Consider the following 142397-nt stretch of genomic DNA (forward strand, 5'->3'; position numbering starts at 1 on the left):
AAGGGAGGCCAGGTGTCTCTGCAACCTCATGATCCTTGGCCGAGGTAAGCAATTCAACCAGATGCTCAGAAATTAAGAGGGTTGCAAATAGGAAAGAGCATACAAGATTTAATGAGCAAGGAAGATGTAAAAGTGAAATAATTAATAAAATAACTGGAAAATCAGTGAAAGATAAGCCAACTTAAAAGAAAATTTTCAGAATGATAACAGGTGCTAGACAGAACAAGGTATGACTAAAATTGAGACCTCAGAAGCATTTCCACTTTTTGGGATCAAAGTTCAAGGCTGAAAAATGTCTTATTTTATGGACTCTGTGTGCCACACTCAGAGAGGAACTGGGCACTGAGTGAAGATGAGGGAGTTGCCCTGATGATTCCCTCTGCCTGAGCTCCAACCATGATCCTCAGCATTGTACACGTTTCTCACCAGCACCCCTCCCCTCCCATCCTGGTTCTGGTGGGGAAGTCTGAACCTCCAGATCTACTGCTCCCTACAGAGCCATTGGTGACCTGGATGGAGACATTGAATGTAAGTCAACATCAATCAGTCCAGAGACCTGGTGGTAAGGCTAGAGTAGTCCACTCATATCTACCTGAAGTGCTCAGAATAAAGCAAAGGTGGTATGCATTTTTAAAAAATTCAAGGTGATATATTTGGGGTTGTTGTTTTTTAATATAAAAAAGATTTTTAAATTGATTTTGAGAGAGAGAGAGAGAGAAACATTGATGAGAGCACATAACATCGACTGGTTGCCTCCTGCACACCCCCTACCAGGGGTCAAGCCCTCACAACCCAGGCATGTGCCCTGACAGGGAATCAAACCAGCAATCCCTAGGTGCACAGGACTACACCCAGCTAACTGAGCCACACCGGCCAGGGCTTTTTTTGTTGTTATTTTGTTTTTTTAAAGAAATAGGCAAAAGGTATGAGCTCCTAAAGGAATACCTGAAACCAGCAGCCTACAGAGACCCCAAGCTTCAGGCCTGCAGCTTGTCCTTGCTTCAGACAGAGCTTTCTGGTTTCCTGGCCTTGCTCCCCCACGCAGGGGCTGGGCTGGCAGACACTGATGTCCAAGTGGACAGGGCCTGCTTTGTCCCTGGGCCCAGGCTCTGTCCTCAAGACCTGTTCTGTCTTCCTCAGATTCCCTAGGCCTCCCCTTTAGCCTCCAGGGCAGCTGACAGTCACTGAGCCACACAGCTGTGCAGGGAGGCCCAGGAAATCTGTGGGCTTCTGCCAGGGCTGGGTGCTTCCAGGCTTCCCCTCGACCTTTGGAGAAAGTTTATTTCTCTATTTGGTCATTTGATTTTTTAATTATTTTACTTACATATTGAATATGTATATGCTCGCAGCACAAAAATGACAAAGGAGAATATAATGAGGAAAAGTTCCTCTTTCTCCTGTGCCTGTTACCACTTTCCGGTCCTCTGAGGCCACCACTGCCACCTGTCTCTGTGGATGTTTCCTGGGATAGTCTACATGCAAGCACACACGGAGCTATCACCCCTTTTATCTTTTTGGGGTTTTTTAAATATGTTTTTATTGATTTTAGAGAGAAGAAGGGGAAGGGAGAGAAAGAAACATTGATTGGTTGCCTCCCATTCAGGGACTGAACCCACAACTCAGGCTTGTGCCCTGACCAGGAATCAAACTGGTGACCTTGGTGCACAGGACAATGCTCAACCAACTGAGCCACACCAGCCAGGGCTCACCCTTTTTATCTTTTACATAAATTGGTGCAAAAGACTTGCTACTTTGAGACATGAATCTGAAAGGTCATCCCACCTCAGTCTGTGTGGAGTTAGCCACATTCCACCGGAAGCTGCCTGGTGGTGCATTCTGTGGATGAGCCCTGATGTCTACAACCAGCCCCTAGATCCATCATTGTTACTGTAATATCATCCCCAGCCCCTGAATTTCCGTCTCCCTGAATTTCCAGACTCCCTTATCCAGTATGTTCTAGACTGAATTCTACCCGGGGGGGACACCCTCGCCTGATCTGGAAGGCTGAGGATGTAGACACCATTGTTCTCCAACAGCAGCTGTGGCATCTTTCCTGGGCTTCTGGGGTCCCCCTGAAAGACCTCTCCTTCAGTGCAACAGGCAGCTGAGGTGCTTGGGGACAGCTTCCAGCAGCTCCTGGTGTCCTCCTGGGGATCATCTGCTGGCACCTGGGATCATTGGTGGCACCTTCCCCGACATCCCTCATTTCTAGGATCTTTCTGTCCTTTCCTCTCCCAGCTCCTTCAATGCTTCTACCAGCCTCTAATTCCCTCTATTAATCTCTTTCTACTCAAAATACCTAGAATGGCTTCTATTTTCCTGTTTAAACCTGGACTGATACAAACAATACTGCTTGCATCTCCTTGTACATGCTCATGAGCTCATGGGCTATCCTAGCTGTAACAGAAATTCCTACAAGTGACATTTCCTGGCCAAGTTAAACTTTGATGATGCATTAGTCAGCTAGGGCTGCAATAGCAAAGTACCACAGACTGAGTGGTTTAAATAACAGAAATGAGTCCATGCACAGTCTGGAGGCTGGAAGTCTGAGATGGAGGTGGCAGCAGGGCTGGTTTCTTCTGGGGCTTCTCTCCTTGGCTTGCAGATGCTATCTCTCCCTGTGTCTGCAGATGGTCTTCCCTCTGTGTCTGTCTAATTCCCTCTTCTTGTAAAAACACCAGTCATATTGGAGTAGAACCCATCTAATGACCTTATTTTTACTTGATTACCTCCTTAAAGATGCCTACCTCCATACACCATTACATTCTGAGGTACTGGGTGTTAGGATTTCAACATATTAAAATCTGTTTGAATTTTGAGGGTACACAGCCCATAACAGACAGCTATTTACCAACTTTCCCTCTCCCTAGAAATTGTACTAAATCCATGCACTAGAGTGCCAGAAGCCAGTCCATCCTTGCTGCTTGACACAGTTGCTGCAGGGAAAAACATTTGCATAGCATATGTTTCAAGGGACATGGCGTATATGGCATACTGTTCTTAATATGTTTGCTCCCTTCTTGGCGCTATGTGTTTTAACCAAGGTCACCTCTCTGAGAAAGGTTGTTTCCCCAGGTAGGGATTTTTCCCTGAAGTTAGGGAGGGAATAAAACCCCTTAACTAAATGCCAGGTGGGTAGTTAGTCACTTTAACTATGAACAATCACCCTTAAGCTACATAATCTTTACTCCCTGAAATGGAGATAAGAAACGCCCTAACCTTTAGAATAGAAATTGATAGGATTAAAATCAACTGGTATAAATACAGATGTAACAAGACAATAAAGGACAGAACTTGGCTGGAGATCCTGGGTAGAGATCCTGGCTAGGCTGCTGATCAACTGAACGCTGTCTCCGTTTCATTCCTTCTTGGCTGACTCTGTCCACACCTTTGGGGACCCCAATACTAGAGCAGCGGTTCTCAACCTGTGGGTCACGACCCCTTTGGGGGTCGCCTAAGACTATCGGAAAACACATACAGTGGGGCCTTGACTTACGAGTGTCCCGACTAACGAGTTTTTCGAGATACCAGCCGTCTCTCCGCCGATTTTTTGCTTTGAGTTGGGAGCTACAATTCGGGTTACCAGCCAGCTTCAGATACCCCACCGCTAGTCACAGTGAACGCCACAACATCAGCCCAGCATCACGTGTCTCACTCGTTCACTTTAATGATTTGACATACGAGTGATTTGAGTTACGAGCTCTGTCACTGAACGAATTAAACTTGTAAGTCAAGGCCCCACTGGAGGCCTCTGGACGTCCGCTCGCTCAGCGCGGCCTGACAGCACCGCGCGACCCTCCCGGCGGCCTGCACCTCGGGCGGGCCACGCCGCCTCCATAAACACTTGTTTAGGACTCCCGGGCCACGCCATGGACGCCCTGCCTGACCCCGCGCTCCTCGCCGCCGCCTCGGCCCCGGGCCCGGCCCCGCTGCGGGCCCCGGAGGTAGCGCGGCTCCTCCAGGAGCAGGAAAAGGTGGTCGCCGGCTGCCGAGAGAGGATCCAGCACTGGCAGCAGGTGGAGGACGACGACAGCGCCCTGCAGGAGCGGCTCGGCACCCTGCCCGACAAGCTGTCCTATGACGTCATGGTGCCATTTGGCCCGTTTGCCTTCGTGCCAGGAAAACTCGTCCATACTGACGAAGTCACCGTTTTACTGGGGGACAGTTGGTTTGCCAAGTGTTCCGCAGAGCAGGCCGTGGGCTTAGTGGAGCACCGGAAAGGACATGCAAGAAAAACAATAGATGATTTAAAAAAAGTGATGACAAATTTTGAATCCAGAGTTGAATTTACAGAAGATTTGCAGAAAATGAGTGATGCTGCAGGTGATACTGTTGACATAAGAGAAGAGATCAAAAGTGACTTCGAATTTAAAGCAAAACACCGAATTGCTCATAAACCTCACTCCAAACCCAAAACTTCAGGTAGTTTTGAAGCGGATTTTGCAAATGTTGAATCCAAGGATCTGCTCGCGGACCAGGAGCTGTGGGCTTGGCTGGAAGAACTGGAGCGACAGGAGGAGCTGCTGGGCGAACTTGAGAGTCAGCCTCCTACTGTGGTTGCAAACGGAGAAGACACAGCGTCTTCCGAAGAGGAGAAGGAAGACGCCGGCACATGTGTGAACGGACGTGTGAACGGACACGTGGATGGGACGCATCCAGCGGCCGAGGCCGCGGACGACACCGCTGCGCTCGTTGCCCCCTCAAGTGATGAGGATGAGGATGGTGACGACAGCGATGCTCTTGGGCCAGGGGCCAGCTCTGTACCAACCATTTACTTTTCTCACACCGTCGAACCCAAGCGGGTTCGAATCGATCCTGGGAAAAACACCACCTTAGAGTTCAGTGAGAAGAAGGAAGAAGCCACACGGAAGCGAAGGAACAGCTGTGGCGGCCACCCGGCCCCGGAGCTGCCCACGATCAGGACCCCTGCGGACATCTACAGGGTCTTCGAGAACCTGGTGAAGCGGGCGTCCGTCCCTCGGAAGTCCACCCTGCAGTCAGGCAGCCGCGAGAACAGCGTGTGCAGCGACACCAGCGAGGGCAGCGCCGACTGCGAGGAGCGCCGCGGGCTCCTGCGGAGCGCCGGCGGTGAGAGCATTTTGGAGGAGGAGCAGGAGCAGCTTCCGGAGCCCGGGCCGCTCGAGGCTTTTTCTGGAACTGTAATAGAGAGAGAATTGTCGCCCTGCCTCGCCCCGCACCCAGCCGCGGTCCATCCTGTGCTGCCCACCATCCCTGAGCGGAGAGAAGTCCTGTCAGAAGGGTCGGACGTCACCAAGCGGGTGTCCAAGTTCAAAGCCGACAGGCTGCAGCAGAGGACCTAGGCTGTGTGAAGGAGAACCCCTGTTCTGTAGGACTACTGTTTGGAGTTCTCTGCTGTTCTTTGGACGGCCTCTTATTCTAGAAGATAAGTTTGCTTCCTAGCCCGTTTTAGCCTGCTTGAGTAATGGGGAAGATAGACTTGGCTGTCTGGCCTTGTAGGCCAGAGACTAGATACACCCAATGCCATGCCAGGTGCATTTTTGATTGGATAGAACTGTGTAGTTTTCAAGGCCGCCGCCAGCAAGCGCACAAAGGGCTGGGTCTTCCATAGAGAGGGAAGTTCTGCTTGTGGCTTTGCTTAGAATTTGGATTCATTCCCCTGGGCCCACCGTGGTGAATACCAGGTGGGAATGTGCTAGGGGTAGGGTCCTGGCAGAGAAGAATTACTGAGTGGGCTGAGGGGCAGGGACCATGGGAGAGAAAAATTGCTAATTATCTCGCTAGAAAAGCAATGTGTTATGATTAAACCCAGCCAGGTGTGACTTTGCTTTCCTCCCGTTTGTACTTGTAAACTTTATGTGAACTTTTACCCTGCCAGTATCAGAAACGGCTAATAAACCGCTTTGCAGTTTGTTTTTTCTTTTCTTGGAAATACTTTGTAGTATTGCAGATAAAAAGCTTTGCTGTACTCTCGGTCGGCACTGCAAGCTGTGATGCTCCTACGGGAGGGACGCGGCTGTAGTTAGCTGGCCAGCTTAATAAAGGCTCTTAAAATTTAAATTTTGAGTCGGTGGTCTATCTCACTGATTGAACCCCTAACAGCTGCAGCAGCGGACCTAGGCTGCAGCAGAGGACCTAGGCTGCAGCAGCGGACCTAGGCTGCCAGGCAGTGGGCGCTTGCGCCCTGCAACCTCGTGCTGCATCATCTAGAGTACGTATCGCTGATGGCTCCTCGGAGCGTGGGAGGAGGTGTCCATAATTAATTTGGAAGCAGATTCTCCTATTCGCTGGTGGAGATGAGGATCCAAGTGAGCCCAGGACTTCCCAGTCCGCTTGCTCGTCATCCTCTGGCACCGGCGACACCACTGCTGCCTCTGATGCCACGGCTCTGGGATCGCTTCTCAGAGAAGATGTTCCTGGGCATGGTTGGTGTTTCGAACTAAACGCAGGCAGTTCCATGCCAGCTGTGATGTGCACACCGCATGGACCATGTAGCAGAAACGTAAGATTCAGACCCAGCAGTTCTGTTCCTGCTTCAGCCTTTGAAAGGCCCTTTAAGAAACCTTCTGGTGGGTTCTGCAGCGAGGTGCCCTTCAACCCTGGGACTGCCGCTGTCCTCAGCAGAAACTCTCATGGCCTGTGGGCAGGTTTCTTGGTCGGAAGAATGGGATTTTGTAAAACTTTTTTTTTAAGTAAAAACTTTATGAAACTTAATAAATAAATAAAAAGGCCCCACTGTATATAACTACATATTGTTTTTGTGATTAATCACCATGCTTTATTTTTTAAAAATATTTTATTGATTTTTTACAGAGAGGAAGGGAGAGGGATAGAGTTAGAAACATTGATGAGAGAGAAACATCGATCAGCTGCCTCCTGCACACCCCCTACTGGGGATGTACCCGCAACCAAGGTACATGCCCTTGACTGGAATTGAACCTGGGACCCTTCAGGCTGACGCTCTATCCACTGAGCCAAACCAGTCAGGACATAATCACTATCCTTTAATTATGTTCAATTTGTAACAATGAAAATACATCCTGCATATCAGATATTTACATTACGATTCATAACAGTAGCAAAATTACAGTTATGAAGTAGCAACGAAAATAATTTTATGGTTGGGGGGTCACCACAACATGAGGAACTGTATTAAAGGGTCGCGGCATTAGGAAGGTTGAGAACCACTGCACTAGAGCAACACACAGGGAGCCCCTCTTGCCAAAAGTATGTTAGCAAACCTGGTGATCTTTGCCAATCTAACAGGTAAGACAAGGTGTATACTGTTGTAGTTTTAATTTGTATGTCTATTACCCCAAATAAGGTCACATTGGTTCATGTGTTCATAAGTCATTTGTATTTCCTTGTATGAGAAAGGGTTGTTCAAAACCTTTGTCTATTTTCTATTGCCTTATTTGTCTATTTAAATTATTTGTAGAAGGGCTTCATCACAGACATTTATCTCATATGCTGTGAAAATATTTTTCCACTTGTCACTTCCCATGTTTTCTTCTAGTATTTTACTTTCTTTTTCCCCCTAGTATTTTATATTTCACTTTTCATATCAATACCTTTGATCCACCTAAAATTTATTTTAATATAAGGCACGAAGTGCTAACACAATATTTCTCCAGGCAGGTGGTTATCCAGTTGTTCTCACACCAGTCTGTCTTTCCTCCACCAATCCAAAGTGCAAAGTTTATTATATACTGAACTAGAGGCCCAATGCACAAAATTCATGCAAGAGTAGGCCTTCCTTCCCCAGGCTGCCAGCACTGGCTTTCCTCCAGCTGCAGGCAGGCACCCAGAACCTAGGCTTCCCTCACAGCCCCGGTTTTTTCCAGAAGGTCATCTGAAGGCTGTCCGGTCTAATTAGCACACTACGCTTTTATTATTATAGACTAGAGCAGGGGTGGGCAAACTTTTTGACTCGAGTGCCACAATGGGTTCTTAAACTGGACCGGAGGGCTGGAACAAAAGCATGGATGGAGTGTTTGTGTGAACTAATATAAATTCAAAGTAAACATCATTACATAAAAGGGTATGGTCTTTTTTTTTTTTTTAGTTTTATTCATTTCAAACGGGCCGTAGTTTGCCCACGGCTGGACTAGAGGCCTGGTGTACAGAATTCGTGCATGGGGGAGAGGGGGTCCCTCAGCCCGGCCTGCACCCTCTCCAATCTGGGACCCCTTGGGGGTTATCTGACTGCCGGTTTAGGCCTGATCCCGCAGTTGGACATCCCTCTCACAATCTGGGACCTCAGGCTCCTAACCGCTCACCTGCCTGCTTGCCTGATTGCCCCTAGCTGCCTCTACTTGCCTGCCTGATCACCCCTAACAGCTCCCTCACCGGCCTGATCTCGCCCCTAACTGCTTGCTCCCCAATGCCGGCCTGATCTTGCCCCTGCTTGCTTCCCCGCCGGCCTGATCACCCCTAACCGCTTGCTCCCCTGCTGGCCTCATCACCCCTAACCACCTCCGCCACAGTGGTTTTGTCCGGAAGGAAGTTGGACGTCCAGAAGATGTCTGGCTGATCCAGTCTAATTAGCATATTACCCTTTTATTAGTATAGACTAGAGGCCTGGTGCATGAAATTCATGCACGGGGGAGGGGGGGTGTCCCTCAGCCCAGCCTGCACCCTTTCCAATCTGGGACCCCTCAGGAGATGTGGGATCAGGCCTAAACCGGCAGTTGGACATCCCTCTCACAATCCGGGACTGCTGGCTCCTAACCACTCGCCTGCCTGCCTGCCTGCCTGCCTGCCCCTAACCCCTCTGCCTGCCAGGCTGATCGGCCACTATCCACTCCCCTGCCGGCCTAATTGACTCCTAACTGCTCCCCTGCCGCCCCGATTGCCCACAATTGTCCTCCGCTACAGGCCATCTTATGGCTGCCATCTTGTGACGATGTGGGGGTGGCCATCTTGTGATTACATGAGGGCGTCACACAAGGGCGCAAGGCCCACCTAGGCTTTTATTAGTATAGATTCTCAGGTACAGTTGGGTTTATTTCCATGCTTCCTATGCACCCGCCTATTTGAGACCTTCTCAATGGTCACCTAAATGGATTCAAGTTTCTCATATATTAAAAACAAACAAAAACAAAACCTCTCCTTCAATCCTATAATCCTCTTCAGCTACTGCTATCTACTCTGACCTTCACAGCCAAGCTCCCTGAGAGTGTCTACTTTCTGTCTCTGCATTCCCATATGCTGCTCACTGCGTAATCACTGCAGTCGGCTTGGACCCCCCCCTCCCCCCATCATCTATAGTCCGGATGAATGGGGGACTCTGGGCTATTCTTGGTCCTTTAGTTCTCTATGCAATTCCAACCAGGTTCAGTCAACATATTCAAAAGGAACAGAATGGGGCTCAGGATATCCCTTTTCACACAGTTCCCAGTGGGGAGAACAAAAAGCAAGTGACCAGTCCGAAGTCAGTTTAGCCACAGTTGTCCCAAGCACCTTAAGAACCTGTGGAGCCCTGACCGGTTTGGCTCAGTGGATGGAGCGTCGGCCTGCGGACTGAAAGGTCCCAGGTTCGATTCCGGTCAAGGGCATGTACCTGGGTTGCAGGCACATCCCCAGTAGGGAGTGTGCAGGAGGCAGCTGACCGATGTTTCTCTCTCATCGATGTTTCTAACTCTCTCTCTCCCTTCCTCTCTGTAAAAAAAATCAAAAAAAAAAAGAACCAGTGGAGTCTGCAGGGGGAGTGCATGGTGGTTGGTGGGAGGACAGCATATTTGACTTCCCATTTGTAATCCAGGCCACCTGCCTCAGCATTTCCCCCATTGCCAGTTTCCAAGCAATGCCTAAATTAGTGTTTGATGGAAGAACTAGGGACTGTAGCCTAGTCAGGTTGACACATTCAAAAGACCATCACAGCCTTAGCCGGTTTGGCTCAGTGGATAGAGCGTCGGCCTGCGGACTGAAGGGTCCCGGTTCAATTCCAGTCAAGGGCATGTACCTTGGTTGTGGGCACATCCCCAGTGGGGGGTATGCAGGAGGCAGCTGATTGATGTTTCTCTCTCATTGATGTTTCTAACTCTCTATCCCTCTCCCTCTCTGTAAAAAATCAATAAAATATATTAAAAAAAAAAAAAAAAAAGACCATCACAATCCAGCTGGTGTTGTTCAGTGGTTGAACATCGATCGACCCATGCACCAAGAGGTTGCTGGTTTGATTCCTAGTCAGGACACAGGCCCGGGTTGCAGGCTCAATCCCTATTAAGGGGAGTGCAAAGGGCAGCCAATTGATGTTTCTCTCATTGATGTTTCCATCTCTCCTTCTCCCTTTCTCTCAAATCAATTTTTTTAAAAAACATTAAAAAATGACTATTATTCAGTTTCACTTTTTTGTTGTTTTTTAAAATATATTTTTATTGATTTAGAAAGAGGAAGGGAGAGGGTAGAGAGAAACATCTACCAGATACCTCCTGTAGGCCCCTACTGGGGAAGGAGCCCCCAACCCAGGCATTTGCCCTGATTGGGAATTGAACTGGTGACCTCATTTATGGGTTGACTTTCAAACACTGAGCCACAACAGCCCGGCTAGTTTCACTTTGAATAATGAACATAATAGGATACAAAAGCCAGGTATTTTTGTGCTGAAATTTTTTTGTGAATGGAAGAATGAAACCAGCAAAACAGAAAGGGCATGATATGTCCTAAAAATGCGTAGAGATGAAGAGGGGTTTTATGTAAGAAAAGCTCAATTCAAAGAAGCTGGAACACTTCCAACACTTGGATTGGCTATTTCATGAGAAACTTTTATGAAAGCATCCTCTAAGATTGCTTACCAGAAGCCAAAGAAAATCTCCCATGTCAGAGTGCCAGGACATGCACACAAACTATGGAGCCACTTTCTGGATTGAGTCAAAAGAAAACACTGGAAGCAGTTCCCCCATCAAATGATGTAATGTGTAGAAGAGATGACATTTATTTTAACACTAGAAGCTTGGTGCATGACATTCGTGCACTGGAGGGGGGTTCCTCAGCTTGGCCTGAGCCCTCTTGCAGTCCAGGACCCCTAAGCCAGCAGGCGGACATCCCCCGAGGGGTCCTTAGCGCTGTCAGAGGCAGGAGAGGCTCCCTCCACCGCCACTGCGCTCACCAGCTTCTGTCTGAGCAGCACTCCCCATGTGGGAGCACACTGGCCACCAGGGGGCAGCTCCTGCATTGAGCATCTGCCCCCTGGTGGTCAGTGTGCATCATAGCGACCGGTTGTTCTGACATTCGGTCATTTTGCATATTAGCCTTTTATTATATAGAATTTTAAAGTAGGTCTTTCAGGAAACAGCAGCCTCATTATTCCCCAAGGAGGCTTTTTTCTCATGCTTTTGCTCATTATGGGCATGCTGAAGCTACCCAAGATTTACTTTGTAAATCGCCTTTGCAAACTACAAAGGCTGTCAACATTTTGGAAGTGGTAAAAAGGTTTTTTGCCAAATAAAACTTTGTCTGAATAGAAAAAGTTCTCTGAGCAGATGAGCCTCCTGCAAAACTGAATTTGCAAATTTAGCGATAAAGAAAGCTCCCCTTGTCATTTTACATAGACGTGCACAGGCAACAAAGACTTTTCCAACATCCTGAAAGATGTTTTGTCAACATTTCTAAAAGTCATCGACTTTATCAGAAGCCGGTCTCTCAATCATTGCATTTGAAAAAAAGTTTACCAGGAAATGGGAAAACAATCATTTGAAGTGCTTCTTAGTGACTTTTGAAGGACCAGTTCTAAGGCATTTGTTCAGACTGACAGCAGAAGTCTTTTTCTGAAAGAGGGAGAAAGCCCACTTCTTGAAAGACTCTGAAGAAAATTATATTCTTAGGTTACCGTATTTGGTGGATACTTTTAACCATCTAAATGAGATGTCTTCCCATTTGAGGTTCTGAAACAACCATTTTGATCTCCTAGAAAATCTACAAGCTTTCTTGGTAGTCCTGCCCACATACAGTGGTTCTCAACCTTCCTAATGCCGCGACCTTTTAATACAGTTCATGTTGTGGTGACCCCAACCATAAAATTATTTTCGTTGCTACTTCATAACTGTAATTTTGCTACTGTTATGAATCATACTGTAAATATCTGATATGCTATATGTTTTCCGATGGTCGCGACCCACAGGTTGAGAACCGCTGACATAGAAGAAAACAGAGCCAAGAACAGCCTTGCAAAGATCAAGTGCTGGGGAAGCACTTTACCTAGGGCACAGACACAAAACACTATCAATTTCTTTGCAGAGAATTTTGACACCTGAAAACACAACTACAGGCTAAGCATGACTCTCCCCTAGTGTCCTTATTTCAAGGATAGTGTCTGCTTCAGTTTCTGGTATTGTCCTTCAACACCTCCAAAAGTTTTGTCCAGAGTTTATAATTATCAGCAGAAGGGTTAGTCTGTTAGAAGCCAGTCCACCATTATCAGAACCAACTGATGAACTTCCTGCAGATTCCCAGGCCCTGTCACTAATCTGAGAGAGTATTGAGTTCCAGATCCACTGGGCTGAAACTAATCTTCAGGCTTCCCCCAAGGCATCTCCACATCCTTGTGGATGTGCTGCCACCTGCTGGAAGAATGACAAAAGTAGCAACCACCATTTCCTGAAATGGACTGCTTTTCTAAAATGGCAGCAGGTCCTCACCCAACCCATCAAATCAGAAACCAGACAGGTACCAGGAAGACCTGGGCTATTTACAGGGCTTGACCCTAAATGCAAGCCCTAGCACTCCTCTCCAGCCCTGCAGGGTAATCACGCTCCATCCTCATCTTTTTTTTAAATACTTTTATTTCAGAAAGGGAGAGGGATAGAAATATCAGTGATGATAATCATTAATCTGCCGCCTCCTGCACACCCACACTGGGAATTGAGCCCTCAGCCTGGGGATGTGCCCTGACTGGGAATCTAACCGTGGCCTCTTGGTTCCATAGGTCAAAGCTTAACCACCCGAGTCACACTGGCTGGGCTTCCACCCTAATCTTCATTTAAACCAGCATACCTCTGGAGTTAACAGGACTGGACTGTTTCCATCCCTTAATGGGAAGGAAGTAGCAGGAAGAACCTTAACTTTCCTGCCCATATTGAGGACATGGTATTAGCATTTATCTATCAGAGACCAACTCTAATGGCAGGACAGGTATCTTATAGTACAGGCCCTACCTACCCTAGCAGCCAAGAACTCCTCTTGCAATTATCAGGTCAGGCTCTAGCCTTCTGTACCTTCCCTTCAACAAGGTAAGCCCCCAAAACCCTACTCTAAGTTTCCAAGTCAGACAAGCATTGAATAAGTACTATTGGGCCTGAGCTAGTTGCACTCCTACTTCATGCTCCTAGATTCCCAAATTGCCTATGACACTCTTAGGCCTGTCAATAGTTGAGCAAAGCAGCCAAGCATCTGCTTGGGAGAAGGCCCAAGTCAATGCTGATGGGTCCCTGGAGGCCCATGACAGTTTAGGAGGGATTAAGCACCATTAACAAAACTTTTGATATGTTCAATTCTAACTCCACTCAGCCTTTTGAGATTTAACCATGACATGCTTGGAATAATTGTAACTTTTAGTCTAGGAAAACACTGGCTCCCAGCTCATTTTGGTCTCCCTATCAGGACAGACCTCCCTTGGCAGCACCACTTTCACTAGCACTGCCATCTCTCAAAAGCAAGACTTGTCTTGCTCTTAAGTCCTTAGTACTTGGAACAGGACTGGTAAGTGGTTGATGTGCCACATGGCTTAGATTTCCACATCCCACCAGCCAAAAAAAAAAAAAAAAAAAAAGACAAAACTACCCACTTACCTTTTAGGTTTGTTTCCTTATAAGTGTATTGAATTCTAAAAGTACTGCATTTTTTAAGTCTGATTAGTAACCAGGTAGTTAAGTCCACCTGCTTTTAAGAGTTGGCCGATTTAAAAAATCTCGGCCGTGCCCTAGCCTGTTTGGCTCAGTGGATAGTGCATCCACCTGCAGACTGGTGTCCCAGGTTCAATTCCAATCAAGGGCACATGTAGGAGGTAGCTGATCAATGATTCTCTCATCATTGATGTTTCCCTCACTCCCTCTCTGAAATCAAAATACATTTTTTAAAAACTCAGCTGTCACCGGGGGTACTTTAAAACTTTTCCTTGATTTCAGAGGGAGAAACATGAAAATCATTGGTCAGTTGTCTCCTGCATGCCCCCTACTGGGGATCAAGCCTGCAACTCCAGCATGTGCCCAGACCAGGAATTGAACTATGACCTCTGGCTCATACATTTTCACTCAACCATTGAGCCACATCAGCTGGGCTGGTGCACCATTTTCCAAGTAAATGTATCATGTCAGTCCCTTGACCCTAGACATCTCGTCAGCCTTTAACTTCTAACAAAAGTGTGTGTGTGTGTGTGTGTGTTTGTGTAACAGGGGCAGGGAATGTTTAGTAAGTCAGTTAGAATGTCCGGGTACTGCACATAGTGCAAAACCAAAGGCCTTTCTTATAGCTCCACCTAAGGTTGCTGGAAGATAGACCAAAAAATACCAGGTCCATCATCTATTGGATTGGTAGCTTCTTCCCCAGCCTCACAGTCCTCATTGGTCCATCCATCCGACATTAGTCACTGACTATTCCAGAATCCATACTCTCAGCGTATATCTAAGGAGGCCTAACCAAAGGGCTCCTGTTCCTCTTTCCCGAGCTTGTCAGAACACAGTGGCCTCCCAAGAAGCCAGAGGAAACTTCCATTTCACCAAACTTGTGGCTGGAGCATTTGAAACCTAAGCATCAAGCATTTTCATCAGGGGTGGGATGGATCTGAAGTGGGTTTACCATGCTCCACCTTCAACAATATTCCAGGAGAAACACTCTAGGAAGTACAAGTCTGGCACCAGAGTTTAGGACTTTTAATTTGTCCCATAGCTGCTGAAGCAAAATTATGATAAAACATTCTGCTTTCCTTTATATCCCAACAAACACACAAAAAAAACTATTTGTAGGAAAAAAATGGTTTTGTACACGGGAAGAAACAATATAAATTCAAAACTTACAGATAAGGGTTAGCTCTACCACTCATCTCTTTAAAAAGTTTATACGAATATCCAGTCAAAACCAACAGGTTATCTCCTTTGAAATGTTATCTAAATGGATTTCCAAGTAGACCACAGGACTGTATACTGTCTTGGAATGTCCTTAGAAGGCTCTGTCATTGATCAGGTAACAGAGTAAAAACACCAGAGTCCTTTCTTTTTCAAATGGAAGAGGGAAAGACAGGGATAGAACTAATCAAACTTCGTCTTCTTTCCTTGTGGCTTATGGTCTCCCCCTCCTCCTCTGCCTCCTCGGAAGCCTCCTCGACCTGAAGGAAGGGAAGACATCATTAAAGAACAGGTGCAAAGCTGCCAGGTCTCCCTCCCCCAGTGATAGTGACCACTGATGACCCCAATGATCCTTACCTCCAAAACCTCCCCGGCCTCGGCCACCAAATCCACCTCGGCCTCCTCTGCCGCCGCCTCTGCCTCCAAAGCCACCTCTGCCTCCACCACGACCCCCGAAGCCACCTTCACCCTTAGGCTTGGCCCAGTCCAAAGTAACTTTGTTTCCATCAATTTCACCATCTTCCATGGCCTCCTTAGCGGCTTTGGCATCTTCCTCACTGTTGAAGTCTACAAAACCAAACCTAAAACACCAAATAAAATTATCCATTATAAAGCAAAGATATATGGAAAATACACTCTAACTTCATTCATTCCAGCAGGCTCTTCAAAAATGGAATCATTTTCCCCACTAGAAATGTAAATTGAATCCATTCCAGACCACTAAATGATTCCATTTTAACCTTTCTTATACATAATACATGGCTAACATATTGTTTTATATAAACAAACATTTCTCTTACTTTTATGGAACCATCCCTACTGGCTTTATTTACTTATTTTAATATATATTTTTATTACTGATTTGAGACAAAGGGAGAGGGGAGAGATAGAAACATCAATGATCACAGAGGATCTGGGGATCAAGCCCACAACCCAGGCATGTGCCCTGATCAGGAATCGAACCGTGACCTACTGGTTCATGGGTCAATTCAGCCTTAACTAGCCTTAAATCACTTTCAGCACAGGTTCCACTGGTGCAGCATCTTCTTTCTCAGGGATCATGGCCTCAGCCAGCTGCTTTTCATTTATCCAAATCAACACCAGTTTTTCTATCTCTCCAATTTCCTGTGATCATTGTTTTTCGAGCACTTTCACACAGCAACATCAGCACTCGTTTTAAAATCATGCTAAGCTTCCATTTCACCAGCAAAACACACAAAAATATTCACAGCACAATTTCCTGAGATGCTAACAACTAGAAGTTTAGAGGAAAACTGATTTACATTCTCTCCCATCTGTGGCCTGAGAGATGCTTTTTGTCATGCTAACGTATCAGCATAAAAGGGTTATCAGGTCTAGATGAAAGGGCCTAGAACTGCAGTTTTGTTATTAGAAATATTTTTTTCTGTGAACAAGTTGGTCAAGAACAGAACTGTTTGAGATGGGAGACATTTAAGAACTGAGGTTTGACTCACATATTGGACATCGATCCCTGAGAAAGTAGCCTTGCTCAATTGAGGAAAGACCAAAGTGGCAAGAGTAGCTCTCTCCAGAAAGTTGAAACTGGGTTTACTGACAGCCTAAATGCAAAAATGTCTCACAAAACAGCAGAATATACCTCTGAAGACAGGAGGCAAAATAATGCTAGCTCTGTGAATTGTCTCTTCTTCTCGTGCGAATCCATAAACTGCCACAGAGCGACAGAAAGGAGCTCATTGAGAAGACACACTGGATGAGAGGTCCCCACTCAGTAGACACTGTACCCTCCTGCACCTTACCCTTTGGAAGAGCCCGTCTCCCGGTCAGTGACTATCCTTGCCCGGACAGAGCCATCAAATGACTCCTTCAATGTCTCTTCCGTAGTCTCCTCAGACAGACCTTTCACAAATAGAGTTTTGGATGGCTCTGGGGAAGAACAAAAAATAATCATTCATAATGATGACATGGATTTATGTAATGTTTAGAATGACCACTAGCCAAGAATGCTTGTTGTATCGGAACCCTCAAGTGTCTCTATGAGAAAAAGAAGGTAATCTTAGACAACTAATACTTAATGAAATCAAAGGGCTTAAATCAACTGCTATCTCAAGTCTACTTTGACCACCAAAGCAGATCTTTTACAAAAGCAGGAGAGCCAACCCAAACAAGTGAGACAGATCTCAAGCAGGAAGCTACAACCACTACACAGGGCAGTAAACCACGGGCAAATCTGTTGCTCAGAGCTGACGTGGCTGGATCAGAACTTGACTATCTAGAGGAATTTTCTTGGATTTCATCAATTATTTCTCAGATAATCAGTCATCATATCCAGTGTCATTTACTCAGCAACAACAGAAAAAAAAAATTCACCTCTAGATCTGACCCAAGTTGAAGCATGGCACTGAGGAGAGCTATCCCCCAACCACAACACCCTGGTAATTGTAACTTACGGCTTCTTGCATTAGGCGATCCTCTGGGTCCTTGCAATTCCAGCCTGATTGCTCTGCCCTCAATTTCTCTTTTATTACAGGAATTTAAAGCTTCTTTAGCATCTTCAAATGAAGCAAATTCTATAAATGCATACCTGAGGATGAACAATACTTAGAATAAGTTACCAAGCTCATGGCTCCTCTGCAATCGTACCTGATGCCATAAGCCTTTTCTCCCTGCTAAAGCAAATAAATGAGGCTCTTAATTTTATACTGATTTGTATAGCTAAAAATGATACAGCTTCCAACAGGGTTACAGGATTATATCAATTCAAAACACTCTTACAGCCAATGACTGACAACATAAAGATACAAATTACTATACCCTTTAGATTTGCCATTTTGGTTCTGGGGCACTTTGATAAAAGTTGCCTTTTCAAATACTTCCTGAAGAGTTTCTTCTGTTGCACTGTAGGAAAGGTTGCTTAAAACCAGAGTTTTTGATTCACCTACAAATAAAGAGATGCCAAATTAAAACTGTGAAACAGTGGTTCGCAACTTCAGTCACAGCTATATCTTGTTCTTAAGAATTTCTGTGCTTAGGAGAGTTAACATACTAATGTTGATGCAGATAGAATCCCATTCCGAGCGTCTCAATATACTGAGTACCTATAATGCACCGTTATGTCTGGCTTCCTTCCATTCCTATTATTCAAAAGTGTAAGCTGACTACTGATCTATATCTTCCTAGAACAAAACTCTAATTTTAAAATTTACATTAAATAAAATTTTAAAAATGTACATGAAGTCATTCAAAATATAAAACAAAGAAGTTAAACTTGTCTATGTTCTAATGCAAAATGATTTCATATAGCTCTCATTCAAAACACAGAATTACTATTACAAATAGAAGCATAACTTGCTTAACTACATCTACACTCAATCATCCATCTTATATCAAATTCAAAGATGCAAAGGATTTCACTCCATCAATTCTAGAACTTTGTAGGAAGCCCATAAATTCTTACCACTCCAAGTGCTGTTCTTTCCACCTCTATGGTCTTGATTTTGACCTTTCTCTCCAGTATAGTACAGAGAAATGGATCGCCCATCTATTTCTGTCCCTTGCTTTTCTTCCAAGGTTTTCTCTGCATCAGCTTCTGTCTTAAATTCAATATAAGCAATCCTGCAAAAGGGTGTTTTTTTTTTAAAAAAAAAGAATTTGCTTGATTTTTAAAACCATATTAATTTTTTTAAATTATATTTTTTATTGATTTCAGAGAGGGGAAAGAGACAGAAACATCAATGATGAGAGAGAATCTGACTGGCCACCTCCTACGTGCCCCACACTGGGGATTGAGCCCGCAACCTGGCTGGCCCCAAACAGCGACCTCCTGGTTCACAGGTCGACGCTCAATCACTGAGCCATGAAGGTTGGACAATCATTAACTTTTAACACAAATAATTGCCATTCCTTACAAAGCATACACTATATATTTTGTAGTCCTTTTTTCACATTAACTCCTCTTTTAAAATCACTATAAATTAAGTACATTATCCCGATTGTACAGATAGGAAATTAAGGCACAGGTTATAGATTTGCCCAAATCACACACAGGAAAAGTTGGGCCATTCCTTTTATAAATTAGAATCACATTGATTTATAAAACTCTTAACATTCTGATAGACACAAAACATACCCTTTACTTTTTCCATCCTTGCTGACTAATCTGATCTCCATAGCATCTTCAAACACTTCTTTTAATTCGTCCTGAGTAACTTTATAAGGCAGATTTTTTGCCAACAGTGTTCTTGCATCTCGATCTAAATTTTAAAAAACACAAAATGAATTGGATGGGTTAAAAGACCTTTCTCCTTACCTCCAAGATATTGCATCTTGATCTAAATTTTAAAAAACACAAAATGAATTGGATGGGTTAAAAGACCTTTCTCCTTACCTCCAAGATACTGACCAATAGAAAAGTTCTGTTTAATAATTTGGGGTCCTATAAGTGTACAAGACAGACACCAATAGTATGGCAATACAGCAGTAGCAAGACACAAGCTCCTGTCACACCCGACATCAAACTATGTGCTGGATACATGGAACTCAACCTAGTAGGTGCTTAGCAGTTTGTTTCAAAAATGTATTTTCGCCCTAGCTAGTTTGGTTCAGTGGGTAGAGAACATCAGCCTATGGACTGAAGGATCCCGGATGTGATTCTGGTCAAGGGCACATGCCTGGGTTGTAGATTTGATCCCCAGTGGGGGGCATGCAGAAGGCAGCGATCCAAGATTCTTTCTCATCATTGATGTTTCTCTCTCTCCCTTCCTCTCTGAAATCAAAATATGTATTTTTAAATATATTTTTATTGATTTCAGAGAGAAAGGCAGAGGGAGAGAGATGGAAACATCAATGATGAAAGAATCATGGATTGGCTGCCTCCTACACACCCCACACCGGGTATCGAACCATGACTTCCTGGCTCATAGGTCAATCCTCAACCACTGAGCCACACCAGCTGGGCATTTTAAATTTAAAGTCATGAGCAGCACTGGCTGGTGTGGCTCAGTTGGTTGGGCAAAGGCACAAGTCTGGGTTGTGGGCTTGATCTTCCAGGTGGCCGATTGATGGATCTCTCTCAAAAATCAATTTAAAAATCTTACTGCCTCCTGCACGCCCCACATTGGGGTTCAAGCCTACAACCTGGCCATTTATATGCCCTGACCAGGAATGGAACCCTGACCACCTGGTTCATAGGTCACCGCTCACTGACTGAGCCATGATGGCTAGGCTATATTTCTTTTGAAGGTTTTTTTAAAATTTAGGAAAAGAGGCATCAATTGGCTGCCTCCTGCACGCACCCCGCCCCCTCCCCCAACGGGGGGAATCAAGCCTGCAACCTGGGCATTTGTCCTGACTGGGAATTTGAACAGGCAACCTTTTGGTGCATGGGATGATGTTCACCAACTCAGTCACACTGGCCAGAGCTAAACAGTTATTTTTTATTAGTCCATTCTTGCTTGCTGACTCAGGAATTTCTAGCACCAGCAAATACTGCCAGGCACTACTGTAAACATTTTTAACATTCTAATTTATTTAATCCCCACAACACTGGGGGGGGGGGGGGGGGAGTAATTATTTAACCTGGCCAGTTAGTCTAGAAATATATCAATGAAGGAATTACCTCTCAGTATCACAATTACTTAAAGCAGTACATACCTTTTTTACTGTCTTTTCCCTTTGGTTTTTCTAGTTTAATTTCATTGCCAAAGACTTTTAAACCAGTGAGTTCTAAGGCTTTTTCCAGGTCCTCAGCAGATTCAAAATCCACATAGCCAAACTTCCTTTAAGGTGATAAGGCAAAGGATAAAAATTACAGTTTTTAAAAAACAGAAGACCCCTCATTAACATGTATTCTAGACAAATAGCAACACTAATGCGATGGGGCAAACGGATTAAGTTAAAAAGCACCATACTCTATTAGCAAAATTAAGTAAGACACTGAAAACTCAGGATACAGACTGAGGTGTAAGTACCAAGACCTGATGCAGATCCACCTCTGAGTTTGTCTTTTTAAAAAATGTTTCATTGACTTTCCAGAGAGGAAGGGAGAGGGACAGAGAGCTAGAAACATCGATCCGCTGCCTCCTGCACACCCCCTACCAGGGATGTGCCTCCAACCAAGGTACATGCCCTTGACCGGAATCAAACTGGGACCCTTCAGTCTGCAGGCCAACGCTCTATCCACTGAGCCAAACCAGTTAGGGCATGAGTTTGTCTTTATTAACTACACTGCTCATAACAGCTAACAAAAGAACTTGTTAAAGCATCAAGGTAGGAGAATCCTATCTGGTTATTTGTATCTAATAGTTTCAAATTAAATATTTTTAAGAATAAAAGCTGATAGCTTATTAAAAATTATTTTGTGCTATATCAAAAGTTAAGGGAGATTATGGAAACTTCAATTGGGGAAGGTCATACAATTTAATAATCTAAGTAACAGTTCATTAATGTCTAAACTTCGAAGACACATTCATGCTTAAGAGTAAAGTACTAATGTTCTAAAAAGGGAGGGAAAAAAGTATTAGCAGACCCAGGAGTACAATGGCTTACCTGGACACACCAATTCTGACATCCACAACAGCAAGATCGTTTTTAGCAAAAACATCACTGATACCCGTTTTTAATTCAGGAGCAGACTTGTTGAAGTTCAGGTTTCCAACAAAGAGATTGAAAGCTGTAGTCGGTTCTGTGGCTGCACAAAAAATTAACTCAAATTAATCTGATTTATAAAGTATGGGATGAATTTGATTTCCAACATAAATTTCTATACATAGCACATCAGCATACTGCAATGTAACATCAGGTTTCAGTATTAAGTCCCTTTTTTGTTCATCACTTGTGCTATTAGGTGCAAATCCCTCCCCCTCTCCATTCTGACAAGTTACCTTCCACTTTCTGTTTCTTGGCCTCAGGAGCAGCTTTCTGTTTGGCCATTTCCTTCTTTCGTTTTCCAGGTGCTTCTTTGACAGGCTCTGGACAAGATTTCAAACAAACTGTGTTATCCATAAGTAGCCACACATATTCAGTATCTTCATTAACACTAGATTGCCCAAGGAAGTCATTTTGACTGCTTTTTAATTTCAATTAGAAAAACAATGATGTATATAATGACAGAGTTTCTTAGAATTTGGTGACTTTTTATACAACATATAAATGCGTTTATTAGTAATTGTAGTTACCTCCCCCTCCTTCATTTCCGGTATATATATATATATGTGTTATACCTATATTGCCCAAAAGCAGTCATTTTGACTGCTTGGGAAATTATGACTCTTATTATTGAAATTGAGTAAATTTCTTATATGACCAGTTCGGCTGTGTATTGAAATTCATGAAAGAAATGTCGAATAGAAGTGAGTTATTGGAAAAGCTAAGGAACATAAGTGAAGAGTGCTCCGATATTATTCTTTCACAATGCAGTCATTTTGACTGCTTTTGGGCAATATAGGTATATACAAAATTTCGGTCTTTCTAGTGTTAAATAAAACTCATACCAAATCACTTTAGAATCTAGCTCAATTACCTTCCTCCTCCTCTTCCTCATCATCCTCGTCATCCTCGTCTTCATCGTCCTCTTCATCATCTTCTTCATCATCATCATCATCATCATCATCTTCATCGTCGTCCTCATCTTCATCCTCAGCTGTGCTCTTGGCCTTCACAGGAACAGCTTTTACAGGAGCCTTCTTGCCTTTGGCTGGTACAATCTCCATCGGTTCTTCTTCAGAGTCTGAAAGAGAAGCTACCTAGTCAAAAACTCAAGAGAATTATCCCCAAACCAACATAGTTTCAGATAAATCTAAAGGAAAAAAAAATACATAATACAATACTGTGCTTAGTAATTATAGCAAGAATTAACAGATTACTTGGAAGCAAAACCCTATATTATGAAAACTACTCATAGAATGTGCTGTGTTAAACATTTTCTCAGAGACAGGCAATCATTCATGGCTAACTAACACCCTAGTATACAACCAGCACGGAGAATCCCTGGGAGGGTTTTTATCTAATCCCCATGGTGTCATGGAAGGATATGTCTGCATGTTGCCCACCCACTCCACAACCTCACCCTAACGTACCTTGCAAACAAGAGCCCAAGAACTACCAATAGAACGCCTTACCATCTTCTTCATCATCATCCTCATCCTCATCCTCATCCTCATCTTCGTCATCATCCTCATCATCTGAGGCAGGAGCAGCAGCAGTAGCTTTCATCACTGCTGGCTGAATTTCATCCTCATCTTCATCCTCATCCTCCTCATCGTCATCATCCTCCTCTTCACTATCGTCATCATCTTCCTCATCACTATCTTCCTTCTTGGCATTCTTGCCGTTCTTTGCTCCCTTGACAGGGATGGCTGCTCCCTTCTTACCAGGAGTTGCTACCAATGCTTTGCCTGGTGTGCCTCCCTTCTTACCAGGTGTGGCTAATGCTTTGGCTGGTGTAACTGCTGCCTTTTTGCCAGGGGTTGGCACAGCCACTGCCTTTTTGCCAGGGGTGACAACTGCTTTCTTGCCTGGTGTGGCAACTGCTATCTTTTTTGTTGGGGAAACCATCACCTTCTTTCCTGGAGTTGTGGTAGCCTTCTTGCCTTTTTTCTGAGGAATGATAATCTGTAAATTAAATAAAAATAAACATGAGTCTATTTTTAAACTCAAAAAGTGAGCATTGGTTCCCACATAAATGAGTGCTAAATTCTGGCACTACCTCTGGTTCAAGACCACATAGTATTAGGTATACACTAGCATGTTAAGCTATAGCATCATGTTACATGTCCTTCTCTGTACCCATGAAATCACAGTACTCATTTTCAGGTAAAATATCCAATCATAATGAATCCTTAACACTTCAAATACCTCTGGACCCAGACTTGTGCTTTGGCAAAGCTCTTCACCTCGCCCAAAAGTACCCAAATGCAGTCTAAAAATAGACTATCTGGATCTCATCTGCTACTGTGTGGCTCTAGGAAAGATTTTCTAAAGCCTCAAATTGTTTTCTCTTCTGACAATGATAACTAATGTTACATGTTGTTTTAAGGATTATGAATTTCTGTAACTAAAAAGCTCTGTTAAGTGTTATTAAATCATTTGGGAAGGTGGTATAAAGTTCACTGAAAGCTCAGTATTAGGACCAGAGATAAAATGAGTATCAAATAGGCTGGACAGTCCTTGCAAAATTAATATGAAGTGTGAGCAGTTAGCTTGATAAAAACATTATCTACATTCAAGTCACACTCAAAGTTACTTCTTGTTGACCATCAGTTTTGTCAAGTTATGTGTTAAAATAAGACTTATTGTAGTTGTCTTTACAGTAAGCAACAGTAGCCAGGAGTACCAGAGTGTCATTGTCAGCACAAAGGGAGCTGGCATTCCTCCCTCCACATTATAAAATGTGACTAGTGTTACAAAACTCATACAAAAACACAGAGACCTGCTTGGCGGCTAGAAAAGGATTCCGGTAAGACTGATCTCAGACCTGAATATAATGCTCAGCACCGCCACATACAAGACAGCTAGCTGTCCAGGCTGTTTCCTCATCTAGTATGTGGGGCTAGCATGTTGAAACTGGAAAAATGATTTAATACATCATCATGAGGAAGAGGCTCTAGTTTTTTCTCTCAAGCTCATCCAAATACTTACCCTTATAGTAATTTTGACACTCAACCATTTCAATAAGGCATGTATGAAGGAATACAATCTTACCTTTGCCAGTATTTTCACGCATACAACACGACTGTACATGACTCTGCATTAAATTGTACATAATTACCTCTTCTCCACTGCTTTCATCTTCTTCATCTGACATTTCCTCATCTTCACTATCTTCTTCTACCTCCTTTGGAGGAGGAGCCATTTTCTTGGGGTCACCTTGATTTTTACCAGCCTACAACAGACACAGTCATTAGCACATTACACCTCCCACATTTCAGGCCACTCACATTTTGCTCACATTCTTCATAGTACAATGGTCACCTCCCTTTCTCTGAACCCACTTTTCATTCTGTCAATTACAAATAACATAAACCAACCCTAGGTAAAAAGACAATTTCAAAGAAATCATCTCCCTCTTCCTATTGCCTTAAGCACACCCGTTTTAAAATTTATACTTCCAAAATCTACTCTTATATCAGGCACAATTTCTTAATACTCACTAGCCTACAATGGAACCATTTTAATGCCAACAACTCAAAACCTCACCTGGGGAAAACTGCCTTAAAAAAACCCTTTGATGATGGCAGTAGAGGTGTCCTAACATATGGTGACAGATTTGACTGTATAGTGAACACGTGGTGCAATACACAGATCTTGTAACATAGAAACCCACACTTAAACCTATTATGTTCATGTTGGCCAATGTCACCCCAATAGTTTGAGGGAAAAAAAGCCTTCAGTAAATTCTGGCACTTTATCCCACCACTCCTCTGACATTAAATCAGGGCAACATTAAAGAAAAATCATGTCTTTAAGACCATTGGTCTTACAATTTTCCTTTCCCGGGGAAACCCCGCCCCAGGGCCACGTGGGGCCATCTCCACCATGTGCGCGCAGCCAGGCACAGAGAGCACGCGGCGGGGCCTCCTTCCGGGGTCCACTTCATAGTTAAGATCCTATAGGCCGCGGGCCTCCAAATGAAGAAATCCCACCGCTCCCCACCTCACGGAACGGTCCCCTCCGGAGACGCCAGAACCCACGCGGCACGGCCCACGTGGCGGGCCGCCCGCCGAGGCACGTGCGTCAGGAGGCGGTGTCCCGCTCGCACCGGTCCCAGGAGTTTGGCCTCATCCCTCTACCAAGGCGCAGCGCCCCCTCGGGACTACGCTCAGTCCCGGAGTCTTTCCACGCCGTTTCAGCAACACCTGCAAGCTCTCCACCTCGCCAAAAAAGTACCCAAAAAACGCGAGACCTCCGCACTGCTCACGCGAGACTTCCCGCAGCATGGCGCCCTCGAATGCGCCTGGGACGGCGCGCAGGCCCTCCTCCTCGCGGCGCCGCGCGCGCGCTCCTCAGAAAATAGGCCTCGGCGTCCGTGATTGCGCGAGGAAGGCCTCTTACCTTTGCGAGCTTCACCATGGCGGCGGCTTATGAGGGTGGAGTGTGTAGCGGGTGAGTGGCGCAGATGTGCCCAGAGGAACCAAACGGCGTCGATGGCGGCCGCTGGTACTGAAGAACCGGAGCGCGTACGTCTCGCTACCAGCTAGAGCTCGAGACTGAGGCGAAAGACTGAGCCTGCCCAGTAATCCCCTCTGGAAAGGCGACGACTGTGCCCTCGTGACTCCACTTCAACCAACCAGAGTTTGCGCTCATCCCACGAGCCAATTGCGAATCTCTATCGAGGACGTCGCGGGGCGGGGCCTGGGCAGGAGTGGGCGGGCCAAGGCCGCCGGAGGAGAGGGTGGAGATTCCGTTTCGGCGGCCTGGGGGGAGGGTCGCTTTGTGCAAGGCCGGTGTTGATTGGGTGGTGGGCGCGCTGTGACCGAAGCGCCCCTCCGCGGAGCCTGCGCCTTGGGACGGACATTTTTTGGCGCCGCGTGTGTCGATCTTGCGGCGCCGTGGGTACCGGCCCTCTCCTGCTCCCGGTGTGTCGGGATCCTGTCGACTCGGGCAGAGTTTTGCGATGTCCCCGCCCCGCACTCCATGCTTAGCCTCTCGGCTGCCATGGAGAAAGGAATTCGCCTATATTTCCTTGATGAGCCCGAGACCTGGGTTCACAACGCCGGAGAGGGAGGCCCACCTTAGCCCCGGGTCTGCAGGTGATTCCTTCCCGGGCCACGCGCCTAACGTTGCCTCCGGAGAGCTGTGCATAAAGGCAGCCGGGGCTGGTGTGGGAGGCAACCAATCCATGTGTCTCTCTTGCATTGATGTTTCTCTCCCACTCTCCCTCCCTTCCAATCTCTGAAAAGAAATGGGGAAAATACCTCCAGGTGAGGATTAAAAATAAACTAACAGTTCAAGCAGGGAATTGGTTCCAAGGTTAGTAGAATTGCTGAGAAGCCCAATGGGACCTAAGACACCAGCAGGAAGTTGCTGCCACCCACAGACTACCCCTTTCCAGGGATCAGGAAACCGGCCTCGGGCGCCAGAGTGAAAGGACCTGGCCGTGGCCTCCTAGAGGCGCCTGAGAAGCTCAGAGACGCGGGGCTCAGCCCTCAGCTCCCCGACTGTGCCAGTGACCAGGGACCCCTGAGCCTGCAGGAGGGCGGGTCCTGGGCCAGAGTCACCGCCCCTGACTCCCCTGCTGCACCTCCCAGTCCAGGCCCTGGTCAGCTCCCCCCACTCCCTCCAGGAGGCCGGCCGGCTGGAGAGCAGTCCTGCCTGCGATGCGCAGGCCGGCGTTTCTAACCGTACTGCTCGGCAGCAGCTCGGAAAACCTTCCAGGAGCTCCAAATGGATCTGGCCTCTGGTTGCCATCTCCCCGGCATCTATTCCCTGTCTTCTCTCCAGGGACCCTCGCTTCTCCCCCTCTCCCTCCCCCTCCCCCAGCATTTACCCATTTTCCACTTCACGGGGAGAAAGCAGACCTCCTGGGTGTTCCCACCTGGGAGTTGCAGACAGCCCTGGTCCTTAGCTGTCCCCTCCAGGCCCGGGAAAGCTGGAGGCTCTCTAAAACAGCGGTTCTCGCCGAAACCGGTTTGGCTCAGTGGATAGAGCGTCGGCCTGCAGACTGAAAGGCCCCAGGTTCGATTCCGGTCAAGGGCATGTACCTTGGTTTGCGGGCACATCCCCAGTAGGAGGTGTGCAGGAGGCAGCTGGTCGACGTTTCTCTCTCATCGATGTTCCTCTCTATCTCTCTCCCTTCCTCTCTGTAAAAATCAATAAAATATATTTTAAAAATAAAACAGCGGTTCTCAACCTGTGGGGCGCGACCCCTTTGGGGGTCGAACGACCCTTTCACAGGGGTCGCCTAAGACCATTGGAAAACACATAGATAATTACATATTGTTTTTGTGATTAATCACTATACTTTAATTACGTTCAATTTGTAACAATGAAAATACATCCTGCATATCAGATATTTACATTACGATTCATAACAGTAGCAAAATTACAGTGATGACGTAGCAACGAAAATAATTTTATGGTTGGGGGTCACCACAACATGAGGAACTGTATTAAAGGGTCGCGCATTGGGAAGGTTGAGAACCACTGCTCTAAAACAATGTTCTTTCACTGGGGACAGGGGAGCCTCTCTCTGCCTCACCCTCACCCTCACCCTCACCCTCACCCTCCTCCTCCTTTCCCTCTCTTGTCCTTCACCAGAGCAAGCTGCAGGGAGAGGAGAAAAGTTGCTGCCAGTCCCTCTCAGGACCCCAACACCCTCTTGGTTGCTAGCCCAAAGGACACTAGTGAACCTTCTCTTTCTGCATCTCTCTCTGGCTTTTTCCTTGGCGGTGTCCTCCATGGAACGTCTCCCCTGCCTCCTTTCCCTTCCTCCACCCTGTAAGTTCCCTCCTTGGATAATGCCCTTGACTCTGTGGTCTCAACTCCTTTCTGTATATACCCCTGCCTCCTGCCCTCTGCTTGGTGCACCTTCTCTGGCAGCAGCCAGGGTTCCACCTCCCAGTGGAGAGCTGCCCCCCTCCCCCCACCATGGTGCCCAAATGGTGCTCCTCTCCAGGAACAGCTTGCCTCCTGGGATCCAGAAAGCTGCCTTTGGTGTTCTATAACTCTTCACATTCAGAACGTCACAAACTGAACGTCACAGCTTCTTCCACCCGAACTGCCATTTTTCATATCTCGTTAAATGAGACACAGCAGCCAGCCTCGGTGCCAAGAGCCAGATGTCACCTTAGACCCAACCTCACCCTCTACTCCCACAGCAGGGGCTTCCCAAGGCCTGGCCTTCGGATGTCTTTGGGATCCGTCCACTACTCTGGCCACTACTTCCATTTAAGCCTTCATTTCCTGCCCGGATCAATGCAGCAACTCTGAAGCAGCCTCCCCAACACCAGCCTCCCTGGCACCTGTAGCGTAAGCCACCACACTGCACACACCTGGTTTTTAAATCAACGGTTATGGGTTATGGGTGCGTATGCTTCATGAGGTCTACACAGTGTCAGCAAATGACTGGTGCTCAGTAAATGCTGATTCCACGAATGATGGCTTAGAGTTGTTGGAGGAATGTCAGGATAAGCCAGGGAGGTCCCAGGAACGCTGGTGGGTATTCCAGACAGTGTGGTATCACAGATACTCCAGAGAACAGGGCACCTGCTCTAGGTCCTCCAATCTAACCCCAGCCCATGGCCACCTTGCCTGAGTGGGAGCAGGCTTCCCAGCAAAGGACTGTCTTTCCTGAATCCCCACTGTTCCCCGCCTGGGCCTCAGCTTCTGTTCCTGTCCAGTCCTCCATCTGCCCTCCTGTGCAGAGGATTGAAAGAAGGTGAGGTTGAAAGTAGCTGAGGGTCTGGACCTCAGCCTTGTAAATTCAGAAACCTGAAATTTTAAAAGATCATTTAGACCTCACACCCGTTAGGATGGCTAATATTTAAAAAAAAAAAAAAAAAAAAAAGCCCTAGCCAGTTTGGCTCAGTGGATAAAGTGTCAGCCCAAGACTGAAGGGTCCCGGGTTCCATTCCAGTCAAGGGCACATACTTCGGTTGCAGGCTCCATCCCCAGCCCCAGTGGAGGTGTGTGCAGGAGACAACCAATCCACGTGTCTCTCCCATCCATGTTTCTCCCTCTCTGTCTCTCCCCCTCCCTTCCACTCTCTTTAAAAATCAATGGAAAAATATCCTTGGGTGAGGATTAACAAAACAAACAAAACAAAAGAAGAAGTGTTGGTGGGGATGTGGAGAAATCGGAACCCTATTCTGTGCTAGTAGAAATGTAAAACAGTGCAGCTTCTTTGGAAAATAGTCTGGCAGCTCCTTAAATGCTTAAACAGAGTTACCATATAATCCCGCAAATCCACTCCTATGTATATACCCAAGAGAAATGAAATCATATGTCCATATAAAAATGTGTCCATATAAAAATGCCCTAGCTGGTTTGGTTCAACAGATGGAGCAGTGGTTCTCAACCTTCCTAATGCCAGGACCCTTTAATACAGTTCCTCATGTTGTGGTGACCCCCAATTTCATTGTTAAAATTGAACATAATTAAAGCATAGTGATTAATCACAAAAACAATATGTAATTATATATGTGTTCTCCAATGGTCTTAGGCGATCCCTGTGAAAGGGTCGTTCTACCCCCAAAAGGGGTCGAGACCCACAGGTTGAGAACCGCTGAGATAGAGCATTGGCCTGCGGACTGAAGGGTCCCGGGTTTGATTCCAGTCAAGGGCACATGCCCAGGTTGCGGGCTCGATCCCCAGTAGGGGGCCTGCAGGAGGCAGCTGATCAATGATTCTCTGTCATCACTGATGTTTCTATCTCTCTCTGAAATCAATAAAAAATATATAAATATATAATTGACTGGGAATTGAACCATGACCTCCTGGTTCATAGGTTGACGCTCAACCATTGACCATCGGTCAGGCTGAATTGTACACTTTTGTGGATGAAAAAAGGGTTCTGTAGAAAGTAACCTCACAGGATGGTCTGATCATAAACTCCTAACTGGGCAGCTCATGGTGAGTAGTCACAGCCCATATCTATAGCTTTGTTTTTTATTTTTTATTTATTTTTAAAAAAATATATTTTATTGATTTTTTTACAGAGAGGAAAGGAGAGAGATAGAGAGTTAGAAACATAGATGAGAGAGAAACATCGATCAGCTGCCTCCTGCACACCTCCCACTGGGGATGTGCCTGCAACCCAGATACATGCCCTTGACCAAAATCGAACCTGGGACCTTTCCGTCCGCAGGCCGACGCTCTATCCACTGAGCCAAACCGGTTTCGGCTATAACTTTGTTTTTTAAGTATGTTTTTATTGATTTTTAGAGAGAGGGAAGGGAGAGGGAGAGATAGAAACTTCAATGATGAGAGAAAATCATTGATGGACTGCTTCCTGCATGCCCCCTACTGGGGATCCAGCCTGCAACCCGGGCATGTGCCCTGACCAGGAACTGAACCAGGGACCTCAGGGTGGATGGCACCACACTTAACCAACTGAGCCACACTGGCCAGGGCAGGCCCACAACTTTTTAGTAAAAGGTTTATCTTGGCCTTAAACAAGCCCTGTCCATTGTTTCTGTGCATCTAGGTTAACACATTTTTGAAATAACCACCTCAACAGCACATAATTATTACATAATTAACTATCCTATAATCCAATCCCTGCCTTCTTTCCCACCTCCATGTGATCTCCCTTATTTTCCCTCCTTAATTTCAACTGCATACAAAAAGCTGCTAAACTGTTATTTTCTGGAGCCTTTCAGATCTTGCTCCCCAGTATGTCGTCCGTTTGGCTCAAATAAACTCATAAAACTTTCCCACAGTTTCAGACGTTTTTTACATTGACACTTTAAAAGGGTGACTAAAAATAAATACATAAATAAATAAATAAATAAATAAGCCCTAGCCAGTTTGGCTCAGTGGGTAGAGCTTCGGCCTGCAAACGAAAGGGTTCCGGTTTTGATTCCCATCAAGGGCACGTACCTTAGTTGCAGGCTCCTCCCCGGCCCCGGCCCTGGTTGGGGGTTTGTGCAGAAGGCAACCAATCGATGTGTTTCTCTCACATTGATGTTTCTCTCTGTCTATCCCTCTCTCTTCCACTCTTTCTAAAAAATCAGTGGAAAAATATCCTCAGGTAAGGATTAAAAAAGAAAAAGGTGACTATTATGGCATATGAATGATATCACAATAACAAATTTTATATAAAAATATATGAAGTTCAAGGAGAAATACATGAACCATGACCATTATTTGGAGGCCTGCAGTGGAAGCTGAATCAGAGGTAGCTTGGCAAATTTGGAAGGCCAATTGACGACCTTCACAATATATCCAGAATCCCAGCCCTCCTCAGCATCACCACACTCCAAGACAGTGAGATCTAGTCCCAACTACCCCCTCTGCTTTCCAGCCTCATGGCTTTCTTTGAAATCTCTGGATTCACCCAGGTACACTCTCGCTTCCAAGTCTAGGTCCCGTTTCTCTCATCTGAGATCATGAGTGTGGCCATTTGATGCCTGTTGCCTCCCATGAGGTCAGCAGCAGCTCCAGAGCTCCGCATGGGGAGCTGGGCCTCGCCCGCTGCCTGGCAGAGCAGGAGCTCAGCAGATGTTTCTGGAGTAACCTGGAGTCAGGAAGAGCCTTATCAAGGAGATGTCATTTAGGTGGAGACCATAAGGGGAGGGGAGAGTGTCCTGGGCAGGCACAACAGCTGTACAAAGGCCCTAGGGCAGTGGTTCTCAACCTGTGGTTGCGACCCTTTTGGGGATCGAACGACCCTTTCATAGGGGTCGCCTAAGACCATCGGAGAACACATATATAATTACATATTGTTTTTGTGATTAATCACTAAGCTTTAATTATGTTCAGTTTTTAACAATGGAATTGAGGGTCACCACAACATGAGGAACTGTATTAAAGGGTCGTGGCATTAGGAAGGTTGAGAACCACTGCCCTAGAGAGAGGGCTGGTGCCCTCTTGAGGACTCAAGGGAGACAGAAGGACTTGAAGACTCTGGATCCAGGTCAAGGAAGACGATCCACAGCAGAGGGAGCTAGAGACGCAGATAGAGGTTTGAAAGACTTATGCATGAGACACCTTTCATTGCAGCTGCTCAAAACTGTTTTCATACTCAAGGGGATTCACTGGCTCCCAGTACTGCAAAGTGCTGGCACCCTGACTCAGCACGTCAGGACTGGCTTGATCCAGCAGCTCAAACATATCATCCTGGACTCTGTTTTGTGTCTTTCTTCCCCCACTTCTCCATGTCAGCTTCATGTTCAAACCAGCTTTCATCATTGTGGCAAAATGCATCTTGTTGCGGTTCAAGCAATAAACCTCATGTCTATATATCTTAGAGTCAGGAGGGAGCTAGAAATATCCTTCCCAGCTACCCCAGCTAAAAAGAAAGTCTACTCCACTGCCCTTGGTTTATAGGCCGACCCTGAAGCCAGGTAATGGGACTGTGCTGATAAGTGTGGGCCTGAGCCACCACCCTGCCCCCAGGCTCAGGTGGGTTGGTAGTTGGGACAGTGGGTATCCAAGAATAATCAAGGGAGTGGCTAGACAGCAGAGAAGGGTCATGGGAGATAACCACAGTAGCCAAAACACTCAAATTCTCAATCTACCAGCGTGGCTCAGCGTTTGAGCATCTACCCAGGAAGCAAGAGGTCACTGGTTCCATTCCAGATTTTGGGCTCGATCACCAATAGTGCAGAAGGCAGCCGATCGATTATGCTCTCGTCAATGTTTCTGTCTATCCCTGTCCCTTTCTCTCTCTCTAAAAAATAAAAATAAAAATAAATTAATCAATAAAAATGTTTTAAAAAGGAAGCTCAGCCCCAGCTGGTTTGGCTCAGTGGATAGAGCACTGACCTGCCGACTGAAGGGTCCCGGGTTTGATTCTGATCAAGAGCACATGCCTGGATCGCGGCTGGATCCCCAGGAGGGGGCGTGCAGGAGACAGCTGATCAATGTTAGCTCTCATCCTTGGAGTTTCTATCTCTCTCTTCCTCTCCCTTCTTCTCTGAAATCAATAAAAATAAAAAATAAAGCTCAAATTCTTTTTAAAAAATATATAATTTTATTGATTTCAGAGAGGAAGAGGGAGAGAGAGAAACATCAATGACAAGAGAGAATCATTGGTCAGCTATCTCTTGCACGCCCCCTACTGGGGATTGAGCCGCAACCCAGGCATGTGCCCTGGCTGGGAATCCAGCTGTGATCTCCTGGTTCATAGGTCAAGTCTCACTGGGTCAGAAAGCTCAAATTCTTAATTTCATTTTCTCATCTATATGGGGGTATCATCTTTACTTTGAGGGATTATAAAGAACAGACAAGTAAGTGCTGCCATCATCACGGAGGTGACCTCAGACAGAATACCCTGTTCTGGGAAGGAGGGGATGGGGGTGGGGGTGCTGATTTCCCTTCAGTGAAAGGAAAGGCTGGACGACCTGGCGATCACTATGCCAGTTTTACTGCTTGCTCAGGGTCCTTCTTGCTCAAGAGAAGTGCAGTGGCCCTTGTTGGCCAGCAGGTGGCAGCGCCGAGGCGATTCCTAGTTCCGGTGCAGCCCCAGGGCCTGCGCTGGGTGAAGGCTGCTGGGCCTCTCCAGGCTCAGCGCAGTGCTTTCTTCAGAACCTGAACTCTAAGGTGCCGCAGGCGTGGCTTCGTGGGCGTGTGACTCACACTTGGAAGGGCCCTGGGATCGATTTAAACCATACGGTTTCTTATGTGTGAAACCATAACAGTGTTGCACAGGAGCCCTGCATTTTAATTTTGCACTAGTCCCCAAATTATGGTGCAGGTGGCAGGGCTGGTCCTGCCTCAGGAGCCCCATTACTGCTATTTCCCACAAATGTGCTGGAACCTTCTTCCCTTTGTTGGGCCTTTGCTCAGTCTCCCAGGGCTCCTGATCATGCTTGTCTCCGTCAGCTTACCTTCTGCTGGGAAGCTGGAGAGGATGGGGACCCTACAGGGGGAAGATGGGACCCTATATGTAGCTTGGGGTGTGCCAGCAGGCTGCTGGCGCTGTGCCCTGGTCAGGGGTCAGCATGGGCTCTCTAATTTGTCAGAATTATTCCACGGAGGTGGAGGCTGCCGTCAACCGCCGGGCCAACCTGTATCTGTGGGCCTCCTACACCTACCTCTCTCTCGGCTTCTATTTCAACAGCGACAACGTGGCTCTCGAGGGCCTGGCCACTTCATCTGGGAGCTGGTGGAGAAGTGCAAAGGCACTGAGCATCCCTTAAAGATGCAAAACCAGTGCAGTGGCCCCATTCTCTTCCAGAATGTGCTGAAGCCTTCCCAAAATGAGTCGGGCAAAATTCAGGATGCCACGGAAGCGACCATGGCCTTAAAGAGGAACCTGAACCTGGCCCTTTTTGAGCTGCATGCCCTGGGTTCTACTGGCACAGACCTTCATCTTTATGACTTCCTGGAGACCCACGTCCTGGATGAGCAGGTGAAACTCATCAAGAAGATGGGCGACCTCTTGACTCACCTCTGCAGGCTGCCGGCCCCCAGGCTGAGCTGGGCAAGTATCTCTTCAAAAGGCTGACCCTCAAGCATGGCGAGGAGCCTTTGGAGCCCAGAGGCCTTTAGGGGGCCCCTCTGTATTCCCCTGGTGTCTGGCCTTTGCCAGAGTCTCTCCCTGAAGGAAAGGCCTTATTTATGGTAGAAGTCCAATAAATTTACTGTTTGGCAAATACCCAGGAATAAGGGTTTAAGGCAAGAATCAGCAATAGTTGCTACAATTAGATCAGTGAGGAAAATTATAAGAAACAGGATAGAGCCCTGACTGGTTTGGCTCAGTGGATAGAGCGTCGGCCTGCGGACCGAGGGGTCCCGGGTTCGATTCCAGTCAAGGGCATGTGCCTCGATGTTTCTCGCTCATCGATATTTCTAACTCTCTATCCCTCTCCCTTCCTCTCTGTAAAAAATAAATAAAATAAATTTTTTAAAAAAAGAAACAGGATAGTCTCAAAGTATCTCCCCATAAGATACTGATAAACGACTAATTTTATAATGAAGAAACCTGATGAAAATCATCTTAACCAAATGGCCAAAGTTAACATCACCAGGAATGAGGCAGATGGACATGACATGCCTCCTGATATAATGCACCAAGAAGGATACAACATTTGGGGGTAAGATTATCACATAAGTGGAAACAAAGAGTGATAAGGGGTTGATTGGAGGTTTGGGGAAGATGGGTCAAGACAGACTTTTCTGAGGTGGCAACATTTAAGCTTGGACCTGAGTGGTCACATCTGGAAAGGAGTATTCCAGGCAGTGGAAACAGCTACATTAAAGGACTCAAAGCACAGAAAGAAGACAAGTACTGGGCATGCAGTGAGGAGCAAAATGGAAAAGAGATCGAGGAGACAGGAGAGCCCCTATTACATAGGGCTTTGCAGTCCCATGGTAGGTGAATTTAGTTTTGTCTTTTTTAAAAAATATATTTTTATTGATTTCAGAGAGGAAAGGAGAGGGAGAGATAGAAACATCAATGATGAGAGAATCACTGATCGGCTGCCTCCTGCACACCCACCACTGGGGATTGAGCCCGCAACCTGGGCATGTGTCCTTTCAGTCCGCATTCTGACACTCTATTCACTGAGCCAAACCAGCTAGGTCAAGATTTGTCTTTTTTCCAAAAAATTTTTATTGTGGTAAAATATACATAAAATTTGCCATATTTAATTGTTTTTAAATATACAGTTTAATGGTATGAAATACATTTGTAATATTACACAACTATCACTGTCATCCATCTTCAGAACTTTTCAAAAATTATTTAGCCCCCCCAAAAAATAAATTAAAATAAGATAAATAAATAAAAATTATTTAGCTCAGCCAGCATGGCTCAGTGGTTGAGCGTCAACCTATGAACCAGGAGGTCAAGTCATGGTTCATTCCCGGTCAGGGCACAGGTTGTGGGCTCAATCCCCAGTGTGGGGCCTGCAGGAGGCAGCCGATCAATGATTCTCTCTCTTCATTGATGTTTCTCTCTCTCCCTCACCCTGCCTCTCTGAAATCAATAAAAATATATTTGGAAAAAAATATTTAAATATATTGGGGTGACATTGGTTAATAAAATTACATAGGTTTCAAGTGTACAATTCTATAATACATCACTGTGTGCCCACTACCCAAGGTCAAGCCATCTTCCATCACCATATATTTGACCCCCTTTACCCTTTACTACCTCCACAACCCTTTCCCTCTGTTAATCACCATACTATTGTCTGTGCCTCTAAGTTTTTGTTTGTCTCATTTGTTCATTTGTGCTTTCAGTTTTATTTTTTTTATTTTTATTTTTTTAATTAAATCTTTATTGTTCAGATTATTACATTTGTTCCTCTTTTTTTCCCCCCCATAACTCCCCTCCTCCCAGTTCCCGACCCACCCTCCGCCCTCACTCCCCACCCACTGTCCTCATCCATAGGTGCACGATTTTTGTCCAGTCTCTTCCCACATCTCCCACACCACTTTCCCCCCCAAGAATAGTCAGTCCATTCCCTTTCTATGTCCCTGATTCTATTATAATCAACAGTTCATTCTGTTCATCAGATTATTTATTCACTTGATACTTAGATTCACTTGTTGATAGATGCATATTTGTTGTTCATAATTTGTATTTTTACCTTTTTCTTCCTCTTCCTCTTCTTAAAGGATACCTTTCAGCATTTCATATAATCCTGGTTTGGTGGTGATGAACTCCTTTAGCTTTTCCTTATCTGTGAAGCTCTTTATCTGACCTTCAATTCTGAATGATCACTTTGCTGGATAAAGTAATCTTGGTTGTAGGTTCTTGGTATTCATCACTTTGAATATTTCTTGCCACTCCCTTCTGGCCTGCAAAGTTTCTGTTGAGAAATCAGCTGACAATCGTATGGGTATTCCCTTGTAGGTAACTGAGTTTCTTTCTCTTGCTATTTTTAAGATTCTCTCTTTATCTTTTGCTCTTGGCATTTTAATTATGATGTGTCTTGGTGTGGTCCTCTTTGGATTCCTTTTGTTTGGGGTTCTCCGTGCTTCTTGGACCTGTAAGTCCATTTCTTTCACCAGGTAGGGGAAGTTTTCTGTCATTATTTCTTCAAATAGGTTTTCAATATCTTGCTCTCCCTCATCTTCTGGCACCCCTATAATTCTGATGTTGGTACGCTTGAAGCTGTCCCAGAGGCTCCTTACACTATCCTCGCATTTTTGGATTCTTTTTTCATTTTGCTTTTCCGGTTGGATGTTTTTTGCTTCCTCGCATTTCAAATCATTGACTTGATTCTTGCGCTCCTCTGGTCTGCTGTCGGGCGTCTGTATAATATTCGTTATTTCAGTCTGTGTATGCTTAATTTGTAGTTGGTTCCCCAATATAAGATCGAGGGTCTTATTAGTTTTCGTGTAGATCTCATTAAGTTTATCGGCAGCTTCTAAACAGTTCTTGAGAGACCTTAAAAGTGTGGTTCTGAACTCTATATCTTCCTTTGACAATTTTGTCCTGTTTCTTTGTCTCCGCATTTTGTTATGCTTCCTTGGTGCACCCCCTAGTGGTCTTTGTTCGCAGTCTTATAGTTAAATCTTGATTGTTGTAGCTAATTCCAGGGAGGGTTTGACCTCCAGGCCAAGTGGCTATGAGAATCAGCTGTGTCAGCAGTGAGAGAACTTCTTTCCTCTAGGGAGGTGCTAATCTAGCCTTTGCCTGAGGCTATCCGGCAAATGCCTCTGTGCAGGGCTTGGGTAGGGCAGGTCGCACAGGATCAACAGGGTGGGCCGGAGAGAGCAGTTATGGCAGCTCTCAGTCCTGTCCCCAGGGGCTCTGCCTCTCTGAGTCCCAGCACCCGCTGCAAAGCTCAGAGAGAAAGCTGCACTCGCTCTGACCGAAGCCAGACAGTCCCGCTTCTCCCGTTTGAGTCTGGGTCCCTAAAGACTCGCCCGGATCTGGTGCTCAGAGTCTGCGACTCCCTCCCGATTGAAAACAACAACCGCGCCCTCCGCCGTCAGCCCGCTCCGCGCACTCCGCACCTCAGAATTTGACTTCAGCACTGCGCCTCCTCTGAGTGTCCGTGTGCGTTTCTCTTTCCTCCTAGTTGTAGGACTTCCACTCAGCCAGCGTTCCTGTGGTTCTGGGTGATGTCCCTTCCGTTTTTTGGTTTCACTTTTGAAGTAGTTGTTCAAAGCAGCAAACTCCGGCGTTAACCTATGCCGCCATCTTGGTTCTCTGGCGTGCTTTCAGTTTTATATTCTGCATATGAAATCACAGTTCTTCACTTTTTTTGGACTTATTTCGCTTAGCATGCTATATTCTTAAGAACCATCCATGTTGTCACGAATGGCAGTATTTCATCTTTTCTTATGACTGAGTAGTATTCCATTATATATATAGAACACATCTTTATCCAATTGTCTATCAAAATGTCCAGAACTTTTAAAAATTTGATTGGCTGATTTTGGAGAGAGAAGAATTGGAAAGAGAGATTTGTTGTTTCACTTATTTATGCATTCTTTGATTGATTCTTTTTTTTATTATTTTATTTTGATTTTTTTACAGAGAGGAAGGGAGAGGCATAGAGAGTTAGAAACATCGATGAGAGAGAAACGTCGATCAGCTGCCTCCTGCACACCCCCCACTGGGGATGTGCCCACAACCAAGGTACATGCCCTTGACCGGAATTGAACCTGGGACCCTTCAGTTCGCAGGCTGACGCTCTATCCACTGAGCCAAACCGGTTAGGGCCCTTGATTGATTCTTGTATGTGCTCTGATCAGGGATTGAACCTGCAACCTTGGTGAATTGGGATGATGCTCTAACCAACTGAGCAACCCAGCCAGAGCTGTCCAGAACTGTTTTTTGTTTTTTTTTTAAATTTTATTTATTTACTTATTTAATATACATTTTTATTGATTTCAGAGGAAGGGAGAGGGAGAGAGATAGAAACATCAATGATGAGAGAGTATCATTGATCAGCTGCCTCCTGCACGTTTCCCACTGGGGATCAAGCCCGCAACCCGGGCATGTGTCCTTGACCAGAATTGAACCCAGGACCCTTCAGTCTGTAGGCTGAAGCTCTATCCACTGAGCCAAACCAACTAGGACCAGAACTTTTTTTTATCTTGTAAAGCTAAAACTCTATACCCATTAAATAACAACTCCCCTCCCCGCTCCCCACAGACCTGGCAACCACCATTCTACTTCCTGTCTCTATGATTTTGACCACTCTATATATCTCATATAAGTGGAATCACACTGTACGTGACTGGCTTATTTCACTTAGCATAATGTTCTCAAGGTTCATCCATGTTGTAGAATGTGTCAGAATTTTCTTCCTCTTAAAGACTGAATATAAAATAAAAATCAAATCAAATCAGTGTTAAGGCTGAATAATATTTCATTGTATGGAGATATCACATTTTGCTTATCCATGCATCCATTGGTAGGCACATTTAGCTATTGCTAACATGAGTATGCTCTTTGAGACTCTGCTTTCAATTCTTTTGAATATATACCCAGAAGTGGAATTGCTGGGTCATATAATAGCTATATTTTTAAGAATATACATATTTTCTTATTGATTTCAGAGAAGAAGGGAGAGCATGAGATAAAAACATCAATGAGAATGTCAATCAGCTGCCTTCTGCACGCCCACACTGGGGATCGAGCCTACAACCCGGGCATGTGCCCTGACCAGGAATTGAACTGTGACCTCCTGGTTCATAGGTCAATGCTCAACCACTGAGCCTCACTGGCCAGGCTGATAGCTCCATTTTTAACTTTTTGAGGTATCACCATACTGTTTTTCACAGCAGCTGCACCATTTTATGTTGCCACCAACAGTGCCAGGATTCCATTTCTCCACATCCTCTCCAACACTTATTTTCTGTTTGTTGTTGCTGTTGTTTTAGTTGCCATCCTTATGAAGGTGAGGTGGTATCTCATCAAAATTTTGATTTGCATTTCCTCCAATGATCATTGACGTTGAACATCTTTTCGTATGCTTATTGGCCATTTGTACAACTTTGTTGGGAAATGTCCATTGAAGTCCTTGGCCTACTTTTTTCAAATAGTTTACATTCATTATTATTTTGTATTAGTTTCAGGAAAACAGCATAGTAGTTAGACAATCACATCCTATATAATAAAAGCGTAATATGCAAATCGACCGAATGGCAGATGAAGGGTGCAACAACTAGTCACTATGACACGCACTGACCACTAGGGAGCAGATGCTCAATGCAGAAGCTGCCCCTTGATGGTCAGTGCACTCTCACAGGGGGAGCACCCCTCAGTCAGAAGCCGGGCTCACGGCTGGTGAGTGCAGCAGCAATGGTGGAAGCCTCTCCAACCTCCGTGGAGCAGCAAGCAGGCGGGCAGTAAGGAGTGAGGGGTCCCAGACTGCCAGAAGGTGCAGGCCAGGCTGAGGGACCCCCCCCCCCCCAGTTTATAAATTTTGTGGACCGGGCTTCTAGTACTTTACAAAAAAGTGTTCTCCCAATGTTTCCAGTACCCAACTGGCACCATACATAGTTATTACAATATCATTGACTCTATTCCCTATTCAGGCCATTCTGGGCTGAACATTGGGTCCTACTTGTTCTTTCCTGTCCACTCTCTGGATAAGGAGATTGTCAATGACCCAGAACAGCATAGAGGCACAAAAGGGAGGGAGCTTGTGTCCCTACATGATCACATGGACAGCCACCAAACTGGCAACACTGATAGTAGGGAAGGGCCCTATGCTCATTTCATGGCCCCATGACAATTTTGAACAACCAATTTGTACTTCTTAATCTCACCTTTTTCTCCCAATCCTTTACCCCCCCCCCCACCCCACCCCTTCCTCTCTGGTAACCTTCAGTCTGTCCTCTGCATCTATGAGTCTTGTTTCTTTGCCCATTTTTAATTGGGCTGTTAGAGGAGTTTGGGTTTTATTACAAATGATGTAGGGAATCATTGGAGAATGTTAAGCAGGGAAGTAATGTGACCTAATTTGGGTTTGTTTTGTTTTATTATTTGGTCACTTGGACTGTTGGGTGAAGAGTGTTTTGAAGGAGAAGCGATTATAGATGGAGAGACTAGAGGCAGGCTGTAAATGGAAAAAGAACAGGACCTAGAAGGCGGACGCAGATGGAGAGAAAGGCTTGTTTGGATTCTTTGGAAAACACGGCAGCATGAACAGGACACTAGTAGCATCAGAGACCCACCAGCTGCTCATCCCACCCGTTCCTCCTCCGGGATGCAGAGCTGGCTACATTCCCAGGCTCCCTTGAGACTAGAGTTGTGGTCATTTGACCAAGTTCTAGCCAAAAGTAGTGGCCCTTCAAAAGTCCAGGCCATTCTGGGATGAATATTGGATCCTACTTGTTCTTTCCTGTCCACTCTCTGGATGAGGAGATTGTCAATGACCCAGAACAGGATAGAGGCACATAAGGGAGGGAGCCTGGATCCCTACATGATCACATGGACGGCCACCAGACTGGCAACACTGATAGTAGGGAAGGGCACATAGCCGGTTTGGCACAGTGGATGGAGCATCAGCCTGCGGTCTGAAGGGGCCGGGTTCAATTCCAGTCAAGGGCATATGCCCAGGTTGCAGCCTCAGTCCCCAGTAGGGGGTGTGCAAGAGGCAGCCAGTCAATGATTCTCTCTCATCATTGATGTTTCTATCGCTCTCTCCCTCTCTGAAATCAATAAAAATATATTTTAAAAAAGTAGAGCCACAGTTTAATCATTATTCACCTTACTAACAATAGGTAAGTTTTCTTACAGACCCTGGGAAGCGAGAGGATGAAACAAGGATAAGATGTCTTGATGGGCCCATTGCTCAGAAAAGAAATACATTTTGAGGACAGATCAAGGACAAGATGTGCTTTGATTTGGTCGCTGTGCCCGGACCCTGACGTTTCCCTCAGGAATGCTAACCATTCTCCAGTCCCAGGGACAGGCTGAGCTGTTTGTAACAACATCATAGATTAGCCACCTTGTTATTGGACTTTGAGCTCCTGAAGGCTGGACTGCAGGCCCTACGCTCTCCGTTCCATGTTACACATGCAGCTCAAAGCTACATGTAGTTATCTTCTCCCTCATTCGTACATAATCAGCCAACTGATGAGAGGGGTCAGAGCAGAATTTCCAGGGTGACCAACTGCTCTCCCCATACTGCCAGCAATATTGATTTATTTTTTCATTTTCTTGCCAGCAGTATTGAAATAAACACTCATAAATGATCCAACTCTGTCTCCTGCTTAATTTGGCTGAAGTAGTGACAGGCAGCCTCGGAACCATTGTGTCCGGTTTCAACACTGCTCTGAACTGTGGCATGAATGAGAAACACACTTTTACTCTGTTGAGCCACTACAACTGTGGGCCCATCTGTCTGAGGAGCTAGTTAACTTGAGACACTGGTGAAATAAATTTTTTTTGTCTGGTATACATTACAGCTGTAAAACTGAGGAAGCAGCTCTTTGTTATTCATATGGAATGGTCTCCAAGATAGCTTTAAATGAAAAAAAGCAAAGTACAGGGGAATGTGTATAACCTGTTTTATGTGTAAAAAAATAGGTGGGAAAAATAATGTAAACATAATTCCTTGTTCGTGCACAACAGTGGAGGGATAAAATAAACCAGTCATACTGGTTACTTCCATACAGGGGAACTGAGGGCCGGGGAGGGGTAGGAGACCTATCGATATGTACCTGCTGAATTATGAATAATGTGAATGTGTTTCCTAACTTAAAATTTTGCTTTTAATTAGGAAGTGAAAAGGTGTATGCCAGAGACAGGGGCATGTTCAGATATTGGTGGAAGGAGCCAGTACAAACAAAAATCCCCAAAGTACAGGGAGATAGAGGATGGAGGAAAGCCCTGCAGACCAGGGGAGAGGTAAGCACAGGGCAGGGACCTGCCAAGCGCGGGAAGAAGGCACCTTAGGACAGGAAGGGAGGAGGCTGGAGGTGTGCAACCCCAGGTGAGTGTGTAATGCGAACAGGGAGGGAGGGTGAAAGGGTTCTTCTCTAGCAGCGTTTATTTAGAAGGTGAGGTCACCGAATGAGAATGAGGAGTGGCAGACTTAACTTGTAGGGGAGAATAAGGGATCACATGGACAAGGGAACAAGGGAACAGAAGCCTTTCAGGGAGCAGTGTGGGCCAGGCCAAGACAGGAGCCATGTATTTAGAATCAGAGCCCTCACAGCGCCAGTCCCCCCTCCCCACCCTCCCCCGCCTCCCTCTCCCCCATCTTTCTCTCTGCTCAGGGGGGCTGACCCAGCGAGCTTCTTCATGCTCCTTAGCGTTCCAGGGCCTCTGCTGGGAGGCGTCATCAGACATGATCTGGCGCTCCTTCCCGGGACAGCAGGGTTTCTCTGGCCTTCTCAGACCCTGGCAGGATGAAAGGGGGATCTCACCCCTGGAAATCAACCCTGTGGCTCCCGTGAAGCCAAGAGAACTCACCCTGACTGGCAGAATCAAACAAACTCAGCCCTTGAAGAAAATCACTCAGAAAGACAAATGCCAGATGATTTCAGTAATGTGGAATCTAGAAAATGAAATTAACAAGCAGAACAGAAACAGACTCATAGATACATTTTTGACAGTTGCCAGAGGGGAGGGGTTTCAGGGGATGGGTGAAAAAGGTGAAGGGATTAAGAAGTTTAAATTTAAGCCCTAACCGGTTTGGATCAGTGGATAGAGTGTCGGCCTGCAGACTGAAGGGTCCCAGGTTTGATTCCGGTCAAGGGCATGTACCTTGGTTGTGGGCACATCCCCAGTAGGAGGTGTGCAAGAGGCAGCTGATTGATGTTTCTAACTCTATCCCTCTCCCTTCCTCTCTGTAAAAAAAACAATAAAATATGTTTTAAAAAGTTTAAATTTAAAAAATAATAAATAGTATAAATTGGTAGCTACAGAATAGTCAGAGATTGAAAGTATAGCACAGGGTCCTGGTTGGTGTGGCTCAGTTGGTTGGAGTGTCATCCCATACACTGAAAGGTGGTGGGTTCAATCTCCGGTCTGGGCGTGTGTGGGAGGCAACCAATTGATGTTTCTTTCTCTCTCTCCTTTCATTTCTCTAAATATTAATTTTTTAAAAATCTTTGAAGTACAGCATAGGGAATGTAGCCAATAATATTGTAATAAATACGTATGGTTTCAGATGGATATTAGATAGATTAGGGTGATTACTGTGAGTTATATAAATGTCTAATCACTGGGTTGTATACCTGAAACTAAAATAATGTTGTAATCAACTATAATTTAAAAATAAAAAATTTATTTTACAGAGAAAGAGAAAAACATTGACCTGTTGCTTTACCCATCCATGCATTCACTGGCTGACTCCTGCATGTGCCCGAACCCAGACCAAACCCTGCAACCCTGGTGCATCAGGATGACACTCCAACCAACTGAGCTACCAGGCCAGGGCTAAAAAATTATTATTTTTTAAATATATCTTATTGATTTTTTACAGAGAGGAAGGGAGAGGGATAGAGAGTTAGAAACATCGATGAGAGAGAAACATCAATCAGCTGCCTCCTGCATACTCCCTACTGGGGATGTGCCCGCAACCAAGGTACATGCCCTTGACCAGAATCGAACCTGGGACTCTTCAGTCCGCAGACCGACGCTCTATCCACTGAGCCAAACCGGTTAGGGCTAAAAAATTATTTTTTATGAAGCAGTTTTGAGTTTACTGATGTGTGTTTTTTTAAATTAAATTTCTAGAGAGGGACAAAGGGAAGGATAGAAACATCGATGTGAGAGACACAAATCAATTGGTTGCTTCCTGTATATGCCCTGATTGGGAATCAAACTGGCAACCTTCCAGTGCACAGACAACACTCCAAACAATTAAGCCATACTGGCCAGAGAGTAAAAAAAATTAAAACCTCGGTTCCCGAACATCTCTCATCTTGAACAATACGGTTCTTGACCAAGTTGTTCACAGAAAAAATGTCTCAGTTGTGGACCAAAACTTCAGTTTTTGACCTGACAACCCTTTCATGCTGATACCTCAGCATGACAAAAAGCATCTATCAGGCAGCAAACAAAGGAGAGAATGCTTTTGTTTAGCACAATTTAAAACATAGACTATCAAGAATGCAAATGTTGCTAAAGGGTGTGAAAGTGATCCCAAAACAACAATCACAGGTAATTGAATAGGTAGAAAAACTGTTGTTGATTGGATAAAGGAAAAGCAGTGAGCTGGTGATAGCATTCCTAAGGCAGAGATATATGAAAAATTCATTTAAGGCTAGTTGGGGTTGTTTCCATAAATTTAAGAAAAGTATTTATTTATAGATTAAACAGTGCACTATACATGTACTGTATATAAGAAAGTGGATAGAGCGTAGTGGCTCAGTGGATAGAGCGTAGGCCTGTGGACTGAAGGGTCTGGTTTGATTCCAGTCAAGGGCACGTTGCAGGCTCCATCCCTGGCCCTTGTTGGGGGCTTGTGTGGGAGGCAACCAATCAATGTCTCTCTCTCACATTGATGTTTCTCTCTCTCTCCCCCTCTTCCATTCTCTCTAAAAATCAATGGGAAAAATATCCTCAGGTGAGGAATAACAAAACAACAACAAAACATCCAGGGAATCATTTGGGAATCTGGAACAATTAATTCAATTTACGTTATTCCTAGTGGGGGAAAAATGACTTGGTTTTAGAACAAATCACTTCTCGAACAGCCTTCTGGGAAGAATTAAGTTCAAGAAATGATGCCAAAACCGGTTTGGCTCAGTGGATGGAGCATCGGCCTGTGGACTGAAGGGTCCCGGGTTCGGTTCCGGTCAGGGGCATGTACCTGGGTTGTGGGCGCATCCCCGGTGGGAGATGTGCAGGAGGCGGCTGATTGATGTTTCTCTCTCATCAATGTTTCTAACTCTCTATCTCTCTCCCTTCCTCTCTGTAAAAGATCAATAAAATATATTAAAAAAAAAAAAAAAAAAGAAATGAGGTTCGCCGAAACCGGTTTGGCTCAGTGGATAGAGCGTCGGCCTGTGGACTCAAGGGTCCCGGGTTCGATTCCGGTCGGGGGCATGTACCTGGGTTGCGGGCACATCCCCAGAAGGAGTGTGCAGGAGGCGGCTGATCGATGTTTCTCTCCCATCTATGTTTCTAACTCTGTATCTCTCTCTCCCTTCCTCTCTGTCAAAAATCAATAAAATATATTAAAAAAAAAAAAAAAGAAATGAGGTTCCACTGTATACTCCGCCATATAAAATAATGCATAGAAAACTAAAAGAAAACATGCCTAAATATTTATAGGGCTTACATCTGGTTGATGAGATTGTAGGGATTTCCCTTTATTTCCTTATATTCTCTAAATGTAAATAATATACATACATACATACATACATACATAATGTATATATATAACTGCTATAATTAAACTAATTGCTTAAGTAGTTTCTGCAGCAATGAGCAGTCAAGTCCCAATTGCAGTTATGGGCCCTCTCCCTGGAAAAATGCTCATAAGCTCTTATACACATCAACATCCATTCTGCATCCCTTTAGGCCCCAATGCAAGGGCATGTCCATCCCTGCCTGTAGGAAGCAGAATGACTCCTGGACCAGTCACAACCGACTGTAAGCTGACCAATAATATTGAAATTTTAGAAATGCGCAAATCCAAAATGGAAGCATCAATTAAGAAGCCCATTGGCTATACCACACCAGCTTGGTCCGTAGAAGGGGGTTAGTCTGGCCTGAGCCCCATGATTGCAGCCGCAGGTCTGTGGTCCTTGGGGATAGGAATGCTCTAGGCATCTCAACATTCATTCTCTCCAGCTGACTCTCTGGTTCACATCCTTGGCTCATGAGTGCCTTTAGGAAAATATGTGGCTACTTTTAGGGCAGAGGTTTATATACTTGTATAATTCTAGGGACCAGAAAGTCAAAGCATAGGAGAAATAAACTGCCAGGGTATAATCAAACTTTATTTTATGTTATAAGGTACAAACAAATGATGCTAGAGATTGTGCTTTAAGTTGACATTAGAAAAATGTAATTTGGAAATAGAAATAATTATTCAGAGTTTTTTGTTACTCCTCAGATTTGAAATCTAAAATGGGATGTTACTCACTAATGCCCGTCAGTCAATGTCAGGTTGGGGACCTCTCGTAGCAATATGCAGGAGCAAACTCATCTCTGAATCCTTTAACTGGGAGCAATAGTATTATTTTGTGTCATAACAGAAAATAGTTGCTCACAAATATATGTACTTCCAAACATGGACAGAATCTTTGCACAATGATTTTTATATTTAGGGTAACTGTTCCCAAGATATTTGAAGAATTCTGGGATTCCAACATCATCATATTTAGTTTTCAATATAGTGTTGTGCTGCAATTCAATAACCTCCATTTGTAGCTCTTCATTCACATTATTAATATTAATTGAGAAAGGTGAGCTGAACAGTATAAGTTCGTTTTCATAAAGTTTGAAATCAGAGAACCTTTTTTGAAATTCAGTCTTCAACTCTTTAATTTTGGGAATGTAGTTCAGTCCATCACTTTCATTCTCAGAAACTAGTCTCAGCGTCGGGAAGTGGGCCAGATTGTTTCTTGCCAAATGAGTTTCCCAAAGACACAATTTTGCTAGGAAAGAGCGAACTGCATGGTACATTTGTGTAACCATCTGCGAATGCCCTTGCAGAGCAACATCCAACATGTTTACGTAAGTCATAATGTCAACCAAAAAGGCTAGGTCTTTGACCCAATCTTTGTTACGAAGCTGAGGCACAGATTTTCCTTTAGAAGACATGAAAATGTCAATTTCTTCCAACAGTTCAAAAAACTGCCTTAGCACCATTCCACGGCTCAGCCACTTCAGTTCCAGGTAGGTCAGGTGTCCATACTGTGTGTCTAGCTCACTGAACAAAGCACTAAACTTCCTGTGGGTCGAGCCATGGGAATGCAGCCACGTTATGGTGTAAATTACTACGTCCATGACATGATCCATTTGTAACTTTTTAGCACAAAGGGATTCTTGGAGAAAGAGGCCATGCACAGATTTAAGTTCTGTGTCTTTGCAAAGCCCTGACACTTTAGACTTAAGTTTTGTAACAAGTTGCTTCACACCAACCGTTGCAGAATTACCATCTGTGCTAATGCTTACTAATTTTGACCAGTCTACATCAAATTTTCTAAGACTTTTCTCAACACATAAAAATAAGTCATTTCCCGATGTTGTGCCCGTCAGGGGTCCCATGTCCAAAAGTTCCTCAGTCACATCAAAAGTTTCATCAACACCGCGAATAAATACAGCTAACTGGGGGGCGTTATTTATATAAGTGCTTTCATGAGCTGCAATAGAGAAAGCCACAAATGATTTAACTTTTTCTTGCAAGGTGTTCTGTAAGTTCTCAGTCACATTGGCAACATGCTGCTCAGCAATATTACCAGTGAGATTTATGTTGGCAAACACTTGTCTCTGTTCAGGGCACAAAATTTCTGCAGCACTCAGTAGACATTCCTTTATAAACGCACCATCTGTAAGGGGTTTTGATGCCCGGGCAATTTTCTCACGTAACACGTAACTACATTTCATGGCAGCATCAGTTATTTTATTCACGTTCAAAAGCAAATCATGTTCAAGTTTCAACCTTTTTTTCAGTTCATTGAGTTTTTTATCACGCATCTTTTCTGTATATCCAACAAGGTTCCTACTGTGGTTTGTTTCATAATGGCATCTTAGGTTATATTCTTTCGACACGGACAGACTCTCTTTGCATATTAAACACATAGGAACATTCTTTACCTCCACAAAGAAATAAGCTCTCTCCCATTTTTCTTGAAATGTGTGGCTTTCTTGTTCTATCTTTTGTTTTCCTATTTTTTGAAAGAGATAAATGCATAAGAAATGTTAAAATGTCATCTTTACTAATAGGGAAGAAAGTACTACTTTGGAAGAAAAAGTATTAACTATTTTTTCAAAGTGTAAGTGTGCTGTTCACTTGTTCAGAGTTAGGGAGAACTAGAGCAGGGGTCCTCAAACTTTTTAAACAGGGTCCTCAAACTTTTAAACTGTTCACTGTCCCTCAGACTGTTGGAGGGCCGGACTATAGTTTGAAAAAAACTATGAACAAATTCCTGTGCACACTGCACATATCTTATTTTGAAGTAAAAAAACAAAACGGGAACAAATACAATATTTGTATTTGCATGTGGCCCGTGGGCGTAGTTTGAGGACCCTTGACTTAGAGAATGGTGGAGGCTGCACAAACATCAAATGCCATCGTTAAGAGAAAACGGCTGCTTCTCTCCAGGTGGCTGCAGACAGGTAGGACTTTGGGCAGGTAGGGCTGCAGCCACAGGGTGGCCAGATTTCTTGATGTAGCAAAAGAAGCTGGGAATCCCAATTTTTATGTAAAATGTCTTGATTTTAAAAAAACATTCATAAAAAATTGTATTGCTTTTTCCTATAAACTCTGTATAAGCCACCATGCTTACCCATCAGATTAGGGGCACTGGCTTAGGGTTTCTGATTTAAACCTGACAACAACTCTTCTTAAAAATAATTAAATGTCTGAAGAGAACTAAATATCGAATTCTAAAACCACAAGTTTAAGAGGTTGTTCAAACAGAAGCCTAAGGGTACCCAAAAAGGGAAGCCAAACTGATGTGTCTCAAAGTCCCCATTTCTTTTTAATATGTTTTTATTGAATTTTTAAAAAGGAATGGAGAGGGAGGGAGAGAGAGAGAGAGAGAAACATAGATTGGCTGCCTCTTACATGACCGCAACTGGAGATCGAGCCAGAAACCCAGGCATGTGCCCTGACGGGGAATCGAACTGGGGACCTCTCAGTGCATTTGATGATGCTCAACCAAAAGAGCCACACTGGCCAGGGCTCAAAGTGCCATTTCTTTTCCAGACAAGGTTACAGTTAACTAGGAAAATGCTCATCAGCTTGATATAATTATGAGGATGACTTACATGTTTTTGATACAGGGAGAAAATTGTATTTAAAAGTGCCAAGTGCCCCTAACCTAATTGACATCCCTCGTAAGTCTCCATCTACAGAGCTTTAGCATGCTTACCTCTCCAACTTCTGCTCTTCCTGGCCCTCTCTTCTCGGCCTTGATTTTTCTCTCCAACATGCTCCAGAACTATGGCAAGCCCTCCAATTTCTGTCCCTTGCTTCTCTTCCAAGGTTCTCTCTGCATCAGCTTGTGACTTGAAGTCAATATAGGCAATTCTGCAGTTGTGGGGATGGGGTGGGGAGAGAGAACTGTCAGCATTTAGTATTTGTATTTACCTGTCTTTTTAATCGGTAATACATATACAAGATTCAAAATGCAAAAAGATAGATACCATGAAGTCTTCCTGCCACTCAATTTCTATCCTTAGATAATAAACTGTACATATAAAAGCAAATATACACATACTCTATTTTTTTATTATATATATATTTTATTGATTTCAGAGAGGAAGGGAGAGGGAGAGACAGAAATATCAATGATGAGAATCACTGATTGGCTGCCTCCTGCACACCCCCTACTGGGGGTCAAGCCTGAAACCCAGGACTGGGAATTGAACCGTGACCACCTGGTTCATAAGTCGACACTCAACCACTGAGCCACACCAGCAGGGCCACATACTCTATTTAATTCACCCATGTAAAGTATGCAATGGTTTCTAGCATATTTACAGAATTATACAGTCATCACCATAATCTAATTTTAGAACATTTTCATCATCCCCAAAAGTATCCCTCAGCAGTCATTCTTCGTTCCCCGCCCCCACCCCCACCCCCCCTTCATTCCCTTCCCCCAGCTGCAGGCAACCACTACAATGTTTTCCATAGATTTGCCTATTTTGGACATTTCATATCAATAGGATTATACAAATATGCAATCTTTTGTGTCTGGCTTCTTTCACTTAGCCTAATGTTTTTGAGTTTCATCCATGTTGTCATAGCATGTGTCAGTATTTCATCCCTTTTTATGACTGAATAATATTCCACTGCATGAAAGTACCACATTTTGTTTATCTGTTCATCAGCTGTTGTACACTCTGGGTTATTTACACTTTTTAGCTAGTATAAATAAATCTGATACAAACATTCATAGAAAGGTGTAGTTACAAGTTTTTATTTCTTTTGGGTAGATACCTAATAGGATTGCCAAACCATATGGCAACTGTATGTTTAACATTTTGAGAAACTGCAAAACTGTTTTCCAAAACAACTGCTCTATTTTGCATTCCCACCAGCAATGTTTGAGGACTCCAATTTCTCCACCTCCCTCCTTGCCCAAACTTGTTACTATCTGCCTTTTTTATCATAGGCATTCTAGTGGGTTGAAGTGGTATCACATCATGGTTTTGATTTGCATTTCCTTAATGACTAATGTTGAACATCTTTTCATGTGCTTATTGGCCATTTGTGTATCTTATTTGGAGAAATGTCCATTCAAATCCTTTTTAATTGGGTTTTCTTTTCTTTCTTTTTTTTAAAATTTATTTTACAGAAAGGAAGGGAGAGGGATAGTTAGAAACTTCAATGAGAGAAAAAAATCAGTCAGCTGCCTTCTACACGCCCCCTACTGGGGATCAAGCCTGCAACCAAGGTACATGCCCTTGACCAGAATAGAACCCGGGACCCTTCAGTCCGCAGGCCGATGCTCTATCCACTGAGCCAAACTGGCTAGGGCAATTGGGTTGTCTTTTAATTTGAGTTGTATGAGTTCTTTATATGTTCTGAATACAAGTTCCCTATCAGATACATGATTTGCAATATTTTCTCCCAGTGTGTGGTTTCTTTTGACTTTTTGGATAGTGTCCTTTGAAGTACAAATGTTTTTAATTTTGATAAAGCCTAACATCTCAATCTTCTGTTTTATTGTCTGTGCAATAATATCTTTACCTAGTATCACAAAGATTTACTCGTGTGGTTTTTTCCCTAAGTTTTAACTCTTACCTTTAGATATTAAATCCATTTTGAATTACTTTTGTTTATGATGTGTCCCCCATTATTATTTTTTCTTTCTTTCTCTTTCTTCCTTTCTTCCTTTCTTTCTTTCTTTCTTTCTTTCTTTCTTTCTTTCTTTCTTTCTTTCTCTCTCTCTCTCTCTCTCTCTCTCTCTCTCTCTCTCTCTCTCTCTCTTTCTTTCTCCCATTATGGTTTTTTTATTGATTTTTAGAGATAGGAAGGGAAAGAGAGAGATAGAAACATCGATGAGAGAGAAACACTGATCAGCTGCCTCCTGCACACCCCCTACTGGGGATTGAGCCTGCAACCTGGGCATGTGCCCTGACTGGGAATTGAGCCGACAATCTCCTTCCTGGTGCATAGAGAACATTCAACCAACTGAGCCACACCAGCCAGGGCAGTAAGAATATTCTTGAAGAGAATGCACCACACTCATTTCTGACTTGGGCACTATGCTTTATTTCATATGGTCATGGATTTCTGGGCTTCTCTCAGCTCCCCTTTGTAATAAATCTTAAATGATTCTAAACATTTAAGTATATCTAACTACAATTTAATTAAAGTTAGAGAATTAATATAGCTTTGAGCAGGAATTTCTGCTTTTTTGTTGCTGACCACAAGCATGCAGAGTGCCCGCCAATCTCCTCACAGAAAAAACTGCGAACAATTTGGGATTTGCTTTCAGACTTGTTTTCTAAATCTGCAGGATTCTTTTCTAGTGACTATGTTCATCAGAATATACTGGCATAAATTGTTTTAGAGTACACCTACACCAACAAATTCAGCTCAAACGTGTCTGGAAACCTGATATTCAATTTTCACCTCACTGAAAATCCCTTCAAGGTACATTCTATTCCATCCATTCTAACTTCACCATATTCACCCTCTTACCCTATCAAAGCTTGGACACATGGTGATAATTTTCATTAACTGCTCATAACATAATTATTTTTTTTTAATCCTCACCCAATGATATTTTTCCCTTTGATCTTTAGAGAGAGAATGGAAGGGAGAAAGAAGGGGGAGAGAAAGAGAAACATTGATGAAAGAGAGAGACACATCAACTAGCTGCCTCCCACATGCACCCTCACCTGGGATCAAACCTGCAACCCAGGTACAAGTCCTCGACTGGGAATCAAACCTGCGACTATCCATCCGAGGACCAACACTCTAACCACCGAGGCAAACTGGCCAGAGTTCACAATATAATTCTAACAGACCAAGTTAATGTTCTGTTTTGGTACCTGCCCAGGCAAGTCACAAAGTGTGTTATTTTACTGGAGCTAGCCCTGAAGAGAGAGGAATGAAGATAATCTATGGCTGAATTCTTCCAATCTTCAACCTTGTATTTGGTTGAACAAGTCTCCATTTTTCTATGATACCAACATTGTTTTCTACCAGGGTCTGGCTGTGCATTATATGCCTTCTAATAGGAAGGCTACTTAACTACTCTTTCATTCTCTAAAATCAGGCATCAATGATTTGGGAGAATGGAATGAAACTGTCACGGTTGGATCCAGTAGACATGTATTCTTTTCAGTACGAAACATACCTTTTACTTATCCCATCATTGCTCAGAAATCTGATTTGAAAAGCATCCTCAAACACTTCCTTTAGTTCATGCTCAGTGACCTTGCTAGGCAAGTTCTTGATCAAAAGTGTTTTGGCATTTCGATCTACATAAATAGAAAAGAATATTTTTAGTCTGCATTTAGATCTCATAGGCATCAAAAGTTCTCTCGGAGAGAAAAAAAAATATTTCACAAGAGTTGAAGAGAGGAAACAACAATGCATACTCCTTCAAATATTTGAACTCAACAAATATTTGAACATATAGGTTGGGTGACGGCCTAAGCTTCATGCAGGCTGTGAAAATATAGGAATGTGGTCTTGTGGGGGGAAAACCAGTACATAAACAATCCCATAATTACAAATTGTGCTAAGTGCCAGGAAGGAAAAGTAAAAAGGGAGATGAGAACATTTAGTGGAGAAGACAGAGCCTCGTCTGGGGTAAAGGAAAGGTTTCTGGATCTGAGGAAGTGACCTTTAAGCTGGATGGGTTGCAGGTAGCCAGGGCATGAGTCTTGCAGTGAACATGTGACAGAGAAGAGAAGGTAGAAAATGACAGAGAGTAAGGTAAAGAACTGTGACAGAGAAGGTGGGCCAGGCAGCTAGAGCACAGGGCATGAGAGAAGGTGGATCAAGTTGGTGATGTGGAGACAGGTGACCTGTTGGTTACTGAGGAGCACGGAATAAGACAGAAGATGATATTCCTGCCTGTCACAGTCCTTTAGGTATCTATAAACAAATTACCTTATTTGCATACCTTTTTTTGTTTCCTTTCCCTTTGGTTTCTTCAATTTAATTTCATACCCAAGGACCTTTGTCTCACTGAGTTCCAGGGCTTTTTCCTGATCGTCAACAGATTTAAAATTCACATAACCAAATCTCCTACAGAGAGGAAGAAGAAAGGAAAACACACACACACACACACACACACACACACGTTAAATCAAGAGGCACAAGCCTTCTGGTTGGCTCATCACACTGGTTGTGAGAGTGGAAATTAGTATCAAGTAAAAAGCAGTTGCCGAATTTACAATTTCAAACCAAGGCTCCACCAACTGGCAATATCAGTGCCAGGGAGTCCCCAGAAAATAGTGGTTCTCACCGGCGAGTTTGGCAATAGCTGGGGACATTTTCAGCTGTTACAACTGGGGCAGTGCTTCTATTATCTTGTGGGTAGGATGCAGGGAAGCTGCTAAATAGCCTACCATGAACTTGACAGCCCACCCCACAAAGGTCAACCATGCCAAGGTTGAGAAGCCCTGTTCCAGAGCAAGGACTGGTTTTCTGTTTGATAACTGACCAGAGTTAACCAAAAGCTATAGAAAATGAAGCTTAAAATGACAAGTTTTTGAACTTTTATTTTTAATAAGCAGCCATCTGCATTTGTTTACTGGAACAAAAATACTATTCCTAATGTGGAACTGTTAACAAACTCAAGGGCTGTTACGGTAAGAATTTTTTCTTAATACAAAAGGAATCCTTATTTACTACAAATGCAACAATATTCCAAAATATAGCTAACAAAAACTAGAAGAGCCAGGGACAGGCTCTGGAGCCAGAGTGCTGGGCTCAAGTCCTGGCTCTGCCCCTTTCTCGCTGTGATACTGGGCATGCAGCATAACTTCTCTGTGCCTTAGTCACCTCTTCTATGAAATGGGGATAATGGCAATAATCACCACTGAGGACTGTCTTATGGAGTCAGTGAGTTATATAAATAAGAAGCTAAGAGCAACACCTTGAACAGTGAGCACCCAGCAAATGGTTACTAGTATGATTACCTTTGTTTCTACCTGAGAAATTCTGAGTTGTACAAAACATGCTTACACCTAAGACATTTGCTTTTGATGAGAAAGAAGTGAGAAAAGATGAAATTCAGCAAAAAAGCAGAACTATATTTACCACCAAAGTTGGGGTTTTGTCATTAAATTTGTGGCTTAGCTAAAATAATTCTAGGCAAATAACATTGCTCACAGTTGGAAAATCATGAAAATACGTTTTTGTAAAGACCTGGAAGATCGTGGGATTATTTTAATGCTTTGGTTGGGAAAATTGGGTAGCAAAGTTTAATCTTGTAGGTTTAATAAACAAGCCACTGAAGGGTTTTAAATACTCATTCTGACTGCAAGAGACTGAGGTAAAATCCCACCAAAGGGCGAAGAGCAAGTAATAGAAGGATGTGACAAAATGGAAGTCCAGTAACCCACAGTGAAACAGAAAGCGACTGGGACCCCTAAATTCTCCAGGGACAGTACGTGCTGGGCTGATAAACTCTTAACATTCTTAATTTACCGGTATTTACCTGGACGAGCTGACTCTGACACCAACAACTGTGAGTTCATTTTTAGCAAAAAATTCCCTGAGACCAGTTTTTAGTTCAGCAGCAGTTTTGTTGAAATTCAGGTTTCCAACAAACAGTTTGAAAGTTACAGGTGGTTCAGCTGCCATACAAAAAGGTAAAACAACAACAACACAAGTCAAATAAGCAGTTCAGAAAAGTATGATGCTAAAAGAAAATTCATCAAAGACTGGCGTATTATAACACCAGGCTGCAATTAAAATCCTTGCTCATCATTTAAGATTTGGTTTTCACCAAGATAAAATTCTCTATGTGTCCCTTATATTTTAAAACACAGGAAAGAGCCCTGGCCGGTGTTCTCAGTGGTTAGAGCATCAGCTTGCACACCTGAAGGTCTCAGATTTGGTTCCCAAAGGCACGTACCTGGGTTGCAGGTTCCATCCCCACCCCTGGTCTCGGCTTGTGCGGGAGGCAATTAATCAGTGTGTCTCTCTCACATTGATGTTTCTCTCTCTCTCTCTCTCTCTCTCTCTCTCTCTCTCTCTCTCTCTCTCTCTCCCCCTTCCTCCCTCCCTTCCACTCTCTCTAAAAAGCAATGGAAAAAATATCCTTGGGTGAAAATTAACAAAACAAAAAAACACAACAAAGGAGTTACCTTCTAATTTCTGTTTTTTGGTTTCAGGGGAAGCCTTCTGTTTGGCCATTTTCTTCTTCTGTTTATCAGGTGTTTTTTTAATAGGATCTGTGGGCAAAAGTCAAAATATTGTATTTTTACTGATCTGTCTGTGCCACTAGTAAGTAAACTGGAAGTTCTTACATTCTCCACAAATATCATACCTATGTTATGTCTATTCTTCACAAGACACATGGATTAGGTCTGGTCAAAATACTTTTAAAAGCATTTATAAATTAATTAGAAAGTTCTCCAAGTTCATAACAGAAATCCAACAGTCCCTGCCCAAGGACTTCCCTTACAACTAGAAATCGTTGAGACTGGCCACCATTTAACATAGCCAATTTGGGTCATTCCACCCTCCTCCTCTTCCTCATAGCCTCTGTCATCACAGTGGTTGTCCTGCTCGTCCTCCTCGACCCCCACGGGAAAGGCTTTTCTCCCGCTGGACCATGGAGAATTCACAGCTTCTTTTTCAGAATCTAAATGAAAACCCACCCAATCAATTCCTGACACATATTCAAATACCTCCTTTAAATAAAACTCATACCGCCCTGGCCGGTTTGGCTCAGTGGACAGAGCATTGGCCCGTGGACTGAAAGGTCCCAGGTTCGATTACAGTCAAGGGCATGTACCTTACCCTTACTCCTACTGCGGGCACATCCCCAGTAGGAGGTGTGCAGGAGGCAGTTGGTCGATGTTTCTCTCTCATCGATGTTTCTAACTCTCTATCCCTCTCCCTTCCTCTCTGTAAAAAATCAATAAAATATATTTTAAAAAATAAAATAAATAAAACTCATACCAATACACTTTAGAATCTAACTCAGTTACCTTCATCTTCATCCTCCTCTTCGTCATCCTCCTCTTCGTCTTCATTTTCTGTGCTCTTGGCCTTCACAGGAACAGCTTTTACAGGAGCCTTCTTGCCTTTGGCTGGTGCAATCTCCATCGGTTCTTCTTCAGAGTCTGAAAGAGAAGCTACCTAGTCAAAAACTCAAGAGAATTATCCTCAAACCAACATTAGTTCCAGATAAATCTAAAGGGGAAAAAAATACATAATACAATACTGTGCTTAGCAGTTATAGTAAGAATTAACAGATTACTTGGAAGCAAAACCTTATATTATGAAAACTACTCATAGAATGTGCTGTGTTAAACATTTTCTCAGGGGCAGGCAATCATTCATGGCTAACTAACACCCTAGTATACAACCAGCACGGAGAATCCCTGGGAGGATTTTTATCTAACCCCCACGGTGTCATGGAAGGAGTATGTCTGCATGTTGCCCACCCACTCCACAATCTCACCCCTAATGTATCTTGCAAATAAGAGAAGAGCCCAAGAACTACCAATAACGCCTTACCATCTTCTTCATCATCATCATCCAAGAAAGGGGCAGCAGCAGTAGCTTTCATCACTGCTGGCTCAAATTCAACCTCATCCTCCTCTTCACTGTTGCCATCATCTTCCTCATCACTATCTTCCTTCTTGGCATTCTTGTCATTCCCTGCTCCCTTGTCTGGGGTGGCTGCTTCCTTCTTACCAGGGGTTGCTATGGTTTTGGCTGGTGTAACTGCTGCCTTTTTGCCAGGAGCCAGCATAGCTGTTCCCTCTTTGCCAGGGGTGACAACTGCTTTCTTGCCTGCTGTGGCAACTGCAATCTTTTCTGTTGGGGAAACCATCACCTTCTTTCCTGGAGTTGTGGTAGCCTTTTTGCCTTTTTTCTGAGGAATGATAACCTCAAGATTAAATAAAAACAAACATGAGTCGCTCAGCCGTGTGGCTCAGTTGTTGAGCATCAACCTACAAACAGGACGTCATGGTTTGATTCCAGGTCAGGACATATGCCCGGGCTGTGGGCTCAATCCCCAGTGGGAGGCATGCAGGAGGAAGCCGATCAATGATTCTGTCTCATCACTGATGTTTCTATGTCTCTCTCCCTCTCCCTTCCTCTCCGAAATCAATAAAAATATATGTAAAAACAAACAAACATGAGTCTATTTTCAAACTCAAAAAGGGAGTATTGGTCCCTCATAAATGAGCGCTAAATTCTGGCACTGCCTTCTAGTTCAAGACCACACGCATTAGATATATGCTAGCATGTTAAACTATAGCGTCATGTTACATGTCCTTCTCTATACCTGGGCAGTCACGGTCCTCATTTTCAGGTAAAATGTGTAATTATAATGAACCCTTCAAATACCTCTGGACCCACACCTGTTAATTTCTACACCTCTAATCCATTCAGCTTTTTTAAAAAATATATTTTATTGATTTTTTACAGAGGAAGGGAGAGAGATAGTTAGAAACATCGATGAGAGAGAAACATCGATCAGCTGCCTCCTGCACACACCCTACTGGAGATGTGCCCACAACCAAGGTACATGCCCTTGACTGGAATCAAACCTGGGACCTTTCAGTCCAGAGGCCGACGCTCTATCCACTGAGCCAAACCGGTTACGGCATCACTTCAGCTTTGAAGCAGCACACCTTAAATGCACTCTGAAAATAGACTGTCTAGATCCCATCTGCTACTGTGTGGCTCTAGTTCTTTAAAATATATTTTTATTGATTTCAGAGAAGAGAGAGAGAGAGAGAGAGAGAGAAAGAGAGAGAGAGAGAGAGAGAGAGAGAGAGAGAGAGAGAGAGAGAGAGAGAGAGAATGAGAATGAATCATTGATCAGCTGACTCCTGCACGCCCCCTACTGGGGATCAAACCCACAATCCGGGCATGTGTCCTTGACCAGAATCGAAGTCTGCAAGCGATGCTCTATCCACTAAGCCAAACCAGTTAGGACTAGGAGAGATTTTTTTAAGCCTCACCTTTTCTTCCTCTTCTGACAATGATAACCAATGTTACATGGTATTTTAAGGATTATGAATTAATTTCTGTAACTAAGAGCTCTGTTAAGTGTTATTAAATCATTTGGGGAGGTGGTATAAAGTTCACTGAAAGCTCAGTATTAAGACCAGAGATAAAATGAGTATCAAATAGGCTGGACAGTCCTTGCAAAATTAATACAAATTAGAGTGAGCAGTTAACTTGATAAAAACATTATCTATATTCAAGTCACACTCAAAGCTACCTCTTGTTGACCACCAGTTTTATCAAGTTATGTGTTAAACTAAGACTTATTGTAGTTGTCTTTACAGTAAGCAACAGTAGCCAGGAGTACCAGAGTGTCATCATCAGTACAAAGGGAGCGGGCGTTCCTCACTCCACAACATTATAACACAGTGACTAGTGTTACAAAACCTGTACAAAGAACAGAGACCTGCCCAGTTGTGTGGCTCAGTGGTTGTGTCGACCTATGAACCAAGAAGTCACAATTCAATACCCAGTCAGGGCACCTGCCCCAATTGTGGACTTGATCCCCAGTAGGGGGAGTAAGGGAGACAGCCAATCAATGATTCTCTGTCATCACTGATGTTTCTATCTCTGTCTCTCTCCTTTCCTCTCTGAAATCAATAAAAATATCTATCTTTTTTAAAAAAGAACAGAGACCTGTTTGGCAGCTAGGAAAGGAATCTGGTAAGGCTAAACCCAGACCTGAATACAATGCCCAGCACCACCTCATACAAGACAGCTAGCTGTCCACGCTGTTTCCTCATCCAGCATGTGGGGCTAGCAAGTTGAAACTGGAAAAATGATTTAATACATCATCACACTAAGCCCTGTGGAGGGCACATGAGGAGGCGGCTCCAGATCTTTTCTCTCAAGCTCATCCAAATACTTACCTTTATGGTATTTTGACAGGTCAATGAAGAGCTTGTGAAACACTCAACCATCACAACAGGGCATCTATGAAGGAATACAATCTTACCTTTGCCAGTATTTTCACGCATACAACACGACTGTACATGACTCTGCATTAAATTGTACATAATTACCTCTCCTCCACTGCTTTCATCTTCTTCATCTGACACTTCCTCATCTTCACTATCTTCTTCTACCTCCTTTGGAGGAGAAGCCATTTTCTTGGGGTCACCTTGATTTTTACCAGACTACAACAGACACGGTCATTAGCACATTACACCTCCCACATTTCAGGCCACTCACATTTTGCCTGCAGTCATCTCCCTTTCTCAGAATCCACTTTTCATTCTGTTAAATATTACAAATAAGGTAAACCAATCTTAGGTAAAAAGACAATTTTAGCCCTTGCTGGTTTGGCTCAGTGGATAGAACATTGGCCTGCAGATTGAGGGGTCCCCGGGTTCGATTCCGGTCAAGGGCACGTACCTCAGTTGCAGGGCTTGGGTTCTGGTTGGGGCTCATGCAGGAGGCAACCAATGGGTGTTTCTCTCACATCGATACTGCTGTCTGTCTTTCCCTCTCTTTAAAAATTAATGGAGCCCTGGCTTGTTTGGCTAAGTGGATAGAGTGTAGGCCTGTGGACTGAAGGGTCCCAGGTTCGATTCCGGTCAGGGGCACATGCCCGGGTTGGGGGCTCCGTCCCCAGTGGGGGGTGTGCAGGAGGCAGCCAGTCGGTGATTCTCTCTCATCATTGATGTTTCTATCTCTCTCCCTTTCTCTTCCTCTCTGAAATCAATAAAAAAAATATTAAAAAAAGAAAGGTTATTCCTTTAAAAAAATAAAAATTAATGGAAAAATATCCTCGGGCGAGGATTAAAAATAAAATAAACAATTTCAAACACACGATCTCCCTCCTCCTACTGCCTTCATTTAGCATACCTGTTTTATTTATTTATTTTAAAATATATTTTATTGATTTTTTTACAGACAGGAAGGGAGAGGGATAGGGAGTTAGAAACATCAATGAGAGCGACACACCGATCAGCTGCCTCCTGCACATCTCCTACTGGGGATGTGCCGGCAACCATGGTACATGCCCCTGACCGGAATTGAACCTGGGACCTTTCAGTCCGCAGGCCGAAGCTCTAGCCACTGAGCCAAACCGGTCAGGGCTAGCACACCTGTTTTAAAAATGATACTTCCAGCCCCAGCCGGTTTGGCCTGCAGACTGAATGGTCCTGGACTGGATACCGGGTCAGGGCACATGCCTGGGTTACAGGCTCGATCCCCAGTGGGGACGTGCAGGAAGCAGCTGATCAATGATTCTCTCTCATCAATGATGTTTCTCTCTCTCCCTCTCCCTTCCTCTGAAATCAATAAAATAAAAAAAATTAAAAAGTTTAAAAAGCCTTCGGTAATTTGTGGCACCTTATCCCACCCCTCTCCTCTGAATTTAAATTAGGGCAACTTTAAAGATCACCTCTTAACCTAACTAGATTTAAAAAATGAAGAAACCCGGCAGCTCGCCACCTCGAGGAACGACCTGTGAGGCCCGGCCCACGTGGCGGGCCACCCAAGGCACGTGCCCAGCTCCCGCCTGTCCCAGGAGTTTGGCCTCATCTCTCCACCCCAAGGCCCAGCGCCCCCTCCCCACGCTCAGTCCCGAAGGCTCTCCCGCTGCATCAACCACTCTCAACACCCGCCGCCGCTCTTCACCTCGCCACCAAGAACCCCAAACCGCAAGACCTCCGCGCTAATCACACGAGACTTCCCGCAGCAGGACGCCCTCGAATGCGCCCGGGACGGCGCGCACACCCTCCTCCTCGCGGCGCGCTGCGCGCGTTCCTCGGAAAACGGGCCTGGACGTTCGTGCTTACGGAGGGAGGCCCCTTATCTTTGTGGGTTACACGGTGGGTGTGTGGCGGGTGAGGGGGCAGACGAGCCCAGAGGAACCGAACGCCAAGGGGGCCGCTGGTACGGAAGACCCCGGCGCGGATGTTCCGCTACCAGCTAGAGTTCGAGCCTGAGGCGAAAGCTCATCTTTGGAAAGTCGACGACTGTGCCTTCGTCACTCCATTTCAACCAACCAGGGTTTGTGCTCATTCCATGAGCCAATCGCGGACGTCGTGGGGCGGGGCCTGGAGTGGGCTGGCCCAGGTCGCCGGAAGGGAGAGTGGAGATTCCGTTTCTGGGTCGGGCGGAGTGAGGAGCAAGAGGGTGGGGAGCAAGGGGGGCGGGGGAGCAAGAGGGATGGAGGGCAAGGAGGGTGGGGGAGCAAGGGAGCAACGGGGCGGGGGGAGCAGGGGGACCGGGGGAGCTAGGCGGGCGGGAGAGCAGGAGGGGCGGGGGAGCAGGAGGGGCGGGGGGAGCAAAGGGGGTGGGGAGTAGGAGGGGAGGGGGGGAGTCACGGGGGATGGGGAGCAGGGGTTCGCTCTGTGCGAGGCCGGCGCAGGTTGGGTGGGGGGCGCACGGCTAGTGAAGTGCCCCTCCGCGGCCTGTGCTTGCGGAGCCTGCGCCTTGGGACGGACGTTTTTTGGTGCCGCGTATGCGGTTCTTGGGAGCGGTGGGTACTGGTCCCTCCTATTCCCAGACGTGTCGGGATCCTGTCCACGCGGGCAGAGTGCTCGACACCCCCTGTCCCGCGCTCCACGCCCAGCCCCCCCGCTGCTAGGGAGCGAGGCCACGTTTCCCTGCTGATGAGCCCGAGAGACCGAAGGTCAGCACGCGAGAGTGGGAGGCCCCCCTTAGCCCCAGGCCGGGAAACCCCCGGTCTGCAGGTGCTGAGAGCTGTTCATAAAGGCAGTCACGTTGATGGAGAGAGAAATAGGTGAATCTTTATTGCAAACTTAAAAACATTTTATTGTGAATACTTTCAAACATACATTAAGTAGAGAAAATTAAAAACGAATCCTCTTTTACCCATCACCCAGATTCAAATCTTCAATATTTTTTAAAATATATTTTCATTGATTTCAGAGAGGAAGGGAGAGAGAAACATCAATGATGAGAGAGAATAATTGATTGGCTGCCTCCTGCACGCTCCCTACTGGGGATTGAGGGTGGAACCCAGGCATGTGCCCTTTACGGAAATCAAACCCTGGACCCTTCAATCCGCAGGCCGACGCTCTATCCACTGAGCCAAACCAACCAGGGCAAAACTTAAATATTTTTGCCTTTCTTTTCTCAGCTATTCCCTGCCCCACCTTTACCTCCTCACCCCTTCCCTTCCCCTCTCCCCCTCCTCCTTTTTTGCTTAAGTATTTTTTTTTATATATTTTATTGATTTTTTACAGAGAGGAAGGGAGAGAGATAGAGAGTCAGAAACATCGATGAGAGAGAAACATCGATCAGCTGCCTCCTGCACATCTCCTACTGGGGATGTGCCAGCAACCCAAATACATGCCCTTGACCGGAATCGAACCCGGGACCTTTCAGTCCGCAGGCCGACGCTCTATCCACTGAGCCAAACCGGTTTCGGCTTGCTTAAGTATTTTAATGTGAATCCCAGGCATCCTATCATTTTGCCTGTAAATACTTCATTATGTACCTCTACAGCAGTGGTTCTCAACCTTCCTAATGCCGCGACCCTTTAATACAGTTCCTCATGTTGTGGTGACCCCCAACCATAAAATTATTTTCGTTGCTACTTCATAACTGTAATTTTGCTACTGTTATGAATCGTAATGTAAATATCTGATATGCAGGATGTATTTTCATTGTTACAAATTGAACATAATTAAAGCATAGTGATTAATCACAAAAACAATATGTAATTATCTATGTGTTTTCCGATGGTCTTAGGCGACCCCTGTGAAAGGGCCGTTCGACCGCGAAAGGGGTCGCGACCCACAGGTTGAGAACTGCTGCTCTACAGGATATTGGCCTTGACATCTGTACCTAAACAGCCCCAATTGTCCTGCTCTGTCCTGTGCAGGAACTTGAAAGAGGGTGAGGCCTGTGCTGAAGAGGTTTAGACTGTCAGAAGAATGTAAATGTTTCTAGAACCAAATGCCTTCAATCTGTTCTCATCTTTCTTCTTAAAAAAAAAAAAAAAAGTTTTAAAAACAGTGAATTCGAATGATTACTAAGTATTACAGACTGTTGTGTGGGGCTTTAAAAAAATAAATGACAATTTCTGCTTATCTTAGATTTAAAAAATACTGGTAAATACACAATAAAATTTATCATCTTAACCATTTAAGCATACAGTTGAATATTGTTTGGGCATGTTCACAATGTTGTGCAACAGAAGGGGGGCGTGGGAGGTGGTGCATATGGAGGTCAGGGAGGGAGAGGGGTTGGGGTGGTGAGCACGTAGACAGTAATTTCCGTCTTGGTAATCTGAGGGTATCAGTGGGTTTCATTACAGCAGTGACTTACGCACACTCGCAGAAAATGCAGCTAAAGAGTCAAAGTGTGGCACTTAGAATATCGGGGGCCGTTTCATTTTGCAAGCAGGGGATCAAGGCCTGGGAAGGTGAGCTGATATGCTTGATGCCACGCAGCAAGGTGGCAACAGGGCTAGGATTAGAAGCAGGTCCCCTGGATCCCTGGCATCCCTGCCACCCAACAGTGCCACCAGTGGAGATCCCAGAGCAGAATAAGCTGACCGGGCCAGGGAGGGGTCAGGTAGGAGGAGGGTCCCAGGTGCAGGCCATGAGCTAGAAAGGGACAGAAAATGGGAGGGAAGGCAGAGCCTTGGGAAAACATTTTGGAAACTGTGGCAGGAGTGGGGATGTCTCCAAAAGAAGGTGTGCTGTGCCAGTTAACCGACTATGATGTTCCTGCAGGGAAGGACTTTAACTGGAGGCCTAGGGGCCTAGGGGTAATCGCATATCCCTTCTAGTACATGGTGGGGGCCGGAGTCACTAAGGTGGCTGCAGGGGGAACAGGGCATAAAGGGGACAGGCATGAAGACATCACCGAAGAGGGCAGGTGTGGCTACGAGGGGCCCTCTGGTGCCTCCAGGTGGAGCTGCTGTGAGTCTCCTCTATGGAGGGAGGGGTCAGGCTCTTCCTGTCCCTCCAGGCCATAGTTCTCAGCCAGAGGGTGGGCCCTGCTGCCCAGGGAGCCCATGTCACACAGGGTGCTGCCCGTGGTCACCCTGCTGAGACTGTGGGAGCTGTGGCGTCGTCTGTGGCCACGGCACCAGGTTCCCAAGCACAGGGCTTCCCGGAAGGTGTCCTGGAAGCGAGTGGACATGAGGCTGTAGAGCACGGGGTTGGCAGCAGAGCCGAGATAGAAGACGACGCCAGAGATGATGTGTACGTACTGGTGGGCCTCGAGCAGGTACTCGATCGAGGGGGACACGAAGCTCCACATGAGACGTTCGATATGGAACGGGGCCCAGCAGATGCCAAACACCAGGACCAGCACAACTGTAGGGGCAGAGAAAGGAGACTGGGTGCGGCTCCAGTTTGGTCTGCTCATTCTCACCTCCCCTCCTATTCCACAGGCTACCCCATGCCCACTGTCCATCTGGAAGTTTCTGGAAGTTCGCCTGCCCTGGCCACACCCTTTCAGAGAGGCTGCTCTCACTTCTGTCACTGGGTGGGCAGTGGATGTGTGCCCTGCCCCTGGCCACAGCCCACTGGGCCAGGCGTGGACACTTGAGCCAAGCTGGCCCAGCCTGACTATCTCACCATGGAGCATGGAGCTAGGTGACTCTAAGCCCCAGCGTGATGCAGACTGTGCGGCTAAGGCCCACCCTGGGTGCCCACTTGGGGACAATGCTTACTGATGGGTAAGCAGAGAGAAGCAGAAGAATGGGGCCCATGCTCAGACAGCAGTAGATGGAGGTTAAGGGGCCAGAGAAAACACAAACACCTCCCCTTGTCTGCCTTGGCCCCAGAGCCTGCCCAGCCCCAGCCACCAGCTCCCCAAGGCCCAGCTGAATATCCTGCCCTGTACTAGCTACTGGCTTCCTGAGATCCCATCCCTACCATCCGGCAAAAGACAGGACAGGTTGGCCAAGCCCTCACTCTTTCTCCCCAGCTTCCTTCCAGCCCTAGTCTTAACCAGCCATGACCTTCTTGGGTCTCTGTCACCGGATCTGCCTTGATTTTAAAAAAAAAAATTTTTTTTAATTGATTTCAGAGAAGGGAGAGAGAGAGAGAAACATCAATGATGAGAGATAATCATTGATTGGCTGCCTCCTGCATGCCCCCTATTGGGGATCAAGCCCACAATTCAGGCATGTGCCCTTCACCAGAATAGAACCCGAGACCCTTCAGTCCACAGGACTACGCTGCCGACGCTCTATCCACTGAGCAAAGCCAGCTAGGGCTGCCTTGATTTTTGTTTCTTATTTCTTGTGTTTGTTTAGCTGACTATCTTTCCCCTGCAGTGCCAGCCTAGTGTGGTTTTGCTCGTAATCCCAGATTCCAATGTCCCCAGCACACAGCCTGCTGCACAGTAGGCCTTCAGAAAGTGAGGGTGGGGGAAGGAGGAAGGGAGGGATGGAGAGAGAGAAGAAAGCCAGAGTCCCAGGCCAGCAACCAAGGTGGCTTTAAGGAAACATCTTCCCCACCCTCCTGCCGAGGGTGAGAACCATGCCAGCTGAGCAGACTCAGACCTGGACCCTGTGATCTGGAGGAGACTGAGACAGGAGGGCAGACGGGGAAGGGGGGCGGGGCGGGCAGGGGCCAGTTGGCCTGTAGTACAGGCTTCACAGTGCAGAGCTGGGAAGCAAGCAAGGAACTCCGGGGGATGACAAGTGACACCACTCCCTGGGACACCACACCCAGGGCAGGGGCGGGTGGGGGGTGGGCTTCTCTCTGGGAATGGGGCAGTCCTCAGCTGGCTGTAATCCCATGGCTTTGACCAAGGCCTCACCAGCCTGTCCTGCCCTGGCTCAGCCCATCTGCTTGATTCAGGCCCTGCTAAGGTGGAATGAGATGGGATGGAAATCAATGACTGCTTAGTATTAGTTTGTCTTGCTTCCCTGGGGCCACTGTTTTTGAAAAAGAGCCCCGTCTAGAGCACAGTAACATCTAGAACCTCAACCCAGCTGCATGCCCTGGCTGGCCCCAGTCCACACTTCTGCCCTGATTCTCCTATGCTCTGACCCTCACAAACACCCCTCCTGACAATCCTTATTTATTTATTTATTTATTTATTTATTTATTTATTTTTCTGACAATCCTCTTTTAGACAATAATCACTCCTGTGGTCCCCAGGGAACTGCAAACATAGATGAAAGAAATCATCATCTTGCATATGCAGATCCTTCCAGATCCCCCCTTATGGTTCTGTGGGAGTAGTCACTTCAGCATCCTGTTATTCTGGCCTGGGGATGGGCCATGACCTAACCCCACTTACCAGAATCCTTTCCTGGAACTTTTCAATAGCCACTAAGGAGAGAGAACAGTTCCTCAGGAAAGCCTATGGCCATGCCTTCCAGGCTGATGTAGGAAAGGACAGAGCCAAGACATGTTTAGCAGCCAAGATGAGAGACCTGGAGGGTGCAGATGCCATGAACAGCTCTGTTATCCTGGACCCCAGCGATGTCGCCTGCCCTGTCTGTGGTTTGGGTCCATGAGCCACCTGTGCATTTGCACAGGGCCCGAGTTTAAAATGGTTTAATGCTCTACTGTTGCTGTCTTGACAATCTTAATGATTTTCTAACAAGAAACCTGAATTTTCACTTTGCACTGGGCCCTGCAAATTATGTAGCTGATCCTGCCAGAAGCCATTAGCATTTACCTCTGGTGTTAGTTTCTAAAACAGTATGCATGCATGCACATGTGTATGTGCACCTGTACATACACACACAGAGGGGTATGTAATTCCAAGCCTTACACTCATAAACTCGGATGCAGCACCGCCCCCAAGCCCTGGAAGCCCCAGACTCATACCCACTGTCTCGATCAGCCCCTTTTCCCAGCAGCAACACTTACACAGCATCTTGGTCACCTGTGTCCGACTCCTATCCTGTGGTCGCTGGCCCCTGCTCTGGGGCCCCTGCCTGAGCAGCAGCAGCCTCTCACTCCGCAGCCGCAGCCCAATGAGCAGGTAGAGCACGCTGATGATGGCCATGGGCAGGCAGAAGAAGAGCAGTGCTGTGGCCTGCATGAGTAGGTTGTAGAAGGCCTTTGAGCGGACCACCTTGCACTCGGCCGAGTCGGGCACTATGCCCCGACAGGGCACATCCAGCAGCTCGATGCCATGAAGGCTGGTGTTGGGCAGAGAGCAGAGTAGGGCAAGGCTCCAGATAGCCCCCAGCACCCGGCGAACATGGGCTGGGGTCATCACAGACCTGGCCTGCAGTGGGTGCACCACGGCCACGTAGCGCTCCACACTCAGGGCGGTGACATTGAGCACAGAGGCCAGGCAGACGGTCTCAAAGAGCAGCGTGCGGAAGTAGCAGCCACCAGCACCCAGGAGGAAGGGGTAGTTACGCCACTTCTCATAGAGCTCCAGGGGCATGCCTAGGAGCAGCACCAGCAGGTCCGATACTGCGAGGCTGAAGAGGTAGTAGTTGGTGGGCGTGTGCATGGCCTTGTAGCGAAGGATGACCAGGCAGGTTAGCCCGTTGCCCACGGTGCCCACCACAAAGATCAACAGGTATGTGACACAAATGGGCAGGAACAGCTCCGTCCTCTGGAGCCCCAGATACTTGAGTCTCAGCTCCTCATCAGTCAGGTTCAAATCCTCAAGTTGAAAATCCTCAGGTTCAAAGTGCCCCCACTCCCTACTGCCATTGCAAGGCACTGGGCTCCTTGCACCCCTGAGGGACATGTCTCCAGGGAAGATGGAACAATTGAGGCAGAAAGGAACCTGTGGAACAGAATACAGAGACACTCAGAAAAGTCACTTAGGGAACCCAGGCTCTGTTGTAATTCATTAAACCAAAGGTGCCATTATTTATGTACTGCTGAGAAAGAAGTCTGCCTTCCATTGTAAGGTGCATTACAACTTCAGAGATGTAAAAATGTACATCGTACCATAGCCGGTTTGGCTCAGCAGTTAGAGCGTCACCCGTGGGCAACGGGCTAACCTGCATGGTGGACTGAAAGGTTTCAGGTTCAATTCCAGTCAAGGGCATGTACCTCGGTTGCAGGTTTGATCCCCGTGGCAACCAATCGATGTGTCTCTCTCACATCAATGTTTCTCTCTCTGTCTCTCCCCCTTTCTTCCACTCTCTCTCTAAAAAAAAAAAAAAAAAAAATCAATGGAAAAAATATCCTCCGGCGAGGATTAACCAAAATTAAATAAATAAAAGTACATCTTCAAAATCATAAAGCCCTAGCTGATGTGGCTCAGTTGGTTGAGGGTTGTCCCATGCCCTGCCGGTTTGATTCCCAATCACAGGGCATATACCCAGGCTGTAGATTCAGTTCCTGTTGGGATATGTACGGGAGGCAACTGATTGATGTTTCTCCCACAGTGATGTTCCTCTCTCTCTCCCTCTCTAAAATCAATGTACATATTTTTACAAAAGATAACAAGTGGACTTCAATTTGAAATTTCTCAATCTATTGAAACTTTGACTAAATGATGAATCCTCTTAAACATGGGCTTTGCCATCAGCAGTTTTCCCTTGAATCTCTCCCCTTTCAAGCCACAGTTTAGGCATCTGTAAAATGGGCAATGTGCAGTATCATGTGGTCTTGAAGAACAAGGACTCAGTAGGCAACTGCTTGGGTTCAAAACCAGCCTCCCCAATCCCAGGCTGTGTGACCATTTGCCTGGTAACCTCTCTGCAGCTGTTTCCTTATTAGGAGGCTTGAGAGAGTTTAATCCCTGAAAGAGGCCTGCCTGACACACAGAAGGGCCAGGTTATCAGCACCCCACTGAGGGGGCTGAGTTACAGAGGGGACCCAGGGCTAAAAGATGGTAACGCTGATCCAAAAGTTGATTCTTTATTGTTTTAATCCTCACTGAAGGAGTGAGGATATTTTTCCCATTGATTTTTAGAGAGAGTGCAAGGGAGGGGGGAGGGGGGGAGAGAGAGAGATCTATTGGTTGCCTCTCACATGTACCCCAAACTGGGTAGGGGGGGGTGGCGGGATCAAAACTGCAACCCAGGTACCTGCCCTTGACTGAAAATAGAATCTGAGACCCTCCGGTGTGTAGACCGACATTCTAACCACTGAGCATACTGGCCATAGCCAAAAGTTCATTCTTATTTCTGTTTTCCATCACCTAAACTATTAGAAGTTGAAATATTTGACACCCTTAACACTCTCAGTTCTAGAGTTCCCTCTCCTCTCTCGGGCTGCCCATCTCTGCCAGTCCACCATATACAGTGATTAAGAACCAAGGCCATGGTGTTAAACAAACTGTCCTGGGAGCAAATGTCAGCTCTGTCACACTCTAGCCTAGCGGTTACCTCCCATTACTGTGCCTCAGTCTCCTCGTCTGTGAAATGGGGGTGTCAATAGAGCCTACCTTACAGTTTCTGTGAAGATTAAATGAGAGACGACACAAAGTTCTCAGGAGTGCACCCGGTACATTCTGGGTGCTCAGTTTCAGTGCACAGTACATGACCCTACTCCCCACATGGAAAGGGAAGGGCAGTCCAGGGGAGGGAGGTAGCAGCCCCAGACTGTCCTCCGGAGCCTGTTCCCCAAGCCCACCCCCTCCATCAGCCCTCCCCTCCAGCAACTGGATTTTCAGGCTGGTTCCCGGATCTTCTCCCTATTCCTCCAGCCCCGTTTTCTCTCTTCAGTCACAGGCTTGGGGGCTCAGGTGGCCCACATACCCGTGCAAATACTTTCTTTTCCAGGTCCTTTGCTCTCCCAGACCCAAGCATTCTTTCTTTCTTTCTTTCTTTCTTTCTTTCTTTCTTTCTTTCTTTCTTTCTTTCTTTCTTTCTTTCTTTCTTTCTTCTTTTCTACAGTGAGGTATTAAACTGGGTGATAGGGGTCCCCAGGCATTCTTAATCAGAGTATCTTCCTCCTCTCCAAACAAAACCCCGCAGCCTCCCTGCCCCTCCCACACATAATCCCCGCATCTTGGGATCCTGGCGCATTTTCATCCACTCAAGCGCAGCCTCTGCCTCCCCCTACCCCGCTGGGCGGGAGGCGCGGGGATGAGCTGGACCAGCGCAGCGCAGACCCAGGTTCACGGGAGGCTCCCTGCACCACCCGGAAGGGTCGCCCCGCGGCGCGCGCAGTAAGACAAATGATCCGCGGGTCCCCCGGAGTGGGGCGCCCCAACAGGACCCTCAGACCTCTACCGCCGGGGAAGACCCAGTCCGCGCTCCTCCCGCCTCTTCTTGCCCACGCCCCACGCCCCGTCCAGCCACAGCGCTCTCGGCCACTGCGGCATCCCGCTCACCTACCATGCCGTCTGCGGCCGGAGTTCCAGGGGCGGGGAGCACACCCGACCGGCAGATGCGGCGCCAGGAGAGAGCGGACTGGCAGACTGGACGCTGTCGGCGGCCGGCCCACCAACAGCCCGCCCGTCGCCCCGCCGCCCCGCCTGTCGGTGGCCGGGGTGCCCCGTCCAGGACCGCCACCAGAGGGCAGGGCCGCCCCCCGCAGCCCGCCCACCCCGCCTCTGAATCCAGACACACTCATCTGGGGCCACCCACACACCCACCTAAACCATGTCATTGTGTTTCCAAGCGTTTGACGGGGCGCCTCCAGGCGCGCCTTTATCTCTCCGAACCCTCACAACAACCCATTTTTCAGAGAGATGAAGGCTGAGTGATTTGGGTCTCACACGCTGTCGCCGCCCTGCAACGGGCTGACTTTCAGCATAAGTCCTTACTAGGGTGTCCCTCCAGCCCCACCTCCTCCTACCCCCTATTTCAGAGGAGCCTCCAAGGACGTCCCACTGGCCCCTGGGGAGTTAATGAGACTCCAAGGGTCCCATCCTGCCTCCAGCTTCACACCAGCCTCTTTCCCTTCCTCCATCCCAGGCCCCGGGGGGCAGCAGTCTCCATCCTTCTCCCTGGAGGTCCTCAGCCCTCCCAGGATGACTGCAGGAACCTCCCTTCTCCCTCCAGTCCCTGTTCCCACAGCCCAGTTTTCCTGAACCCCCACCGCAGTCATTCTGCTCGAAACCTTCTACAGGTTCTTCCTTCTGAAAAAGAACACAAGTCTGACCTGATGTTGGACCTCCCTGGCTCCCACTTGCCTTCCTGGGCCCCCTCACTAAGTCCTCTCACCCTCAATACCCTTCCACTCAGATGTCCCCCAGGCCCTTCTCACCTGATTGCAGGATGTCCACAGGGAAGGAGGGAGCTGTCGGCAGGGAAGAGCCATGAATGCTGGGACCCCAGCCTCCTCCTGCTCCCACAAACAGGACACATGTAAACCCAGCAGGAAGCACCTTCCCTGCTCGCTCCCTCCTCTGACCAGCTCCTTAGCTGGAAGTTACTTCATCAGGAACTTGCGGGGGGGCCTAGAAATGTGGGCCTCACAGGCTAAAACACTGGCTCCTGGGCCTCGTCTCAGGGTCTGATTCACTTAGTCTGGGCGAGGTCACAGATGCCTTCCTGAGAGCCCCAGAATCACACTTTGAGAAGCACTGGGAGGGGTTAAGTACAAAGCCCCAGGACCCAGAAAGGGTGCTGGTGAGCTGTGGGAATGGGAAGAGACCCAGCCCCTCTGTCCCGTAGACTGTGCTAACCACTGTTACCACTATTGTGCGCATGCGATGAGATGGAGTGTGAGGATTAGCACAGGGCCGGCATGTGGTCAGCACTCAAGAAAGTTGGGCGGAATTATCTCCATTTAGTGACAACTGGAAGCAAGACCTTCCCCCAGATTTTCTCTGCCCTGCCCCCCAGCCCCATGAGACTGGCCTTGGAAACTGGAAGTTAGGCCCTCTCAAAGCCTCCCTCAGCCTGCCTTCCCAGGAACTGCCCATATAAACATAGCTCTAGGCATAGCTCTAGGCACGGGGAGGTTTCTGGCAGTGCAGGGGCAGATAGTCTCCAAGTCCTGGGGGTTTCCCAGAGAGTTAACTACTGAGCCCCGGATGAGTGATTCCAGTGTACCCTTCAAGACCAGGGCTGCAAAAATCTATAATAATAAAAGCGTAACACGCTAATTAGACGGGACAGTCGAACAACCTTCTGGACATCATTCCAAAGTCCTTCTGGATGAAGCTGCTGCGGCGGGGGCCAAAGCAGAGGCAGTTAGGGGTGATCAGGCAGACAGGCAGAGTGGTTAGGGGCAATCAGGCAGGAAGGCAGAGTGGTTAGGGGCGATCAGGCAGGCAGGCAAGTGGTTAGGGGTGATCAGGTAGGCAGGTGAATGGTTAGGAGCCAACAGTCTCGGATTGCAAGAGGGTGCAGGCCGGGCTGAGGGACCCCCCCCCCCCACCTCCACCGCCCTGCATTCCTCCCCCTCACCACGTACATGGATTTCATACACCAGGCCTCTAGTAAATAAATAAAATAAAATAAGACTAGGGCTGCTTGCCGAAACCGGTTTGGCTCAGTGGATAGAGCGTCGGCCTGCGGACTGAAAGGTCCCAGGTTCGATTCCGGTCAAGGGCATGTACCTGGGTTGCGGGCACATCCCCAGTAGGAGATGTGCAGGAGGCGGCTGATCGATGTTTCTCTCCCATCGATGTTTCTAACTCTCTATCTCTCTCCCTTCCTCTCTGTATAAAATCAATAAAATATATTAAAAACAAAACAAAAAAAAAAAAAAAAAAAAGACTAGGGCTGCTATCATATCAGATGAGCAACGAGAGGCAGGCAGCATGGCTGGGAAACATGGGGTCACAGACAACACTTAGCATGTGATTAGTGTTGTTGACGCCACCCCCAGCACTGGAGCACACACACTCACACTCACACACCACTTTGACCACTTTGCACAAACTCTGAGCAGCCTGAAACTCACTGTAGACCCTTTGGAAGTGTTCAGAACCCAGGAAATGATGGAGAAGGCCCTCTTCTCTACATCACAGAAGCAGAAGGGCTCCCACTGGTCAGGAACTCCTATAGCTGGCTGCATCACTCACAGCATCAGCAGCTATCAAAGACCACGTGGAGCTAAAGGTAGTCCCCCAAAAGGAGAAGCCCAGTGGCCATTCATGGTTGTAGCACTGTCCAGAGGGCCCTGTGTGCTTAGGCTCAAGACCACCATAGCAGCATGTCCCATCAGAACCCGATGACACCCTGCTGCCTCTCTACTCTGTCCTGAGGTGGCTTCCCCAGGGCCATGCCCATGGGGGGCGGGGGAGGGGGGCGGTGGTGGCGGGGAGACACTCACAGGGAAGAGGCCTGGAGTAAACACATCCCAGGTTTTCTGGGTGTATACCTCAATCTCCTGGTCTGGTGGGCATCTACCCAGACTAAGGGCCAACTCCACACGCAGCAAACCTGCCAAGGGAGGGCTGCTGGGACCTCTGGGAGCAGTTTGGGGTACCTCCCAGTCCTAGAGCGTACTGCACTAGCCCCACAGCTTCTCCTCACCCTGCTGACTCCCGTGCTTTTCCCCCACAGGGAGCAGTGTTGGTACCCAATTTGCGCTGGAATATTTGGTAAAAGTTCAAGAGTTCCCTAGTTGGGGTTTGGTGCCCTTCAAGGGATCACAGTGTGGGGTTGCAGCTGAGATGACTTCCCAGAGACGGAAGTTTTATTATTTTCATTCTTGGGAGACATGTTGCTTAGATGTTCTATACCTTAGTTTCCTCATCTGTGAAATGGGCATGATAACAGACCTACTTCATGAGGTTTATTATAAGAGCTGAATGAAATAAAGGATGCATTGCCCAGAAAGCATTTAGCCACTTGATGACTATTTTGCTTTCTCTTTTTCTTTGTAGAGAGAGATGGAGACAGAGACATTGATTTGATCTTCCACTTATTTATGAATTCATTGGTTGCGTTTTACATGTGCCCTGACCAGGGATCAAACCCTCAACCTGGACGTATTGGGATGACCTCTAACTAACTGAGCTCCCCGGCCCAGGCTGGATATTTTTCATATAAACTAGAATAGGTGCAAGTCTCAGACACTTGGTACATTTCTGAACAAAAGGAAGTGATTGTTAATCTTTTTCTTCAAGGCAGTGAGAGAAAATAACCTAAAGGTTTCTTTATCTCCTGGGAAGAGGGGATTTAGAGAGAGAAACTGAAGGACAAAGAGGCTATGATTGGTGGCCAGGCCCATTTGTATACAGGGGCCCGCAGTCCTTGTCCTCCCTTGGGTGATCTCATTAGGATCATCCGGCAACTCATGTTCCCAGAAAGCTCTGGAGTCTGTTTGGGTGGAGGCGCTATAAACAAGGATGAGCAGCTCGAACTGAGCAGGCCTTTATTAGGGCAGGGCCACTCTGTCAGGCTAACCCAACCTCGAAGGGCCCCAAAGGACCCAGGAGGACCCCGGGCCCACTCTGCTCCAGGCCGCTCTTTCCCTGAGCAGTGGCTTCTGAGCAGGAAGGGAGCAAAGGCCTCCTGTGCCGTGAGCGTGAGGGAGAGTGTCTGCAGCCAGAGTAAGAACCTGGCAAGGATAGGCAGTGTGACTTTGAGCAAGCGCCTTCCCCTCTCCAGCCTCAGCTTCCTCATCTGCAGAATGGGGACGTGTATCCTCCTCACAGCGTTGATAAGAGGGGAGCCAGCTGAGGTTGGTCCAGCGGTGGGCCCCAGGTCAGTGTGTAGCCCAAGGCCCTGCGGAGGGGCAGCCTCTCTAGGGGCGTCAGATCCTGGAGTTGACAGCGGTTTTCTCTCGTGGGTAGACTAGGGTGGGAAGAGGGAAGGTGATTCTTTTTGTTTTCAGTTAAAATTTTTTTCCCAACAGTCAACATTTGCTCCTTCTATAATAATTACATGTGTAAGTACATAGTTTCTTCATTTTAAAAGGCAGTTTCTTGTTTAATTCTGGTGGCTTGTCCCTGGCCAGTCCTTTCTTCAGATCATCCATAGGGTCAGGCTTTGTCTGGGCAGAAACCTTCCAAGGGTGGCGTGGGAAAACTTGGGCACAGAGGTGTGTCACTGTCGCCTCCAGCCAGACACATGCCCTTGTGCACCCAGGGCCCCCTCCATATGGCTGCCATTTTGTCATCCGATTATTACACTCTCTGCTGTGTCACCCCTACCACGCACCTCGGAACCCCCAGGCCCAGTGTGAGGAGGGAGGGGCCGCACACAACCCACTTCCCTCCCAGATCTTGGCTGCCAGGCCCAGCATGGGTACTTCCTGGCTGAGACCTCTGGCCAGGAAGTTGGGCCCAGATTACGTTCCCTGTGTGACCCCTATATGGGGGCAGTACCCCACCACCAACAGTGCGGGTCTGTGGGCATTAACCAGACCTCAATATTGTTTCAGTTCACCCCCAAGGAAGGCACCACCCTCCCATTCCTCAGAGAAGGGAGTGCAGGTGGCACCCACTCCCCCTGCAAAGCTCTGCTCTTGACCTACTGACTGACCACACGCCCACTGACTGACCTAAGACAGCACAGCCCTGGCTGCATCCCCCTCTGCCCCAGCTGCCTGTGCCAGCTGTGGGGCCTCATTTCTCTCACCCATCAGATGGGGGTAGCCATCTTTTGCCTGTTGGTGTGAGGATAAAATTAGATCATTCTTATAGGCTCCCAGGAACCTGTGGAGTTTTGTTTTCTTTTTAAATATATTTTATTGATTTACAGAGAGGAAGGGAGAGGAATAGAGAGTTAGAAACATCGACGAGAGAGAAACATCGATCAGCTGCCTCCTGCACACTCCCTACTGGGGATGTGCTCGCAACCAAGGTACATGCCCTTGACCGGAATCGAACCTGGGACCCTTGAGTCCGCAGGCCGACGCTCTATCTGCTGAGCCAAACCGGTTAGGGCACCTGTGGAGTTTTTAATGACAAAATACATTCCAGAATGATTCTGTAAGAATAGTACCAAGGACTTCTTGTCCTGAACCATTCGAGAGTAAGTTGCTGACCTGAAGCCCAGGCTCCCCGAATACGCCAGTCTTTCCTGCAAATGGGGTCCTCTCCTCTGTCACCACGAGGCAGACATCAACACGGGAGGCATCACTGCCCGCTAATCAGCAGGCCCTTTCAAGCTCCGCCAGTTGTCCCAATCTGGAACAGTTCCCCAGTCTGCCCTTGACTGTCATGACCTTGACATTATTTAAGATTATAGGCCAATTATTTTGTAGGGTTTCTCTCCATTATGGTTTGTTGAATGTTTCCTAATAACGGGCTCGGGTTACACATTTTCGGCAGGAGTGTCACAGAAAGGGGGTGTGTCCTGGTCACTGCCTCCTGGGAGGTAGCACGAAGCTTCTGCTGGTCCCCTTACTGAAGATGGTGGCTTTATTCCCTTGATTGAGCGGGCATCTGCCAGGCTTCTCCCCTAGAGACTTTTGGGATGAATACGTATTTTGTGGGGAGGTACTTTGAGGTGATGTATATGTCTCATTTCTCACCAAACTCTTACCCATTAACTTTAGCATCCATTTATGATTCTTGGAGGAATTAATTATTACTATGATGGTTGCCAAATGGTATTCTAATTCTATCATTTCTTCATTTGACATTGTACTGTAAGGAAAAATTTCTTGCTTTCACTATTTATTTATATCCATGTGGGCTTGGGATTTCTTATTTTATTCAATGGATAGTAATTCATTATCATTATTCATGTTGATGTTCAAATATCCCAGATTTGGCCAGTGGGAGCCCCTTCAAGCTAGCTCCTGCATCCTTTTCATACAACCTTTCCATGTATATTTCTATATCTTCTTACATAATAAGATCTTCCAGGCCTCAGTGTATTTCCTTGGGACCAGCCTGGAATCAGCCATTTTCACGGAGCGCTGGTTCCTTTTTCTTTCTTCACCTTTGTCCTATTGTGGCACTTGTGGCAGAGCAGCAGTCCAAGGCCCGCTAGAAGGAGGGATTTCCACATTGGCCGTGCGACAGTGACTTCCCTACCTGGATACAGTCTCTTGTCACTGGCCACCAAACTCTATGGTTGCTTTTGCCCCAAGCATGAAGGGGAAGCCTTGAGGCCCATATTTGAGGCCCTGTGTCTGTATTCCATTCTTTTCTCTTCATACTCTGCATGGGAAGCATTCATTCAACATTCATTCTGAGAGGGGACAATGACATTTGCCCAGGGTTCTGCTTCTTTTATAGTGGAAAATGGTGTTTAGAGACCAACACCTGGGGACCAGATACACTCCTTATTGCTGGGGGGTTGCTACCCCCAGGCTGTATCAGTGAGCGGAACTAGGGAATATATATCTGTATGTACCCAACCTCCCAGATAGAGGGAAACAGGCTCCCTCACTGTGGATGGGAATTACATTTCTGAAGCACAAGTTTAACAGTAGCTACCAAAATATAGAAGTTTATCCCTTTGACCCTGCAACTTTACCTCTAGAAATTTACGGAAGATAGTAACTCAAATACAGAGATGAGTGTAAGAAGACTCATCTTTGTAATAATGAAAAATTGGAGACAACCTAAACCTAAATATTTTGTCTTAACTCCTGAAAGCCGTGTCCTGCGCGCTCCCAGAACCATCCGTCTGAAGGACCAAGTAATTGGCTGCTAACTGGCTTCCTCAGGGCTGTTAGCTCCCCAGCACTTCGTGGATGTGTCCGTACAAGAGTCCAGAGAATGTCCTTCCACAAAGCGAGAGACGATAGACATGAGCCCGAGTTGGGACCCTTCCTCCCCAGCTGCAGGTGAAATCAGAGTCAGGGCAAGGAGAGGAGACATGGGCCCCAAAGGGACCTGCTGACTCCATCAAAAGGGAATGAGCAACATACATGATGAGACACACACACTAAGAAGCACTGGGCATGCACATGAGAGGTGGAGGCTGACCCACACATGCTGTCCTGGAAAGGCATATAGGTAAGATAAGTTGCCAAGAGAAACCTGTAAGGAACATAGCAACAGGGAGGGTTGGCTCCCCAAGTATGTAAATTACTGGGTGGGTTTATGCATGGAAAATGGTTGTAGAACATTTGTCAAATGGGCAACAGTGGTCGATTCTAGAGACTTTCACTCTCTAAAAAATAAAATTTTGGCCTGGCCAGCGTGGCTCAGTGGTTGAGTATCGACCTATGAACCAGAAGATCACAGTATTATTCCCAGTGAGGACACATGCCCAGCTTGGGGGCTCAATCCTCAGTAGGGGGCATGCATGAGGCAGCTGATCACTGATTCTCTCTCATCACTGATGTTTCTATCCCTCTTTCCCTCTCCCTTCCTCTCTCGAAATCGATAAAAACATCTTTTAAAAAATAAATTTTTGTGTTGTTTGCATTTTCAACAATCAACGTTTATTGGTTTTGTAATCCTAAAGCAAAAAAAAGTCAACTGAGTAAGTAAAGAAGAAGACCTGGGAAATCTGCTGATGCCACTGCTGATCAACTAAGCGGGGAGCAGATAAGAACTAGAGCAAAGTCCCACAGGACATGAAAGGGACCAAAGGCAGGGCATGTTCAACAGGAGAGAGGATGGAGATTGGTGTCACGACAAGTGTGAGGGGGCGGCGGGGCTTTCAGCACGGAAGGGGATGCTGGAGACATGATGTGGGGCAGGTGTGATCACTGTAACAGGCAAGGTAGGTTCCCTGGCCTTGTCGCCTGTGGAATCTGCAAATATGGCTCAAACAGGCTGACAGTTTCTTCTTCTTCTTCTCCTTCTCCTTCTCCTTCTCCTTCTCCTTCTCCTTCTCCTTCTCCTTCTCCTTCTCCTTCTCCTTCTCCTTCTCCTTCTCCTTCTCCTTCTCCTTCTCCTTCTCCTTCTCCTTCTCCTTCTCCTCCTCCTCCTCCTCCTCCTCCTCCTCCTCCTCCTCCTCCTCCTCCTCCTCCTCCTCCTTCTTCTTCTTCTTCTTCTTCTTCTTTCTTTCTCTCTCTCTCTCTCTCTCTCTCTCTCTCTCTCTCTCTCTCTCTCTGCCTGCGGGTATTCTTTAGCATTATAAGGCCTTCAGTATATTCTGGTTGAGGCCAAAAGTACCAAGGACTTATCACCCCAGGAGCTACCCTCCTACTGAGAGATGGGAGTGGTTGGATAAGTATCCCATGTGGTAGGCAGCTTCCAAGATGGCCCTTGGAAACAAGCCACCTTGGAAACGAATCCTCCAGCCCCAGTCAAATGTTCAAGTCCTCCAGCCTCATGAGAGACCCTGAGCCAGACCACCCAGCTCAGCTGCTTCTGGGTTCTTGACCCTCAAAAACAATGTGATGTAATAAATATTTACTGTTTTGGCGTAATTTGTTATGAAACAATAGCTAACTAATAGTCTCATATATTCCTAGTAGGGATGTAAAATGATGTAGCCATTTTGGAAAAACAGTTTGGTAGTTCCTCAAATGATAAAATATGAGTGACCATATGACCCAGCAATTATATACTTAAGATACATACCTAAGAGAAATGAAAACATATGTTCACATAAAAAGTTGTATACATGATCTGGCAGGATGGCTCAGTTGGTTGGAGCCTTGTGCCATACACCAAAGGGTTGCAGGTTCAATTCCCAATCAGGACACATAATGAGGTTGCAGGTTCAATCCCTGCTCAGGCGCTTATGGGAGGTAATCAACTGATGTTCTCTCTCTCTTCCTCTCTTTCCCTTCCTCTCTCAAAAAATAAATAAAAACATATCCTCAGGTGAAGATTTTAAGAAGAACACTTGCATGCAAATGTTTATAATAGCATTTTTAAAAATAATAGTCAAAAGGTAGAAACAACTCAAATGTTCATCAGGGGACAAATGGAGAAACAAAATGCAGTCTATTCATACAATGGAATATTACTTGGTCATAAAAAGGAATTAAGTATAGATATATGCTATAGCTTGAATGGACCTGAAAAGTGAAAGACGTGAAGAAAAGCCAGTCACATAGTATATAATTCCATCCATACGAAACATTCAAAATAGGCAAATCCATAGAGACAGAAAGAATGTGGACATTATTCTACACCATTCTATATAATAAAGAGCTAATATGCTAATTAGACCGGACAGCAGAACAACCAGGGGGCGGGGCTGTGAGGGGCGAGGTAGCTGGGGCTGCAAAGGCCGAGCCCCTTGCATGAATTTTGTGCATCGGGCCTCTAGTTTTATATAAGGGACTTGAGTATCCATGGATTTTGGTATATTCACAGGGGTCCTGGAACCAACTCCCATGATACTGAGAAACAAATGTAGTTAAGTTTTTTTTTTGTAGTTAAGTTTTGGGGAGTCAAAAGTTATACTCAACTTTTCAACTGTATGGGGGATTGGTGCCCATAACCCCCATATTGTTCAAGGGTCAACTGTAGATTTGTGGTTGCTTAGGCTGAGGTGGGGTGTCGTATATAAGAGTGATAGGTAATGCCCTAGCCGGCTTGGCTCAGTGGATAGAGTGTCGGCCTGCAGACTGAAGGGTCCCAGGTTCGATTCTGGCCAAGGGCACATGCCTGGGTTGCGGGCTCAGTCCCCCATGGGGGGCGTGCAGGAGGCAGCCGATCGATGATTCTCTCTCATCATTGATGTTTCTATCTCTCTCTCCTTCTCCCTTCCTCTCTGAAATCAATAAAAAGAAATATGTAATAATAATAATAATAATAATAATAATAATAATAATAATAATAATAAAAGAGTGATAGTTAAAAGGTATGGGATTTGTTTTTTTAGAGGTGATGAAAATCTTCTAAAATTGACCAAGGGGATAATAGCACATATCTGTGAATATACTAAAAACCACTGAATTGTACACTTTTAGTGAGTAATTTGTATGGTATGTGAATTATCTATATATATAAAAGGTTAATATGCTACTAGTAAGTGTCTGACCAGTCACTATGATGCGCACTGACCACCAGGGGGCGGACGCTCAATGTAGGAGCTGCCATGATGCACACTGGCTGGCACCACGGACCTGGCGCCAACAAACCAACATTTGGCTTTCCCCAAGTGGGACATAGGCCCAGCCACCACACCAGAGCAACACCCCACCAAATCGCAGGCAACGCTGCCAAGACCCCATGGCGCAAAATGCAGCCCACAGCCCAGCCCAGCCCGGAAACGGTCACTATGGGTGCCAGACGTAGCAACACCCGGCTTCCTCTCCCTAGTGACTAGCCTCCTTGGAGTTTCTTCAGCCCAGGACCTCGACTTACTTTATAGCCAGATGCAAATATTTTACACTTTAACCAAATGTTTGTGAAGTGTTTGCCCGTGCCTCATCTCATTTGATCCTCACAGAAGTCTTGAAGTAGGTAGATAGGAGACTTGGTAGAATACTATTTTCTTTTCATTAGCCGGAAAACGGAGATTTAGAAAGTTTAGAAACTTGAGCCGACTGAAAATAAGTAATAAATGGTGGGTCTTGAAAATGACTTCAGGTTTTCTCACTGTGCAGAATATAGTCAAACACTGCTGCAGTTAAATACTTTACCCTTTGTTCTCCCTGCGTGATCTATAATAATGATCGGCTTTGTGTTGATATTTACTGCTGTGTTGCTGACAATTACCTGAAAGAAAAGTTGGGGTGCTTCACTGGGCTGACAAAAGTTTAGTTAAATCAGAAAGTAGGTCTAATTAAGCAAGTTTATTCTCTCTCTCTCTCTCTCTCTCTCTCTCTCTATATATATATATATATATATATATATCCTATCTAATAATAGACAAACATGGTAATTGACCATACCTTCGCTACGCCTCCCATTGGCTAATCAGCACAATATGCAAATTAACTGCCAACAAAGATGGCGGCTAATTTGCATATGTAGGCCCAAGCGACGGAGTGAAGCCTGCCAGCCCCGGGCAGGAGCAGCGAGCGAAGGCCAGCATGGTGAGCGAAGAGCAAAGCCCACCACGCCGGCCCCTCCTGATGAAGAGTGAAGGCCTGGGTTCCGGGCGCCAGAGGAAAACTGGTGCCAGCAGCCAGGGTAAGGGGCCCCTGAGGGGTCCCAGTCTGCGAGAGGGCACAGGCCGTGCTGAGGGACCCACCCGAGTGCACAAATTTTTGTGCACCGGGCCTCTAGTATATATATAAAAGGCTAAGTTGACTCGCGCATGCGCAATACATATAAAGCTCTCGCTGGCACCCACGTGTGTTTTGATCTGTCATTGTCGATTGTGAATTTGGTTGACCCTTCTGTTATAAAGGATGAATAACAATATTAAAATATTTCTTCTAATTAATTTCCTTTCAATGTGCAAAAATCCGTGCACCGGGTCTCTAATATCTTAATAAAACTGTTTTAAAAGCAGATACACCACAGCTTCCTTGCCCTTAGGTGGTAACTCTGAGGCATGTTTCATTCTCTCAGAAGGTCCCAGTGGGACTGAACCCATTTCCCAAGGCCAAAGCTTGCCCATTAATATGAACTTTCCTTTCCTGTCTTCTTTGTCTCTTTTCCCCACCCCATGCTTTTTGAGATCACATCTCAAATAAACAACTGCGCCCAATTCTTGTCCTGAGGTTTATTTTTTAAGAAACCCGAACTAAAGCAATTGTCTTCTTTGGGTTGGGAGTCAAGTTCACCTGGCATGAGGCTGATTCTAAGTCCTGTCAGTAGAGAACCTTTCTGGGGAGACTGTCCACCGGCCAACTGTCTAGGATGAAAGCTTGAACCAAAGTCCAGAATATCGTGGAGCTGGCCTCAGTCTGCCCAACATGCCTGGCATGAGCCTGGGGTAGTTTGCATACACGCTAACCACCCCCGCACACACACTTTCAGGCCTGGGAACTGTGGTGGGGACCATTGAACAGTCCAGGCCTGTCACTGCCCTTTACCCTACAGTCAGGCTGTATGGGACGTATTCATTTCCCCTTTGTCTTATTTTGCCTGTCTCCTGTGGTCGGGTTTCATCTGACCACATAAACCACCAAGACAGAGAAGCAGGAGGTTATAAAGGGCTATGAGGGTAGAGTTCAGCAGACTCTGTGGGAAGAGTCAGACCCTTTGACTGTGAACTTGACATATCTGATTAAGGGAAGGCAAAGATTACACAGCCAAGACTTGAAGTGAGTGCGCCAGGAACACCCCTGGAGGCCTGTCAGGGAATGGGTCAGCGGGAAAGGCCCCAGTCACTTGGGCCATGAACCTCACCGTCTGAGTGCAGGCTGAGAGTCAGAGGGGAGCAGTTTGGGCTGGACCCAGCTTCTCAAGCCACCTCCAGACCCAGAGTGAGAAATGGATGCTCAGAACTTGATTTTTCCACAATTTCAGGCTGCTCAGCCTCAGCCAAATGCCTTCTTTTTCAAGTAAAGGATAGTTGGTGGATTTTAATGCCCACAACACTCACGCCTAGGATTGCCCAGAGCAAAAGAGCCTAAGTTAGCTCAAAGATTTCATAAGTTGGCCTAGAATAAAAACTTTTTATTTTTCTATATTTTACTGTGATAGTTTTATGTGTCAGCTCTGTGGAAGGCAGGCCTGAGAGGTGCCGAGGTAGGCTACAGTGCCCAGTTACTTATTCAAACACTAGTATAAATGCTGTTGTGAGCCCTAACTGTTTTTCTCAGTGGTTAGAGCATCAGCCCGAGGACTGAAGGGTCTTGGGTTCAATTCTGGTCAAGGGCACATACCTCAGTTGCAGCCTCCATCCCTGGCACTGGTCGGGGTGCAAGCGGGAGGCAACCTATCGATGTGTCTCTCTCACATTGATGTTTCTCTCTCTGTCCCTCCCCGCTCACTTCCACTCTATCTAAAAATCAATGGAAAGAATATCCTCAGGTGAGGATTAACAAAAACAAACAAGCAAAAAACCAAAAAGATAAATGCTGCTGTGAAGGTATTTTGCACAAGTGGTTTACATCCACAAGGAGTTTATTACCCTCATAATGTGGGTGGGCCTTATCCAATCAGTTGAAGGCTTTAAGAGCAAAACCTGAGTTCTTTCCAGAGCAGAACTTATGCCTCAAGACACATCATCAACTCCTACCTGAGTTTCCAGCCTGCCAGCCTGCCCTATAGATTTCAGATTTGCCAGCCCACAAACATAAACCAATTCCTTAACATAGAATATAGATGTAATTATAGGTACAGATAGATAGGGATAGAAATAGAGATGGAGGTAGATCTATTGATTTATGTATTGATTCCGTCTTTCTGGAGAGCCTTGACGGATGCACCTACCCTCAGTGGAAGGCGGGCCTAAAAGTGCTGAGTGTCATGAGTGTCCCTCTCAGGGGAGACAATCCTTAAGGTCACAGAGAAACATATGGGATGTTTGCTGAAACTTGCCCTATTGCTCTGCATCCGGTTGTTGGTTCAACTGAAATGGCCAGACATCCAAGAATAACCTCCATAAAGCTATCCCGATGCTATAAACAAAAAATTGCAGAGACCACTCAAAGGACTCCAGAAGCACAGTTCTCAGAGTCAGCTCCCATATAAATCAGACCAGGTCACGCCACTGCCCTGCCAAAAATCCCCCCAAGGCTCTTGGAATAACCCCAATTTTGTTTTACATTTAAATTCTTTATGGTTTAAAGTATTACATGAGTCTTCTTTTCCCACCATTGACTTCTCCCTGGCCACCCCCACCCCCCAGCACATCCCCTCACCCCCCTACTGTCTGTGTCCATTGGTTATGCTCATAATAATCCCAATTTAATTCAGACTGTAGCCCAGCCCTGCCCACCTCTGCTCACCTTCCCCTTCCCTGAACTCCACCAGACCACTCTCTGCCACCTCAGGGCCTTTGCACATGCTGTTTGCTCTTCTGGGAATCCCTTTCCCTGCTTCTTTGCCTAGTACCTTCTCATACTTCAGGGTTCTAAGACAGTTTCTTGACCACACATTCTGACACGACCACCCCCCTCACCAAAATCTTCTACTAAACCCCATTTATCACAGTCTGGAATCATCTTATTTGTTTGTTTTGTTTATTGTCAGCCTCCTTGTTCTGGTCTGGAAGTCCCAGGAGAATATGCCCCTCTCATTCTCTTGTGTCTCATACTGCATCATAGGAGGCACTATGACACATCCTATGTAATAAAACCCTAATATGCAAATTGACCAAACAGGGGAAAGACACAGGAGCTGCCCCCAGCCCACAGGCCCCGACTGGCAGGGATAGGGGTGGGGCCGGCAAGCAGGTGGCACCAGGCCAGCCAAGGTGGGTGCCAGTGGGGGCCCCCTGATCAACCTGCCAGTTACCCCACAGATTGGCCCTGATCGCCGGCCAGGCCTAGGGACCCTACCCGTGCATGAATTTTGTGCACTGGGTCTCTAGTATTAAATAAAAGAATGATTCCTCAGCTCCTAAGCTTATTCATATTTGGACCAGCCCGCCCTCCCTCATTTCCCACAGAACCCTGGGCCTACCTCATCATGTCCCTTGGTGGTGGACAGTAGTAAAGCATGACATTCAGCTGTCCAGCAGTGCGGACCCCTGACTGGAGAGTGGAGGAAGGACTTGGCTACCTTGTATGGGGTTGCACCTCAAGAAGAATATGCCACTGAACTAAAGGGAACTGACCTGAGCCTTGAAGGACTGGGAAAGAGGATTCCAGGGGAGGGAACAGCAAGGGGAAGGCCTGGGAGGGGGAGCATCTCCAGGAACTGGTTAGAAGCCAGAGCACCTCCCACTATGAGCCAGGAAGAGAGTGGCATGAGCTGAGGCAGAAAGGGGGGCAGGCCCTGGGATCCACGGAAGGGTCTTCACCAGGGAAATGACAGGGTCTGGTTCATATGTTGAAAATTCAGAGATCGTTTCTGGCTGAGGAAGTGGGGAACAGGAACAATTGGGAGAAAATTGGGAGCTACACTGCTGACTTTTTTTGGGGGGGAAAATATGTACGTGTATTGCCTTAAAATTTAAACAAGTAATCATCTGGATGCTAAGCAGAGCCTGGACTGTAAGAGACCGGAGGGAATTTTGGTTGGTACCCATGACAGAGACTGCAGGCGGACCACCTACTGTCCATTCTCCTCTCTCCCTCTTTCCTCACTGACGGATCCTAGTTTCTTTGTTTTTCCAAGTAACCATTTATACAGCATGTATCCAGCCAAATGATACTTCCCAAATAGGGGGTGCTATTGAGTAGATGTTGAGTGGGAGTTATGAGAAAATTCTTTAAAAGAGAAACAGAGAACTGACAAGGGCCATTTTTACCCTCGTCTTAGCCCCTATTTCCTTTCTGGGATATAGCTGTGATGTCTGGAGCTCCAGCAGCCATTATGGACCCTGAAGTAAACTGTAAGTTGCAATTCACAGCCTATGAAGAGCAGAGCTGGAAGGCAGAGGAAGTGTAAGTCTCTAGTGATGTTATGGAACTTCTAGACCAGCCCTGCACACAACAGAAGTTTATTACTCTCTCAATTTGCATGTTTGTCACCGGTATCTATAGAGCGGTAAGAGGAGTCTTCTCATGTGTCATTCATGGACTGATGCTGATGGAGTAACCATCTTAAACATCACTCTGTCAGAGTTCTGGAGGGTATCTGGCAATTAAATATTTAGCCTAGAAGTCACTCAAATCACTCATTGGCCAAAACTAGTCACATGGCCCCATCAAATCAGTTATAAGAAGGCCAGGCAATGTGATATTGCCAAGTGCCCAGAAGGCAGGGAGCCAGAGACAGATGGAGGAATCATCACTGAGATATCAAATAGAGGTCAAGATTGAGAGGACATGTGTGTGTGAGGTGACAGCTGGGTGGGGAGGACTGTGGAAGGCGGGGGGGAGGGAGGGAGTCATAATTCTGGCTCCACAGGAATGGTTTTAAAAGGCACCCGTGAGAACGAAATGAAATGAATGAGGATCCTCTACAGAGATAGACACTGTAGGACACTGGGATGGCATGACCTGAACAAACAGCGGATGTCTCGATCGGATGAAGTCTGGACCATCACCCTCAGGCTCTGCCATCCTGATTTTGCCCTCCTCTGTGACCGCCCCCACCTCTGAGTAACCCGTCCCGCCATAGCTTCACTGGTCCCCATGGTGGAGGGTCCTTGATTCCAGCCAGCAGGGCCGTCATCGTCTCCAGGGAAGACAGACCCAACAGGGGCCTCCAGCAGACATCCAAGCCCCCACGTAGCGGGTGTCCAGGAGCACCTGGCTTCAGGTGGGGAGGAGCGGGGAAGTCACCCGCCTGCTATGTTTCCAGGATATTGCACTGGGGGATGCAAGCTACTGGCCCAGAAACTTCCCTGGGAGGGCAGTCCTAGAGGTGTTCCACCTGACCCCAGGTGCTCTTTTCTCCCCATAACCGGGGATCCCTACCCTAAACCTTCGGACCCCAGATCTTCCCCTTCTAGTGTAGAAGCCCCTCTGACTCACATTCTTCCTCATTCTGAGCCCAGACTCTCCAAGGCGCACATCTCTCCATCTGTGGGCCAGAGGTCCCCCACTAACCAATGATCCAAGGGGCTCCATGATCACTGCCCTGGGCCTAGCAGTGGTGGCAGTGGATAGGTGGGAGAAGCAGGGGTGGTGTCTCCATGAGCTCTCAGAGCATCCAGCAGGGAGTCACTGAAGCCAGTGGGAGAGGCACAGGGCACCGGCACCTTCCTGCCTCCCAGGAGGAGGGAGCGAGGCCGGCTAGGGGAGCCCAGTTGTCAATCTTCTTTTGTTGTTGTTGTTGTTGTTGTTTTTTAAAGATATTTAGAGAGAGGGAGGGGGAGATAGGAACATCGCTGATGAGAATCATTGATTGGCTGCCTCCTGCAAGCCCCACATTGGGGATTGAACCCCCAACCCGGGCATATGCCCTAAGCGGAATCGAACTGGGACCTCCTGGTTCATAGGTGGATGCTCAACCACTGAGCCACGCCAGCTGGGCTCAGTTGTCAATCTTGAGTGTCCATTAGTCACCTAATTGCTGATTGCAACCTCAGAGTTTCTGAGCCAGCAGAGCTGCGGTAACGCCTAAGCACGCGAATCTCTAACAAGTTCCCATATGGGGCGGAAGCTGCTGGTGGGGAGCGCACTTTGAGACGATGGTGCAGAAGTTCAGCTCCCGTTTACAGCATCCAGTGTCCTGATGCCAATCGCAAATCTGCCCCCTGCTGGCCAAAGAAATCGCTTCTTTAGCTTCAATTTCTTCTGTTAGATAAATACTATATTTACCTACCGAGGTGTTTGTGGCGATTAAATGAAGACAATTTGGGTAAAATCTTTAGCCCAATTCCTGGCACATATTAAGAATGGGGGAAAGTTCTTTTCCAAGCGGTTGAGATGTAGAAATTTGGCTGGAAGGCTGCTACTGGGGGTAGGGAGGTTTATAAACCTTAAAGAATTATTTGCCTTTAAAAAATATGTACCTGTGCAACCGTGGTTAAAATTAAATTTTAGTTTAAAAATTATGTAAGATTTAATATCATTCAAAAAGAGAAATCAAAAGTAGTTTAATAGTTTAAACCTGGAAACACCTAGAGACCATCGTGTTCTAGTTCCCAATTATTTGCTCTCCCTTCCTGGAGGGAGATTATACAACCCCCGTTCACCTGCGCTGCCTCCAGGGGGCACTATTTCCTGCTTTGGCCTTGACCTGACTGCCTTTGCCAATGGCTTGTGTATGAACATGATTTGTGGCATCTCAAGCTGAAACTTTTTTTTTTAGGCTTTGTCTTTTTTGTTTGTTAATCCTAACCTGAGAATTTTTTATCAATCCTAACCATTGATTTTTAGAGAGAAGAGAGAGGGAAAGACAGAGAGAAACATCAATGTGAGAGAAACACAATGATTGGTTGCCTCCCGCATGAGCCCCGACCAGGATCTGGGCTGCGGAGGAGCCTGCAACCAAGGTAGTGCCCTTGACCAGAATCGAACCTGGGACCCTTTGGTCTGCAGGCTGACGCCCTATCTACTGAGCCAAACCAGCTAGGGCTCAAGCTGAAACTTTAAGAGATATTGCTTATTTCCACCCGCTCACTTGCTCTTAACCTCTGCCACAAGATTGACATGTCTCCAGTGGGGGCTGTTTCTTTGACTTGTATTGTAGAAGGAAGAAGAATTACAGCTACAGGTGACTCACAGCCAAAAGGAGCTAAGCCACAAGAAACCTGTGATAGAAATATAGGGTGTCCCCCCCCAAAAATATATGCACACACTTTGAATAATTATAAAAGAAGTGTTTATTTTTTTTGGTTAAATTTTTGTTTTGTTTTGTTTTTTAAATATATTTTATTGATTTTTTACAGAGAGAGGAAGGAAGAGAGATAGAAGTTAGAAACATCGATGAGAGAGAAACATAGATCAGCTGCCTCCTGTACATCTCCTACTGGGGATGTGCCCGCAACCCAGGTACATGCCCTTGACCGGAATCGAACCCGGGACCCTTCAGTCCGCAGGCCGACGCTCTATCCACTGAGCCAAACCAGCTAGGGCAAAGGAAGTATTTATTAAAATGCATTTCATTTTCAAAATTGAGCTAACAGCTGTTAAAGTGTGTATAAATTTTGAGGGGACACCTGTTTAAGATGAGCAAGAAATGAGCCGTTAGGGTTGTGAGCTACTGAGATGTTGAGATACGTTGCTACTGCAGCTACACCCAGTGAACACAGACTAAACAATACCCTACAATAGGTGACTGGCCATATAATGTACCTTTATGGTGGGAATGCAGCTATCAAATTTAAAGTTATGTTTTAAGTTATATTAAATTTAAATTTATACTTAAATGTATGCACCTATTAAATTCTATTTAAGGACCTAGGAAACTGCTCAAAAATATATGTGTGTGTTTTTTGAACATATTTTTATTGATTTCAGAGAGGAAGGGAGAGGAAGAGAAAGATAGAAACATCAATGATAAGAGAGAATCATTGATTGGCTGTCTCCTGCATGCCCCTACTGGGGATCAACCCTACAACCCAGGCATGTGCCCTTGACTGAAATTGAACCTGGAACTCTTCAGTCCACAGGCTGATGCTCTATCCACTGAGCCAAACTGGCTAGGGCGCTCAAAATATTTTAAATAAGTGGACAAAAGTTTAAAACTGAAAGTACATGGGATCCCAATTTTTCAAGTAAAAATGTATCTTGTAAATATTGATTGAGATAAATTGGGTGGTAATTTTGACTTAAAAAATGGATTGGGGGGGAAGACCCTTAAATGTTAACTGGTTATCTCAAGGTGGTAAAATTAGGGAGGGTGGTTATTCTCCTTTATACTCATCTATAATTTCCAACTTGTCTAAAATAACCATATCATGTTTTGTAACTTAGCAAAATGGTTATACAAGTATGTTTAAAATAACCAATAGCTGATGGAAATGTGGAAGGCAGGGAGCCCTGGGAAGACAGCAGGGTCCCAGGTCCCAGTAGGTCCTTTTGGAGGATGGTTTCCTTATACCAGGCATCCCAGGCACAGGCATAAACCTAGCAGCTAAGGTCCTATGAGAATATGTGTGACTTTAAAAAAAAAATTAATTGGCTTCAAATATAAAAATTAAAGTATAATTCCTGGGTTAATAAATGTTAATAAAAGTTAAGAATTGTTGCCTTAGGGAGAAACCAAGATGGCGGCATAGGTAAACACCGGAGATTGCTGCCTCAAACAACCACTTCAAAAATACAGCTAAAAGACGGACCGGACATCATCCAGAACCACCGGAAGGCTGGCTGAGTGGAAATTCTACAACTAGAAGGAAAGAGAAAAGCACACTGAGATTCAGAGGCGGTGCGGAAGTAAAATACAAAGGTGCAGAGGTGCATGCAGAGAGGGCTGGTGGCTGAGGTCACGATTGTCTTTTTCAATCAGGAGGGAGTCTCTGGGGACCCAGACTCATACGGGAGAAACAGGACTGTCTGGCATCGGTCGGAACTCGATGGCAGCTTTCTCTCGGAGACACACACAGCGATTGCTAGGGCCTCTGAGGACAGGACTGAGAGCAGCCATACTGCTCGCTTGCCCACCCAGCTGATCCCCTGGGACCCCACCCTGCCCAAGCTGTGCATGGAGGCTTTTGCATATGAAAGGCCTGGCCCTTTGTAATCTGAAAATTACTTAACAAACTGCAGCTGCCCAAGGCCCCAGGGCAACTCACATTGCTTTACAGCTGGCTTCTGCTGGGTAGCCTCAGGCAAAGGCTAGATTAGCAACTCCTTAGATCCAAGAGCCAGTGTACCCAGTGGTCAGAGTGGGACCATCCAATTACAACTCCTCAGATCCATAAGGGACACACTCAGGGGGCAGACTCAGTGAGCACCAAAGCCCCACTGAAGTAAGTCTTGCCCCATAACGGTGTCTTCAGCACAGAAGTTCTCCCACCGTAGACACAGCTGATTCTTCACAGCCAATTGGCCTGGAGGTCAAATCCTCCCAGTGTTACCTACAACAATCAAGGCTTAACTACAAGACTGTGCACAAAGCCCACAAGGGGGTGCACCAAGAGTGTCTACCTCAGGTAATTGGGGAGGCTGAGCCACTGGGCCCTATAGGACACTTAGCACAGAAAGCCACTCTATCGACACAGCGAAGCATAAAAAATGCGGAGACAAAGAAACAGGAGACAAATGACAGAAATGGAGGAAAGCAAACTACTGGATATAGAGTTCAAAACCACACTTTTAAGGTTTTTCAAGAATTTTCTAGAAATTGCTGATAAACTTAATGAGACCCTCAAGAAATCTAGTGAGACCCTCGATGTTGTGATAAAGGACCAACTAGAAATTAAGCATACACTGACTGAAATAAAGAATATTATACAGACTCACAACAGCAGACCAGAGGAGTGCAAGAATCAAGTCAAAGATTTGAAATGTGAAGAAGCAAAAAACACCCAACCGGAAAAGCAAAATGAAAAAAGAATCCAAAAATACGAAGATAGTGTAAGGAGCCTCTGGGACAGCTTCAAGCATACCAACATCCGAATTATAGGGGTGCCAGAAGAAGAGAGAGAGCAAGATATTGAAAACCTATTTGAAGAAATCATGACAGAAAACTTCCTCTACCTGGTGAAAGAAATAGACTTACAAGTCCAGGAAGTGCAGAGAACCCCAAACAAAAGGAATCCAAAGAGGACCACACCAAGACACATCATAATTAAAATGCCAAGAGCAAAAGATAAAGAGAGAACCTTAAAAGCAGCAAGAGAAAAAACTCACCTAGAAGGGAATACCCATACGACTGTCAGCTGATTTCTCAACAGAAACTTTGCAGGCCAGAAGGGAGTGGCAAGAAATATTCAAAGTGATGAATACCAAGAACCTACAACCAAGATTACTTTATCCAGCAAAGCTATCATTCAGAATTGAAGGTCAGATAAAGAGCTTCACAGATAAGAAAAAGCTAAAGGAGTTCATCACCACCAAACCAGTATTATATGAAACTAGGGGCCCGGTGCACGAAATTCGTGCACTGGGTGTGTGTGTGGGGGGGAGTGTCCCTCAGCCCAGCCTGCCCCCTCTCACATACTGGGAGCCCTCAGGGGTTGACCCCCATCACCCTCCAATTGCAGGATCAGCCCCTTGCCCAGGCCTGATGCCTCTGACAGAGGCGTCAGGCCTGGGCAGGGGACCCTCATTTCCCCCCATCACTGGTTCTGCCCCCAGCCCAGGCCTGATGCCTCTGGCCCAGGCGTCAGGCCTGGGCAGGGGACCCCCAGACCCCTCCAATTGCTGGCTCTGCCCCTTGCCCAGGCCTGATGCCTCGGCCAGAGGCGTAGACCCCCATCACCCTCCAATCGCCTGATCAGCCCCTTGCCCAGGCCTGACGCCTCCGCCAGAGGTGTCAGGCTTGGACAGGGGACCCCCATCTCCCCCCGATCACTGGCTCTGGCCCCCGCCCAGGCCTGAGGCCTCTGGCCCAGGAATCATGCCTGGGCAGGGGACCCCCATCTCCCTCTGATTGCTTGCTCCACCCCCCGCCCAAGCCTGACGCCTCTGACCCAGGCTTCAGGCCTGGGCAAGGGGACCATCATATCCCCCCAATCCCCGGCTTAGCCCCCCGCCCAGGCCTGATGCCTCGGCCAGAGGAGTTGACCCTCATCACCCTCCAATCACTAATCATTGGATCGGCCCCTTGACCAGGCCTGAGGCTTCCGGCAGAGGTGTCAGGCCTGGGCAGGGGACCCCCAGCTCCCCGCGGTTGCAGGCTCCGCCCCTGCCCACGCCTAACGCCTCTGGCTGAGGCGTCCGGCTCGGGCAGCGGGGACCCGCAGCTGCAGCAGCCTCGCGATCGTGGGCTCTGCTTTAGGCCCAGGCAAGGGACCCCTAGCTCCCAGGACTGCCAGCTTCGACCGTGTCCAGCTCCCATCGCTGGCTCCACCCCTACTTCCTGCTATCACTGGCCAGGGCGGCAATGGCTCCTGATTCTCTGATCATGGCTGGGGGGCAGGGCAAAGGCGGCCCCAGGGCCGCCTTTGCCCTGCCCCCCAGCTCTTAGCTCCCCCCTGGGTTTCTGATCACTGTCAGTGGCAGGGGGCTTCTTCCTGCTTTCCCTTTCACCTCCCTGCATTGTGCCTACATATGCAAATTAACCGCCATCTTGTTGGCAGTTAACTGCCAATCTTAGTTGGCAGTTAACTGCCAATCTTAGTTGGCAGTTAATTTGCATATAGCCCTGATTAGCCAATGAAAAGGGTATCGTCGTACGCCAATTACCATTTTTCTCTTTTATTAGTGTAGATGCTGAAAGGTATCCTTTAAGAAGAGGAAGAAGAAGAAAAAGGTAAAGATACAAATTATGAACAACAAATAACGCATCTATCAACAAGTGAATCTAAAAATCAAGTGAATAAATAATCTGATGAACAGAATGAACTGGTGATTATAATAGAATCAGGGACATAGAAAGGGAATGGACTGACTCTTCTTGCGGTGGGTGGGGGAGGAGGGGGGATGCGGGAAGAGACTGGACAAAAATCGTGCACCTATGGATGAGGACAGTGGGTGGGGAGTGAGGGCGGAGGGTGGGGTGGGAACTGGGAGAGGGGAGTTATGGGGGGAAAAAAGAGGAACAAACGTAATAATCTGAACAATAAAGATTTAATTTTAAAAAAAAAGAATTGTTGCCTTAGATAGTTCGGCTTGGTGGATATGTGTAGCTTTTTGGGGAGAAAGGTGGGGAGGTGTGCGTCACAAACCTCCTCCTCACCCTGTGGCATGGGGTATGGGTCTAAGCCCAGACCCTGACAGGGATCAGCTACCTACAGAGCCAGGAGCCTGAATGAAGGGTGGCACCCTCCTGCAATTTCAAATAATCAGCACTAGGGGGCAGCAGAGAGCTAGGTCAGACTGGGAGGGCACTGGGAGCTGTCTCCATGCCATGGCTCTTCTCCCCAGAAGCCATCTCTGAAGATCCTTACCACCAAGACAGTCACTTCAGCTTGGTTTTCAGAAGATGGTTCCATTTCTCAAAAGGAAATTGCTTTGCAAGTAAAACCTAAGTGTTCACCAGGTCCTTCCCATGGACTATTCAAGATAGCTCAGTTTTTACATGTTTAACACGTTCTATCATTTAAAACAAAAAGAAAAAATATATATATGCTCAGGTGAGGATAAAAAAAAAAAGACTCTGAAAAGTTCTTGAACAAAGAAACCTATATTTAACACAGTGTTTCCCAATTTTATTCAAATATGAGGTCCTTTGCCAGGACCTATGATCACCATCAGAAGCTATATTCATTTCTAGTGCTGAAGTAACAAACAACCCAAGCTTGACGCCTTATTCTCTCACAGTCTGGAGACCAGATGTCAGAAATTAAGACGGTGGCAGGATTGGTCCCTTCTGGAGCTCTGAGGGAGGCCCCTCCGTGCCTCATTCCTCTCTTCTGGTGGTTACCGACCAACTGTGGTGTTCTTGGCTTGTGGACGCATCATTGACTCCCACCTCTGCCTCCATCTTCACATGACCTTCCCTTTCGCGTCTCATTCTCAACTCCCTCCTCTTTCTCTTATAAGGACCCCAGTCATCAGATTTAGGGCCCACCCTGCAAGATGAGCTCATCTGACCATCCTTAACTTAATTACACCTGCGAAGACCCTTATTCCAAAGAGGTCACATTCTAAGGTTGCAGGTTGACATGTCTTTTGGGGACCATAACTACATTCAGTACAGAAGCCAAAGGACACCCAAGGTGCTGGCTGAGTGTGGACACAGAGCAGGGGTGAGTGGGACTCCTCTAGGTGTCTGCAAGCTCTGGGTCCATCCCCTCCAAGGGACACACTGGGAAGAGCACTCTCCTCTCAGCAATGCTGGATCCACAAATCCTCCTTCCCTAAACTCCTTGCTGACCATCCCCCATGAACGCATTCCTGTTTGGGGCAGGTCAGGACTTACTGTTCTACTCGCTCTCGAAATCTGAACTGGACTTTCTGACCCTGTTCTTTCTGCTTTGTCCTGGAAGATAGGGCCTGTCTTCCTGGAAACATTTGCAAAAACTGATGCTCAGCCATTGTAGCAATGTGGTAGGCAGGCTCTTACAGGGCTGTGCTTCTAGAGCAGTGGTTCTCAACCTTCCTAATGCCGCGACCCTTTAATACAGTTCCTCATGTTGTGGTGACCCCCAATTTCATTGTTACAAATTGAACATAATTAAAGCATAGTGATTAATCACAAAAACAATATGTAATTATATATGTGTTTTCCGATGGTCTTAGGCGACCCCTGTGAAAGGGTCGTTCAACCCCCAAAGGGGTCGCGACCCACAGATTGAGAACCACTGTTCTAGAGGCTTCCTCCCCAAGTCTTCTCAAATCTCTGCTTCCTCCAGGCCCCTCTCCTGCCCAGAACACTGTCCCACCCCCTCAGCCTACAGGAGGAAGTGAGCCTGAGTGTTCTTACTGTTGGCACTTTTTTAAAAAATATATCTTTTCTTTTTCTTTTTTTATTGATTTCAGAGAGGAAAGGAGAGGGAGAAATAGAAACATCAATGATGAGAGAGACTCATTGATCGGCTGCCTCCTGCACGCCCCCTACTGGGGATAGAGCCTGCAACCCTGGCATGTGCCCTTGACCAGAAACGAACCTGGGACCCTTCAGTCTGCAGGCCAACGCTCTATCCACTGAGCCAAACCAGCTAGGCCTATTGGCACTTCTTGCTACCCTGGTGCCTTCCACCTGGATTGCATCCCTGCTCACCCACCCCTACCACCTCTCCACACTCTTCTTGCCTACAAGCCATCAGACAGATGAGTTTCAAGGATCTGCAGGTCCTTGGAATGCAAATAACCAGAGATGGCTCAGATCTTAGAGGTGGGGCTCAGGGAATGTCTGTGTGTGCATTTTTTTCTGGGGAGGGGCCTATGTCTTTCATCACTTCTCCAAATGGTTTCTTCCTGACTTAAAGAGGCTAAAAAACCCACTAATTTAGAGCTAAGGCTCAGTGAGTAACTCTCTCTTAGAGCAGTAACCCCAGGGAAACCCCTCTTCCACTCCTTCTGAGCTGAGGGGCCCCAATCCTGGGAGACACAGGCATTTCAAATGAGTCACCATCCACAGGGTGCCCCAGGAATGGAACAAAGCTGGCTCCATGCAGAGTCACAGCTCCCCCACCCCACCCCACCTGACTGCCACCCTGTAGATGACTAGCAGATCCCTGTGCCCGGGGAGAGCCAGGGAGCCTGAGGGCAAAACCCTGTGACCTCTCTGTACCCCATGGCTCGGCTTCCGGCTGGTCCTATCTGTAAGTCTAGCCAGCATCCTGGATCTTGCCACTGCACACTGCTGGGATTGTGCATTTGGCCCACTGGGCTGTGTTGTGACAACAGACTGATGACCTGTCTCTCAAATTGGATAATAAATTTTTTGCCAGCAGACACCTATCTTTAACTTCTTAAAAATTCTATTTGAGGCCCAATCCTGCTCAAGAGCACTGCATCCGTCTGCCAGGGTTGCCATTACAAGTACCACAGACTGGGGGCTGAGACAGCAGGACTGTATTTTCCCACAGTTCTGGAGGCAGGAGGCAGAAATCAAGACGTTGGAGGGGTTCGTTCCTTCTGAGGGTTGTGAGGGAAGGAGCTGTTCCTGGCCTCTCCCCTCGGTTGAGAGACATTTATGTGTGTTTGTGTCCAAACTGCCTCTTCTTAAAAGGACACCAGTCACACTGCATTAGGGCCCACACCAATGGCCTCATTCTAACTCAATTAGAATTTAAAGGCCCAATCTCCAAATACAGTCACATTCTGAGATCCTGGGATTAGGACTTCAACACGTGCCTTTTAAGGGGACACACTTCAGACACCCAGGAGTAAATGAGAAGGGTGGGTGGGGGGACATGCCACAGGCAGAGGGATCATGGTTTGACTTCCGCCCTCTCAAGGCTGGTCCGCACCAGATCCCCTCAGAGCCCCCTCAGGCCACTGCACAGCCACCAGCCAGGCCTCTGGGGGGCGGGAGGGCAGGGGGGGGGCTGGAGGCCTGCCCCTCCTCCCTGGGCCCTCGGGCAGTCCCACACTGACCCTGAGTCCTCTCCGAGCAGCTGGCAGGCCAAACCTAAGGGTCAGGAGAGACGAGGGTGGGCCCTGGAGATGGAGGTGTCCTAAGGGCTGGGCAGCCCTAGGGGGTGTGTATATGGTGTGGGGAGGGCTGAAGCACCCCTTTGTTTTAGGATGTGGGAGGGGTCGTCTCTCAGTACAATTGCCTTCCCACTGTGGAGTGGGCGTTTGGGTGGCCCCAGGAATCCTATTTGCATGCAGAGCACAGGCTTCTGGGAGGTTAGAAGGAAGGAATTTATTTTAACTTGCAAATTAGTTCTAATACTTAAAGTAATACTTACTCATTGTTGAAAGAAAAAATTTGCCCGTGATTCACCACAACTAAAAATCTCTGACTCTGGCTATTCACTTGTTATTTAATGGTATCATGTGCTTTTACCTTTTAGGATCGTCTCTTAATACAAGCAATAAGTGTAATGTAAAATAATTAATTAGAAAATGCAGTTTGCCAAAGAAAACAATTTTAAGTCACTTATAATACCACTACCTAAAGATAGTTTATTTTTTAATCATATCTTTCTCTTTTTTAAAATATATTTTATTTTTTACAGAGAGGAAGGGAGAGGGATAGAGAGTCAGAAATATCGATGAAAGAGAAACATAGATCAGCTGCCTCCTGCACACCCCACACTGGGGATGTGCCCGCAACCAAGGTACATGCCCTTGACCAATATCGAACCCAGGACCCTTCAGTCCGCAGGCCGACGTTCTATCCACTGAGCCAAACCAGGTAGGGCTAATCACATCTTTCTTTGACTACTATTAATATATTTGAATATTTTCCTTTGTTTATTTTTTTTTCCTTTGTTTATTTGTTATTTAGATTTCTTGGATGAATGGTCTGTTCTAATCTTTTGCATATTGTGTTACTGGGTATCTAATGGTGTCTGGTCCATCTACTTGGAATGTGTGTATATATATACACATATATATATACTAGAGCCCCGGTGCATAAAAATTTGTGCACTCGGGGGGAAGGGGGGTCCCTCAGCCCGGCCTGTGCCCTCCCACAGTCTGGGACCCCTCGGGAGATAATGACCTGCTGGCTTAGGCCTGCTCCCGGGTGGCAGAGGGCAGGCCCAATCCCTAGGTGCAGCCCCTGGTCGGGCTCAGAGCAGGGCCGATTGGGGAGTTGGGGCGCCGCCCCTGTCATGCACAGAGCAGGGCGGATTGGGAGGTTGCGATGCCACCCTCAGTCACGCTCAGGGTAGGGCTGATTGGGGGGTTGGGGCACTGCCCCCTGTCACTCACAGAGCAGGGCCCATCAGGGGGGTTGGGGCTCCGTACCCTGTCACGCACAGAGCAGGGCGGATCAGGGGGTTGGGGCGCCGCCACTCTCACACTCAGGGCAGGGCTGATGGGGAGGTTATGGCTCTACCCCGTCACACACAGAGCAGGGCCCGTGGGGGGTGGGGGTTGGTTTGGGGTGCTTTACCCTGTCACACACAGAGCAGGGCCGATCAGGGGGTTGGGGAGCTGCCCCCTATCAGGCACAGAGCAGGGCTGATCAGGGGTTTGGGGTGCCTTCCCCTGTCACGAACAGAGCAGGGCCGATAGGGAGGTTGTGGCCCCGCCCCCTGTCACACACAGAGCCGCAGGGCGATCAGGGGGTTTGGGTGCTGCCCCCTGTCACACTGATCCCGGTGCCGGGAGGCATATTACCCTTTTACTATATAGGATAGAGGCCTGGTGCATGGGTGGGGACCGGCTGGTTTGCCCTGAAGGGTGTCCTGGATCAGGGTAGGGGTCCCCACTGGGGTGCCTGGCCAGTCTGGGTGAGGGGCTGAGGGCGGTTTTTAGGCTGGAGGGTGACTGAAGCTCCCAACCGCTCCTTTTTTTCTTTTTTTTTAATTCTGGGCCAGCTTTAGCTCTGAGGCTCCAGCTCTTAGGCCTCTGCTGCTGAAAGCAGGTTTCTGGCCTTTGTTTACCTTCTGTATTTGAAACAATGTTGCAATCCTGCTGGCTGAAGCCAGGCGACTAAAGCAGGTTTCTGGGGTTTTGTTTAGCTTCTATATTTGTAACATAGTTGCTTAGAGTTGCAGCTCAGAGGCCGGCAGCAGCAGGCGGGGAACATTGGAGTCCTCTGTCACTGAAGCAAGCAAGCCTCATGTTCGCTTCCAGCTGCCTGGCTGCCGGCCGCCATCTTGGCTGGCAGTTAATTTGCATATCGCCCTGATTAGCCAATGGGAAGGGTAGCGGATGTATGGCTAATTACCATGTTTCTCTTTTATTAGATAGGATATATCCTATCTAATAAAATGGTAATATGCTAATTGACCCTCAGGCCATCACAAAGATGGTGGTACCCACAGCCAATAAGGAGGGAATATGCTAATTGACTGCCCCACCCTCAAAGATGGCAGTGCCCACAGCCACAAGATGGCGGTGCCCAGTCCCCTCAGCCCCACCGGGGCGGCAGGTGCGTAGCAAGGCCGGGCCCACCCCCAAGTGGGCCTGGCCACTCCGCACACCTGCCTCTGGAGTCCCCCAGTCCCCTCATCCCCCCAGCCACCCAGGGCCAGCCTGAGGCACAGACAAGCCTCAGATGGCCAGTCACTATGAGGCGCACTGACCACCTTTTGGTCCCTTTCCCTGGCTGGCAGGCTCTGATTGCCCAATGGCAAATGGGGAACTGGGGTGGGGAGCAGGACCAGGGAGCTGGCAGAATGGCTTACCTCTTGGTCCCTCCCCTCAGCTGGCAGGCTCCAATTGCCTAATGGTGAACAGGGAACCGGGGGTGGGTGGCAGCAGGGGGTGGGTGGCGACAGGGGGCGGGGCCAGCTGCAGGCAGCCGGGGAAGATGGCCCTGATCACAGGCCAGGCCTACGGACCGTACCCACACACGAATTCGTGCGCCAGGCCTCTAGTATATAATTAAAGGCTAATATGCAAATAGACCAAACAGTGGAACAACCAGAACAACCAAACAACTGGTCGCTATAATGTGCGCAGACCACAAGGGGCATGTGCAGAACATGGTGGGCATTGGCCACGGTAGGATGGTGGGGCAGGTGAGTGGGGGCACCAGACCAAGGCAGGGCACCGGTCACCATCATTGAGGCAAGCCTCTGGTGGTTACTGAAAATTCTTTGCTCCCGTGCGCTGCAGTCCCACCTGGCATTCACACCCGCTGCCAACACTGGAGCTACTGCTCACACCCACTGCCAGTGCCTGCCCTGCTCGTACCTGCTACTGGTGCGGGCCCCAATCGCTCCCCGCCGTCAGCTGGGCCAGCTTGGGAGCAGGGCTGCCTGCAGACAGGGGCCCAGGGGCCCTGGCGGGAGGGGCTGGGCAGGGCATGGAGGATGGGCCAAGACCCGCCCCTGTGCCAAGACACCACCACAGCCTAGTGGCCCACAGTTCCTTTCAAGGTGCACAAATTTGTGCACTGGCCCCTCTAGTATATATATAGTGTTAACTCAGTCATATTTGTAGCAAATTTATTTTTCCCAGTTTGTGGTTTGCTCTTAAAATTTTTAGAGCATTTTTTTTTTTATCTCTGACTATTTTCCCCTTCAGAATTTTTTTACTGACTTTAATGCTTAGAAAGTACTTCTCCTTCACAAAATAAAATATTTTTTTTAGTTTGCCTTTAATCCTCTCTCTGTGTATTTACTTCTTTAAAAGCTGAAAGTGAAAGTTAGAAACTAACTTAGTGTTTTTCCAAATACTTAGCCAATTGTCCCAGCACCATTTTGTAACTCAGCCCTCCACTATCTCTGTATCTGTGTCCCCAAAGACAGTCGTCTGCTCCAAACCACTGTCTAGGAGAAATACACACACACACACACACACACACACACACACACACACACACACACAAAACCTTGTAGCCCCCTAGCTGCCAGCACTCACACAAATAAGCACTAGCAAACAAGGTATGATTTCTGATGTTGTTGAGAAGGTGACAGGTGTACCGTGGAGACCTCAACACAAACAACTTAAACATTCCCTCTAGATATTCCTATTCTCCCCAAGCCTCACCTGCTGCATCCCCAGGGAAGCCTGACCCTCCCTCTCAGCACAGCTGCCTTGCTGCTCCCCTCTAACTCGGCCTTCATTTCCCAGAACCCTCGCCCCCTCTCCTGCAGAACAATTGGGCTGTAGGCGCCTGGCCCAAACCCAGCTCTTTCCAAATAAAGGCCCTCAGGCTAATGGCATCCACCTCCTTAGAAAGCTGGGTAGCAACTCCCTTTGTCACTTGAGAATGCCTTTGGGGTCTCAGCTCCACCCCCTGGGGCTGATTATCCTGTTTCTTCCTAACAAACCCAGTGATGTTCTAGGTGGAATTCCCATGCCATCTGCTAATGGCACCCAGGTTACTCTATCTCCTTGTGCCTTGAACATGCAGGAAGTGGAGTTCTGGGAAGATGGAGAACCTGGAGACCCTCTTACAGAGCTGATATGCAGAGCGGCTGCCCTGGGAGCCCAGAGCTGGGATGGAGCATCCTGAGGAGCAGCCAGCCAAAGCCTGGGGAGCCCAGGGGCCAATTGACTAGATTGGTTTATAGCTCTCTGCTCGTTAGTGTAGACTCCGGGGGAGAAATGACAATCTTTGCTGCTTCAAATGGTGAGCCCTGTAGTGCTTAGTCTGTGGAGGTGGCTTCAGCTGCTTTAGCTGAGCGGCAGTGCCAAGGAGGAACCCAAGGAAGGGGGTGGGAGGGACTCTGTGGGGTGATTTCTGGACCAGTGTGGACAGAGGTCCTGGGAGGGGAGGTCTGAAGCCAAGGCAGGAGAGAGGTTACAGGAGAGCAAGGGCCCTAGTGGCCAGAGGAGCCAGGGTGTTCAGGGGAGATAGGATGGTGGTGAATCTACTACTAGGTTCCCTGGATGACTTTTAGACTAGGGACTAGGGATGTTATCCCTTAAGCTGCCTGTGACTGCTAGTAACAAAAAGTCCTGGCTCAACTTGCTAAAGCCATTTGGACACAAATCTGCCATCACAGGAAGTCTGGGGGCTGGGGGCTGGAGGCTGCAGGTGCAGTTTGATTAAGACTTTGCCCTACTTTTCTGCAATCCCCCTGGCTCCACCATCCTCTATGTGGGGCTTTTTCTCAGGCCAGGTCCCTTGTGGTCACAAGAAGCCCAACAAGATGTGACTGTGTTACAGGAGCAGAGGAGGACTACATCTTCTTGGGAAGGTGCTGGGAGTGGTCCCTTATATCATTTATTATAAGTGAACAACTGCATCCCATTCTCTTTCATCAGAGTCACAGCCATCATGATTCCTTGTGGCACCTGCCCCTGCATACACACCTCCACCTTTTTCTAATGTATTTGTCTTTCTCTCCTTATGCACTGGCAGACTTGACTATAAACAGTCCTGGGGACTGAGCCCACTAAACGCAGCTACCCTGGCTCTGCTGGTGCCTGTGACATCGTTGAATGCCCTCAGCCCCCTGTGACCTCACCACCTGGACAACTCAGCCCAGCAGGGCCATCACTACTCCCTCAAGCAGCACAAGTAACAGAAGGCCTAGATGACCACTGTCCCCTGGGGAGAGGCCGGCATCCCCACGCACAGTGACAGCAGGTCTTCAGACAGCCCTGCAGTGGGATTCCAAAGTCAGATCTCCCTCCCTGCAGATGGCCCAGCGGCTAGCGGCGCAGCGTCCACTGAACAGCAGGATGTAGATCCGGCCTCCATCAAGTCAGCCGCCTCCAAGGCCACAGCAGCATCTGGGGAGGAGAACCAGCATGAAGATGAAGCTGGTGCAGGGCACAGTCAGGAGCCCAAGGAGGCCACGGCCCAGCTGGCCCACCTGGCCCCAGATGCCCGGCAAACATCCTTGAGTCTCCAGAACCTAGTGTGGGCTGGGCCGGTGCTAGATTTGAGGAAGACCCAGAGTCTTAGGATTTCCCACACTGACTCCCTGGTTAAGGAAGAGACACCACAAACAGCGGGTGTCCCAAACAGGGAGCAAGACCTAGACCCATCTACCCCAAGTGCTGAAGCACAGTTCCCCCAAAATGTGCCTGCCGTGGACATTACAGATGCAGACAGCCAGCTTGACACCATCGAAGCTGTTGAGAAATCTGAGGGTCCAGAAGCCGTGAACCCTGACACTGAAGCTTTGCCATCGGCTGAGTCCCAGGCAGTGACCGAGGGGGATTTGATAGACTGCTCGAGCGCCGCCACGGTGGCCCTGGGGAGAAGGCATCTGGACTCCAGTCTGTACATAGCCTGCGAGGAGAACGCCTACATGCGCTCCATGACCAGCTTGCTGGGAGCGGGCGAGGGGTCCATCAGCTGCCTGGCAGACATCCTGGTCTGGTCTGAGGCCACCATGAGCTTGGCCACGGGCCTCTTGGCCTCGGGACACATCTCCGTGACATACCTGCTGCACAGCCCAGGGCCCAGTCTGCGCTTGGTCTCCAGCATCCTGGGGAACGCCAGGTTGGCCTTCTCCTCTGGGCTGGTCCTTCGCTCTGTCAACCGCATGCTGGAGAGGATGGAGCAGAGGACTGTAGAAGGCATCCGCTCAGCCATTTGTTACATGACCAGACAACTCACCCACTCTGGCCCCAACGCTAACTAGACCCTGCACAGCAAGCCCCCAAAGGACTAGCTCAGCAGCTCCCTGAGACCCTGGGACACTCATGCCCTGCCCCCTTGCCCCTGCCAGCCTGGGATGGCTCTCCCCAGACCAAGCAATAAATCCCCAGCAGCATTTATTTTCTAAGTGCCAGCCTTATCCCTGGTTTGTGCGGTGGGCACAGGGTGGAGGGACAGGAGAGGGGTAGGGTGTTCTAGAAACAGAAAGGGGTCCCCTGAGGGCTTCTCAGGTGGTTCCATTCAGGGGCTGGAGCCAAAGTACAGAAATGAAAGAGCCTGGGCAGTGGTGCGGGCCAGGCATAGAGGTCTCAGACCTGCAAAAATTGATCCTGGTGGGACCTCCAATCAGTTAAGTGTGCTCCTGAGGAAGCGACCTGACCCTTCCCAGGCCTCCTGGCCCAGCAGACAGGGGCTCTCTGAGAGGGTTCGAGGACACGGAGCCAGACCAATGTGAGTTGAAACCCCAGCGCCACTGCTGGCCCTGGGCCCCTCACTTCACCCTCTGAACCTCTGATGGTCCTCTGTAGAATGGATAATGAAGCCACACCATGAAGATGTTATGAGACATAAGGGAGACCATGCAGGTCCTAGCACATGGGGTTTGGCACTTGATGAGCTCGAACATTTCAGCTGTCACTATCATTATCCTCTAGCGCAGCGGTTCTCAACCTGTGGGTCGCGACCCCTTTGGCGGTCAAATGACCCTTTCACAGGGGTCGCCTAAGACCATCCTGCATATCAGATATTTACATTATGATTCATAACAGTAGCAACATTACAGTTATGAAGTAGCAACGAAAATAATTTTATGGTTGGGGGTCACCACAACATGAGGAACTGTATAAAAGGGTCGTGACATTAGGAAGGTTGAGAACCACTGTTCTAGAGGTTCAGGGTGGGAACAGGGATATACGTAGGGTGACCAGTTTGTCTGGGACTAAAAGGTTCCTGGGATGTGAGACTTTCAGGTTTAAAACCAGGAAACCCCCAGGCAAACCAGGACAAGTGGGTCATCCTAGACCAGGCCTTTATACGTGGTTTTTACTTTTGACTGTGACTCTGTCCACCTTGGAAGGGCAGCTGCCTGCTTTGGGAAGCGGAGCTTGAGTCTGGTGCCTGAGACCACTCGCCATCCTGACACCCGCCTGCTTTGGAAATCCACCAGCCCTCTGGCTGGGTACAGTATCACACTGGTCACGTGACTTGGTGAGTGACGCTCCTCCTGGACCTCAGCCCCACTCCTGCCCTTGGCCCAGTGCCTTACGCCGGTCGCACCCCGCACACCTTCATGCTGCAGCCCTGGACGTGGAGTCATTCTCCTCACTTCTAGCAGCGTCTCCAAATGCATGTGCCCTACACAGTGTCCCTCAAATTATGAATTAATTGCTAACATTTAAAAACCCAGAATGCTTATATAAGCATATAAATTTCTGCTTCTCTTAAAAAACCTAGGGGCCTTATTACTTCAGAGCAACTGGCAGTTGAGCTGCCCCCTTTAAGAGAGACCTACCTGGCCTGCATCCCTAACTGATGTCACCTGCTGGGCCCCCAGAGGCGCATATTTGCCACCCCTACCCTGCAGATGGCTCGTGAGGAAATCTAATACCAAGCCCCAAGGGGAGGGGTGCAAAGGTGAACCAGGTGTGTCTACCTTTTTCCTGGAGCAGCTGCCACTCTCTGTAGGTGAGCCGCGAACTGTTTCCCTGTAGTGAAAGCAAAGGTTCAGAGGAAGGAGGTTGTCAATTCAGCTCCCAGTGATCAAGGCCCCTCAGAGAAGTAATTGAATTAGACCCAAAAAGAGAGGAGAGGTCACAGGAAGGAAAGCTGATGCGGATGTGATGGGTACTCGGTGGGGGAGGGTAGTTCAGCAGCTCAACCTGGGCTGAGCCTAGAGCAGAGAATGGGTGATAAAGCTGCCAGCGTAGACCCCAAAGGCTAGCAATAAAAAATGTTGAACCAGGTAAATGCCACTATGTGCCAGCTACTACAAGACACTGGAACTTCAAAGGTAACCAACAGTTCAGAAGGGACAGAAACCAACCCTGACTAGGTGAAGGGATTAGCTGACTGGCACAACCGCCAAGTGTGGGTGTGGCTGGGCCCAGGGTTCAGCCTTGTCCTCAGGGTTCTACCTTTCCAGCTCAAACCCCCCTCCCCCAATCTGTGCTGGCTCCATTCTCAGGTGGCTCAGCCACCTTCTTGGAAAGAGAGAGGCTCTTGTTCCCAGGCTCTGGCAGGAGAGTCCTGGGGGAGGGTACCACAGGGCCTGGCTTGGCTCCCATGTTCTCTCCTGAACCAATCACTGAGGCCATGGGAACAGGATACCTGGCCTGGGCCTCACACCTACCTCTGGAGCCAGGGTCAGCCGAGAATTGGGGGAATCCCCACAGGACATGTGTTAAAGCTGGCAGAGTTGTAAAGAGTATGGCCTTGGGGCCCAGGCCACCTTGAATCCTGGCTCTACCTCGTACTAGCTGTGTAACTTTTATCCCCTTGTGCTTCAGTTTCCTCATCTGTGAAGTGACAAGATAGCACCTAGTGCATTGGGCTGTTGTGAGGATCACACGAGTAAATGAGTCAAGTGCTTGGAGCAGCGCCTGGCACGTAGTTGAGTGCTATGTGTTAGTGAGCATTGTCATTGTTGTGGCAGAGGGTTCTATGGAGCTACGTGCCAAGGGCTGACTTTCCTGCTTGCTTCCAGCCTTCCTCTTTGCTTCGGGATAAACAGCTGTGTTGGCAAATCCACTTGGCAACGCATCTTCTCTGCAGGTGGGACCCCCCAGGCATCTGGGTACCAGTGCTCTTGGGGAGAAGGTCAGGGCTGCACACTCAGAGAAGTCCAACACAGAGAGAAGTGGGCACACCCCAGTTCTGGAAAGGTGGCCTGAGCGAGAAAAGAAAGGCCGGAAGACATGAGCTTGGGGAAAGGCCCCTCTCCGGGCAAGAGGGAGCAGTTCATAGACACAGGAGCAGTCAGCACGCAGGAGTGATCAGCCCATCAGGGGCATATGGACCACCTTGGCAGATGGATAAAATTGAAGAAGGGGAGCACTGTTGAGGAGAGGCAGTGCGTAGGCACAGACAGTGGTATTTAAGGTGGAAACAGCCCAACTGTTATTGCTCAGTGGTTGAGTGTCGACCTATGAACCAGGAAGTCACGGTTCAATTCTCAGTTAGGGCACATGCCTGGGTTGTGGACCTGATTCCCAATGTGGGGCATGCAGGAGGCAAGCCGATCAATGATTCTCTCTCATCATTGATGTTTCTATCTCTCTCTCCCTCTCCCTTCCTCTCTGAAATCAATAAACATATACTTAAAAAGAAAAAAATATAAGGGGGAAAACAATGAGCAGTCAGAATAACAGGGTGGCTGTATGTAGGGTACTCTTTGGTGTTGAGAACTGAGGCATGACAAAGTTACAAATTCACCCCAACAAAGCCGGCACCGTCTGCTTCTCCTCTGTACTATAGGGTTCCCACCTGACAACCACCCATATTTCTCTAGGAGAGACAACCATCTTTCTGGGCGGGTCTTCTGCCACTGAGAGATTGGCCAGTAAGCAGAGGATCTGCTTAAAGAAACATTTAGGCTGGGCCAAGAGCCAGCAGGGCAGGCACAGTAGCCTAACATCTGAGCCCAGCAGGGGCTTGGCTAAGGGAAGGGCACCAACAAGTCCTGGCAGATGGCAGTACTGACACTGTGGCCTCCACCCCAGGTGGATTGTCCCCTTCATTGAAGGACTTGTTCCCCGAGCTGCTATGAGCACTATCAGTGGACAGTTTTCAGTGCCACCTGGCCCAAGGTCATGCCCTCCTGGTCTGTGCAGGAGTGTAAGGCCCGACTGTCCTGGGCCAGCTTGGAACAACTCCAGCTCCAGCTCCAGCTCCAGCTCCTGGGAGCTGTTGGGAGTGATGTGGGTCTGCATGGCAGTATCCCTCCCCCTCCACACACGCCGGCTTTCTTCTGGCTGAGAGCCTGTGTTCAGGAAAAACCAACCTGTGACTAGAGACTGCTATTTTCCACCATCTGAGATGTGTGTTGAGGAGTGGGATCCACAAATTCAAGTGATGTTTAAAGTTCGAAAACTTTGCCCTGGCCAGGTAGTTTAGTTGGTTAGAGCATCATCCCAGGGACCAAAATGGTTTCAGGTTCAATTCCCAGTCAGGGCACATACTAGGTTTCAGGTTTGATTCCTGGTGGGGGCATGTATGGAAGGCAACTGATGGATGTTTCTTTCTCACATCGATGTTTCTCTCTCTTGCCCTATCTTCCTCTCTCTAACACATATCCTCCGGTGAGAATTAAAAAAAAAAAGTTTGGCCCCACTAGTGTGGCTCAGTGGTTGAGCATCAACCGATGAAGCAGGAGGTCACAGTTCGATTCCCAGTCAAGGCACATGCCCAGGTTGCAGGCTCAACCTCTGGTTGGGGACTGTGCAGGAGACAGCTGATCGATGAGTCTCTCTCATCATTGATGTTTCTATCTCTCTTTCTCTCTCCCTTTCTCTCTGAAATCAATGAAAAAAAAATTTAAGTTGGAAGATTATTTTTAAAAAAGAACCTCTGAAACTATTTTTGTAAGAATAGTTAGAAATTTGAGGCCACTTTGACTATTGTAAAAAAAAAAAAATAAAAATAAATCTGTCAGTGTTTTTACTTGTTTTGTAAGGACAATATTCTTGTTTAGTCTACGGCCCTTAAGCTAATTGGTTAGTCACCACATGACTACAGTCAAGTTTATAGGTTTGGCTGGTTGAGGCACAGGTTCTATCCAGGAAAGTGTCTCCTAAAGAAAGTAATCATAGATAAGGACAGTCCCCCAGGGAATGTGATAAAGTGTAAAGGTAAACTTACGTACATATTTAAATATTTAAATGCAAAACTGACCCTCTCTGGGCTGAGAAAGTCCTATTCTTAGGCCTCCTGGATCTTGAGCTTTGAGTCCACTAAGGGAGGGGAGCACGCCCTCTGCTGGAGAGCAGGCATCACTGGCCTGCACCAAGGAGGGCCCCAGGCTGAGGTTAATATCCAGAGAGAAGTGAGTTCAATAAAAATTGTTTCTTTACTCACAACACTTCCAATACTAAATGTGTGAATTTTCCGCACCAAGCAACTCTTCAATTCTCTGTGGGTATCCTGCAATTCAATTCTGACACTAACCACCTCGAGTCAGTACAGATCCCACAGGTTAAGTCCCACAAGACTGCATCACTAAAGATGCCGTCACTAAAGGTGGGTCCCCAGATTACCCACACTTCTGTCTGACTTGGCTACAAAATCAGGGATCCCCTTGACTTCCTCCTCAGGTTAGATAATTTGCTATAACAGCTCACAGAATTCAGGGAAACACATTACACACTATTGCCAGTTTATTATAAAGGATATTATGAGGGATATAAATGAGCAGCCAGATGACAAAGTACATAGGGAAAGGTCCAGAAGGGTCCAGAGCACAACAGTTTCTGTCTCCATGCAGATGGAGGGCCACAGCTTCCTGGTAGATGGATCCATTCAACAACCCAGACGCAGTCTGAACCTTGTGGTTTAGGGTTGTTATGGAAGTTTCATTATGCAGGCATGATTGATTAAAGCAAAGCACTGGCCAGCAGTGATTAACTCAATCTCCAGCCTCCTCTCCCCAGAGGTGTGTGTGTGGGAGCGGGGTGGGTGGGGGTAGGGGTGGGGAGATAGAACGGGACTAAAAGTTCCAACTCTCTAATCTCAAGGTTGGTTCCTCTGGAGAGCAGCCCCCATATTCCAAGAGTCATTCCTACTGCTCAGGAAATTCCAAGGGTTTTAGAAACTGTGCCAGGAACCAAGGGGGCAGAAACCTATATATATTTGTTACATCACCGAGGTTCAGAATAAAACTGAGATGCCATCAGTTGAACTGATTGACTCAGGTTGAAAATGTGTTCAGAATCTCTGAGGAACAAAGCCAGATGGGCAGAAGGGCACAGACCCTCCAACTGGAGTTGCTGCCAGAGCCCAACACCATGGCATAGTTTGCATAACAGTGCTCCAAACTCAGACCACAGCAGGCTCAGGGTCCTCCAGGAAGGGCCTAGCCTTGCAGAGACTGTAAAGGGTAGGGCTTGGCTGAGGGGGTCTCTGGACGGGCAGTATCCATTGAACCGCCACTGGCCCATCCTATTGAGTCCTCCTCAAGTGGACACTGTAGTCCGAGATGAGGGCCTTACTGTCTCAAAACCTCAGTTTCTTCATCTATAAAATAGGTCTCCCATTTCCCTCACAGGGATGCTGTGATCAATAATGCATACTAAAAAGAAACAAACAAGGATCTCACTCATTTGTGGAATATAATGAACAACATAAACTGATGAACAAGGACTGATCCAGAGACTGAGAGGCATTGATTGGACTGTCGGGCCTTGGAGGGAAGGTAGGGGAGGGTAGGGGTAAGGGGGAAAGATCAACCAAAGGACTTATATGCAAGCATATAGGCCTAACCAATGGACACGGACAACGGGGGGGTGAGGGCATGAGCGCGGGGGGGGGGGGGGGTAGAGGGTAACGTGGGGACAAGGACACATATGTAATATCTTAATCAATAAAAAATATATTAAAAAAAAGAAACATTTAACAGTTGGCATGTGACAAATGACAGGTGTGCACTTTTTTTTCTTCCTTGGGGTGTTCTGCATTGTGGAAATCTCTTAATTGGAACTGACAGAAACGCAACATGAAGTAACTTACATGGGCACTAATAGATTGATGGGCTGGGCAGAGAAGGGCTAGGAAGATCCTGGCTCTGGAGATGCCCAATGTCAGGGACTCCAAGCTGTAAGGACTGTCTCCATTGCTTGCGTCCACTACCTACCATGGCAACTCTGCCTCTTGAGAAATAGAGCGAAGAAATATAATGGAGTCACCATAGTCAAGTTGCTCAATTACTAAAATCAAGTAGGTTGAAGCCTGAGGAAATGATTCTATTCTTGCTTTAACTAGCCTGGGAACTTAAATTTTTGAACTTTCCAGTCCTGCGCCAATGCCTTGATATACATCAGACCTCCAGATAACCCTCTGATTACCCCTGAAGGATGGAGGAAGAATGTTCACATATCCAGACCACCTGACATCCAGGATGCAGACAATCGGTCATCTAGAGAATTATCCGCTCCAACCAATCCAGAGGAGAAGAATGCAGGACTAATTCTTCTCAAAAATGTGCTTTTTACTGTAAGAGCCCTCAGCTTTTCTTTCTTCTTTGAAACACTGGGTATTGTCTAGTTGTTTCTGGTGTGCAAACCCTAAGACCTTTGGATAAACCTTTATCATTTATTTCTAGCTGAAGCCTCCAGAGCAGTGGCTCTCAACCTTGGCTGCACATTAGAATCACCTAGGAATCTTTTTAAAATTCTGATTTCTGGGCCTCATCCTCTGAAAATTCTGTTTCTTTGTTATGGGGTGGGGCCACAACATTAGTAACAAAGAAACAGAATTTCCAGAGGATGGCGCCCAGAAATCAGGATTTTAAAGATTCCCAGGTGATTCTAACGTGCAGCCAAGGTTGAGAACCACTGCTCCAGAGCCTTTTTGGGTTTGTTTAGCATTCTCCTCCAGGTTTCTGCTGCTGGCAGGGAACATGGCTCCTGGAGGCTCCAGGCCCACGTGCTCATATTTCCAGCACTAAGAAGAAAAACCTGTTTTCCTGCTCCAGTCTGATAAATGCCAAGTGGAAGGATCTGGTTGGCCCGGTCTGGGTCACTTTCCTCTAACCATGTGCTTTAGAAAGATCTGAGGCATTCTTAGGTGTATTCCCCTAACTCTTTGGATGAAAAAATTCCTCTGAATTTTAAATATTAACCAATGAGGAAATAGGATTCACCTAAAACACCTGGTTTCATTTCTGACCACCTGTATCTTATTAGTACTTGTTAAAATGGAGCTTTTGATGAAGAAAATCACCTCCCACAGATGGCCTTCACCACAGTAAACTTGAACAAGACAAGCAGGGTCCTCTTAGCAAGAGGTGGTGGTCATTATTACCCTTGTCAAAGTTGGGTAAGTTGAGGCAGGGCAGGGCACAGTGGCAGATTACTCCTGGCCCCAGAATGGAATTCTGGGCCTTGTCTCCCAGCCTGGGCTTTGGGATTCAGCAATGGTGAGAAACAGCTGGGCAGGAGATGGAGTAACCTAATAACAAGGCCCACTTATTCCAGAAACGTGGGGAGGTGGTCAGGCAGGCCCCTCCCTCTCCACTCCCAGGACCACAGCTGGCTCCCAAGACTGTTAGGGGCAGAAATAGAATATTGGGGACCAGCTACAATTTTAAGAAATATTAACCATGCTCTGTTAACCATGATGGTTCTGTTCTGATTAGAGGAAGCACATTCTAACCTCGCTGAGAGTTGTACCCCCTAGGACATGGGAGCTAACATTGGAATGCAGTCCATCCTCCTGTCCCGAGAACTACCTATCATTATGGAAAGATTTACAACCTTGTGGCTGAAACAATCTAATCCAGGAGGCACCCACTCTTTACAACCCCCAGCCCTTATTACCTGTCTGTAATCTGGTCCCAGGGTGCCCAGATTACAATGCCCCCCCAGCCCGCATGACTTTTAACCTGTAATAATTATCCCGAGCCTACTTTCCCATGCCTGTAATTCCTACTTCCCCACGTAATCTTTGTCCTTCTACCCCATATAGTCAGATTTTTATGGATGATCTGCTGCTCTCCCATACTGCCAGCATTATTGGAATAAACGCTCATCTATGATTCAACCCTGTCTGTTTAATTGGCTCAAGTAGTGACAGGGAGACCCGACCCCTTGGTGGTCCGATTATAAGACCACAACCCTGGGATGCGGACGTCCCAGCACAGAGGCCAGGGGAAGGCACAGGAGTGAAGAAGGGCTTCCAGGGATGGGGGCAGAGTGGCATGAGCAGAGCCCAGCCTCTCCACCTCCAAGGCAGTGTCCAAGCGGCAGATTTCCGCGGCGACTGAGGGGGAACGAAAACGCCCCGTACTGCCTCTGCTCCTTGCTACCGGAGCAGGAGTCCAGGTTGGGGCCTGGCGAGAAACTAGACTGGGACGGAAAGCAGGACAGTCAGAAGGGTGACAGCGAACAAAGGCCTCTCTCCGGGAGAGAAATCCCGGCTGGTTGCAGGCGCTCTGGGACCGCCTCCGGCCCTTGCCCACCGGCCCGAGGCCTGGTGGCGCCGTGCCCTCCGCTGGGGTTTCCTTCCGTCGCAGGGTGGAGCCCCGCTGGGACCCGGGCGGCAGCTCGAGCGCGGGGCGAGGGCGCGGCCCGCGGGCGAGGGGCGGCGAGGACGGCGCGGCAGGGCTACGGCTGGGGCAGCACCGCTCGCCCCGCAGTCTCCGAGTCCCCGACCTCAGCCCGCGGGCGGGGAGAGCGGGTGGGAGAGTCTGTGCCGGTTGCTACGCAACGGCCCGGTGACGTCAGGCAATTGAGTTTGGTTCCCAAGGCAACTGGCCCGGCAGCTGGGCCGGGAACTATTTGTGTCTGTCCCCAGAGGGGCTGCGGAGCCTCCGGGGTCTGGCGCAGCTGAGGAAATGCGCTCCTGGCCCGCGGGCAGGCAGAGGACGGAACACAGAGGCCCTTTCAGCTCCCCGAGGCCGGCGACCCGGGCGGGGCGGGGTCTGAGCGCGACCCGAAGCGCCCCTCCTCCGCTCCCTGCCGCCGCGGTTTTCCCTCCGCTCCTGGGGAGGCCCCTGGATGGCCAGGCTTTGTCCTGCTTATAACGAACGCTCTCCTGGGTAAACCCCAAAAGGGGTTTGCAGCAACCCGCCCCGAACCCTCACTGGCACACAGTAGGTACTCAGCCCGGCCTTCCCATGGGATTGGCTACCCTTTCAGAATGGCCATATGACTCCAGCGCTGAGAACCCCTTGTCAGATTCTGATCTTTAGCACCTCTGTACCTGTCCTTCGTGCCCCGGTCAGCAGATCAGCTCCATAATTTGGGGACCACAATGCAAAAATAAAATGAGAAGCTCCTTGTTTGAAAATGACCCAGGGGGGTAAAAATGACAGAGGGACAATGTAGGAAACGGGCCCCAGCCCTGCCCACTGAAGGTGAACTGCAAGAGAGTAAAAGTGACAAGTACATGGGTAAACGGAGGCAAGTGGCATCAGTCACAGACAAAGAGGATAAGGCTCAAACCCAGAGTGGAAGAAGGTGAGAGACAAGACGCAACAGGATTAGAAAGACAATCGGGTATGCAAAGGCAAAGCAATGACCTAAATTTGGGCCTGAGAGCTGGCCCAGCCCCACCTGGGCGTCCCTCGGGACTCAGGGTGCTAACTGGGTCCTCCCTCCTAATGGCACCTGTAGCAGCCACGGAGCAACATCCAAGCCTCTCACAATCTGCTTCAGAGGAGCTGCCACCACTTCCCCCGGTCCAATGGCCGGGCAGGCCAGACTCTGAGACACAGAGATCTGGGCCCAGGCCTCAGAGGACCAGCCAGTAGTGGCATCCAGACCAGCTAGGTGCCTGCCCAGAAGCCAGGGCATGCTCTGCCTATCCTGCCTCAGGGAGGCATCTGCCCCAACCCATGAACCCTAGCAGCTCTTGTCCACAGTCTGACAGCTGACCATGGGCTCAGGGCAGGAGACATGTGGCCGCTTTGAAAGAGAGGCCTAGAGCTGGCTTTCTCCTGGCAGTGCAGCTCCTTCGCCTGACTCATAGTTGGGAAAAACCTCCATCCCTCTGGGTGAAGCAGGCTCCGTGATCCCTGTTTCACATGCAGAACCTGTTCAAGGATACACCCAGGTTCCTCCAAGGTTCCCCAGTCTCTCCTAGATGATCCTGGGGAACTAACCCTGGGCCAGGAACCAGAGCTAGTGAGCAGAACCAGCTACCTAATTTGTGGGGCCCAGTGCAAAGTGAAAATATAAGGTACCTTGCTCAAAATGTATTAAGAATGTCAAGAAAATGACAGCAAAGCATGAAGCCAATCATGGGGCTCTATGCCACTGCCCAGGTTGCATGCATGAAACCAACCCAGCTGGTGAATCCTATACACTAAGCAAGCCTCCCAGCTGGTGAATCCTATACATTAAGCAAGCCTCCTTCCTGGGCACAGTCCATCTGCCCCCCCCCCCCCCCTCAGGATCCATCTGTTGGTCTCTCCCCCATGCTGCTGCTGGCCAATTCCTAACCATTCAACACACTCAGGGCATGGGGGGGAGGGTGTCCTCAGAGAGGCCCACCAGACACCACTGGGGGGATGTGCCCAGTGCTTGGCCATCAAAGAACCAAAATCACAGTACCCTTCCAGAAATGCAAATGTTGGATATTTGGTTCTCTATTCAGCAGAAGAACACTTGCTCTTGAGTAAAATATATGATGGCTGTCTACATAAGAGGAGGAAATATGAAGCACAGCAGCTGATTGATGAGAATCTGGCACTGACCAACACTGAAACAGATAAGAACAAAGTCAAGCCCTGACCAATGTGGCTCATGCCCTCAAACCAAAGGGTCATGATTCGATTCCTGGTCCAAGGCACATACCTGGTTTGCAGGTTCCATCCCTGACTGGGGCTGGGCGAATTCGGGAAGCAACCAATGGATATGTTCCTCTCACATCATGTCTCTTTCTCTCTCTCTCTCTCTCTCTCTCTCTCTCTCTCTCTCCCCTTCTTCCTCCCCCCCTCCCTCCGTTCCACCTCTCTCTAAGAATCAATGGAAAAAATATCCTGGGAGATATTTTTAAATATATTTTTATTGATTTCAGAGAGGAAAGGAGAGGGAGAGAGAGAAACATCAATGATGAGAGAGAATCATTGATCACCTGCCTCCTGCTCACCCCCTACTGGGAACTGAGCCCTCAACTGGGCATGTGTCCTTGACTGGAATCAAACCCGGGACCCTTCAGTCCACAGGCTGATACTCTAGCCCAGCCGTGGGCAAACTACGGCCCGCGGGCAGGATCCGGCCCATTTGAAATGAATAAAACTAAAAAAAAAAAAAAGACCGTACCCTTTTATGTAATGATGTTTACTTTGAATTTACATTAGTTCACACAAACACTCCATCCATGCTTTTGTTCTGGCCCTCCGGTCCAGTTTAAGAACCCATTGTGGCCCTCGAGTCAAAAAAAAACACACCATTCCCTCCCCATCCCTCCCAAAATACACCATCCCAAGGCAGCAAGAGGTCTCCGGGTAGGGGCACATGCCTGGGTTTTGGGCTTCATCTCAGTAGGGGGCATGCAGAAGGCAGCCACTCAACGTTTCTATCTCTCTTTCCCTCTCCCTTTCTCTCTCTCAAAGCAATAAAAACATAAAAAAAAAAAAAAAGCAACCAACAGTCCTAGGTGGTTTGGCTCAGTGGATAACACATCAGTCTGCAGACTGAAGGGTCCCGGGTTCAATCCCAGCCAAGGGCACATGCCTGGGTTGAGGGCTCGATCCCCAGTAGGGGGCGTGCAGGAGGCGGCCAATCAATGATCATTTTTTCTTCTTCTCTTTCATCAATGATTCTCTCTTATCATTGATGTTTCTACCTCTCCCTCCCTCACCATTTCTCTCTGAAGTCAATTAAAATATTTTTTTAAAAAACAACCAACAATATAATGCCATAACATTGAATTTCTTTTTTTAAAACAACGATACAATAGAGAATATCTGACCTGGACTGGGGGCAGCTACTTTAGACCATTCTTCCTTTAGGTCAATGAAGGTCTTTCTGGGAAGCAATTAGAGGCTGAATAAGAGGCCAGGTGCTCACCAGTTTGAAGGACAAGCATTAACCAGGCAAATTCAAAGGATCTCAGGAAGAAGTGGGGTATTGGGTTCAAGGGAACAAAAGGTGAGTCTAGAATGAAGCTGAGTGACGGGAGATGAGGTCAGAAGCAAGACAAGATGATTCAGGGCCTGAAGAATCCAGGAGAATTCGCCTCTTATTCTGAGTGAGATAGGAGCCAGGGGACAGCTGTTAGCAGGGCAGTTATGAAATCTTTACTTGTTTAGAGCATCGCTTTGGCTACTGGGCAGAGAATGGATTCACCACCTACTGTCTGGCACGTTTGCCCCTTGGCCTGATTTTTAGTTTTAACCTGTGTTTGTGCAATGACCCTGCTGCTTGAGGTTGGAAGCCATTCTTCAGAATGTTTTGCTCTTTGCACTGCGTAGGTCCTCAATAAATGTTTACAGATCATTTATCTGACAATTCTGTTTCTGCAATACTCTTTGGGAGTCTTGCTTCTCAGACCAGCATCAGCATCACCTGGGAGCTTGTAGGAAATGTAGAATCCCAGGCCCCACTTAGATCTACTCAATCAGAAACTGAAATTTAACAAGGTCCCTCAGAAATTCAGATGAATGGTAAAGTTTGAGCACTTCTAGAAAGCAGAATAACTGGAGGGCCAGACAAGCAGGAGTGGCAGGCAGGAGGTGAGCCCAAGCACACAGAGTGGACTTACTTGAGGAGTCTCCCTAAAAAGTAGCAATCACCCTGAGTCACTGAGTTTGAGAGGACACAGGACAGGTAATAAAGCTAACTCTTATTAGGTGTTTTTTTATGGTTTCTCAATCTTTTACATGCATTAGCTAATTTAGTCTTCACCACAGCCCTAAAAAGCGGTACTATTACAGTCACCGTGCCCAAATTGCAGATGAAGAAACTGAGGCCCAGTGAGGTTGGGGTTATTCCAGAATATTCCATAGCTACACAAGCATTTGCCCCCCCACCCCCACCCCCTTCCTGGTGTTTGTGGTAAGGTCTGTTCTGATTGGTCGCTGCCAGTCCTCTGGTTATTCAGTATTTTGAATGTTGTCCTGGTTACGAAGCTGGATGGAGGAAGCAGGCTCCAAACTGTGCTGGAACCATGCTGTAAACCACCGTCTCTATCCATCTAGCGCCACCACCACCCAGAAACAGTACGCCTCAGGGACAAGTACTGTGTCAACGTGCTTGTAAGCTATAAAGCGCAGTGTAAATGCCAAGTGCGTGGATTCCTCCGGGGGCAGAATTGAGAGAAACCTTTTAAAGCTGGAGAAGCTGGGTTGTGAGAGGAGAGGCTGCTGTGGGGAAGCAGCATGCTCTCTGCTTGTTCGAGGGGGTAACTGAGTCAGAGGAAAGGTATCCCTGAGTGGAGCACCACGACCAGCCCCTGGTTCAGCGGTTCTCAACCTGTGGGTCGGGACCCCCTTGGCGGTCGAAAGACCCTTTCACAGGGGTCGCCTAAGACCATCCTGCTTATCAGATATTTACATTACAATTCATAAGAGTAGCAACATTACAGTTATGAAGTAGCAACGAAAATAATTTTATGGTTGGGTCACAACATGCGGAACTGTATTTAAAGGGCCAGAAGGTTGAGAACCACTGCGGAGGTTCCAACTTGTCAGACGCCATTAGGCAATAACCATGTTAGCCCATACGTGTCTTCCTCAATTGACCCGGCCCTCCTGATATCCACAAGGGGGCGCTGCTCCCCAGCCTTCATCCCACTGGACCCCACCTGCTCACAGGAGACGGACTTGGAAGGAGCCCTAGTGACCAGGGACTTTGAGAAGGCGGGATAGAAGGGGGACTTATATCCATTTTCATTTCCCAAAATACCCCTGCGGAGGAGGAGCTCTTATATCCATTTTACAGATGAGGAACTTGAGGCCCAAGATTCCCCCAAACCAGGAAGCTAAGAGAGGCAGGGCCAGGTCATGTGATTACAACCTCAGTTCCCCAAGGGACCACAAGCTGATGTCAGTTCATTTGACCCTGTCATCTGACTGGTGTCCCTACTATGTTGATCCTGTATTCTAAGTGGTGGCCAGAACCTCAACCACAACTGTATTCTCACAGCTCCAACAGCCAGGCCCCATAAAGGTGGTGACTTCTTGAACTTGAACCTTTTTGAAGTCATGGTTTCCTGCTTCATTGCCCTCTGGCCTTCAGGAACCCCTACCTGCCACCCCAACTCGGAGAGCCTGGGGTCTCCTCTGCTCCCAGAGGCTGGCTCTAGGCCCCCAAACTCTGTCCTATTCTACATCCCTTCCCCACCCCAGGGGCCCCACTGGTTCAGGTTTGCCTCCCCTGACACCCAACAGCAGGCAGCAGCACAAATAAACAAAGGGATATTTGAACCAGGAAGAGCCTGTGGCTGAGTTCAAACCAGGCACCGGAGGTTTTTTCTCATCTCCCACCAACTCCTTTTATGGTCTCTGGGTCCGGTTCTTTCCTCCTAAATCAGAACTGGAAAGGCCTCAGGAGTCCCTGGGTCCATTGCACCAAGACGTTCCCTTTCTACAGAATAAAACACAGCGCGCTGCTTTCGCATCTCCAGGCAGGTTCACGAGACTAGGGCAGGGCGGGCAGCGTCTTGCAGGGGACGTTAACTCCAGCCCTGGGGCGGGACCCGGGCACAGCGGCTTTAGGGGGCCCAATCCCCATCCCTGTAAAACGGGGTCCAGGGTGAAGGACCCTATCTGCGACTTCTTCTAAGGCCCCGCCGCAGCTTCTGAGGTTCCGAGGGAGGCCCTAGCGAGTATCTATTTCGGCCCCACTCGGTGGGACCCTTTCCTTCTCTCTGCCCTGGGAGCTGCGGGAAGCTCGCGTGTCTGGGAGCACGTGCGTGTGAGCAATCATGTGTGTGCAGGAGAGTGTGCGCCGCGGCACACACGTCCGCGCCATTGCTTGGGTCTGTGCGCGCCCCCTACTGGCCGGCCACCAGCGGCTGCCGCTACGGCCAAGTGGCCGTGTGCAGCGCCGCGTGTGTCCCGAGTGTCCCGTGTGTGGCCACCCTCCCCTCATGGGCCGGCGTACAGCGTGTGCACGGCGGGCAGGCTGGCCCACAGCATCCGGAGCCTGGGGGCTCTGGCTCTCGGTCCCCAGCCCAGCCCTCCCCGCCGGCATATTCCGTTTTCCCGAGCCTCCCGCTCCGCCCCCGAGGAGCGCTCTGGGGCAGGGGCCGAGAGCGGCCCCGCCCGGGCGGTTGGTGAGGGCGGCCGGGCTGCTGGGCGCCCGCCGCCCCTCCCCTGCCGCCCCCGCCCCGGCGCCCTGATGGGTTTTTCCATGACTGCATCCGGCCGCGGGCCGCCTTTGTTCCCTTGGTCCCCGGCAGCGGCCCGCCTCCCCCGCCGCGCGCCGGAGTTTTTCCAGGGCTCAACTGGAGCATGGCGGTGCCGCCTCCCTCACTTCCCGACTCAGACCCCGGCCTCCTGTGCCCGGGCTCGGGCGGCGACCCCGGCAAGACCCCGAGATCACCTGCGGGGAGCTGTGCCCTCTCCAGATGCGCTGCTCGCTCCGTCCCTCCGGGTCCCTAAGCCCCACGTGTGCGCGCAAAGCTGACAGTCTCCTGGCCCGCACGCCTCCGCGCTTGGCGACCCGAGCCCCTCCCGGGCTGCAAGTTGGGGGACGGGGATCAGGCGGGTGCGGAGCCGGGCCGCCAATGCCTCCAGGTTGTGGAAGGGCCTCACGTTTTCCCCAAGGGGTTGGGGTGCAGTCCGGGCGGTATGTTTGGTGGTCCCCAAACATACCTGGAGGGGAACCCTGGAGCGCGCGCACACGGCCCGGCAAGCGGGGAGATCACCCCCAGCCCTCCGCGCGCTCGCCGCGCCCGCCCCACGGGAAAATGGGCACACTCGAGGGCAGTAAGCCCCGGAGCACCGAGAACCCCCTCCCAGCCATCAGGAAGAAAAGGGAGATAGGCAGGCAGAAAAGGGGCGTTGGGGAGATGCAAGGGGCGCTGTAATGTCCCAGGGAGTGAGGGCAGGAATGGGGACTGTGTGACCGCGGCAAGCTGGGTCCTGTCGGCGCAGCGGTGCGTTCAGTTTGTGGGTGTCTCAGCCACCGGGGAAGCCTCCCAGCTATTACCCAGCCATGTTGGCGGGAAAAGTGTAAGAAACGCTATGTTTGCTTCTGAGTGAGGTTTGCTAAGCCCTTCCAGAGAAGCCAGACAGGCAGGGTGGCCTTCAGCTGAGGTACAGGGGTGAAGGGACGAATGTGCAGAGGAAGGGGTCCTGGGTTAAGAGGACGTCTGGTTCTGTGGGGTTTTGGAATCTCTTGGGGCTCTCCTCAGACAGAGGAGATAGAAGGTGCGTGTGGGAGGAAAATGCAGAGTAAGGGACACCCAGATCCAGGGAGGCTCAGCGCTGTCTCCCTGCCAGCATCTAACCCCCTCCCTGGTGCATTCTCTTGTTTCCTCAGCAGTAATGGGGGAGCCTGACTTCTCTGAAAGGGCCCCTCCTCCAGTTGCATCTTTGTCAGCTCTATCTGCTTCCTCCCAGTGTTAAGGCCCCCTCCCTCCCAAGCCATCGGAGCATGAGGAAGCCTTGGTTCCACACAGCTGGGCTTCTTGCTCACAGGCTAAGGCAGATGCCCTTTGCCCTTGTGAAGTTGGTGGGAAGTTGCAGAAGCTGAAACGGAGCCTGTGGCTGGGCACCAGCCCCTGGAATAGAGGAACTTTCACTGAGGTGAGGCTAGCTTTAAGCAAAACGCAATTCAGTTTCCCAGATGATGGCGTTCTGGCTTAGTTTTTGTCCTCGTACCCTGCACAGGGATGCAAGTCATGTTTAAGAGCTCAGCACGAGATCTTAGTCCGTACACGAGGTTCAAATGGTAACCCACACAGTTTCTACTTGTCCTCCCTGGCCAGGGACAGCAGTGGGGACAGTAGTTAGAATCTGCTGGCACTAGCATCCTGCTTGCTGTTCCTTTGTTCAAGGTTGTCTTGTCCACCACTTACCCTTCATTCTCCCTGTTCTTGCTCAGGCTAAGAATAGTAAACCCAGGCCTTAACTCTTATCCCTCAGTTTTCTCACCTAAGTGAGGTGAGAATAATGGTAGGGATACTAATGGTGCCTACCTCCCAGGGTGGTTATATGAGTTATATGAATTTATATGAATTGAATATACGTAAAGAGCCTACACATAGCAAGTAGTAAAGCATTTGCTATCATTATGGGAAGTTAGGTAATTTGTCCAAAGTCACATAGTAAGTGAAGTTTGATATCAGCCCAGGCCACCCGGCTCTGTCGCCCATGCACTTATCCTGTGCTAGTGAAATTTTGCGCTAGCAGAATTGGAAAATGGTACTCATGTACATAGCTCATCTGTAAAGTGGAGGAAACAGTAGCTGCTAGGGGCTAGGAGACATTTTTCTAGGAAAGAGCCCATTCATAATGGTGATGTCTGAACTTGTTCTCATTTTGTGACTGTTATAACTGTTTTATGGGGTTTTTTAAATTGCACATATCAATTGAGAAATTTATGACAATCAGATAATCACCCTGATGGTAGAAAACTCCAGGTCCTTCAGCAATGATATGAATCCTAAAACATTTCTTTGTTCCATATTTATAACCTGCACACCCATGCCCAGCACTGTAGTAGATAGAGGCGGGGGTGGTGAGCATTCTTAGCAGGGAGACAGTTCACTTTCTTCCTCAGCAGATAATATGTGTGTCTATGGAAGTGATACCTTCAGTTGCCAAAAGGAGTAGTTCACTTAACGGTTAATATCTGACAAGGACTTATGGCAACAGACTCTGAGGTGGTCCATGATCCTTCCTTCTGGTCTTCATGCCCTGTGTAACCCCCACCCCCGAGTGTGGGTGAGATCTGTGTAGGTGGGGCTTATTATAGGGCAAAGGTGGTGGGATAGATGTGATTATGTGTATACGATAATGTTACATAAAATTGGAACCACCTTCTTTACAGAGCAAGCTGCGACGTTGGGGCTGCCTACAGAGGGAACAAGAAATTGAGGCCTCTCCCTGATGCCCCCAAGAAACTGAATTCTGCCAACCACCTCATGAGCTTGCAAGCAGATTCCTCCCCAGTCAAGCCTCAGATGAGACCTCAGCCCTAGCCAATACCTTGATGGCAGCCCTGCAGAAGTCCCAGTCCAGGATGTCCAGACTTCTGTGAGAAACTGTGATATAATAAATGTGTACTGCTTTAAGCGGCGACTTTTTTTTTTTTTTTTGTAATTGATTTCAGAGAGGAAGGGAGAGGGAGAAATAGAAACATCAATGATGAGAGAGAATCATTGATCGGCTTCCTCCAGCACACCCTCCCCTGGGGATCAAGCCTACAACCCAGGCATGTGCCCTTGACCAAAATAGAACCAGGGACTCTTCAGTCTGCAGGCTGACACTCTATCCGCTGAGCCAAACTGGCTAGGGCAGTGGTCGGCAAACTGTGGCTCGTGAGCTACATGCGGCTCTTTGGCCCCTTGAGTGTGGCTCTTCCATAAAATAACACGTGTGGGAGCGCATGTACAGTGCAATTGAAACTTCGTGGCCCATGCGCAGAAATCGGTATTTTGTGTAAGAGCCACACTCAAGGGGCCAAAGAGCTGCAGGTGGCTCATGAGCCGCAGTTTGCCGACCACTGGGCTAGGGCTAAGTGGCAACTTTTGTCATTATATTGTTTTATAGCAACACAGAACTAATATAAGATGTAGTAGGTGAAAAGTCCTACATAGGACTGTTAAGGGATACAAAAAAGTATAAGGAACCCAGTATTTGAGGAGTTTCCCAGCAGTCAAGGTGAGAAAGGAAACAGCATGGTTTTACTACTGGACAAAAAAGGAAAATAATCTTCTAAAAAGGCAATTTAGCTCCAATTCTAAGAAGAGTTTGTCATTTGGATGGTAGAATCTATGAACAGAGCCTAGTATCTGTAACCTTCAGTTCAAGATCCTTCTTCATCCTGCCTTCCTTCCTGCCTGACCTCTCGCCACATCATGCCTGCCTGTTTGCTGCCCTCCTGGACTGCTTTGTTGACTCCTATGTTTCAAAGACCAGCTTCGTGCACCTCTTCTGCAAAGCTTTCTTTAGTTCCCTAGCAGAGCTAACCACTTCCTCCTGATCTCCCAAATCTTTGTTATATATTATTCATTTTCAAATTTTTATTGTGGCCCCGGCCGGCGTGGCTCAGTGGGCAGAGCGTCGGCCTGCGGACTGAAAGGTCCCAGGTTCGATTCCGGTCAGGGGCATGTGCCTGGGTTGCGGGCACATCTCCAGTGGGAGATGTGCAGGAGGCAGCTGATTGATGTTTCCCTCTCATCGATGTTTCTAGCTCTCTATCTCTCTCCCTTTCTCTCTGTAAAAAATCAATAAAATGTATTTAAAAAAAAAAAAATTTTTATTGTGCACCAAGTTCTAGGCCTCCTGTTAGGTGCAAGAGATACGGTCACAAATACAGCACAGGGCTGTCCTTGAGGCGTACAGCTTGCGGGTGGCACCGTAGTCATAGGCCTATCTTCTCCTCATAGGGCCAGGCCCTGTCTGCATCCTTGGCACTCGGCACCACACACACAGCAGCCACGGTCTCAATATTGGTTAAGTGAATGACTGATTATCTCATGATGGGATGCTGGCTTCCTGACAGGCTTTTGGGAATGAGTTTGCTGTAAAATATGTCCCAAGTAGCTGAATTTGTTGGATATTATGATTTAGTGATGTCATGGGAACTCACAATTGAACATGTAAATGTCAGCAGAAACTAACTTAGTTTACCTGTAATTGATATGGGGTTGGGGGCGGGGGGGAGGAGGGAGCGAGTGCTAACCATAATTGATCAATAGGTTCAATAGCATTTTCAGGGTGTTGCTGGTGTATCATAATCCAGCTGCAGTAATATGAAAGGAGATAGGGAACAGCCTGTGCCAGTGATAGGAGATTTGTGCATCTAATTTATCTTAAAAAAATGAAGGACTCTAGCAGCAAATTAAAAGAAGGCGGCCAAGTCATGGCCCTGTTAGTTCTGGTTGCTTGGAAGCAGCCCTAGGTGTTTATAAAATGGGGTTTTTGACTCCCTCGTAACCAGTGGCAGGCCTGTTTGACAAGTCTGCAAAGGGTGCTTCCTGAGCCGTCGGGTGGAGTTTGGAAATGTCGGGGCGGGGGGGCCGGGGGGGGGGGGTCCTGGAGAGCACAGACTGTGGCATTTGGCTGCTGCCAAGAGGAGCAGCAGCCCACTCCATCCTCCCACTGTCCCCTCCCTTTCCTGGCCAATGCTCCCGGTTCAGTTTCCTGGAGAGTCTCTTTCCCAAGCATCCTGGCCTGCAGGGAGGAATGAGGTGCTGCCTTGAGGTCCCCCAGAAGTAGGGTCCTGCCAACCTATTCTGGGGCCACTCTCCAGCTCCCGCATCTCACTGCATCTCAGATCTATTTTCTTGGATGTAGCCCGTCTCTGCACCTGGGGCCTCCATTATCTCTGCTCAGAATTTTCAAGCCTCTCCAAAATCCTCCGATGGGAACCCCTGCCCCATCCCCAGACACCGACCAGGGCCTCTAGGGGTCCTTTCTGCAGCATGGCGAGGTTTCTGGAATCCGCCTGGAGTTCTGCTTTTCTCCCTGGAGCTTGTTTACTGTGGCTGCAGACTCTCCCCTGGGAGTTGTGGGGAGCCTTTTCCCCAGTGCTGAGGAACCTGTCTCTACTTGTTTCCTCACTGCCCCAGTTTGCCCTCCACCCTCTTAGGCAGAGCTAAAGTCCCCTTTTAATTTAAGCTGCAGGGAAATGGTCTCCGGAATGGCCTAAAGAGCTGCCCCCCAGCCCCATAATCGAAAATATCCTCCTGTGACCCCTGCCTTTTGTATCAGGTCTCTGCCTTCCCCTACCCTCCCTAGAGATGCACTCTTTTCGGTGTCCTATCTTCATACCCATTTTTCTGTTTGATTCTTGGGGTTTGGTGACCCTAATTTTGGCCTGAGGTCTTGGCTGGGGGCCTGGCATTACTTTGGCACTCCTTTCAGACCTGGCACAAAGTTCTAGAAGGAGCGCCTGCTGCTGTACTCCCTACTCCTCAGGGCCCTGCCCCTGCCCAGTCCCCAACTCCTGTCCCAGGATATCACTCCACTGGGGCAACTGCTATAAATCCTCTCCAGGCTCTGATCTCTTCCTCAACAGGCAGTTTCCTGCCTATGGTGTGGGGTTAATAAACACTTCGGGAAGTCTTTGTTCTTAAAAAAGAAAGTTTTCTTTTTTTTTTTTTTAAATAGTTGAGCCCAGGCTGGTGTGGCTCAGTTGGGTGTTGTCCCATGCACCGAAAGGTTGCCAGTTCCATTCCAGGTCAGGGCACATGCCAAGGTTGTGGGCTTTATCCCTCGTAGGGGGCAAGCAGGAGGCAGCCAATCGATGTTTCTCTCTCTCTCTCTCTCTCTCTCTCTCTCTCTCTCTCTCTCTCTCTCTCCCTTCTCTCTCAAAAAATCAATAAGCCCTAACCGGTTTGGCTTAGTGGATAGAGCGTTGGCCTGCGGACGCAAAGGTCCCAGGTTCGATTCTGGTCAAGGGCATGTACCTTGGTTTCGGGCACGTCCCCAGTGGGGAGTATGCAGGAGGCAGCTGATTGATGTTTCTCTCTTATCGATGTTTCTAACTCTCTATCCCTCTCCCTTCCTCTCTGTAAAAAATCAATAAAATATATTTTTAAAAAATCTTTTAAAAACTAGTGATGAGCATGATAAAAAATTCAAAAACAAAAATGTTCTTCAATACTCTTGCTTTCTAGTTTCACTCTGCAAAGGTAACTGTTTTTGGTTTCTTGTTTCCTCCAGATATTTTCTTTTTCTTTTTAAAATACACTTTTATTATTTTTTCCCTTTATTGATTTTAGAGAGAGAGGAAGGGAGAAAGATAGAGAGAGAGAAACATCGCTGAGAAACATAGTCAGCTGCCCCCTGCAGGCCCCCCACTGGGGATCGAGCCCACAACCTGTGCATGTGCCCTGACCTGGAATTGAACCAGTGACCTATTGGTACCTGGGTCGACACTGAGCCACACCAGCCAGGCTCCAGATATGTTCTAAACCCTCCCCCCACCCCCGACCCTCCAACAAAAAGCCCTGATTCATTTGCCAATTTTCCTGGTGTAAGTATTCCCATCATAGCTGATTTCAAGCTACCAACATGACGTCAGTGAATGTGGAGCTGAGGAGGAATGTGCACAATTAGCTAGGGATGAGAGCCAGCTCCAGCTCACCATGGTAAAATTATGTGTATGTCATTAAGCACACAGCCAGACACACGAACGGAATCATAGGACACCTACACCTTGCTTCTGACATTAACTAACTTGTTGGTAAGATGAAGCCAAGTATAGCAACCACAGCAGAATGGATGTATCAACCCATCTGCTCCTCATGTAAGATTATCGATTGGAAGGATCTGTGCTACAGTCACTGAGAAGTGTGTGGCAGAAAACTATGAAGGGTCATCAGTTAAACGATGGGGTAAAGTGACTTTAAGATGCTAATTAGTGAGATGACATTTTTGAGAAATAAAAACCTTGGTTTGAGTAAATCTTGAAGAAACAATATCAATTTCTAATGCAGTAATTAGAAGTTAAGAGAACCCTTAATTCAAGACAAGATTTAAACTGTTCTGCCAGGGATGGAGGGGAGTGACTCTTCACCTAGTTCTTTTTAAAACTTCAGTGGTTGATCAAATTTCCCAGCTAGAGAGAATTCAGAAATCTACAAAACCTGGAGAAAAGGGCCTGGTGAGAGACTTCACTGTGCAGGCATGTGGCCCTGAGCTTCCTCGGTCTCTTCAGAAGCCCTGACATGGCCCAATTACCCGTCTTGGTGGCTGCCCAGGACTCCCTCCGAGTTCCATCAGGAAACATTTGTTTTGAAAACAGGCACTTGAGAAGAGGACTTCTACTCCCCGGGTTTCTGGGTGACTTCCTCTGTGGTTGGCTTGTCACTGTGCCTCCTGGCACCTCCGCAGGCATTCTGAGCTTCCAGTAGCCTTTGTCAGACAAGGTCAATTAGGGCTGGTGCCCACCTGTGCTCTGTTGGTCTGGGTTATTCTCTGGAAAGCAGCTTCTAATAAACAGTTGAAATGGAGTTTTGCGTACACTTTAAATGACAGCAGGTGATCAGCGGGGCACAAAGGGCCTCAGGCCGCACTGGCCACTGTGAACCCCTCATCTCCCTATCTCAGTCCTGGGAATGGTTGGACAAGGGGGCACCATGTGGAGCATTAGAACCACAAACCATTTGTTTATAGGAAAATGATAGTTTCTAAAGTACCCATCTCATGCCTAGGCCCTAGAACCAAGCAAGGGATTCACTCCAAAAGCTAAAATGTGCAAGTGTAAGGGCCCCTTGATGCATCCCACTGGCCACTGTTCTGCAGCAGGAGGCTCAGCCAGCAGCCCTCGGGGTTCTCCTTAAAGCAGGTGACGGATCTCAACCTTAGGAAGCAATCCCCCAGATCTTTTCCAGGGACACATCTTGGGCAAAGCCCATAATGGGTGCATGAGAATATACAAACTGGGTATATACAAAGTTCAAAAGACTATCAGAACCAGATAGGTGAGCAATCTCTTTGTCTTAGCATAGACACATGAGGACAATGTCATTTCCGTTCGTTTAGGGACCAGCAGGAGGAGAAATGAATCATTATGAAGACCAGATAACTCCCTGTGTTGATAGTCAACCCATCTAGCTTAAAGGGGGCGGGAGGGGGAGAGGGGGCATAAAAACCTAGAATAAGGTTTGGTGTCTAAATGCCACCAGCTGATGGTCCCAGCCGGTTTGGTTCAGTGGATAGAGTGTCAGCTTGCGGATTGAAGGGTCCTGGGTTCGATTCTGATCAACGGCACATGCCCAGATTGTGGGCTGGATCCCCAGTAGGAGGTGTACAGGAGGCAGCTGATCAATGATTCTCTCTCATCATTGATGTTTTTATCTTTTTCTTCCTCTCTGAAATCAATAAAAATATATTTTAAAAAATAAATAAATGCCACCAGCTGATAAAGACATGAGGCTTGCCCTGGGAAGAAAGGTCACAGTCTTTGGCTGTATTCTTCCATCCTGACATGAGGATATGGTTTTTGGTTCATTGGCAGGTGTATGTTGCAGAACACCCTTGGGGACAGGAGAAATGTAACCATTTATTTATTTTTGGAGCTCAGAACTGAATAATTCCCGAATGCATGTACTCACATCATCAGGGCTAGACAGGCCTCATTCATGTAGGCTCAGGGGCAGTAATGGAGAAGACTCAGCTCCTCCCAGGGGGAGAGTCCCCACACATCCCAGGGATTCCTGGGGAGAGTAGGTGCTCCAGACTGTGCAGGAGGAACTCGTCCTGGGCTGGCACAAAGACACCAGCGTGGGCAGAAGGCTATCTGCAGTGGGAGCTCCACAGGGGGAACCTGGGGAGGGGTGCCGTGCAGAGCACAGAGGCCCTGGGTGGATTGTCAGTTAAGGTCCAGATGAAAGAGGAGCCCAGCTGCATAAACATCAAGAAAAAAATTGGGGGCAGAGCAGATTGACTGGAAAACATGAAAGAAAATCATTTTAATAAATAGTAAATCTGAAAATACCAGATGGTGATGAGGATGTGGGGGAAATGGGTACTTTTAGACACTGTTGTCGGGAGGTACTTTGGGACCAGGGGGCAATACCTAGTAATTCGGGAGGTGTGCATACTCCAGACCCAGCCATGCTGCACTGGGTGTCTCCCACTGAGGGCTTCAGCACAGTTGCTCCTGAAAACAAGTACAAAGATCTTTACTGAAGCGCAGTTTGTAATAGAAAAAAAAGTGAAAACAAAGGAAGGACAAAATGAACTCTAACTTGCTCATTGGAGGTAGTCTATATTGTAAAATGAATGAGCTAGATCTTCGTGTATTCACATGTATAGCCTCAAAAATATTGAAGTGTTTTTTTTTAAAAAGTTTTTTATTGATTTTTCAGAGAGAGGGGAAGGGAGAGAGAAAAAATTAATGTGAAAGAGGAAGGATTCTGTTGGGGTGGGTGGGATGGGGAGGCTGCCACGTGAGGAGGGAGGGTTTTAGACCTCATTCCCTTCCAACCCAGGCAGCTCAGCATTGATGTTCTGCCTGAGAGCAGCCAAAGGCCTGGATCAATGGTTAAAAAAATCAAGTGTGAACACCCTAGGCTAGAACAAGAGAATGGAAGGGGTGTGTTACTTCGAAGTCAACTGGATGGCACTCTGCATGACTGACCAGCCAGGCAACTCTTGAGGCCCCCGGATGAGAGGGAAAGAAATGGCAGGGCCAGGGGACAGTTTAGAAGAAAAGAGGAAATGACAGACTCTGAGGGGATGCACAAAGGGTGGTGAGAAAGAGAACCTCTGGGCTTGCACCCCCAGAGCTGGGCTCTGTCACGGGGACCTGCAGAAGCAGCCATACTGCGGGGAGGGTTCCAAGTTACAGGGTAAATCTGCTTTCAAGGCTGTCTTGAGCATGCAGGTGTCCTGCTGGGGAGAGAGTTGCTGGAGAACCCTTGCACCTTAGGGAGCTCTGGGAGGACAGTATGAACAGGAGTGAATTCAATGAACTGACAGAGGAAAGTTCCGGCCAGGTGGCAGCTTTCCCACAAAAGTGTATTCTCCGGGTCACCTTTCCCTGTGGCCATGGTGTGGGACAGCGCCACACTAGAGAGACAGCAGGGTGGGTGATGGGGGAGCCAGAGAAGTCTGTTGGCCCCTCCTGTAAAGGACTTTTCACCCCAGACATATGGCTCAGCATACAGGCTCCGGTTACCTGTAATCCAACCTCCCAGCTACTTCCCAGGAGCCTGCCACTTGTTCCTCTGCCAACTTCTTTCCACGGTGTCCTTGCCCATCTCCTGGGTCTCACTCAGCCCAGGTCCCATGTCCCACAAACCTCAGAGTGGGAAATTGAAGGGGAAAGAAGTCCCTTTCTATGGTCAAAGGGCCAGCAAGGGGCTGAGTTAATTCTCAGACTCACCCCAACTCAGAATATTTCTAATCAACTGCATTCTTTATTATGATACTGAAATACAAAATAACATTCTGGCACCGTGTGTTGAGAATTTAAATAAATATAACATAAAACAGGCCGAGAGGAATTGGGTATATTCTCAAGAAATAGAAGTTATAAATACATTTTTTTTTTCCTTTTAGCAATAGTAATGCAATGAGCATTTTTGTAGCTATATGTTTTGCATACCTTAACGATTCTACAGGTGAGATTGACAGGTCAAACAGTACTGGTGCCCTAGCTGGTTTGGCTCAGTGGATAGATCATCAGACTGCAGACCAAAGGGTCCCGGGTTCAATTCTGGTCAAGGGCACATACCTCGGTTGCAGGCTCCTCCCCAGGCCGGGCCCTGGTCCAGGTACAACCAATCGATGTGTTTCTCCCACATCAATATTTCTCTCTCCTTCCCTCTCTCTAAAAAATCAATGGAAAAATATCCTCTGGTGAGGATTTAAAAAATAATAATAAGCCCTGATTGGTTTGGCTCAGTGGATAGAGTGTCGGCCTGTGGACTGAAGGGTCCCAGGTTCGATTCCAGTCAAGGGCATGTACCTTGGTTGCGGGCACATTCCCCATAGAGGGTGTGCAGGAGGCAGCTGATCTATGTTTCTCTCTCATCGATGTTTCTAACTCTCTGTCCCTCTCCCTCCTCTCTGTAAAAAATAAATAAAATATATTTAAAAATAATAATAATAAATAAAATAAAAAATCAGAAATTTTATCTCATTCTTTGTTTTAAAAAAAGGTACTGGTAATTTTAAGGGTTAATTTTCTTCCAAAAGGATCTCTCAGTTATCATGCATTTCTTTTTTTTTTTAAAATATGTTTTTATTTATTTTTAAAGGGAGAGGATAGAAAGATAAAAACATCAATGAGAGAGAAACATCAAGAAACATCAATGAGAGAGAAACATCATCAATTGGCTGCCTCTTGCATGCACCCCCACTGGGGATGGAGCCTGCAACCCAGGCATCTGCCCTGACTGGGAATTGAACCCACCACTTCTTGGTTCCTGGTTCTGATGCTCAACCACTGAGCCATGCCGGCCAGGCTATTGTGCATTTCTAAAAGTAATTCATGAGAAAGCCACTGCCCAACAGTAGGTATTCCGTTACTAGTCTGATAGGCAATAAGGGGAAATGTTATCTCAAATAGTTTTATTTTATCGTGCTTTGAGTATTAAGGAGCTTGAAAATTTTCTTCTCTTATTAGCCACTTGTTTCATTGTTTTGATTCATCTGCCTACGCACATCTGCCATCTTTCTCTTTGGTGCCCTATTATAAAAGCCCTTTGAAATTAAGGATATTTGCCTCTGTTGCCACATTTGTCTGAAAAATATATTTTCCAAGTTTGTCTTCTGTCTCTTCAATTTGTTTTGTTTGTGGCTTTTGACATAGAGAAAATTTTCACTTAAAAAATATTAAATATAGTCCCGGGCTTGATGGCTCAATTGGTTAGAGCATCATCCTGTACACCAAAAGGTCAAGGTTCAATCCCCAGTCAGGGTACATACCTAGGTTGTGGGTTCAATCCCTGGTAGGGGGACATATGGGAGGCAACCAATTGTCGATGTTTCTCTCTCTCATCGATGCTTCTCTCTCCCTTCCTCTCTCTAAACATATCCTCAGGTGAGGAATAAAAAGGAAAATTAAATCTAGTAGGCTTTTTTTTTATTTATTTCTGTCTTGGGTGAGGAACCGATTAATGTTTTCAGACATAAAAAGTAAGACTAGAAAGGAGCACAGCCAGAGCGGCTCAGTGGTTGAATGTTAACCTGTGAACCAGGAGGTCACGTTTCACGGCTTGATTCCTGGTCAGGGCACATTCCTTAGGCTGCAGGCTCAGTCCCCAGTGAGGGGCGTGCAGGAGGCAGCTGATCAATGATTCTCTCTCATCATTGATGTTTCCCTTTCTCTCTCATTCTCCCTTCCTCTCTGAAGTCAATAAAAATATATATATTTTTAAAAAGAATAGAAAGGAATTTGGAGGGGGGGGGTGTCGTATTTAATCTCTGGGAGGACAGGTTGAACATGTGGAGACCTCAGGTCACTAAAGGTGGCTGTTCCAGATTTACACGGGAATCCCTGTAGGGGAAGGCGAGGAGAGGGAAAAGGAACAAGGGCATGGGAAGGCTAAAAGCCCAATTCCAATGTAACCCTGATGTTTGGGGGCCAGCAATCTGAGTCTGTGCAGTAACCTAATGCACATTCTTGATAACCTATAATTAAGTCACTGACCCTTTCCTCCACAATCTGGTCTTGCAAGACCTGTTACCCAAATGCTCACATTTTAGAGGCCATAAACCATGAAACCCCGGAGGGGGTTATCAGTACTGGCGCCAGGCCAGGCCCTTAGATAAGGTCTCAAGGCCCCCATTCCAACCCACAGGGTTTTTTGCAAAGCCTGTGAAAAGTCCGGAAGTATGATCCATATCTGGGGGACAAAGAAGCCAAAGGGGCATAAATAAGAGCTTCCACCATATTGGTTTGCTCAAACTCTGGAGGCGACTCCTCCGAGACCACAAGTGTAATAAAGCTGTCTAACTCCATTTCTCTCTAAGTGTCGCTTGGGTTTCTTTGGTCTTTTACAACAGGCAGAAGGATCTGCATGGCAGTGGAGGGCCTGGTCACATCCAGTGCGTAGATGAAAGATGTCTCTAGGTGGGTCCTGTTTGGTGATGGGATTGGAGAGAGGCCAGGGAGACCAGGTTATCTCATTCAAAACCAACAAGTGTATGAAATATATAGAGAAGGGGGCAGAATCTACACAGAGAGGTTGTCCTTGGACCCAAATGAGGTCACAGTTGTCCACTAGACAGGCAGCCTAACACCCCATGCCAGAAGTTCTGCCTGCTCCCCAATAAAGACACAGTGTGACACCAGATGGAGGTCCAGTCCTCAGTTTATACCCATTCTTCAGAACTGAGGGGCGCTGCCCAGAAGGCGTATTTTCCTGTTGTTCATGCTACACTTTCAGGCTCAAAGTTGCTGTTGTATCCTCTTCACCAAGTTGGGATTTTAAGAATCACTGAAAAGTTGGTAAACTTGCCTCTCTCCTCCATCCCGAAATGGAAAAATCTTGGCTTGCCTGTGAAATTGAAAAACTGTCCTCTAAGTTTTCATTGTGTGTTTAGTGTTTGCATATTGAATTTGAAAACAAAGGTCAGAGGCATTCTTTGTGACTTACTGTGGACGTTTCAAAAGAGCGATCTTTGTCTAATACTAAGAAGTTACAGAAATAGACTATTTGGTCACCGGCTGATTACGATGGGAAAGCCAAAGGTTTTCCAAGAGGAAACAAAGGGAGGTAAGGAGTCTAGACTGGCCACTCAGGAGAGTGTATGTGTCACTGAGATGCCCCATCACCATATAGGAAGTTTGGGGGGCCTTGCCTATCTAAATCTGGGTGAGCATTTTGGTGTATGGATGAGCAGGCTCTTTAATTACACAGCTGTTTCTGACTTGACTTCCTGGTGGGTTTATTCGCTTGATGAGAGGGTCTGCATTGAGCTGCCTGATGTAGGCCTGGCATTATGGGTTTCCGGGCAACCCAATGTGTCTGGGTGTGTCTCCTTAGTGCTCTCTCTCCTGCTGATGTTTCTGGGTGCAGTCTGTGTGCTGGCTTCTGGGCTGTGACCTTCCCCACGTGATCAGGTCTGTGACACCCCTGGCCTCCAGGCTCCGTGAACACACACAAAAGCACAAACGCTGGCTGGCTCGGCTGGGGTTCTTCCAAACTGCTGCCCTGGGAGGTTGTGGCAGAAACTGGAAGTTTCCATTTGGCCAATGGTGTGCAGGGCCCTCCATGTCTGAATATTGGACTATTTAAGGCTCTAGCAGGACCCTGCTTGTGGCTGAGGGTTTAGAGAGTGGAACTGGCCCCTCCAGGAGACTGGCCTCTCTGGGGACTGGCCTAGGCCATCAGTAGCTTTGCAGTGGTGATGATGCCTGCCAGACACTTCTCACCATCCTCACAGGAAGCTTTTGAATTGGATATTTGGAACCAGCCCAAAGTCTCTGGGTACCACGGACAGTGATCCCTCTAGGCAAAAAGGAAATGTCTGGGTCTGTAACAAGGCCGACTTGTGAGTGCCTAAAACTGGTTCTGAAAGGACTTTTTCAGAAAATAGAAAAGGACTTCAAAAATATTTTGAACAATGAAAGAAAAATCTTTGAAATAGAGAACTTTCTAGGGTGATTCCCTTAGAGTTCTGTTCTGTTTGGATTTTTAAGAGATCTATTTTAATATTGTAGAGGTGAAAAAATGGGTTCATTAAAGGAGGTATTCACTCAGACCTCTGCACAGGGAGGTGGAGCCAGAGCTGGGAGCAGAACTGGCTCCTGGGGCCCCAGGGTTTTCCTGGCCTGTTTGTGTTTCTGTTTACATCTGTGTATCTCTGGGCGTGGCCCCTCTGCATTGTGCACAGGCAGGCTCTAGGTGTGTCCCAGCCACTCAGCAGTGGGTGTTTCTTCACAGCAGGGAAATTCCAGGGGCAGATCCTGCCTCAGCTGCGGTGAGACAATATTTCCTTGGGAGGAAACCAGCTCTCGAGCCAAGAACCAAACACTTTCCACTCCTGGAGTGAGGAGGCAGGAGTGAGGAGGGAGCAGAGAGGAGAGAGCGGAGAGGAGGGAGGAAGCAGGAAGGAGTAGGGTGCAGGGAGGCAGCAAGAAGGAGGAGGGAGCAGGGAAGAGGCAGGAAGCAAGAGGCAGGAGGGAGGAAGAAGGAGGAAGGAAGAGGGAGGAAGGCAGAGCTGTCCTCACGAGATCCCCCTGGAAGGGAGCTGCCTCAGGGCCCACAGGCCCCAGGCTCCTTGAACCCTCCAAGACACAGTTTAAATTTAGACTTTCTATTCTGGTCCTTGTAGCTTGGCCTCACCCTGTAGCCTTGCAGTTCGCCAGTTTCCCCAAGCACAGTTCCTCCTGGACCCAAAGGCCAAATGTGTAGTAAGCTTTTCTCCCAAAGGCAAGCCATGCCTTAATAACTGTTTTGTGGAGCTGTGGATTTGTGATGGAAAGAGGGATGGAAGAAAGATTCAAGCCAGAAAAATCCACCACCCTAACTCTCATTTCCAAACCTAGTGACCACCCCCCAACCCCCGCCTCGCCGCCCCCCCCCCCCGCATATTCACACACCCTAAAATGTATTTGTCCCACAGGCATTCCTGGAGAGTTGGTCACTGAGCAACTGTGATGGGAACCCACTCAGTCCCGTTCACTTTCAGACAAGAAAAGAACTGGTTAAGTGGTGGGGAAAGTGCCATGGATGACAGTTGCTAGGGGGGAGAAGGAGTTGGGGGGCTGGATAAAAAGGTGAAGGGATTAAGAACTATGAATTGGTAGTCACAAAAAATTCCCAGGGATGTAAAGTATAGCATAAGGAATATAGTCAATAATCCTATATAATAAAAGCCTAATATGTTAAGTATCCGACTATTCGTTGGACAGTTTGACCAGTCGCTATGATGCACACTGACCACCAGGGGGCAGATGCTCTGACCGGTAGGTGAGCTTGCTGCTGGGGTCCTGCTGATCAGGACTGAGTGAGACAGGCCAGACATGACCTGGAGCCCTCCCACAGTCCCTCCCCACCCCATCATGCACCGGTGGGATCCCTCAGCCTGGCCTGCACCCTCTCGCAATCCAGGACCCTCCAGGGGATGTCGGAGAGCTGGTTTTGGCCCGATCCCTGTAGGCCAGGCCGAGGGATTCCACCGGTGTGCAAACCTGTGCACTAGGCCTCTGGTATTGTAATAAATATGTGTGGTGCCAGGTGGGTACCTGAAATATCAGGGGGACTACTTTGTAAAGTCTACGATTATCTAACCACTATGCTGTACACCTGAAACTAATACAAAATAATACTGAATGTAAACTGTAATTGAAAAATAAAATTTTATTTTAAGTCAAAATTTAAAAGAAAGAAAGAAAATGCTCTGGAGATGTGCAGGCAGGGTATGAACATAACTCTAATTCTCCAGAATGGATGACTCAAGGGGGAATGAACTTGGTTTTACCCACTGCTTCTAGAGAGGTTAGCTGTGTTAATTGAGCACTTGCTATGTGCCAGATACTGTATTAAGTGCTTTAAATGTAATATCTAATCTTTCTTTCACACAAAGCTTACTTGAGTCACATTTTTCTGTCAACTCCCTAGCATATATGTGAATTAAAAACCTGTCTTTTTGGCCCTGGCCTGAGTGGTTTGGTTGGAACATTGTCCTGTACACCAAAAGGTGGGGGGTTTGATTCCCGATCAAGGCAATACCTGATTGGGACACGTGTGGGAGGCAACTGGTCAATGTTTCTCTCACACTGATGTTTCTCTCTCTCTAAAATCAATAAACATATCCTTGGGTGAGGATTAAAAAAACACACATCTGTCTCTTCTCTTGCTAATCTGTATTTTGCCAGTTAATTTGCAGGCCCCCAATATAAGAGGGTGGAGAAAAAGGTTTTCCTTACAATCTGGAGGGAGAAACACTGGCGGTGCCATCCTCCAGGTAGGAGGGGACCTTCTGACACCAGCTGGTGGTGGTCAGGATGGATTTGTGCTTTTTCCTCTACCCGATCACTGTGCACCTGAGGACACTATAATTCTGCAACTGAATTTCTTTCACACAAACCAAACATATACTGGAAACTGCTCCCTCAGTCTCATCAACACACTTCCAGCTGAAAGAAGGGCCCCACCAGTGGTCCAAGCAGTGGCTTGGCTGGTCTGAGAGAGCAAGTGGGCACTTACTCTGGGGAATACACCATCATCTGAAGTGCTGCTCTGAGCTCTGTGGGCCAGAGGGGATCCCTTCTGGCAGGACTGACACTGAACAGACTCATCAAGCACTGATGTCAAAACCAGAAAGCTCTCCTTATTTCACAGAGAAGTCTATCTGGTAGACAAGATACTCACTGTGACAGGTCTGGACAGTCCCTCTCTCTCTCCGGTGTGTGAGTCTGACAGGAAGGTTGTTGGATGGGACTGACATCTGTTGGTGAATCTCAGTGGCCCAAAGTGGAAAAGGGTTGGATATCCATGACAAGGAAGCCCCTGCTGGCCATGTAGATTGTTAGGACAAAGCACATATTCTTCAGCTCAAAGCTTATTCAGAGACTGACATGTAAACAATAAACTTGGACCTGCTCTGCGTGGGGGGAGAGGGAAGCCTGCCTTGCCCACCAAGCCCACCCCAGGGAGCTCTGGGGAGCAGCTGAAACTCTTCTGACCTCTTAGCATCTTTCTGAGGTGTCCCTGGCCAATGGCTTCTGGCCTGTTTGACATCATGAGAGAAGCTGGGCAGAAGAGCTGATTGGTTGCATGAGAGTTCAGTATTAGGAGGGTAGCATTTATTATAAAGCCCCAAGGCGGGAGGCAAGGTGAATATTCATCTCTGGATAGACAGAGAACCTTGTACCCTAACACCTGGATTTGGGGATGTAACTGGACCACCAAGGGGTCCAGGCTGCCTCTTGCTCCTTGAACAATTAAGCAGAGACAGGTGAATCACAGATGAGCGTTTATTCCGATAATGCCGGCAGTATGGGAGAGCAGCAGGTCATCCACTAAAATCTGCTCTGCCTCTACCCATAAGCCAGCTGCTTATATTAGGTAGAAGGACAAAGATTACGTGAGAAAGTAGGACTTATAGGCATGGGAAAGAAAGTAGGCATGGGATAAACATTACAGGTTACAAGTCATGAGGGCTGGAGGGGGTTTCAGAGGGCTGATGCCTCCAGGCATCCAGGGACCAGATTACAGGTGATAGGGGCTGGGAGTTGTAAAGAGCAGGTGCCTCTGGGACTAGGGACTGGGATTGTTTCAACCATGAGGTTGTAAATCTGTCCATAATGACAGGCAGTTCTCAGGACAGGAGGATGAACTGCATACCAGTGTTAGCTCCCAGGTCCCAGGGCGTACAAGACTTAGCCAGGTTAGAATGTGCTTCCTCTACTCATAACAGAACCATCATGGTTAACAGAACCTGTTTAATATTTCTTATAATTGTACCTGGTCCCCAATATTCTATTCCTGCCCCTAACAGGGACACCACAGATAAAGTCTTCTATCCAAAGTCCAACCTATCTCTGACCACCCCTCCTGCCCAAAATTCTATCATGTAATTGGTTTTTGTTGTTTTGTAATTGTTGTTGTTTTTTTTAATTGATCTCAGAGAGGAAGGGAGAGGGAGAGATAGAAACAACAATGATGAGAGAGAATCATTGATCGGCTGCCACTTGCACACCCCTACTGGGGATCGAGCCTACAATCTGGGCATGTGCCCTTGACTGGAATCAAACCCGGGACCCTTCAGTCCACAGGCCGACATTCTATCCACCGAACCAAACCCGCTAGGGCAAGGCCTCTTTTGAAATTCGAATCCACCTAAAGAGGAATACTGGTCTATTCAACCCAGTATTCCTGGAATTTTGAAGGTGAGTAAATGAATCCAAGAGTTATCCTGAAATTTCTGGCAATGTCTGGGGACTCCTGTTTCTGTGGAAAGGCATTCTGTAAAAAAACCAAAAAACTACTTGGAAATGACCACAGAAATACATATAAAGAAAAGGAGGTAGAGGAAGCTATTTATATGTAGATAAGGAGCAATTTCCAAGACAATATTGGTAAATAAAAAAGCCAGGTGCAGAGCAGGTGCCTAATACCCTAGTCTTTAAATAATAAAAGAAACCTAATTTGAGCTGTAGATGTGGAGAACAGCTCTGGTAAAGTTTGAGGCTAAGGGACAGAGGGAGAAAAATTCTCACCACATTCTCTTTTCAACTTCTCAATGTTGTCTCATGTGCTCATTTATCAATTCAAAGAACATTTTTTTCCCTGCTCCGAAAACCCATTCAATATATTGTCCTCAGGTAGAGGATATATCAGACACTAAACTGATAAGAACAGATACTACATTTGATCTCAGCAAAAGGCCGAGAAGCGATAACAATTTGTTTTTAAAGATGCATTTGCCTGCCCAGCCAGTGTTGTTCAGTGATTGAGTGTTGACCTATGAACCACGAGGTCATGGTTGGATTCCCGGTCAGGACACATGCCTGGGTGGCCGGCTCGATGCTGGTAGGGGTTGTGCAGGAGGCAGCTGATCAATGATTCTCTCTCATCATTCATGTTTCTGTCTCTCTCCCTCCCCCTACTTCTCTGAAACCACAAAATCATATTTTTTTAAAATGCATTTTAGCTCCACAGTCCAGGCCTGTGCTCTGCCACTAACCTGCTCCCAAGTCCTCATCAGGAGCCAGACAGAACTGTATGTCCATGGCCTGGGGACCAAGGGACCAGGTGCCAGAGTGTCACATGGGGTTCTCTGGCAAGAGTCTGGGGCACAGTCCATGTCTTCACTTATACCTCATAATGCCCAGAAGGAATAGAAGGACCACAAGCATTGACCCAACACATGGCAGCATGTGGCCAGCCTGCCAAGGAAAGGTGCCAGTCACACACAGCACACCAAGAGAGGGCTAGCAGGGTGACTGTTAGGGCAGGAGATGCCCTGGGCAGGGAAGGCAGACTTCTTCATCTCCTCTGTGCCTCAGGCCCCTCTAGAGTCTGGTGAGGACTCTGTGTGTAAAGTTTCCCCCACGTCCCACGTGGTTCAGGGCTCAGGATCTGGAATGAAAGAGACAAGACAAGAAATAATAATTTGGAAATGCTGGGGGGCCAGGCGGACAAGTCCAACTCAAGGGGAAGGACTTCCACTGGTGCTCAGGCCTGGCCAAACTTTTATTGGTTTGGGATACACCCATAGCCCTTAGGCAGGCAATTTCCAGTAATAGGCAGACTAGCCCATCAGCAAGGATTTACATAATAATAAGTGGGGAAGTTGCTTCAGCTCCATTGTCTGGACTAACAGTGGGTGCACAGCTCTGACCTTTGCCAGGGCTTCAAGGGTCACCAGCCTTCCGGGTTCCTTGTCCACACCTCTCTGCTAGTGAAGACAATAGGCAGCTTCCCATACCTCTGGATCTTTCTGAGCGAGGTTTTTATTTTATTTTAATATATTTATATTTTAAAATTGTGGACGAAAGGGGCCACATGCGAACCTGACAAGCTCAGGGAAGGCCCGCATGGCGGTCTTGCAAACTCAGAG

At 47.5% G+C, this 142397-nt stretch overlaps 4 protein-coding genes, 1 long non-coding RNA gene, 3 other non-coding genes and 2 pseudogenes across 9 annotated transcripts; 3 read left to right on the forward strand and 7 right to left on the reverse strand.

Moving 5' to 3' along the window:
* Positions 1–3862: 3862 nt before the first annotated feature.
* LOC132238344 (unconventional prefoldin RPB5 interactor 1-like) lies at positions 3863–6204 on the forward strand. The gene is made up of 2 exons (XM_059703512.1): positions 3863–5317; positions 6096–6204. Exons 1-2 carry the CDS (start codon positions 3870–3872, stop codon positions 6097–6099), a joined length of 1452 nt encoding a protein of 483 aa, XP_059559495.1. The 5' UTR covers positions 3863–3869; the 3' UTR covers positions 6100–6204.
* Positions 6205–14831: 8627 nt separating this feature from the next.
* On the reverse strand, positions 14832–26243 carry NCL (nucleolin). Its single transcript, XM_059703511.1, has 14 exons — positions 26067–26243; positions 24784–24897; positions 23135–23627; positions 22537–22743; positions 21899–21985; positions 21564–21705; positions 20670–20794; positions 19147–19270; positions 18475–18632; positions 17832–17955; positions 17468–17601; positions 16817–16943; positions 15396–15619; positions 14832–15298 (listed from the first exon to the last, which is right to left on the reverse strand). The coding sequence occupies exons 1-14, from the start codon at positions 26082–26084 to the stop codon at positions 15222–15224; spliced, it is 2154 nt and encodes a 717-aa protein (XP_059559494.1). The 5' UTR covers positions 26085–26243; the 3' UTR covers positions 14832–15221.
* Positions 16629–16763, reverse strand: LOC132238941 (small nucleolar RNA SNORA75). The gene has a single exon (XR_009453909.1). It is a non-coding gene; the product is annotated as a small nucleolar RNA SNORA75 (small nucleolar RNA).
* On the reverse strand, positions 17270–17348 carry LOC132238951 (small nucleolar RNA SNORD20). The gene has a single exon (XR_009453918.1). It is a non-coding gene; the product is annotated as a small nucleolar RNA SNORD20 (small nucleolar RNA).
* LOC132238950 (small nucleolar RNA SNORD82) lies at positions 21787–21856 on the reverse strand. Its single transcript, XR_009453917.1, has one exon. It is a non-coding gene; the product is annotated as a small nucleolar RNA SNORD82 (small nucleolar RNA).
* Positions 26244–34618: 8375 nt separating the features above from the next.
* Positions 34619–35168, forward strand: LOC132237939 (ferritin light chain-like; annotated as a pseudogene).
* An 18854-nt stretch (positions 35169–54022) lies between these two features.
* On the reverse strand, positions 54023–62844 carry LOC132238823 (nucleolin-like). Its single transcript, XM_059704867.1, has 8 exons — positions 62498–62844; positions 60916–61029; positions 58388–58763; positions 57856–57990; positions 57007–57093; positions 56355–56493; positions 54813–54937; positions 54023–54162 (listed from the first exon to the last, which is right to left on the reverse strand). The coding sequence occupies exons 2-8, from the start codon at positions 60997–60999 to the stop codon at positions 54023–54025; spliced, it is 1086 nt and encodes a 361-aa protein (XP_059560850.1). The 5' UTR covers positions 61000–61029; positions 62498–62844.
* A 2006-nt stretch (positions 62845–64850) lies between these two features.
* On the reverse strand, positions 64851–72442 carry NMUR1 (neuromedin U receptor 1). Its single transcript, XM_059703513.1, has 3 exons — positions 72329–72442; positions 68680–69559; positions 64851–66159 (listed from the first exon to the last, which is right to left on the reverse strand). The coding sequence occupies exons 2-3, from the start codon at positions 69518–69520 to the stop codon at positions 65723–65725; spliced, it is 1278 nt and encodes a 425-aa protein (XP_059559496.1). The 5' UTR covers positions 69521–69559; positions 72329–72442; the 3' UTR covers positions 64851–65722.
* A 49157-nt stretch (positions 72443–121599) lies between these two features.
* LOC132238346 (uncharacterized) lies at positions 121600–124497 on the forward strand. Of its 2 annotated transcripts, XR_009453770.1 has the most exons (3): positions 121615–121988; positions 122740–123002; positions 124249–124497. It is a non-coding gene; the product is annotated as an uncharacterized LOC132238346 (long non-coding RNA). The 2 variants fall into 2 exon arrangements; XR_009453769.1 differs by having other exon boundaries at positions 121600–123002.
* Positions 124498–141110: 16613 nt separating this feature from the next.
* Positions 141111–141234, reverse strand: LOC132238999 (U2 spliceosomal RNA; annotated as a pseudogene).
* Between the last annotated feature and the right edge of the window lie 1163 nt (positions 141235–142397).

Source organism: Myotis daubentonii, chromosome 7, assembly GCF_963259705.1.
Source record: "Myotis daubentonii chromosome 7, mMyoDau2.1, whole genome shotgun sequence".
Taxonomy (NCBI): Eukaryota; Metazoa; Chordata; class Mammalia; order Chiroptera; family Vespertilionidae; genus Myotis; species Myotis daubentonii.

Coding starts and splice junctions, on each gene's coding strand:
- NCL (XM_059703511.1), bottom strand. Junction 15,620..16,816: donor GAGACGGGCTCTTCCAAAGG/GTAAGGTGCAGG, acceptor TTGGTGTTTTAG/GTTTGGTTTTGTAGACTTCA. Junction 15,299..15,395: donor AGGCCGGGGAGGTTTTGGAG/GTAAGGATCATT, acceptor CCCTTCCTTCAG/GTCGAGGAGGCTTCCGAGGA.
- LOC132238344 (XM_059703512.1), top strand. CDS start 3,870: ATGGACGCCCTGCCTGACCCCGCGCTCCTCGCCGCCGCCTCGGCCCCG.
- LOC132238823 (XM_059704867.1), bottom strand. CDS start 60,999: ATGGCTTCTCCTCCAAAGGAGGTAGAAGAAGATAGTGAAGATGAGGAA. Junction 58,764..60,915: donor ATGAAAGCAGTGGAGGAGAG/GTAATTATGTAC, acceptor TTTAATCTTGAG/GTTATCATTCCTCAGAAAAA. Junction 57,094..57,855: donor AGAGGAGGATGAAGATGAAG/GTAACTGAGTTA, acceptor TTTTGCCCACAG/ATCCTATTAAAAAAACACCT.
- NMUR1 (XM_059703513.1), bottom strand. CDS start 69,520: ATGTCCCTCAGGGGTGCAAGGAGCCCAGTGCCTTGCAATGGCAGTAGG. Junction 66,160..68,679: donor ACAGGTGACCAAGATGCTGT/GTAAGTGTTGCT, acceptor CTGCCCCTACAG/TTGTGCTGGTCCTGGTGTTT.